General features: G+C 49.4%; 6 protein-coding genes across 7 annotated transcripts in view; 2 read left to right on the forward strand and 4 right to left on the reverse strand.

Moving 5' to 3' along the window:
* The first annotated feature begins 7,547 nt into the window (after positions 1 to 7,547).
* On the forward strand, positions 7,548 to 16,636 carry ORAI2 (ORAI calcium release-activated calcium modulator 2). Its single transcript, XM_051991869.1, is given in 4 exon segments — positions 7,548 to 7,687; positions 10,939 to 11,176; positions 16,008 to 16,374; positions 16,377 to 16,636. Coding segments are annotated over 3 exon segments (771 nt in total). The 5' UTR covers positions 7,548 to 7,687; positions 10,939 to 10,948; the 3' UTR covers positions 16,553 to 16,636.
* Positions 16,637 to 23,070: 6,434 nt separating this feature from the next.
* Positions 23,071 to 25,844, reverse strand: ALKBH4 (alkB homolog 4, lysine demethylase). The gene is made up of 3 exons (XM_051991871.1): positions 25,601 to 25,844; positions 24,568 to 24,765; positions 23,071 to 24,186 (listed from the first exon to the last, which is right to left on the reverse strand). The coding sequence occupies exons 1-3, from the start codon at positions 25,739 to 25,741 to the stop codon at positions 23,575 to 23,577; spliced, it is 951 nt and encodes a 316-aa protein (XP_051847831.1). The 5' UTR covers positions 25,742 to 25,844; the 3' UTR covers positions 23,071 to 23,574.
* Positions 25,845 to 25,949: 105 nt separating this feature from the next.
* Positions 25,950 to 37,416, forward strand: LRWD1 (leucine rich repeats and WD repeat domain containing 1). The gene is made up of 15 exons (XM_051991870.1): positions 25,950 to 26,131; positions 27,175 to 27,409; positions 28,395 to 28,511; positions 32,638 to 32,781; positions 33,249 to 33,422; positions 34,251 to 34,418; positions 34,499 to 34,616; positions 34,724 to 34,833; positions 35,003 to 35,210; positions 35,339 to 35,411; positions 35,496 to 35,636; positions 35,958 to 36,049; positions 36,370 to 36,525; positions 36,745 to 36,860; positions 37,170 to 37,416. Exons 1-15 carry the CDS (start codon positions 26,052 to 26,054, stop codon positions 37,308 to 37,310), a joined length of 2,073 nt encoding a protein of 690 aa, XP_051847830.1. The 5' UTR covers positions 25,950 to 26,051; the 3' UTR covers positions 37,311 to 37,416.
* A 373-nt stretch (positions 37,417 to 37,789) lies between these two features.
* On the reverse strand, positions 37,790 to 42,422 carry POLR2J (RNA polymerase II subunit J). Its single transcript, XM_051991872.1, has 4 exons — positions 42,304 to 42,422; positions 41,625 to 41,714; positions 38,574 to 38,748; positions 37,790 to 37,953 (listed from the first exon to the last, which is right to left on the reverse strand). The coding sequence occupies exons 1-4, from the start codon at positions 42,354 to 42,356 to the stop codon at positions 37,918 to 37,920; spliced, it is 354 nt and encodes a 117-aa protein (XP_051847832.1). The 5' UTR covers positions 42,357 to 42,422; the 3' UTR covers positions 37,790 to 37,917.
* A 2,924-nt stretch (positions 42,423 to 45,346) lies between these two features.
* On the reverse strand, positions 45,347 to 90,457 carry LOC127558643 (ras GTPase-activating protein 4-like). 2 transcript variants are annotated; one of them, XM_051991873.1, is made up of 21 exons: positions 90,175 to 90,457; positions 72,968 to 73,024; positions 71,752 to 71,865; positions 69,853 to 69,914; positions 68,695 to 68,824; positions 64,249 to 64,330; positions 63,492 to 63,623; positions 61,868 to 61,959; positions 59,915 to 60,032; positions 59,382 to 59,535; positions 58,675 to 58,739; positions 57,093 to 57,205; positions 54,842 to 55,034; positions 54,118 to 54,255; positions 52,974 to 53,118; positions 52,167 to 52,333; positions 51,296 to 51,433; positions 49,693 to 49,828; positions 48,116 to 48,236; positions 46,480 to 46,544; positions 45,347 to 46,207 (listed from the first exon to the last, which is right to left on the reverse strand). In XM_051991873.1, the coding sequence occupies exons 1-21, from the start codon at positions 90,237 to 90,239 to the stop codon at positions 46,086 to 46,088; spliced, it is 2,409 nt and encodes an 802-aa protein (XP_051847833.1). In that variant the 5' UTR covers positions 90,240 to 90,457; the 3' UTR covers positions 45,347 to 46,085. The 2 variants fall into 2 exon arrangements, with proteins under 2 accessions (XP_051847833.1, XP_051847834.1); XM_051991874.1 differs by having other exon boundaries at positions 45,347 to 46,204; positions 90,175 to 90,456.
* A 34,785-nt stretch (positions 90,458 to 125,242) lies between these two features.
* The window catches only part of LOC127558645 (uroplakin-3b-like protein 1), a 9,611-nt gene continuing 3,295 nt past the window's right edge, over positions 125,243 to 131,558 (reverse strand). The window contains exons 2-6 of the mRNA XM_051991875.1: positions 130,558 to 130,707; positions 129,311 to 129,524; positions 127,312 to 127,391; positions 126,908 to 127,031; positions 125,243 to 126,451 (exon numbers count right to left, since the gene is read on the reverse strand). Coding sequence (XP_051847835.1) covers positions 126,343 to 126,451; positions 126,908 to 127,031; positions 127,312 to 127,391; positions 129,311 to 129,524; positions 130,558 to 130,707 — 677 coding nt within the window. The 3' untranslated portion in view covers positions 125,243 to 126,342. The remainder of the gene's footprint in view (positions 126,452 to 126,907; positions 127,032 to 127,311; positions 127,392 to 129,310; positions 129,525 to 130,557; positions 130,708 to 131,558) is intronic.

Raw genomic sequence — 131,558 nt, forward strand, 5'->3', positions numbered from 1 at the left:
AAAGAGAGAGAGAGAGATCCAAGAGGACTAACTTGGGGGATGGGAGATCCCAGGGCTGCTGGGCTGTGGTAACTTTAGAAAATGATTTCCAGTGGAAAATGAAGAATAGAGTAGAAGGAAAAGAATGGATTCATACGAAGATCTGGATCAGTGTGATGGTCGCCTGTTTTAGCAGGCAAGGACCAAGTCCCAATAGCTTTGGCTGGGCCCAAGGTAAATCATTTTTTTTTTTTTTTTTGAGACTGGAGCCTAAAGAGTGAAGGACACAGAGAGTGGGGACTAGAGGGAGAGAGCAGCTCAAGAAAGTGAGGGCCTAGGGGGGTATCTAGAGAGTCCATTTGGAAATTGCTGGGCCAGGGAGCAGCTTGTGGGAGAAAAGTGCGGACAGTCAGTCTTGTCCTCCTTCCCTCTACCCAAGAACGGACTTGTGGGCAGGCCCCGCCAGTGCTGGCCCTGCTGCCCCTATTTTTGCATCCCTGGGCCTCAGTTCTTTTCCCAAGAAACCAAAACAGAGCCGACTCTGGGACTTTGCAAAATGTCTTGGCCAGAGTTTTAAAACTCCTCTTTCTCGTGTCATGTCCATTTTGGGGTCTGGTTTTCTTTCTTCTGCTTCTCCATGGGTTTTTTCCCTTTCAAATGAGTGAAAAAAGTGAGTTTTTCGTACATCTGCTGCAGACCTTACTGACCTGAGGTCAGTGGCTCCTCTGAGAGATCCTTCAAACTAGCATCACTCCGTCAACAAGCGTTTAGTAAGCATCGCCTGTATGTATTAGAATGACATTTATGGCTCTGTTGCTTAGCCTAATAACAAGAAATTACTATCTTAGGATTGAGTACTTTGCTTTAAGAACCTGCCATGCAAATACAAGCTCCCTGTCCAAAGAGGACGTTGCCAGACAGGAAAATGTTACTAAAGGACTCTGCCTTTGAAGGAAGCTCAAGTCCGCAGCCTCTTGAAGGGAATTGCTGTGGAATGAGGTCCTGCTCTCTGGTGAGGAGCCCTAATCAGGAAGTTCTGCCTCCGAATAGTTAGAATAGTGTCAGCCAGAGACTCGGGGTGTGGCTGGGTGTGATCAGGTCTGGGTTCTGGCCTGTGTGCACCCAGGAAGGACCTGGTCCCGGGCCGGCCCATCCCTCTCCAGGCCTGTTTGTAATTCTGTGTTGCATCTAAACTAAAACAATTCACATAAGTCTGATCTTTTTGCCTCTTTTGAGAAGGGATCACTGGGCAAAGACGCCCCCTCCCCCAATTTGTTGCTGCTTTTCCCCAGCATTCAAGGTTCTTTTGGCCCAGGCTGGCACCCCAGTGTTCTGATACTGGCTGACTGGCAGTTTGGGGGATATTTGAAAACAATCGAGACACTGAAAATAAGAAACAAAATCCAGGCTTGGGTTTCTTTATGCTTTATTTTGGCCCAGCTGCTTTCCTGGTTCTGAGGTTAAGGCTTCTGACATTGTGCTCTGGCTTGGGGGAGGGGGTGTGGGGGGAAGGGGCCAGCTAGCCTGTCTCTTCCCACAAAGGCGACTGTGCTCAGTTTCCACAGGGCCTCTGCTCCAGGCCTGGAGGACCGGTCTGAAGCCACCCACTCAGAGCCGATGGCCATTTCTTTCATGCCCCTCATTGGGCCATTTCCTTCAGACCATTCTCAATGGATATCCAAGATGCTTGAGACTTCTGGGGGTTCCATGAGGTCAACACTGTCTTTCCTTCTTTCTTTTTTTTTTAGCTGAGGCAATTGGGGTTAAGTGTCTGCGGCCAGATTTGAACTCAGGTCCTCCTGATTTCAGGTGCTCTATCCACTGCACCCCCTACCTGCCCCCCAACGCTGTCTTTCTAATTAAGATGTTTTAAGTTCTAATGCTCAAACTGGCATAAACTAGAGCTCATTGGAATCCTCAGTTTTGAAGTTTGTTGAGGGGCTCCGGGACCCGCTGTTTTATACCCGTGTGTGGTTAATTATGTTCAGATCAACTTGATAGGAGGAAGTGGTGCTGACTTCATGTGCTCGCTGACTTCATGTGCTCACCGCCTTCTGCGATGCTCTGATCGTCACTTCTCATTTACTTGCACAGCAATTGTTCCTTTTTACATTAGGACAGGAAGTCCCTATTTGTTTTTCCATCCCTTGCTCAATATGGATGTTTAGAAAAGCGTGTACATGTGGCCAAGCGGCACTTAGATTGGCTCCATCTGTTCAGATGTTACTTAACTATTAACTCGAGGAAACCGCTATCAACTCCTCTTGCCACACAGCTCAGGTCGGGAGGGGCTGAAACCTTGCCCTCTCCCCTCCCCCAGCTGCCCCAAAGGTCTGGCGGCTCAGAAATGAGTTAAAAGGCTGTCCAGATGGGAGTGTTGTTGACTAGGGAGTAGGACATTAGGGTGCCGCCTTGAGCTAGCCACAATTTAAATCCAGCCCTAGTTTCATGGCTTCTGTCTCTCTGCCAAAGAGTCATCTCTCTTCCTTGGGGACTGCCAGTGGAGGGGATGGCAAGGTACAGGGCCCAGAAATTGCCTGCTGCCCCGGGTCCAATTTCTGAACTCTTCCCATAGCTCTGAGTCACAGAAGCTTCCCAATAACTGGAGATGGCACCAATCACATCAAGTGGAAACGGCAACACTGGGCACCTGGCAGGGCAGATTTTTAGGCCCGTCTTGGGAGGACGGCATTAAAGACCCCGGGTTGTTCTCGAAGGCTATGCCTTCAGGTCCAGAAAAGCTGGAAATGCTGGGGTTAGGCCCATTAATAGACTGTTTCTGTCATCTGAGGGCCAGCCTAGCTCCATTCCAAGAGACTCATAAGTTTATCTGCAGAGTGATTAATTTTTTAGCCAAAACAACTCTTATTGGGAGGATTGCAATCTGAATAAGTGGAGGGACTGCCCACACTCACCAAATCCCAGGTCACTCACAGAATCTTAGGGTTGGGATGGACCCCTCCTTGGCTCCCAGTCCTCTCCCCATTATCGTCTCCAATTCATACTTTTAACTGTGTCTGAATCTACAAATATTTATAAGTACTGGGAGTTCCAAGGCAAAAACAGAGACAAATGTCAGAAAATTTGGTGGGGGTGGGGAAGTGTCACCAACAGCATCTGCAAAGGCCTGGGGGATGGAGGGAACTAGGGGCCCTTAAAAGTCGAGAGCTGAGCCTGTGGGAGGACAACCAGCAGGCCAGGTTGGCAGGAAGAGCGTTCATGGGGGAGGAATAAAGTTTAATTGTCTAGAAAGGTTATGAATGTTTTAAATGCCAACGGAGGCAGCTGGACTCTACTAATCTGGGAGTTCATTTTCCTCAAGCAAATCAAATTGGGGGAGCATGGTATGAAAAAGCTTTTTGAATTGCACTGGGAAAGAGCTTTGAATGGCAGAAGTGGTTCAGGTTCTCCGCAGTAGGAATCCTAGTATCCCATAGTTTTTTCTTCTTATTGATACCTTTTTTTTTTTTTTACGGCAATGATTTACAGATATGCCCTCCTTCCAATCTCCTCCTCAGAATAGCCCCAAATATGACAATGTATGGAACGGGCCATATCTGTAGTCCTCCACCTCTAAAGGAAATAAAGGAGATCAATTTCTCCAACAGTTCCTCTAAGGCCAAGATTAGTCATCTTAATCATACAGCTTTAATTTCCCTTGACTGTTTTCATTGAAATGAAATTGTGTATGTTTGCTAAAGTGACTTTAAGGCCATGATGAATCTAGGGCAATGATTCGAGTGTTTTCCTGCTGTTCAGTGACTTTATATTATAGGACTACTTACTATATTAATATTACTTTTTCCTTTTTATATATGAAGAGGACCTGAAGTTAAAGCATCAATGTGAACGCTGGGATTTTTTCCCCTTTCTTTGGATTCCATACCCCACTTTCCATTAGGAGAGAGGGGAATTGCCTTCAGTGAGTTCATAAATATTATTTTCCTTTTTATATATGAAAAGGACCTGAAGTTAATGCATCAATGTGAACCCTAGGGTTTTCCCCCCTTTTCCCTGGCTTCCATATCCCATTTTCAGTTAAGGGAGAGGGGAATTGCCTTCAGTGAGCTCATATTATTTTCCTTTTTATATATGAAAAGGACCTGAAGATAAAGCATCAATGTGAACTCTGGGTTTTTTTCCCCCTCTTTCTCTGGTTTCCATACCCCACCTTCAGTTAGGGGAGGGGAATTGCCTTCAGTGAGCTCATAAATATTACTTTTTCCTTTTTATATATGAAGTTAATGCATCAATGTGAATCTTGGGTTTTATTTCCCCCTTACTCTGGCTTCCAAACCCAGTTTCAGTTAGGGGAGAGGGGAATTGCCTTCAGTGAGCTCATAAATATTATTTTCCTTTTTATATATGAAAAGAATCTGAAGGAAAGCATTAATGTTTACCGTGGGGTTTTTTTCCCCTTTCTCTGGCTTCCATACCCCACTTTCAATTAGGAGAGAGGAGAATTGCCTTCAGTGAGCTCATAAATATTTTCCTTTTTATATATGAAAAGGACCTGAAGTTAAAGCATCAGTGTGAACTCTGGGTTCCCCCCCTCCTTTTCTCTGGCTTCCACAGCCCACCTTCAGTTAGGGGAGAAGGGAATTCTGCCTTTAGTAGGCTCAGATCCTTTGTCTAAAGAGACAGCAAAGCCATTCAGGCTGGATGAGAAACCAGTGGGGCAGCTTTTGAAGGCAGGACCTTTTGCTGCTTCGGTAACCCCCGTCAGGCTCCCCGAGGAGTGCTGATGGCCGTGGAAATGAAATCGAGCCATGTCTCCGACCAACTGTGGTGCAGCCGGATATCCATTCCAATGGAAATTTCCTTTAATTCCAACAAATGTGTCACATTGCAGTGCTCTTGCAAGTAGGGAAGACAACTTATGTAGGGCAGGCAGCCCAGCCCTGTCTGTGGTGGAGAAATACATTTTTTTAAATTGACTGGTCTTGTACATCCATCACTGTGAATAATAGTGAATTATTCACACGTCCTTCCTGAAAAGAATTTTACACAATAGTGTAAAATTGAAGACTGTTTATTAGAAGAAGGCAACAAGAGGACCCGAAGCAACTTGCATTGAGAAAGGTGGGGTGTGCATGTTTGAAAATCCAAACCCAGATAAATGATTTCTTTTTGTTGCTTTTATCCGATTTCGGTGTGGAATCATTTTAGTTGTGTCTTGACTGTGTGACCTCCATTGGGGGTTTTCTTAACAAAGATACAGGAATAGTTAGCCATTTCTTTCTCCAGCTCATTTGACAGGAGAGGAAACGGGCAGACAGGGTGAAATGACTTGCCCAGAGTCACACAGCTAGTAAACGTCTGAGACTGAATCGGAACTCGGCCTCCGAGCTCCGGTCTATCCGCTATAGCGACACCTAGCTACTTTTTTTTTTATCGTTATTTCCCAACAGAATAGGAGCTCGTGGAGAGCAGGATTAGTTTAATCTCTCCAACACTAGCACAAAGCTTGACCTTTAGTGTCAATGTGAACTCTAGGGTTTTCCCCCCTTTCTCTGGCTTCCATACCCCACTTCAGTTAGGGTCGCTTAATTGCTTGTTAAATAGAAATTGTATACCATAAAATTTTAAAATACACAGGAATAGCGACTTTCTTCTTGGTTTGGGAAAGCTATAAAGCTAGTGTCTGCGGTGTACATTTACACATTAAGAGAGGAAGAGGAAGGAGGGAGAAAAGAGAATATCAGGCACACGGTTTTAATTGAATCTGCACTGTGGAGAGACTTTGGTTTTGCAGGTTGAGAAATCCATTTCAGCAACAGATGTACGGTCAATATGGTTTTTAATGGTCATTTTTTTAAACCAAATATATAAAATGGGGGAGGAGGAACAAAAGCACTTAAATGTGCTAGGTTCTGTGCGAATATTCCCTCATTTGGTCTCGTCAAGGGCCCTTTGAGGAAAGTGCTATTATTATCCCCATTTTACGGATGAGAAAACCTCGGCGACCACTCGTCCAGGGGTCGGGTCATTTTTGAGCGAGGGGGGAAGGGGGGGGAGTGAAGGGGGGAGTGTTTCTGACCTGGGGCCCAGCTCTGTATCCATCAGAGAAATCGGGCTTCCTTATTGCACCCTGTGTTTGTAGTGACGAAGTGTTTCACAGCCAGTATATAACTAAAGGCCCGGCGGAGGGGGAGTGGGGGGTAAGGGGGAGGGATGCTGTCAGGCTATTGAGAGGGTTTTGTTTTCTTGGGGAGCACAGGCCGGACACGCGATTAGCACCGACCCAGCCGCCTTATCTGCCCATCAGGTCCTTAGCCCAGAACCCGCGAAGGAAGCGGAGACAGTAACCAGTTGAATAGCTTGTTACCAAACTAGGTCCCGAGGGCTACTTTGTATCTCGGCTATCTGCCCTCGGCGGAAATCCTTGGGGTCGTGTCCCCGGGTAGCGGAGCGGCCGCGAGGAGCTTGGGGGCGGAGCCTGGGACGGCGTTCAAGGCCGGGTTGCGGGGCACTCGGGAGCCCTGGGCGCTCTGGCACTGCCCTTGGAAGCGAGCCCGATCAGAGGGCCGAGGTCGGTCCCGACGGCTCGGGGCTCCGCTTTGTTGGCTGGCCGCTTGTGCTTTGGGGGGGGGGGGGGAATTTGGTCTAGGGGCGGTGCCCGGGTGGGAGAAGACTTGGGCAACAAAAAAAAAGCCTCGTTCGTCGATTGCTCATCCCGGGCAAGGGGTGGGCACGATCAGTGGGTGGGGGTGGGGGAGAGCAGACACTGACGATCGACCCCAGCCCAGAACTCTTATTTTACAGGCGAGGAAACCGAGGCACCTGGGTCCCGTTGTAATTCTCATGACAAGTGGTATTCGAACCCCGGTCTCCGGAGGTTCCTTCCCCGGTCTCTGGGGCAGAATGGCCGCAGGGAAGTGAGCGAATAGAGGCTAGGACCCAGGGGGAGCTCTGCAAAGCGCTTGCCCCAGGTAGGGCCTGGCACATAGTAGGGACTTGACAAACTGGGGACGTAGAAAGCTCACAAATGCTGCCAGGGCTTTATTACCCCACGCAAGCACACCCACGCACGCAGATGTCCGCCGAGAGCGCTTCGCGTACCTTCCAGCGCTACCCCTGCAGGCTGCGGCTCCGCCCCCGCCCCGGGCGCCACGTGACCACTTTTCACTCTCGGGGCGCACCCCCTCCCCGGGCTCCTGCACCCCACGTGACCGCGGCCGTCGTTGTCCTGGTAGCGGCTGCGTCGGGGGCGGGGGAAGCGGCGGAGGCGGCGGGAGCGGGAGGGAGGGAGAGAGAGAGAGAGAGGGGGAGAGAGAGGGAGAGGGGAGGAGGAGGAGGAGAAGGCAGGGAGCGGGAGGGGGGAGAGCAGAGCCGCGCCCCGGCCGCCGCCGCCGCCTGCAGCGAGCCGGAGCCGAGGGCGGGGCGGCCGCTCGGTGAGTACGGGGGGCGCGGGGCTGGGGGCTGTCACGTGCCCCACGCGGGGGTGGGGAGGAGGAGGGGCCGGGGAACCCCCGCGGAGACACGGCGCGTCATCCCGGCCACCCGTGGAAGCCTCCCCTAGATTAGGAGGGACCCCGCTGAGTTGGGGGGGGGGGGCTGAAGCATGAGGACCAGCCCCAGAGGGCCGGCCGGAGGAGGGGGACCTGGACGGGCGGGGGAACAGTCCATATTGCGAGAATCGTGGGATCCTGGGGGCCGCCGCAGCCGCCAGAAGCCATCACCTGGACGAGCAGCCGGGGAGCGTTCGGTGCGCAGAGCCTGCTCTGGGAGCCTTGGGCTGAGGCGGGGGGGAGGGGTGCGGAGGGGAAGGGGACGGGGACGGAGGGGGGAGAGAGGGGAGAGCCGGGGCCCCTCAAGGACTCCACGTGGACGTCTGCATCAAGGAGTGGGCTGGGGTGTGTGTTTGTGTGTGTGTGTCCACGCGCACGCACTTCAGCTGTCCATGCATGCACGTTATCGTGGAGAAACATCACGTTTGTGGTGTACTTCAGACACTTGGCGTGGAGAAAGACGTGTGTGTCTGCGTGTGTCTGTGTGTGTGGGGGGGGCGTGGATGTCAGTTCCCGCGCACAAAGGGCTGTGTGTGTGTATGTATGTGTGTGTATGTGTATGTGCGGTCACATCATCTCGTGGGAGCGCTTCCCTGAGGACCCCTCCGGCTCTCCGTGGAGGGGAGGGGGCCAGCTCACGAATGCGGTTTTCCCGGAGCCCCTTGTTGTTGCTGTTGCTGCCCACCCACGGGCGCTGAGGGTGGCTCCGGCGCATCTGCCACTGCGGCTGTGGGAATGCTACTAGCTTTACGGTGCTGCAGTACGGCGGGCTTTCCCGCTGGGAATGCGAGCTGGCCAAAGGTAATCCCTTGGCTCGCTCCCAAGAGAGTTTCGCGGTTGGTCGTGGCCATCGGGGGCACGTCCCTGTGGTGGGCTTGGAAAGGGGGCACGTGGCAAGAGCAGGAACTGGGGAGAGAGGATGATTGTGTGCTCCCTGCTATTCACTGTGGAAAAGGGAAAGGTAGGCTGGGGGATGGGACAGCCTGTCTGGGCTCTATTGTCACGCCTGGTTGCTGTCTCTGGACCATCAGAACCCACCCAAATTCGCCCTCACGAAGTTTAATCTTCCCTGCATTTTTGCCCATTCCGAATCTGCAGGTGGATCCGGGGAAGGGGCTCCCTAGCGCTTCCCTCCCACTTTTAACAACCGTAGGAGAAAATGAGGGTAGAGTGGCAAGATTTAGGTAGAACAACTCAAAGAAAAGAACTTCCTAATTAGGAAGTTACTAGATCATTTAGAGCTAACCAATGGTTAGTTTGGAATTAGTTTCCCTGAACCCTCCCTCAGAAAGTCCAGAGAATGCTCTTCACAGGGAGTGTCAGTTACCTGTAATTGATGAAACATGGGGGGGGGGGGGGGGAGAGTAAAGAGAGAGTAGCTCAAACCTAGCTGAAAGGAGCTCAAGGTTTCCCACTGAGAATTACATAAACCATTCAATTCTGTTAAGATTGCCCCCCTTCCCCCTCAAAAAGGTTTCTTCCCGAAACTACTGATTCTCGCCAGATAAGCATTTTAAAAAATACAACCTGTGGATGAAAAGAGGGGGAAATGAGTGTACTTTTCAAGTTATAGGCAAAAAGGGGCGGGGGCAAAATCCCACAAGCCTCTCCTTTGCTCCTGCTGCTGACCTTTGTAAGATTCCCCTACCCCTGCTTAGCTCACCAGGGTCCAGAAACACTGATTTGTTTGTAACAGCCTGAGCAGCCTTTTCACGTAGACTTTATGCGTTGGGATCCTGTGCCAAGTGAACCAACCACAAGGTGCTTCTGACCTTGAGGCTGATTCCCCGATGAATTAGCACTGATCATCTATAGTTGTATGTGTAGACTTGGTCTCTTTGGTTATATTGATACATATCCTAGAGCAGGCGATAAATAGGGCACTTGCCTGGAATTAGGAAAACCTGAGTTCAAACTCATCTTCAGAACTTATTAGCTGATGATTCTGGGCAAGTCATTAACCCTATGTGCCTCAGTTTCCTCATCTGTAAAATGGACTGGAAAAGGAAATGACAAATCATTCTAGTCAGTATGTTTGCCGAGAAAACCCCAGATGGGGTCACAAAGAGCCAGATATGATTAGACTAAAGAATAACGATGAGAACATAGTCTGATCCTTAGAATTCCAGGTTCCCTGGAATCCGCAAGAAATGAAGGCTATACTTGACAAGACTCCCATTTCCTCTTCCATTTAGTTCCATCCTTCAAAACCAAATTTGAAATGGGTACCCTTCCATGTAGGTGGTGCAGTGGATAGAGTGCTGGGCTTGAAATCAGAAAGATATCCTCATAAATTCAATGTGTGACCCTGAATAAATCACTTACCCCTCTCTGTCTCAGTTTCTTCATCTGTCCAATGAGCCGAAGAAGGAAATGGCAAACTACTCCAGTATCTTTGCCGAGAAAACCCCCAATAGGATCACATCACTGACCAGTCCCCCCACAGAATAACCACCATCTCTTCACCCAGTCTTCAATTACAGATTTTTATCTAAAAAAAAAAGTTTTTTAATTGTTTCTTTTAAGACTCCTAATAATTTCTAGTTATTTTTTTTTAGTGTGTAAAATATACCGAAAATTTCATTGTAACATATCATGGGAGGAATTTTAAAGTCTATCGAGGAACGAACCACTTCTTGGAAATGCTGTTTTCTGCTTTGAGCGTCTTCCTGGAGATGGTTGGTCCAGATAGTTTAAAAAGACTAAAGATGAGTAGTCTTGATTCTTCAGCCCTTGGGAGAGAGCTTTTCAGATGTTAACTAGGAAGCCTCAGGTGGTGGAATTTCTCCTTGAAATTCTCACGTAGACAGGCGCCAAAGGGTGGGTGGGAGGTGCTGGAATAGTTCCTTCCTTGGGAAGAGTTCGGGGAATTTGGAGCTAATCTTTCTATTCCATCTGTGTATTCACACCTGTGTCTGGAAGCTCTATAGGTATTCTAATGAGGCAGGTTCAAGAAGTCAGGAGTCTGCCAAGAGCTTTCCTTCCCCGGGACTGTCCCTGCTGTGTAGACTCCAGCTTCATCTTGGGCTCAGTTTTCTAAGTTTGGGCAGCCCTCCCACATCTTAACATGAAACCTGGTAGCAACAGGGCACTCTGATGGAACAGAAAGGGCACAGGAGTGGGAGTCCTAAGGATTCAAATCCAGATTCTGGGTAACCTTGAGAGAAATCATATCATTTGCACCTCAGTTTCTTCATCTCTAAAATGGGAATAATCCTAGTTGTCTTCCAGTCCCTCAATGAACTCGGTAAATGTGAGTTGCTATTAGGAAAGAGTGGGTTCTTTGCTTTTTTGGGTGGCTGTTTGCTTTTCAGGTCACTTAGGGACGGGAACCATAGAATTACAGAATGAGTCGCTGTGTCTTACAAAACGATCTCATCGTCTCGTCCGGTGTCCTTGGTTCCACTCAGAACATAGGTTTTCTCTTTTTTTTTTTCTTTCTCCCAAGCCTTGCTTCCATGATGAGTGCAGAGCTCAATGTCCCCGTGGACCCTTCCCCACCTGCTTGCTCTGAACCAGGTAATAAAGGGATGGATTATCGGGACTGGGTTCGTCGAAGCTACCTGGAATTGGTCACTTCTAATCATCATTCAGTTCAAGCCCTTTCTTGGAGAAAGCTCTACCTGAGCAGGGCCAAGCTCAAAGCTTCCAGCCGGACTTCCGCCCTGTTGTCTGGATTTGCCATGGTGAGTTTTTCACTGATCCCTTGGGATGGGGAGATGCTGTCAGCAAGAGCTGGCCTCTGCTGGGGTCCTTTGGGGCTTTCCAAAGAGAAGGGCTGCCCCTAAGCCTGCTGGGGCAACCCAGGGTGATTGTTGGGAGATTTTTTGCCAGCATCCTGGGTTCTGGGGCGGGGAGGGGAGGGAGGGGTTGAGGTCGCCGCTGCGGCGGCCGCCAGCAGTTCACAGGAACTGTTTTTAAAGAAATCGGTCTTTCTGGACCACACATGCAAGTTAGTTGATAAGGATTCAGGAACACCAGGTCATGAGACTTTGCAGACATGATCTTAATACTTTGTGCTAAGAGAACGGCATGCCTTAGCTTCACATACTTCCTTCTCATAGCAATCCACTGAGGTAGTGAGTCGAGAATTATCATTTTACGGAGGGAGAAACTGAGGATCAGGTTAAGGTCACCCCAGCAGGAAGTTGGAGCCACAGCAGCCTTTGTTTTCCCCGCTCGGACTCGCACCTCACTCCTAAGGGCCCTTGTTCTCATCCCCCCCAGTCTCTGTCTGTACTTCCTGGGGGAGGATACGTGGGGCTGCTCCATAAGCGTGTTCACAGAACGCAGCTCTCCCAGACACTCTTGCTCCTGCAAGGCCAGCCTCGGGGCGGGGCCATGTGAGTGACCTCCTGTACTTGGCTTTGGAACGTGAAAGACCGAAATAGGACACAGGGTCAGCTTTGCTGCCAGTTTGGAAGAGGTCTGACTCCCCGGATGTGACTTGACCCACGAAGGTTGGCAGAGACGGCCTCCGACCTCGGGAGCCACGAGAAAGTTCTCTTCGGCTCAGCATGAAGCGCCTACTGGGTGCAGGCACCTGCTGGGTGCTGGAATGTAGGCTGTACCCAGAGAGGTACAAATGAGGCGCTCGGAGAGGAGAGAGGGAGTGCGGACGGTGCTGAGGACGCGCCTGATGCCTCGGGAGGCCGTCCCTTAGCAAGGGGCTGAAAGCTTGGCTCCCAGCGAGCATCAGATGCACGATCTCATATGGGCGTTTTTGAAGAAGGCCAGCCAAATGGCTCCCACTTCCTTCAGAGCCCCAAGCCTGGAGGATTTGGGATCAGCAAGTCTTGTGTCTGAAGGATCTGGGTTTCCCAGACGTGGGGCAGGCTCTGTTTTCCCAGCTCAGACTCACCCCCCAAACCGAGGCCCAGAGGCTCAGTTAGAAACACCGAGTGGGCTGGGAGCCCAGGGTGGGACGGCTTCTTGGAGAAGGTGAGTCCCGAGAGCAGCCTTCACGCCTGGAGTTCGCTCCCGTCTGTCCTCAGGGACACGGGGAGGAGGCCGTCCCTTGTGTTGCCTCGTTAGTGTCCTGCAGGACAGGATTTGTGCCCGAACCGCCCTCGGTGACCCTGTGCCCGGCTCTCCGGCCTCCGGTCCCCACTGGCCTTCGGCACCCACTGCCTCCAGGGTCCTCACAGCTCCAGCGCCATCGCCCAGAGCCCACAAAGCAAGCACGACATCATCTGGCACGGGAGCTGAGCCGAGTCCTGAGAGAGAGAATACTCCGGACAGGAGAGCACGGCCTGGCTCGAGCACGGAGGCGGGAAATGAAGGAACGGTTTGGTTGGTGCCTCAAGGAAGCCATAAAGTGGAGTCACAGCAAGTGGCGGAAAGTGGTAGCCATGTTGTGGAGGGCCCAGATGCTGGCCTGAGGATTTGCGTGTGGCCCTCGCCCTGGAGAGTGACCGGGCCCAGCCTGGGCTCCGGGGAGCTGGGGTTTGTAGGGGATTGGAGAAGGAGAGCCGGTGAGTGGGGACTTCACGAGGAGCCAGTCAGCCTTCCTGGCACTGCGGGGGATCAGAGTGGAGAGAAAAGCAGAAATGTGAGTCAATAAGGCAGCCAAGGGCCAGAGAACAGCCCCAGGTGCTTCCAAGGTCTAGACCGTCCCCAACTAGGGAGTGCTCCCTAGGACGACCTCATCGGCGACACCATGAGTTTAACTATCACCTCAGCCCAGAGGCATCTCACCAGCCCCAGGGTTTCCCCGAGCGGGTGAGCCGGCTCCCTGGCCGCCTGTGGGACCCCGGATCAGACAGATGCCTCGAATTCAGGGTGACTAAAACTGACTACACCATTTCCCCTCAAAGCTCCCCAAACTTTTCTTTCTTTAAAAAGCTTCCCCTTCAGCTTCCAGGTAGCGCAGTGGATAGAGCACCAGCCCTGGAGTCAGGAGGACCTGAGTTCAAATTTGTCTCAGACATTTCCTGGCTGTGACACCCTGGGCAAGTCATTTAACTCTAATTGCCTCAGGGGGAAAAAAAAGCTTCCCTATGGTCCTGGTGTCTGAGGTTAGTCATCTTAGCCTCCTCCCGGCTCTCACCTTCTCACCCCCTCCAGCATTGACTCCTCTCCCCGCTGGCTTCCTCCTGAGCTCAGGCCCTCGTCATCTCTCACCTGGATCCCAGAGGAGGCCTTCCCGCTCAGGCCATCCCGCTCAGGCCATCCCGCTCAGGCCATCCCGCTCAGGCCATCCCGCTCAGGCCATCCTCTGCCAAAGTCATCCTCCTTAAGCACAGCCCTGACACTGGGACTTTCCTGCACGGCCGGCTCCGTGGCTCCGTTAGCTCCAGGATCAGTCACAACCTGGCCCCAACCCCTTCTTTCTGACCTCAGTGGACTCTGTTCCTTCTGCACCACTCAAGCTGCCAAACCGGCCTTCCTTCTCTGCCTCACACGTGACATCCCCCCTCCCATCTTTGGCCCGGACTGGGCTCCTCTCGGGCCTGGAAGGTCTGGCCTCCCAACCTCCAAGTCTTCGAAGGAGGCTCGAGCCCCGTCTCCTGCTCTGAGCCTTTCCTGGTCCTCCCTGCCTCCTCCCTTGCCCCACACCACCATCCCTACGACCTCTGATCCCCAGCCCTCTCAAACAACTTTGTGGTCACTGTTTGTCCGTGGATACAACACGGTCACGTCTACGTAGATGTTCCAGATGGATGTTCTCCGCGGCGAGGTTCCGTGTGAGTGTGTACGCGTACACTATATTCTCTGCCAGTATTGGCTACGTACTTGCCTCCCTAACTAGTGAGCTCCCTGTGGATAGAGATCGCCTCATTGTTGTACCTGGATCCCTAACCAGCACAGTGCTTGGCACACAGTAGGTGCTTAGTAAATACTCGTTGATTGAGTTTTGCAGAAATGACGGAGACCCAGAGAAAATGCCCAGTTCCCTTTAGTCGATCGTCGATGATCCCGAAGGTGGCCGATGTTTGTTTCGGAGATTTGGGGATCGAGACCTCCCGGCCTGACTCTCTTCAGCTGTTATTCTTCCCAAAGGCTGTGACGTCTCTCATTCCTCTTAAGATCTCGGAGGTGTTTTCTCCCCCTTTGGCCTTTCGCTGCTACGGAGAGCAAACGCCTGGGGTCCCGTGCTAACCCCCACGTTTCTTTAAAGACGACGCCCCTTCTGATCTTCTCTTTCCAAGGCTGCCCTTTCCTCCCAGGCCCCATTGTCCATCCCTCTTGTTTTCTCTTGACCCCTGTTAACCACTTAGCCCCTGCATCTTTTCCACGGCTCCACATCCTTTTGCCCCGAGCCCAACTTGTAATAAGAGAGATTGAGTCATGAAGGTGATGGAGAGGGGATGACTCGGGGCCTGGCTCCATCTCCCAAGCAGGTGGGGTGCTCTGCTGCCTGGTCTTCAGCTTGTGGCCCCTGTGACCCCGGGGTTTTCTTGGTCTGTGCAGGATGGAACAAAAGGGAAGCGGCTTCCCCTTCAGTCTGAGTAGTTAGACGTGCAGGGAGATGGCGGCGTCTTCGTCGTTCCTCTGTCTAAGTCATTTGGGGCAGCTTTGGGCGCCTCCCGGCTTGTGCAGGCCTTGGCGGAGTCCGTCTCCCTGTGGTTGGGGAGGCGGGGCGCTTCCCCTCCCCCTCCCCTGGGAACTACTTGGCTCCCTTTGCTTTAAGGTAACCAGGCTTCCGGGAGGGCTGGGAGTTTTGTTAGCGGAGCGCGAGCCCCTGTGCACGGTCTCTTCCATACCACGCAGGGGAGGGCGGCTGTTAGGGGAACAGGTGGACTCAGGATACGCACAAACAGAGACATCTGTGCTGGAGGGCCATGGATCCCAGGTCCGGGCTGGGCCATTTGGGCCGACAGACTGTCCTCGAGTCACTTTTAACCTGTCTGGGAAGAGGGGGCGCCTCCTGGGGATGCCTGCTCACCTTTCCCAGCCTTCCTCGGATGGACCATCCAGGGCATGGAACTCCCTGAGCTGCTCATTTGTACCCCAGGAGCCCCGTGGAGTAAGAGCCCTGGCTTAGTGCGAGTGATTCGGAGCTCGCCTGATGGCGGAAACTGGGCGTCCTCAAATTTCTGCCAAGAACCAGCAGCCCAGATGACGCTGTGAGGCCGTCTGTGAGCAGCCAGGGCGGTCCCGAGGAAACGCCGCCAGCGGCCTGGGTAGTTTGTAGGGTGACTAAGACCATTAGCGAAGGGTTAAAATCATTACTCAGGAGCACGAGAGGTAAAAGCAAAGCTGCTCATCACTTGTCTAAGATTGGGGGGGGAAGTTGTCTAAACCAGGACTTCTTAAATTTTTTCCACTTATGACCCCTTTCTGCCCAAGAAATCTTTCTGCAACCCCCAATATACAGGCATGTATAAACTAGGGATACAAATCAAACATTTACTGATAATAGATGGTAATCGTGTGACCCACCACCACCACATTCAGCTCCCAATGGGGTCGCGGCCACAGTTTAAGAAGCTTTGGTCTAAACCAGCCAGACGGGAGCGCGGTGGCCGCCCCTTCCCTCCACACCCGCTCCAAGGCGCCCCCTTTGTTTTGCAGGTGGCCATGGTGGAGGTGCAGTTGGAGATGCAGTACCAGTACCCCCAGATGCTCCTGATAGCCTTCAGCGCCTGCACCACGGTGCTGGTGGCCGTCCACCTCTTTGCCCTCCTCATCAGCACCTGCATCCTGCCCAACGTGGAAGCCGTGAGCAACATTCACAACTTGAACTCCATCAGTGAGTCCCCCCACGAGCGCATGCACCCCTACATCGAGTTGGCGTGGGGCTTCTCCACCGTGCTGGGCATCCTTCTCTTCCTGGCGGAGGTGGTGCTCCTGTGCTGGATCAAATTCCTCCCCGTGGACTCGAGCGCGAAGGACGGGCCCGGCTCCAAGCCGGGCCCGAGCAGCCACACGGGTTGGCAGGCTGCCTGGTGTCCACCATCATCATGGTGCCCGTGGGTCTCATCTTTGTCGTGTTCACCATTCACTTCTACCGTTCCCTGGTCCGGCACAAAACAGAGCGCCACAATCGGGAGATAGAGGAGCTCCACAAACTGAAAGTCCAGTTGGACGGTCACGAGAGGAGCTTGCAGGTCGTGTGAGTAGCCGGACACACAAGGGGGAGGGGGGGTGTCGCTGTCAAGGGCTAAGAAGCTGGAAATAAAACAAGTATTTTGGTCACAGGAGCACGATAGTTGCTTGAGTTTTTCGGAATATTAAAAAGCCAAATTGGTGATTCCTGTTTCTGGGAGGCTGCTTAGACTCTGCCAGATAGTTCGAGACCAAAATCGTATTCACTCTCAATCCCATAAATCTGTGGGAAATTTTCCTGGAGATTATGGAAGTATTTTAAAATAAGAAACTGTTGCCAAAAGTAAGTTTCCCGCTCCCTTTCCATCTAACAAAAGTAAACAATTTTAGGAGCTTAGGAGGACCAGCTTTTTTGGGCAGGGGAAGCATGGAGGTCCAGATTGGGGGCAGCCTCCTTGGGCAGGGAACCATGGAGGCCAGGGTTGGGACGGCCTCCTTGGGCAGGGGAAGCATGGAGGCTGGGGTTGGGCGGCCTCCTTGGGCAGGGAAGCATGGAGGCCGGGGTGGGGAAGGTCTCCTTGGGCAGGGAAGCATGGAGGCCAGGGTGGGGACGGCCTCCTTGGGCAGGGAAGCATGGAGGCCGGGGTGGGGACGGCCTCCTTGGGCAGGGAAGCATGGAGGCTGGGAGTGGGAGTCAGCCTCCTTGGGCAGGGAAGCATGGAGGCCGGGGTTGGGGGTGGCTTTCTTGGGCAGGGGAAGCATGGAGGCTGGGGTGGGGACGGTCTCCTTGGGCAGGGAAGCATGGAGGCCGGGGTTGGGCGGCCTCCTTGGGCAGGGGAAGCATGGAGGCCGGGGTTGGGGGCAGCTTTCTTGGGCAGGGAAGCATGGAGGCCGGGGTTGGGGGCGGCTTTCTTGGGCAGGGAAGCATGGAGGCCGGGGGTGGGGGGCGGCCTCCTTGGGCAGGGAAGCACGGAAGCACGGAGGTTGGGATCTTTCCTTCATGGGTGCCCTGCTTCTAAAGTCCCAGTGTTGAGTGGCTGGATGTTGCCCCATTTCCTGTGAATTGCTAGCAAGGAACGATCCGGGCCCTATCCTGCCTCTTGTAGCCTCTACAGCACAGGGAGGGCAGTGAGGATGTGAGCCTGGCGGTTCCGTTTGCTCTGAGCCCCCAGTTCTTGGAGGAACCGTGCAGACAGGCGCTAGGAGCGGGCCGCGTGAGCCGCCTAAGGAGCAGCGTCTGCCTTCTGCTCCCTGGCCCATGTGCCGCTGACCCATCGGGGTGGGGGTGGGGGCTGGGAGGCTCATTCCCTGGGACTCACCAAAGGTGCCAGAGTCTTTCCTCCTGCCCCGAGTTCCCCGGCATGTCCTGCTCTTGCCCAGACTTGTGCCCGAAGCCTTCTTCCCCGGCACTGGGAGGGCACCTTGTTTGACAAGAAAACTCTCCAGTCCCCACAGTGGGAGAGGCGGGTGGTGCCATTTTCATGGCAGGCCCGACGAGGCCGGGGATCGCTGAGGTTGAAGGCTGGCAGGGGGTCCCCGTGCCCCTCTCCAGGGGCCTCCCTCAGAGGTCACCCAGACTTGTGCTTACAGTTTCTCACTCCTTGGGTGGGCTGCATTGTAAATTGCTCTAATCTGGGTCCCGGGACTCGCCAGCTTCACGTGGCTCAGACTGGCTTTGTGGCTCAGGGGGAACTGCTGAAACTTCCCGGGAAGCCCCAGGTCTGGGTCTCCCTTCTGTAAGACGAAAGGGTGGCCCTCGGTGCTTCCGAGAACCTCCTGCGATGATTTTTCCCACAGGATTCTTAACCCAGCACAGACCCTTTAGGAGGCTGGGTACAGACAAGAAGAAATGACGTCTCTTGTCCCTATGACGTCTCACTGAGATTTAGCCTTTCTTAGTCAGACTATTCCTAGACGGACCCAGATGGCCCAAAGGGTCGGTGAACCGAGAGACAGCCGCCCTCATGTCCTCGGAGAAGAGCACGGTGGGAGAGAGAGAACCTGGCTTCCCCCCGATGGCGGCCGCCCCAGGGGACTCGGGGCACGTCGGGGGCCGTCTCTGGCCTTTGCCGTATTTCCACGACAGAAGCCCCAAGCTCACAGGAAAGCTTTCTGCTTGTTCTCACTGAGGAGAGTCCACTGGCCAGATAAGGTTTCTATAAAGTCCTTCGAGGTCTCTCGCCAACAGCGCTAATCACGTAACGTGAACGTGGAGAGCTTCCCTGGGAGCGCGTAGGGAATTCCTAAGGGAAGCGGCGGCGGCCACGGGAGCTCAGGGCTCACGACCGGCCTGTCATTGGGCAGAGCCCCAGCCTTCCTGAAGGCCGCAGCAGGCGCGCCGAGGTCCGGGGGCACGTGCCCGGCAGTGTCCCCATCTGGCCGTCCTCGAGGGCCTGAGCCACCCCGTGGAGCTGAAGGCAGATCGGAGATGGGACACTACTCTGCAGGCTCTTAGACTTTCTCTGTTTCTGTTGAATCTGTGCCTTCATCTTGTACCTGCTTGATTTACTCTTGTAAGCGCTGGAAGGCTCTGTAACCTGAGATCCCTGCACGAAGAGGGCTTTGCATTTTGCATGAAGAGAAGCGAGAGGGAAGAGTTCTGGCTCTTCTCCAAATGGTCCACAAGGGATCCGATCACTGGGAGCCACAGGGAAGGCCGAGCCCACGGCCCCTGGCCCAGCCACAGACACGTTAAGAGGTGCCAGGCGGACCATAGGCTGGACGGCTCTGAGCTGCTGCAGGCTTTAAAAAAAGCCGTCCATTTTCTGGCCAAAGTTGGCCCTATTCAGACCCTTCTAAAACTTACTGTCGAATAGACTTTTGACTTGGATCCAGCTAGTAACAAACATGGAGCAGCAGCAGCAGCAGCAGCAGCATCAGTGCCCCCAAAGAGGTGCCATCTCCTCCACCATGGAGGGCCCAGAAGTTGGGGCACCACAGGACAGGGGTCCCCTCCCAGCTTCAGAAGAGCTTCATGTTGCTCATGAAGGTTCTCAGGGTCTTATTCAGAAGAGCTGAAGCGCTGATACGTGCCCAGAACTGACTACAGCACTGGCTGGAGCCCAGCTTCTTCAGCTCTGGTCGGAAGCCCCACGTGGGGTCTCGTAACTCAATGTGGGGGGGTTAGTCCAGCTTCTTCAGCTGTGTTTGGAGACCTCATGTGGAGTCTTGCAACTGAATATGGGGTTACAAAATTAGTTTGATTTATATACCCAGAGTTGCATAAAATTTCTCAGGCAAAAAGGGATCAGGAGTGGAAAAAGTCTGAGACTAGAGAACCAGCTACGACTATCTCTAAATAAAGTGGCTTGAAGTTTCAAGCCAGAAAAAAAAAAAATCTTGACAAAACAAAATGGGGGAGAAATTTTCTGAGTTCTCAGAAGCTGGATGTTGTTTAAGGAAGGTCACAAGAATTACTGTGGGCACAGCAGGGGTTTCATAAATGCTTGTCAGTTGATTGACCCTTTGCAGTGTGCCGACTCCTTCAGTCTTTGGACTGCTCCGGAGGCCCGGGGCTGCTGCTGGGTCCCACCCCGGGGAGCATGGGGAGGGGGCAGTGTCTCCCTGCATTTGTTTGTACTAAACTCAAATCCAGGCTCAGATCCCCTGAGGCTCCGAGAGCAGCCTGGCCTACTATTTTCTAATTAACTGCTGGCACCAGAGCTCCTTCTCTGTCCTGGCCTTCCCAGTGCCTGTCAAACATTAACGCTCCGATATTTCGAGATGACCCCGAATCAGAGCGCCTCAGAGTTTCAAGATTCGCCCGGCCCGATTTTAGGCACCAGGAAGGCCAAATGTTTTTAAGCATCCCGACGATAATCACATTATCTCCTGAATTCTTCTTTTACACCAGAACGGTTCGGCCTCAGAGGCATAAAGCTGGCACTTGGACAGATACGTGTACCTCCCTTGGGTGGTTTTAGTCTTTATCAATAGTGCATGGAAATCGTGTAAAGCTTATATGTACATAAACCCACATGGACTGAATAAATAACTGAAGCTATAAAAAGCTTGTCCCCTTTTGTGTAGTTTCAAAGATGCAGACTCAGAATCGTGGGGACGGTTGTGACCTCTGGAGGCCCGTCCCCTGGGGCCAAGGACTGCCTGTTCATCCAAGAACATGTTTATTCACCCTTCTCTTAAGGACCCCTGGATCCTCCTCAATGAAAGTCTTTTGCCTGACTGCCTTAAAAAGTCTTATACTTAATTCCATGCCTCAGAGATGGCTCCATTCCTGTTGTACAAAGAGGGACATCTTTCCCCAAACCAAAGTGAGGCTTTCTGTGCTTGACCTAAACCTGGGTTTCTCCATCCCATTATCCGGGACTGCAGAAGGGATGGACGTTCAACAACAGGCAAAGCCGAAGAGTCTACGGAAGGAAGCTACAGCTCCCGAGACCGTGGAGCGACCATTGTGGATATGGAATGGGTGCGCCTTGACCTCTCACCCGGTGGCATGGGATGGGAGCTTCTCTCACTTCTAACCCAGTTGAGTGGGAACATATAATCAACTCAATGAGGGATAGAATTTTAATAATAGGGAAGGTTGTTTGAGGCTACACTTTTTGGGGCACTGGCATCTAGAGCAGGATGTCAGGAGCCATGGAATCAAGTTCCAACCCCCAAGACACTGGGCAAATCATTGTCCTTCCTCCTCCCCATCTCTGGGGGGAGGAAGAGGAGGGTAGTCCAAGGGCTCTCTTTAGCATTCTAATCTGTATTAGGGAAATTTAGCATATAGGAAGTAGTGGACAATACCATTTATAAACTCATTTGAGAAAAGGGTTAGTGTTTTGTACAAGAGCTGGATTAGCCTTTTTCTCCCTGGGAGAAGGGAAAGCTATGAGCAGATAATTGTTTTGTGATGCTACCCCCAAAATAGCCCAACCTGAATAGAAGGGGACCCTCAAGTAGGAGGAGGGGGAGGAGGAGAAGGTGGGGCATATTCCATGTAGTAGTGCAACTCCCGAAGTCACTATAGGATAGGTTTAGGCTGGGCTAGAATCTGGGATGATGTCCATCTAGCTTGGATTAGAATGAGACTCAGGGAAATGGAATTGGCTGTAGGGCCAAACGGTTGGTCCCAGATACTCAAAAACAGGGGGTCTCAATTTTGTTAATAGCACGGCCCCCTTCTCAAAACTACATTTGTGAATGCTTAAGATAAACTATTGAGTGTTACAAACAAAGGAAACAAGCTTTGCCGAGTACAATAAAGTATCCAAAAAAAAATGTTTTAAACAAATCCAGACCCTAGATTAAGAACCCCAATTTTAAATTACACTCCATAGTTCAATCTGGATCCCCCCAAGTCACTTAAAACCTGATGCTGACATCATGACCTTTAGGCTTGGCTCTAGAACTACTTTGGTTCCCCTTGGGTCTTACAGGCTGGGATTGGGCAAGATTTCCTGTGACTATTTCGGTCTGGAAGAACCCCTAGAGGGTTCTCGTATGGGAACCGAAATACCCTCACAGCGTCACCGGGCAAAGGCACAGAAGTACCCTTGCAGCAGGGGATCTAAAGAATCACAACTTTGAAAAATTCTCATTGGTTCGCTGGTGCCAAATTTAGAATTCAAAGCAAATAAACAAACTATTTTCTGATGTTTTCTGGAATAGAAGGCACGGGATGAAATGAATGATCATGTCCTTCTGTCAGAATGGAATGGCATTCTGTAGAAGGCCATGAAGAAGTAGTGAAGATAAGCGAATGAGAGCACTTTATAAATTTGGGGTCCTAATTCCAATTCTGCTGAGAACTACTGGGGGACCTCAGATTTACCCCCTACTCTGGCAAACGAGAGGACTGGGGTGAATGACCTTTATGGCCTCTCGATTCTAAAATTCTTTCTTCCTACAGAATTTTGTATTTTATACTTTATTATACTTTTGAGTTTATAAAAACTATTAGAAGTGTTCCACCTTGGAAAATGGGAATTCTACAAAGTTAAAATAGATCTGTAGGAACATGATAGGTGATTAAACACGATAGCCTTCTGGTATGAGAGCACGCTGACAGCAATGTGGGCCAGATTCCCAGGGGCACATATTAAGGTAAAATCCAAGTGGACAGCATGGGGACACGGCACACGGCAATGTCCCAGCCGCCTCGGCTCTTTGGGGTTTCCAGAGCCCAGTGTTCTGCAGCCAGGACGTTGGGCTGCATCAGAGAGCTCAGCAGGCTTCGGAGCTGCTTGTCCCCAGAAGCAGCTGGTTCTGAACCTCAAGTCTCTACAAAGAGACTTTCTCTGCTGGACGGGCATCCTCACTGTCCTGTGTGCAGAGGGGCACTTGTGGTACCGCCCAGCACATAGGAAGGTCGTTTATTGACAGAACAAATGCCTGGGTAACTTAATAAAAAAAAAAAAAAAAGAACATAGGAAGGTCATTAATACTGTCTTACTCTGCCAGGAACGAGAACCTCTAGCTCAGGCTGCTGGGTCTACCCTCTTACAAAAGCATCCTGGTGCAAGTAGACCCAGGTGGGCCTCCCTGCCCCATTTCAGAATGAGGTGACTGCACCAGCAGCATCTGCCACTCAAAGAATGGAAGCCAGACAATCCTTACTTCCATCACCACCTCAGAGTTTAAAAAAATATACGTTTAATGACACAGATAATTTTCTCATAGAATGTTACATATATTTTAGAATGTCTTAGGTTGATTTGGGTGAAGTAGATGTAATTAGATAGGGGCCTTTTTCACCCACGGAAACTTTCACAGGCAAAGATCTACCACTCGAGAGTCAAATCTTCTCAGTTGAGCCAGGACAGGAGTGTGCTGTGAACTCACAGAAGCCAGGCTGCCTCATCACAATCCTTGTTGCCCTCCCCATCTCCCCATTCAGGACCCTCAAGGCCCTCAGGCCTTGAAAGGTGAGAATTCCCAAAGAGATGTGACAATTGAGCAGGCCAGATGCAACGCTCCCTTTGACGGCCGGGCTCCAGGTGCACTTTTCTTAAAATTACGCAGCCGAATTAAGATGAGTTCTCCTGTTAGGAATCCCACATGTCCAGGCAGAGCGGCACTGACAGGCCCTGGATTTGTTTCCTGACAATTCTGGGCCGGCGGCTCCCTTTCTCTGCGCTGCTCACACGGGTTTTCCCTGGAACGAGAGAGCTATTTCCAGGAGCTCCTGCCCCAGTTCTCCCTGCTTTCCTCCAGGACAGAACTCAGCGGACAGCTCCCGAAAGGTGGCACAGATTCGGTGGCTCTCGATGTACTGGCGGTGGATGGCGTGTTTCCACTGATAGCGGGCAGCTCCAGACAACACGAGCAGGGACCTAGCAGGTAGGCGAATGGCCACTTCCACCTGGTCACAGGGAACAGATCTGGGGCTCGGGGAATCCGAAAGGTCTCCCGTCTTTGGGTCATTTGGCCCAGAGTTCCTTGTTCTCTGCTGAGCCACAGAAAGTAACTGAAGTCTCTCTCCTGAGTCCTGAGACATGGACAGCACCGTCGGGGAGAGCAGGTTGAGGCTGACTAGCCGTTCTCCCCAGAGCCAGGAGTCATCCAAGTGGGGGTCAATTGCAGAGCCTCGTTCAGGGTGGTAGTCCAGGTTACACTGTTCAACCGGCAGGAACCTCTCCAGGACGGGATAGGTCCCCATCCTCTGCACGATCTCTCGGCTGAAGCTGGGCAGGCCAGCAAAGCTGCCGGGTTTCAGCTTCTGCTTCCTAAAATTGACTCTGGGGCCGTAGTCCTGTAGAAAGGGAAAGGAATGGTGACGTTCGCTTGAAAAAATTCAGTAGGCAGCACATTTCCTGATTAAACTGGATTTTTAACCCGGGCATCTGTGGGCCTGAGGTGGCCCAGGGCTCTCCTGCGCTTGGGACCGTCTCTGGCCTCCCTTGTTGGTGAGGAGCCCTCCATTAACCAGGTGTTTCCAGTTGGGAATCTTTCTGACTTGGGAGGATCCCCCTGAGCTTGAGCTTCTGCTGAAGAAGACCTCAGGAGGGGGCCTGGGAAGGGCTCCATCCCAGCAAGATGGACACTACAGAAGGAAGGGGTAGCAACTCCCATGATCCCCCGTGGCCGGCTCCACTTCTCACAGAAACCAGCGATGCCCCAGCAGATGCCCTACCTGTTTCCTCCTTCCAGACTGGGACAGCTTCCAGTCATCTTGGTCCATTAACCGAACCAGCTCGGCCTCCTCCTCGGCGCTGACAAAGTCCCTTATCAGAGTTACTCCTGGGAAAGGAAAGGCCCAGCCTGCAGATTCTGAATTCTCCCTTCCTACAGCTAAACCCGTTTCCGGGCAGTAGATAAAGTGGGCCGATTTCTGCAAAAGAAAAGACATAAGGTTCCCAATGAGAAAGTTTCATTTTCAAGGGTCAAGTCTCCGGGATCTTACGGTCCTCATCAGGAAAAGGAGGTAAAAGCCATTCGTGAAACACCTCCGATGTGCCGGGCACTGCGCTCAGCACTTTACAATGAGCTCGTTTGATCCTTCCTACACCCCAGGGAGGAACCCGAGGCAGAGGTGAAGACGATTGAACCCACAGCTCATCCCCAGGAGCACCAGCACCTGCCCCTGCCCAACCACGCCCACTTTCCCAGGAAGTTTCCCACTCTCCCCTTCCTGATTCCAGCAAATTAAAGCCTCTCCTCCCCTGCCAGGCCATGAGAGGCTCCCCAAGCCGAGCTCCCCCTCCCCCCCTCCCCCCCTCCAGTGACTCTTCCTCGGGCCCCGGGCTCCTCCACCCCCTCTTCTGGGCCGGTCAGCCCCTAGAAAGAAATCCCTCAGGCATTGACGGCCCAAGGGTAGCTTCCTGGAGGCACAGGGAACAAGGAGTCCCACAAGGGCGCAATGGTCCCACTTCGCTCGTGCGTGGGACAACCAGATCAAAGTGGCCGGGAGAAGGGGGGCGGGGCCGGAGGGAGGAAGGGCGGGGCCTCCGGGAGCCGAGGCCTCAAGGGGAGTCCCTCCCGGGAGCCACGTGACTCGGCCTCGCCTTGCCCATCTGAGAAATGGACGTGAAGGCAGGCACTTCCCGGGCCAAGACGCGGCCGGGCTCCCGTTTGACTGATGGAGCCCTAAAGATGAAGGTCCTGACCCGCGCCCCACGAAGGAAAGGGGGTGGCTGCCCTGTCCCGCCCTCAGACCCAGCTCCCACCTGCGGGGGCAGGGTTCCAGACACGCCTCCGCCCCTCTCGCGCTCGCACAGCAGGCAGCTCCGGACCCCTTTGCAGCCGCAGTCTCGGGGCCGCGCGCCGCGGTCGCCTCGGCTCTCTCCACCTGCCGCCGCCGCCGCCATGCAGAGGTGCAGAGCGCCGCCGGGAGGGCGGCCTCAGCGGGGCGTGTGCGCAGGCGCGGGCCGCGGAGGCCGCTGGGAGAGGTAGTCCCGCGGGGTCAGGACACGTGGGATCCTGCTCTGCCGGGCCCTCTTCCGGCCGACGCCGCGCGAACCTTTCCGGCGCGAACCACCGGACCGAGGCCGTTGTTCCGAGTCCCGGCGTCGCCCCCGCTCCGGGTGAGCTCGTGCGGCCAGCCCCAGGCAGCAACCGGCGTGGGCAAACAGGGTCTCGCGGGAGGGGAGCAGCGTGCACCCACGCAGGCCGGCGGCCATGGGCAGACTCAAAACCCCGCTGCTGCTGCAGAGAGGGCACCCCAAGTGCGACCGGCTCGGCAGGATCAAGAAGCTCGAGTAAGACTGAGCGGGAACGCGCGTGTGTACACGCGTGTACACGAGCGTGCGGGGGTGGGCGCGCGTGTGCGTGCGCATTAACGTGCGTTAGTGTGGAGTTTCTCCATGCGCGTGCGTGCTCTCATTTGTCTGCCTAGTGCCTTGTTGTGCACGTGTGCGTGCGTCAGTGTGGCGCTTCTGTGTGCGTGCGTGCCCGCGTCCTTTTGCCAGGTGTTGTGTGCGTGTGCGTGTAACCCGCAGCGTGCAGACGCTGTTCTCTTCCAGCTGTGTCCGTACCCGCGCCTCCGAGCAGCCTGTGTCCTGGCAACAGCGCGTCGGCTCCCCGCCCCCTCCGTGCCTTGGTTTACCCGCCCCGCGTTTCCTTCGTGCTCGTGCCTCTCTTTGCTGTGTTGCCCCTAGCTCTGCCCTGGCTGACAGCCCCGGTCCTGCGCCTGCGCAGCTCAAGCCGCTGACCCCGGGGGGTGCTCTGGGCAGTGCCGGGAAGGTGGGGGTCCTCCCGCCCCTGCTGTTGGCACGCGTATTAAAGGCGCCTTCAGACGCTGCTGTTATTATGGGTCCTGGAGGTGCTGGAGCCCCCTGCCTGCCGCCCCTAGCGGCACTGGGGCCCGGGTCCGTGTGCTCCTCCTCTCCCCCTACTCCTTTCCTCTCTGGGTCTTTGCTGCCGCCTCGTGGAGCCCCCGCTTCCATCCTGTGCCGCTTTCCTCCTGCCCGCCCTGCTGCCTCAGTGGGGTGAAGCTGCCCCTTATGGGAGCCAGGAGAGTGGTCTCCGTGCCTCGAGCGCCCCCTGCTGAGGAGGCCCCGGGCACATACTCCCTGTCCTCGTCCCCCTTCCCTAAATGAAGGTTCCAAGGTGCTTTTGACATTTGTCCCCGTGTGCCCTCGTCCTGCCCCCCGTCATCCCCATGCGGGCAGTCGGGGCCCCAAGGGCAGGACGAGCCGTCCTAGCAAGGTCCTCCCTCCTCGGGAGGCTGGCTGCGGTGCAGCAGAAAGCGCCCAGACTGGGGGAGCCCATCTCCCTCGAGCCTCCCCTTTCCCTTCCACAGTTTGTCAAACCTCCAGCTTCGGACAAAAGACCTGGACCTCAAGCTCCTCAACCGCATGAAGCAGCTGAAGGAGCTGGATCTGTCTGACAACCTGCTGGAGAGGGTGCCCGAGGGCCTGGACCTCCCCAGCCTGCAGGTCCTCAAGTGCTCCAACAACCAGCTGGAGGACGTGACGCCCCTGCAGCAGTTCTCGGCGCTGGAGGAGGTGGACTTCGAGGACAACTTATACCTGACGGTGAGCTGGAGGAGCAGGCCCAGCCGGGCCCCTCGGACTCCTCTGGGGGAGGAGTTCGTCATTCACGTTAATGAGGAGAGAGAAGCAGCGGGTGGTTCTGGGAATAGGGAGGGGTGGCCAAAATAACCCAAAAACCGACTCCAGGAGGACCCGGATTCAGATCTCACCTCTGGCCCTTAATGATCCGCCTGGGCTCACTTACAAATAGGGAAACTCCCGTTTTCTCACCTAATTGCACTCGCTTCAGTGTGTGGGGTAGAGGCTGGTTTCTATGTCACTTGCCTTTGTTTCCACCCCCAGCACTTAGCGTGACACTGACACATAGTAGGTGCTTAATACGTGTTTGCTTCGAGATCCTTTCAGCTCTGGGTTGCTGATCTTAGGTTACTCAGCCTGTGCTGGTGCTATGAGGCACCCACGGGACTGTGAGCCCCACACAGAACCAAACAGCCCCTGCCCTCAAGGAGCTGACAGTTTATAGAAGGGACGCTATGATGAATAAAGGAATATTCAGGATAAATAAAAAGTAAATACAGCAGTTGGGAAGGAGGGAGCTGGGGGGTCAGGAAAGGAAGAGAGGCTGATATTCCAGAAATGGGGAAAGCTGAGCTTTCAGAACCCCATAGTCTCGCCCAGAAGCTGCGCCCTCTGTGCCAAGCCTGGAGGAGAGCCCCCAGAGAGAAGCCCCTCATCTCTACCCTCCGAGGGCTTCAGCCCGTGCCTGTAGCAAAGGGGCATGGTCAGTAGAAAGAAGAACCCACCAGGAGGGACTCAGGAGACCTGGCTCCAGCACTGACTGGCTGCGGGGCCTGAGGGGAGTTCTTTAAGACAGCCGGGCCTCAGTTTGCACCAGTGTGAATTGGATGGGGGCTCGGGAGGGGGGGAGAATTGGGCCCCCTGCCCTCTGCTACTGGCACTCGGTGCCTTGAGGTTTGCATTGGCGCCGAGACCGCTTGGTCCTGAGCTTGTCCATATTCACCCCCAGGTCAATGACAATTACAAGATCTCCTCCCTGCTCCCCAACATCCGAAAAATCAATGGGAAGGAAACGGCCTCACTGATGAATCATGTGAAGATTCTGAACCGGGAACTGACCAGTCGAGTAAGGATGGCAAGAGGTGGGGGTGGGGAGCCTTCCTGGTCCTTCATAGAATTCCCTACTCAAGGGGGAGTCCACAAGTCCCCTCCCCTCACCCACATAATTTCTGACAGAGACACTGAAAGCCTGGCTAATGCTGCCCTCGCAGGCCAGACACTGGCCCTCAATACCTGAATTCATCTTGATTATCTGCTTACAGATTTATCATTCAGGAGTTTCTCATCTGGGATCCATGGAACCCTTAGGGGTCTTTGGATGGATAGATTTTCAAGGGTCATTGGTTATAGATGGGAAACAAAATTATGTCCTTGTTTCCTCTCATCTTTAGCTGAAATGTAGCTTTTTTTGATTTTAAAGCATCATTGTTGGGGGGGAGGGTGGGAAATCTGCCCTGATAGCTGACATCAATCCTTAGAGTGACTGGAGAATGAGGTGCCCTGAGGGGGCGTAGATCCTAGGAGATTCAAGCTATTGTAATTGCTTTTAATAGGACTCCTCACCATCTCCCCACCAGCAATGTCTTGTAGCCTTCTCAAACCCAGGGCGTCTGGCATGGGTTTGTTTTTCTCACTCCTGCTCCCTTCTCTCTCTCTTGAGGGTATGGCCCTATTTCCAGTCCAGGTATGAAACTCTGGAATCCTTAACTCGCCCTCATTTTCTCTCCAAACTGATCTGCTTGTTCTTCTGTGTGGACGCCATTCCATCTCCCGCTTGGCCAGGTCTTTGCACAGAGCGCCTCCTCTTTGCTCACAGGGTTCTCCCTCCTCACATTTGTCTATTAAGTCAACCCCGACTAGAAAAATCCACAATTCAGCTTACCCATCACTTGATCTTCTTGTCTTGGCTTGAAAAGTTCTAAGAAGGAAGACCCCAGTAGTTCCCAAGACCCCCCATTACAGTTTGACTGGCTAAACTGGCGAGGTGCACTTTCCCTGCTCTTGAGCCTAAACTTGCCTCTGTGCCACCTTCTCCTGGTTCTGCACTTGGCAGACAGAATAAGTCTGTTTCTTGGTTTGGAGGTGACTTCTCCAGGCTTTCTTAACATGCCCTCATCCAGGGTTAGACCTGTTGGCTCTCATCTGGGAGGATACCCGCGTCCTTTCCAGCTCCTCAGTGCCCGGACTTTACTTTGATGCAGCCCGGCCAGAAGAAAAGGAACCGGACACCTTTGTACATCTGTAGCCCTGCCTTCCATGATATTGATGGAAGTTGTGTTAGCTTTTTGAGGCTGCCTTTTAATACACTGGGCTCAACCCACTAAACCAGCCAGTCCTTTCCCAAGCAGGATGCCTGTCGAACCAGGCCTTGCCCAAATGTAAGATTTTGCATCGATCCCTTAGATTCAGCCGAACGTTCTGGCCTTCCAGGCTCTTTGGGATGCCGACTTTATCATCCATTGTGTCGTTTTAAAATTGGGGCGTGATTTTGCCTAGGCCTAGGCCTTTATCCACGTCAAAATGGTAGCATTTGATAAACCACATTTATAGTATTCTTCTAGTCTACCTGTTCAGTTATCCTATTAAAAAAATAGAGATGGGCCAACCTGCCCCATTTTTCGGGAAGCCAAGCTGAGTTCTTGGCGACTGCCGTCACCACGTCCATTTCTGCTCACCGGCCTTTCTCTTCAATGATGGCTTCAGTCCCTGAAATGTGCTTTGCAGATTCCATTCTCTTGCCTTTCCTGAAGACGAGGATGTTTATTCACCATTTCCTTACTCTGTGAGGACGTGTTACTGACAGGAAAGCTTTTGCTTTAGAAATCTTAATGCACTGTTTCCATCTCTTCTCTGCACTTTCCCCCTCTTGCTTTGGGCAGCTGCGCTGAATTGGGCCTTTTCCTTCCCATACCTTTTGCATGAGATGATGTTGCATAAAGGGAAATTTTACAGATAAGTTGCTGTTCAAGACTAGCGATGTCAAAGTGAAACCGAAGTAGATGCCCGAGTATAATGACTTAGAAAATGACAATTATTTATATTTTTACTTTTTTTGTTAAATGTTTCTCGGTTAGACTTGCGTCTGATTCTAACTGGAGGGCAGTGAGCTGGACCTGTCTCTCCCAGATTATTGTTGCCCTTCACTGACATGTTTTTCTTGGAAAGGAAACAAAATGTTTCTTGGCTTTTTTGACTTCCTTGTTGTAATGACTTGACTTATAGGGTTTAAACTTCTGTAGGAAGTAGTGATACTTAATCCAGTATCTGGTTCTTTATCCATTCCCATTTTTCATTGCTAATAAATTGTTAAAATAGGTCGGGCTTTGCCAGCCGTATTTTCTTACTGAAAAAAAAAAAATTTCTTTGAAAAATAAATAAAATCTCTACCTGAGCTCTGATAGGGCAGCTGGTGGTACAGTGGGTAGAGCACCAGCCCTGAAGTCAGGAGGACCCAAGTTCATATATGACCTCAGACACTTAACACTTCCTCACTGTGTGACCCTGGGCAAGTCACTTAGCCCCAATTGCCTCGGGGAAAAAACCAAAACCTTTTTTGGGGGGAAAAAGGGGGTAAGGCAATTGGGGTTAAGTGACTTGCCCGGGGTCACACAGCGAGGAAGTGTTGAGTGTTTGAGGCTGGATTTGGACTCAGATCCTTCTGATTCCAGGGCTAGTACCCTATCCACTGCACCACCTTGCTTCCCCTCCTCTCACTTTTCTTCATCTAATTTGGTGCTGATTGTTATCTTTGTGCTGATAAGTTAATCACCTAATTGTACTCAAACCTGATTTGGGATCACCACCGCCATAGGCAAGGATTGTCCAGACTATCAGGTTCCAGCCGTTTGTCCCCTGCTCAGAATTGTCCCACCGGTGCCTCCGGCTTCCTCTGGAAAGGTCACCCGGCTTCTTTGCTTTGGAGAGAGCCTCCGGCCTTGTTTCTCCCTCCTGACCCAGGTTCCCAGGACCTCCTTTTGCCATCTTCCCCCGTAACTACTTCTATGTGGAAGTTACTAAATATTAGAGTCCATTTTGATTGTTTGAACTGCACCTGACCTGGTTCTGAACTCGGAGGGGCCCGGCCCTCCGCCACAGACCTCGAGGCTTAAACTGCTGGTGTTTGTGAGGCCGGTTGTCGGTCCCGAGCAGTGCCAGGTGAGATGACCCAGTGTCTCATGAGAGGTTTCTTGTGAGAGTAAATTGAACTCCTCCGGTTCTTTTATTGAGAGCCGTCCGTCCTTCCATTTAATTTAAAGTCGCAATCTTGAACATCGGGACCGTTTCCTCTCTCCCTTCTGGGCGAGGCTCTCCCATACTTGGAGCTCAGTTAAGATTATTTATAGCCCACCTAAAACTGGTGTCATTCCTTGTGCCCTTGGCCCCTTTCCCACCTCTCAGCATCGGTCTTTACCACCTGGCAGTCAGCACTCCGGGTCTCTGTTCTTCAGACTCTACCTCTAGAGCTGGAAGGATCTCGGGATCAGAGGAGCCCAGACTGAGAGCTAGAAGGGACCTTGAGCCCCCCTTTCCTCCGGCTTCCTCATGGTAGCGAGGAGATGAGCCTCGGCAGGGAACGAGTTACTTAGGGAGGGTAGCGCCTCCGTGGGGACCAGGCGGGCCCGGGTACTTGGAGCTCAGAGTAATCGGGGTCCCCTCCCTGCACCCAAAAGCCTTGGGGAGGGGGAGACGTTCTGGAAGGAGAGAACCAAGAGCGGACAGGCTAATGCCCACCCTGAGGACGGGGCATGGCCCGGGCCTCCTGGAAGAAGCTGGGGTGGATCTGTGCCCAGAGTTGGGGTCCCTGGGGTAGCCCGACAGACTGGTGGGGTGGGGGTGGGGAGGAGAGGGGCAAAGAGACCACGAAGGCCACCCCAGCTCAGTTGTCTTTCCTACCAACTGCTTGGTGCTGCCTAGAACCGTGCCCGATGGCTGGGCCTGCCAGCTCCCCGCTTTGGTGGGCCTAATGTCTGTAGCCCCCTGTGGCCACAGAAGCCGGGTAATGAGTGCTGGAAGGTTCATTGGGGCTGCAGCTCATTGACTTGCTCAGCTCCTCCCGGCCTTGACCCTTCTTGTCCACCAAACCACAACTGAGAGGGAGAACAGGGCCTGGGGGGGGGGGGGGCACACTGAGGGCCAGATGGTGGGGAGGGAGAAAGCCACGGACCCCTCCTTGTCCCCCTGCCCTGGCCTAGGTCACTGCTTACTGGGAGAAGAACTACCAGGTCCAGGTGGAGTCCCGGGCCCAGGCCAGGGAGCTCCACAAGGAGTTTGTGAAGTCGGCTGTCAGAGAAGTGCGCTACGGGCCCGAGTCCCTGAGTGATTTCACCCAGTGGAAGGTAAGGGCCGGGGGAAATGCCCAAACCCAGAGAAGCCCGCCTGGCTCTCCCCCCTGCATTTCCCCGCAGAGCATGAGCCCCGGCTCCGGGGGACACGCGGACGTTTCCCATTTACTTTTATTCACGCTTTTGAAAAAAACTGTAGCCAACATACCAAGCGGTGTGCAGCACCACCTTCTCCCCCTCCCCCCATCTCCTTGGAGGCAGGTGCTTTTATTACCCCATTTTAGAGATGAGGGACCTGAGGCCTGCCCACCATCTCATAGTACCCGAGTCCGGTCTGAATTTGAGGCCTCTGGGTCCTGGCCGCCTCCTGGGGTCACTGCTGCTGCTGCAGGGAGGTCCTGTGCCCTCCTCGGACCCGGGGGGGGGGGGGGCGGCTTCTTGTCTGCCCCTCCCCATTTCTGTAACCCAGCCCCTGCGAGCACTCAGTGCTTGTTAACCCAAAGGACTCTGTCCCACCCCAGGTGAAGATGATCGCCCAGCAGCTGGTAGCCTCGAAGGTGACTGGAAAGCAGGCCCCCGTGGAGGAGGAGGTGGTGGAGAAGGACGCGGACTCAAGCCCAGAGGTTCCGGAGACAACCCCTGTGGAGACCCCGAGGACCCCGGCCCCGGCGGGAGCATCCAGCCAAGAATATGTGGTAGGGCCTCCTTGGGAAACCCTGGCAGTGGGCTTGTGGTCACTGGCCAGGGGACACGGTGCCCGTGTGTGTCTGGGGCTCCCTCTGCCTCTGCTGGGCCCGGCCTGGCTCCCCCACCCCAGGGTCGGCCCCGTGGCTGCTCCAGGATCTTCAGGCACTTGAAGCCCACTCCCTGACGGCACCGGATATGCCCCTCATGGTCCCGGGTGTTTCTGGAAGTCTGGCCTAGGGTTCAGAGCCAAGGGAGGGCCCCCAGTGCCACGCCAGCAGGGTCAGGGTTAGGACTTGCCCTCAGAGCCTGGCACTGCTGGGCAGGTAGAGCAAGCACACACACACACACAGACACACACACACACACACACACACACACACACACACACACACACACACACCCCATGAGGTATAGCCAGGGATTGAGTTCGAATTCTCCATCAATAAAGAGGCCCAGACAATGGGGTAAGAGCTGGGGATAGAGAGAGGAAGGTGGTCCCTGGAGCTCTGGGGGGGAGATGCCAGGCAGACATCTGTTCCAACGAGCTCCAGATGGGATCCATAGAGGGAATGACCAGAGGGAAGGCCCTGCAGGGAGAAGGGAGAGCCTTCGGGGCAGAGGCCGGGGGATGGCCCTGAGCATGGGGGCCAGGGGAGAAAGAGGCAGAGCTCGTCAGTCCCTAGGGCTTCCCTTCAGCTCCTCGCTGCGCTCTCTTCCATCATCTGCAGTCCCCGAGAACCTCCTCCCCTCATGGCCGGGGTCGAACCCAGTCTCTGGCTGATGTGTGTCCCACCCCCCTGCCCTGGCCTCCATCCCTGCTCCATCCCTTACCACAGCTCAAGCTCTCGGCCTTTAAGTGGAAGAAGAGGCTCCCATCGGACTCCCCGCCCTGCAAGAGGGCCCGCTCCTCCCCGCCCCCCCCAGACTCCCAGGCCAGCAGCCAGGGCGGTGGCCAGTCTGCCCCAGCGGAGGGCACCCAAGGCCAGATGGGCTCAGAGGGTCAGGTAAGGCCCTGGAGAGGGGTCGGGGGGGGGGGAGGTCTCCTCTGGTCCCGTGTCTCAACCCTTTGGTGGCCTGTCTGCAGGACATGGAGCTGCAGCCCATGCACTTCCTGCAATGCCACAGCAAAGGCAACAGCCCGGACGACTTCAGCACCCAGCTGTGGGCCTGCGCCTTTGAGCCCACCTGGAACGAGGGCACGGGTGAGCTCCCTGCCCTGCCCGCCAGGGTCCCTGTGCTCTGGGGTGAGGGAGAGCTCAGACCTGCCGCCCCCTATCTCCCACTGGTCACCCCCCCTTCCCTTCTCCAGGACTGCCCAGAGGCGCATCCCAGACCGTGGCCACTTGTGGGGGGGAGGCCGTGTGTGTGATTGACTGCCAGACCGGTCTCGTGCTCCACAGGTACAAGGTGCCTGGAGAGGTGAGTGGGGCTCCAGATCCCAGCAGGCCATTCTGGAGAACTAGGGCACGTGTCCAGTCACTCACGGGGAGAGTAGGTGGGGGGCTCTGGGCAACATTTTCTTGACTAACAGCCTTCAAGGGGGCCTGTCTGGGGCCCCCTCTCCTGAGCATGTCCGTGTCCTCCCCAGGAGTTCTTCACTGTGGCCTGGACCTTTCTGACCCTTGTGACCCAGGATGGACGGAAGAAGCGCAGTAGCGTGTTGGCAGCCGCGGGTCGCCGTGGCATCGTGAGCCTCATTCACGTGCGCGCGGGCTTCTGCTACGGAGACATCCGAGCCCACCGGAAACCCATCGCCATGGCTTGCTTCAGCCCTTCCCAGGAGACCCACCTTTTCAGTAAGAGGTCCCGCCCCCACCCAACTCCCCAAGGTGGAGGGTCCCACCCAGTCAGGCCGCGATATCCATGCCAACAATTCCGAGGGGCCCTGGGGCCGCGGCCTTCAGCCTTCCCCTCCTCTCCCCAGCCGCCTCGTACAACAAGCGCATCATCCTCTGGGACATCGGCCTCCCCGACTACAACTACCACTTTAGGCCCAGGTGAGCCTTCTCCCCAGAGCCCAGCTGGGGGTGGGAGGGGAAGGCCCCTGTAGGGGCTCACCCTTTCCTTCCTCCCTCCCTCAGCCAACTCCTGGTGTTGGATGCCAGCGCCACCCCCTTGCGTCTCTGCCCGGTGGCCTCTTGCCCTGACCACTACCTGCTCGCCGGTTGTGAGGATGGCTGCTTTGCCTGGGACATACGGCTGGACGAGTCCCAGAAGAAGAGGTGAGTTGGGGGGTCTGGACGCTGGGTGATGAGAGGGAAGGTGTCAGAGGTGATAGGTGTGGCCGGGAGGCCAGGGGGGCTTTTCCTCACCTTCTCAAGCAAGTATGTTGGTGTGGGGGAGGCTAGTCAAAATAGGGTCCAGCCTTCCCACCTGGGGGTGTTTGCAGTGCCCAGATTGCTTCTCCTCAGCTGGGACCACCATGGTGGGAGTATTTGGGGTGGGCTTGTTTGGTAAAACTTGGAATGAGGAGACAGGGTCTCCTACCAAGGAGGTCCGAGTCCCCTCAGATGGCTGACGTCCCACGGCTTAATCTTCTGCAGAGAATGCGAGATGGAGTTCCTGTTCCCCCAAGGCCCAGGGCGAGCGCTAAAGAGAGTGGACGGGCTGGGGTTTGTGAGCGAGGATGTTGTGGGTGAGCCGAGATGTGGGGCTGGTGGGGCCTAGGCCCACCGAGGGGAGCAGCCACCGGCTGAGGCCTTGGGAACTCCCCCAGAACCCAGATGGAAGTCCCAGAGGGGCCCCAAAGGGGGGTGGAGGTAAAGTGCCCTTCGTGAGAAAGGTGATCCCTTATATGGAGATCTGGATTGTATGGGGCAGAGGATGGGGGGCCACTTAGCAGGGTCACTACTCCATGTGGATGCTCACGGGCCTTTAGACTTGAAGCAGCTGCCCCTCCGAAGGCGGGCGGTATAACCCCCTTTTCAGTGGCTCAGCTTTCTTGTTCTTGTGCAGCATCCAAGGGCTGTACCCCAGGCTCCATCTGCTTGTGGAGCTGGAGCCAGTCCCTGGCAGGAAGAGGAGACAAGCGGCAAGTGACCGCCATCATCCTGGCTGAGCTCCAGTGGTCCAGCACAGAGCTGTCCTACCTGACCCTCAGCACCTGCCCAGGTGAAGCTCCCTCTAGAAAGCATGTGATTGGGGGGCGGCTGGCTAGAGAAGGAGCTCCCAGCGTGGGAAGCAGCTGTCAGTGGGACTTGGAGGAGCCCAGACTGACATAAATGGGACCCTTGGAGGGGAGCAGGGGTGGTACCCAGGGTCTTGCATCTGGGCAGCACAGGAAGGAGCAGGCCCTGACCTCAGCACCCCCCACGCTTTGACTGATTGCAGAGAAAGCGTTTGTCTTCTGTGGGGATGAAGAAGGCAGCGTGTGGATGTACAACGTCAAGCGCTACCTCCACCAGCAACGGCAGCAGCCCTTGCAGGCCAAGGTGGCCCCCACAAAGGTAGGTGGCTGGGAGTTCTCTGGGGTGTTAATCTTAGCTCTGACTTCATTTTTCCTCCCAGAACCCCGGTCTGTGGTGATCTCTAAGAACCTGAAGGTGGGGTTCACAGCCAGAGGGTCTGAAACCCCTCCTTTGTCCTTAGCTTAGGCAGGAGTGGGTGCCGCTCCCTTCTGCTCCCCCCTGAAATGCCGTAAGGATCAGGAAAGCCCTAAGTCAGGCTGTTATTGTTGCTCTGCTCTGGGTGAGCCCTGAAGGGCACATTTGTGTCCGGTGAGCTGTACCCCTAAAATCTCTTCTTTCTCTGGGCAGATTCTCAGATGGCCGGATCTCTCAGCCCGGGGCAAAAAGATGAACAAAACTTTAATCAACACAGCAGCCGTAGACCCTACCTTCACCTACCTTGTGGCTCTGACAGATACGAACATCATCACCATCTGGAAGAAACTCTAGCAGGCAGGGCCGGGGCTGTGCTTTTCCCCGGTGGGGACTGTGAGGTTTTCCTAAGTGTGCGGTTTTTTAAGTGGATCGTTTTCAACTAAACTCAAATTAAAAGGAAGTGAGCTGTGTTTTTATGTCCTGTAACTAGGCCTAAGACCCCAGGTGATCATTTTCCTGGCTTAGTGGCCAAGGATGCGATTGGCTTTTCTTAAAGCAAGATGGAGCTTGGAATTCTGACCGGCAGCCAGTCAATTCTAACTCTCGTTTCCTGTTTTGGAGCGCCTACGTACTTGCTAGGCACACCATCTACGGCAACCTTCCTCCTACTTGGACACAAATCCATTATGATTAAACTGTCTGATAAGTCCCATCTCCTCCTATTAATCTCCAGGCCACCCTGGCCAGACTATCACTTGTGATTTTATGGCAAGCAGAATTTTGAAGATGGTTAAAAATCGATACTCGAGATATTTAGAGAGTGACTCGAGAGGTAAGAAATACATTTTATGAGGAAATTACAGGAGTTGTATGCCGAAAGGGAAAGGCAGTAAGAAAGTTTCCCCCATTTAACTTTTCATACCAGTTGGAAGTCAAAACTGCAGGGGAAGGACAGCAAGAACTATTCGATTCCTTCTTGTTTGTCTTTGATAGCAACCTAGAACGGGGAAAAAACACATTAGCCAATGATTTAGGGCTAAGATTCCCCAACAAGTTGTAGGATCTCAAGGTAAGTTATGGGCATATTAAAAGTAGGAAGAGTTCAAATATTCTTTTCCATCCTAGGAAGGGAAGCATTAATAAAACACCCACATGCATTTAGGCAAGTCTTTCAACCACGGCGTCCACTTAGTCAAGCAATTTTGGAGTTGACTGTTCCCTTCCAAAGTCCTCCCTAGCAGAGTTATGATGCTACAGAGTGGAGGGAATAAGGAGGAGCCGAGAGTAATTTAATCGAGTGTTTACGGTGGGAATGACCTTTAGAGAGTGAACTGAATTGTTCCCATATCCCAGCCTTGAGCACTTCCGAGTGTCACCAGGACCTTCTGTTTATGTGAAAGGTCACCATTTAAGACAATGCAAAATCCACCACCATGACACCGAGGCTGGAAGCATTCCAATTTAAAGATGACACTCAGAAAGGAAATCAAGCCAGAAAGGGGAGCTATTTTATAGGGAAGTTGCAAACGGTGGAAAAACTCTTGAGATTCTCTGCTCAAGATGAGCCCTTCCCTGTGGTCCCCTCCCTCCTTCCCTCCCTCTCTGGGGATTCCTTACCCGGAATCGCTCCTCCAACAAGGAGAGCTCGCTGATCAGGTCTGTGATGGCATTAGTGAACGCTTCCTGAGGGCTGTAGTCTGGAGTGGTCTGTACCCGAATGATGATCTTGTGTTCCAGGGGGTGGGGGACTTTGTAGCCTGCAAACAGCACCTGAGGGTCTTTCAGTAACTGTCTGAAATGCAGAAAAAGCAAGTCGAGGCTGAAGGTAAGCCAGAGGAGTGGAGAATGACAGCAGCTAGCCCCCTTGCCACTGAGCATTCTCCTCTGTCCTTTGCTGCACACGGACCCTTCCACCACAGAATGGGACGGTGCCACTGGAATGACTTGGGATGAAGGAAAATAATGAATCCTTTCATACAATAAAGCTTCAACTTTTACATCTTTTCAACCCGTTCAGTCTGTAATGTCTATTGCCATAATTCCTTGTTTTACATCACTTGCCACTGAAAATAAGGTTTTAAGACATTCATTAAATTACTGTGAAAACTCATCACACTGGCTTTTAAAGGTACCAGGTCAAGTCTAGCCATGGTCACAGCCATAGGTATCCAATGGGGTTTAAGCCATGACTGCGCCGGCCACTGAAGCATCCTGGGTAAGTTCCTTGGCCTTTTGTTTTAACATGCCATCAAGCTGCCAAGGCTGTACGGCATCCTCCAAACTGTCCACCACCCCTTCAGTGGGGACTTCCAAGACTATCGTTAAGGTGAAAAACCCCCAGAACATTTGGGAGAGGTGATGTCCAAATCTCACAGGCTCATCTGAACTTGTGGCAGCATTTCTGGTAGAGCCCTGATGACAAAGTGAGTTTTGTCAGTAAAAACTCTCTTTTCCCAATCTTCAGGATACTGAAGTAGTTTATTGCTGGGATTTTACTGGTATATCACATTCCCAGACAAGTAAATTCCCTTTACCAACCCAAGCCAGCCCTATCTCTGCCTCTCAGTGGTTCCTACAACAAAGCCTTCTAAACTGAGTTGAGACACCCCATAGGAGGTAAGTAGATGTGGGGGACAAAAAATTTGGCAATAGTAAAAGGTTAATGCAAAAAACTAATTCAAAATCAAACACATAATGCCTCCAAGAAGCCCTGGCCTAGTACATGGGGAAGAGAACTAGAATCACAATCAGGATGTTTTAAAGGTAGGACTCGAACCCAGATCTCCTGGTGCCGAGGCCAGATCCGTCCACTACACTGCACTGCTGCCTCAGGATTTATCTCATGGAGGAAAAAAGTGAATCCACTGACAAAGCAGAGGAAAGCAACCTGGATTAGAACACAGGACCCAAGGAACACGCTTATGTGCAGTACTTCCAATCTGCTCACAGCCCCAGTGGCTGGGTCCCCAAACACATCCTGCCCCTTCCCTCCCCTTCTTTGCCCCATGAATTCCTCCTCCCCTAATTCTGTGACATAACTTGGACGCGACAGGGCTGGCGTTTGGTTTTCTAACGTGCTGTGTTGTACTGCATCCTGGGAAGCTGGGCAACAAAGGCTCCGTGGCTAACGCCTCTAACTCTCCTGCTTTCCACCACAGCGCTCTCTAAGACACAAGCCCCTGACAAAGATTGCTTGATTTTAAACTTGTGAATATAGCCAAAGTGGTAACATACTTGGTCAGGGGCAACATGAGTCAATGTAGAATTTAAATGAGTCATAGCAATAAAATGACAGCACTGTGTGTACAGCATGAGATGCGGTAATGCTGCGGAGAAAATAAAGGCATCTACCATTCCTCGTTCAGAGAGAGCATTTCTTGGAAAGATCCTAGAAGTTATGGGTCAAAGTGGGCAGAGAAGATGACCCAGGAAGCAAACAAGGTGAGCAGAGGCAGGAGAAAATCAGCCTGACGGCTGCAAAAGGTTCTAATATGACGGATGAACCAGAATTAAAGAAACAAAAGAAAGATCTGTTGGTTAAATTACTGAGATAAGTAAACACAAAGAGACTACTATGCTAAAGGAAACAGGAGCCATGATGAAAACAAAGGAGAAGACTCAAATGGACTGATGCAAAGGGAAGTCAGAGGAACTAGAATATGCAATGACTACAGCACTGTACAGGGAAAGAAGAGTGAGAGAAACCTAGGGCTGTAATACGCTAAAAGCCAAGCTGGGCCCCAAAGGAAGGACCCACCCGTTCTGCAGGCGAGGGAGAAGCCGCTGCATGAACAGTCACACTTTGATGTATTGTGTCAGACTGAAGTTTTGTTCAGTGGGAAAAGGATGCAGAAAGACACAACGATAAAATAAACAATTATTTTAAATGTAGTCTAAGGTTCAGATCTGGTGGCATGGAGGACAGAGCACACGGCCCGGAACTGAGAAGCCTGGGCAAGACACTTCTCCCTGTCTGCCTCAGTTCCCTCATCTGTAGAATGAACTGGACAAGGAAACTGCCAACTGCTCTAATGCCAAGTGGGGTCACAACGAGTTGGAAACAACTGAAAAACTGAGCAACAAAAACGACCGGACACTGGGGGCCTCAAATGCCAAAAGAGAAGTTTTATTCTGTAGGAACTGGGGAGCTACTCAAGGTGTTTGAGCAGGGAAATGGAATAAGCAGCTTTGGGGAAGATTAATTTGGCCACAGCATGTTGGATATACAATGGGAAAGAGGGTAAGTCAGGAGGCCAGTCCAGGTGCTGGGTCGACTAACATAGGCTGGGAAAGTTCCTCCTTGTTACTAAGCAATCAGAGGCTAGCTGTTCATAAGCAACCAAACAGGCAAAAGGTCATTTCCTCCTGGCTCCCTGGTTCTGCTTCTGAAAGAGGCACAGCGGGCATCATTGGTACCAGATGAGCGACGGGCCTGCTTCACACCGTGAGTAACACTCCGGGGCTCCCTAGTCTGCTCTACTTCTGAGAGTTGCTGGAAAGGGTTTAATGGTTCCTGAGGGACCAATATCAATGTGAAGACCATGGCCTGGGGGTCCAGCCCGTTCTCAGCGCACCACCCCAATATCCAGAGGTGGGCAGGAAGGGAGGGAGGAGGAGAGGAGGCGGGAACAAGGGACCCTGTCAGCAGCAGCCGGCGCTATGACTTACGACTTGATGATGTTCCCCAGCGTGTGGTCCTCCTTGTTGATGGTGAACAAACAGGCATTGGGGACTTTGGTGTCCTTGTTAATGGTGATCCTGGGGGGTGGGGAGAGGAAGAGGAGCCCGTGAGTGACCAGTGACCTGAGCACCCCCAAAGCCTGGAAAGAACTTCCCTTCCATGACATCGGGGAGGTCACGAGGGCAAATACTCTCGCTGACCAGGGAGGGGCCTGAGCCCCCCGGGCTGTGCAGAAACGAGGGCTGGGTAGGGGTCTGTGACCCATGGGAAAGTAGAGGCTCCCGCCAGGATTCTCACCTGGGGCTCAACTGCGGGGAATTAAGAGTAAGACCCGAAGTCGGGAAACCCGGGGTCACATCCAGCTTCGGACACTTACGGGCAAGGTGACCCAATCGCTACCTGCCTCAGTTTCCTCGTCTGTAAAATGGGGGCTAACGCTCCTGCTCGCCAAGCGCTACAATGACCGCTCCCGCACCGGCCAGCCTTCCTTGCATTTACCCATCGGTCCCTTCGGTTGTCACGGGCCCTCAGCGAACACAAGAGGAAACTGAGGCCCGGGAGCGCACGGATGGGGGCGGAGGCTCCCCGTGTGGATTTCCCCCCATTTTACGGAGGAGGCCGGGGCCTCTCCTGCTCTCGGCCCTCCCGCCCCGCGGCCGCGCTCACTTCTTCTCTCCCTCAAAGAGGAGGAAGGACTCGAAGGCCGGAGGCGCGTTCATTCTCTGCCGCTATCGCCGGTGTTCCCCAGCCCGGTACAACATCCGCTTCCGGGGCACGCCGGGATTCGAAAGCAGCTCGCGCGTGCGCGTCGACGGCGGAACAGGAAATAACACTCCGCCGCGCTATGGAGCAGAAAGGGAAAAAAGCTGGGGGCGGGGGGAGGGGAGAGGAGAAAGATCGGCACATGCGCGTCTGGGCGGGTCTAGGAACGAAGGACGTGTTCCTTTCGCCCCGCGAGGGGGCGACGCGGCTCCAGCGCTGCAGCTCGTGGCTCCCGGGCTCCCACCGGTTCTTGGACCGCGCTGGAGACGGAGACGGGGCGGAGGAGTCGGGTTCTAATCCCGCCTTTTCCACGCCCCTCCGGTGTCCTCCTGGGCCAATCTCTCTGCGCTTGTTTCCTCATCAGTTAAATGAGGGGACGACCATCGATGGCCTCGAAGAGCCCTCCCGGTGTAGGCCCCATTTACCCTTCCCCTTCCTTCCCTCCCCGCTTCCCTCCTTCCTCTCTCCCCCTCCCCCCTCCCGCCTGCGCAGTCCTCCCTCGGCGGCTCCGGGGCCCCCTTTGCCGGGAGGCCTGAGCGCGCCCTCCGCAGCCTTTCCTCCCCAGCCTCTTACTGCGCAGCCGGTGACTCCGAGGCAATCAGGCTGGCTCGGATCCGAGTTCAAATCCTCCCTCGGGCCCTGACTAGCTCAGACCCGCGCAGCCTCGGGTTCCCTTAGTGTCCGCACAGCCCGGAGGCGTTGGGAGGCTCCCAGCCGGGTGGACACGGGGCCGAACCAGTAACTGCTTAAAGTTCTCCGGGGAGGCTCAGAACGGGAGCACGTGGACTTAGCAATTAACCCCACCTGCGCCCCCTGTTCCTTCAAGTCCCCGGATTTCCGTGGTTTCCCTTGTTCTCCTAAGCCGCGCCACGTGCCTTTCCACCGGAGTCGGGCCCGGAGTGTGACCCCTGCCCACGGCCCCTCACCGGGAAGCTCTCCGTCCTGCCGGGTGGCAGAGGCCCGCCTCAGGCTCCCCCTCGGTGCCAAAGAGGGCCCGGTTCATCCTTTTCAGCTTTCATGAATCGATTCTTGAGTTTGTAACAATCAGCATCAGTTGGCGCCTACTCTGTGCCAGGCCCGGGGCCAAAGGATTTCTGCAAATATTTCCTTTGACTCCCGCCCTCACCCTGTGACCCCTCCATCAATCAACATTTATTAAGCATCTACTGTGTGCCAGGCACTGGGCTAGTGACACAACCCTGTGATCCCTCCATCAATCAGCATTTATTAAGCACCTACTGTGTGGGAGATCCTGCGTTAAACCTGGAGACAAGCAGTTTACAATCTAATTGGGGGATTTAACACCGCAGGGAGGTTTGTTAGACTGAAGCCACATGTGCTTGAGACCTTCAAAAGGCCCATTTAGATTCCTCCATTTTCCTAATTCCAGGAGCCACCCGCAGGCTCTCACCTTCACCTATAACCGTGGCCTCCGTGGTCCCGCCGGACCTGCTCCTAACCTCCCCCTTTCCCCTCTGCCTGATTCTTCCTGCACCCCCTTTTTGTCCTGGACAAGCCCTCCGCCTTTCTAGGCTTCTCAATCCACGCTCCCAGTCTGCCCTCTCTTAAAATGTAACTGAGAAATAATAACAAAATAAATAAAAATACAGTAAGTCGGCCCTAAAATTACATTTGAAGACCAAGGCAACATGCGATCCCCAGGGATCCTTTAGCCCAGGGCACACGGTTGCACATTAGAACCCCCCTGCTGTCTTCCTTTGCTCCCCCCTCCAGCAGCCCAAGTGGCCCTGCTTGCCAAGGCCAGCCCCTTTTGCTTTCTCCTCTCCGGGAGTTACCCCCTCCCCAATCATTCCCCTCATCTTCCACCTCTCACTGCCCACAGGCCTCCACCTACAGCCACAACTGTGTCCCCCCCCTCCCTTCCTAAGCCTCCTCCGGGCCCTCGGTGACCCTATGCTCTAATGTAGCTGGAGGCAATGCCAGGGGAAACCCGACCCAGTTCTCCCCCATCTGGGAGAAATGATGGGACTCTTTAGAGGAGGGTCTGCAGCACCCAAACAGAAAACCCCGGCTGCCTAAATCCTAAGTGAGCAGCTTAGCACAGAGCCCGGTATACAGCAGGTGCTTACTGTTTGCTGAATATTGAATGAATGTAAACATCTGGGTTCTCAGCAGTTCCAGTTTGGAGCTTAGGGATCTTAGAGATCATTCGTACAAAATCTTCATCTGACACGTGAAGAACAAGTCCACACAAGGGACCGGGCCAAGATCACAAAGGGAGCTGCTACTCTAATCTCTCTCCTCTGGTTCCAGACCAGGAAACAAACTTGGGAGAGCAATTGCCCTGGTCCTAAACTGCCAACATTCCTTCTACCTGCACAGCAAACCTCACCCTGCCATGTCCTACCCCCCTCCCCACCAATAACAGGTCAGGCTCAAATGCCCCCTCCTCCAAGAAGTTTTCCTTGATGCTCTTAGCCAAAAGCACTCCCTCTTTCCTCTGACTCCCTTAAGGACTCTGGCTATTGCCAGCTAAATGGGGCAGTGGGTAGCGCTCTAGGTCTAAAGTCTGTGTGACCTGGGCAAGACAATTAACCTGTTTCCTCATCTGTACAATGGGGATAATTATAGCACCTACCACCCAGAGTTGTGGTAAGGACCAAATGAGATAATATTTGTAGAAAGTGCCTGGCACACAGTAGGTGCTATATCAATGTCATGGCCCCTCTCTGCTTTGTACTTGCTGCCTTATAGAGGGACAGTTTGACTTGTGATTTTGCATCCCCAACACTTAGTAACGTGCCCAGCCCATTGATGGATTGATTGCTCTGAAGCCGCCAGCCCCGGACCCCAGAAGTCCTTCTCTGCGCCCGTCCCTAGCTGGGCTGCCGTTCTCTGGTCCCGTCCCGGTTCCTAGACGTCTCTCCTCCAGAGCTCTGTGCCCGCTCCCCCCTTCCCAAATGAGAGGACGGCTCCCCAGACCAACAATGGTAAACGAAAGTTTATTGTAATCTGTATCGATGCCCAGCGAGGGGGACAGGCTGCTGGCACGGGAGGAGCTGGGGCTTCCCATCCCTGGGGATCTGGGGGCCTGGCCCTCGGGGCAGAGCGACCACGCTGGGAAGGGGGGCCAAGGCTCTCTAGACTTCCCCCTCGGATGGGAGAATGGCTGGGAGCCGGGGTGCCCGTCATGGGCCAGCAGCGTAAGGAACGGAGGCATCTTGGAACCTCCGAGTCCTAATGAGGGATCCCAGGTACCCCTTTCCCTCCCCATCCCAGCTCCTGAGCTCCCCCACTGTGAACCTCCTGGAATGTTAGAGTCAAGGACATAACTGGGAGTGGGCCACGGGAACGAAGCGGGCCTGGGGCCAAGGCTGCCTTTCCGGGGGGGCCCGGTGACCCAGGCCAGGGAACCAGGGCATGGATGGGGGCTTTCAGCCCCTCCCAGACCTCCTGCCCCTAAATAGAGACTCTGCTCAGGCCCGCAGTATGACAGAAATGGGGTGGGGGCGGTGGGAGGGTTTGCAGCCAAGGGCTGAGCTTTGGGGCAAAAGTGAGGGCAGGGACAGCGAAGGGGCCTGGTGGGTGACCCAGGCCACCGGCGGGTCCCCAAAGCACAGAGTTCATGGGCGGCCAGCGGGATGGGGAGTCCCAGCAGGAGGCGGAGGGGGGTGGATGGCTTCGGGGCTGGGGCTGGGCCTGGGCCTGCGGGAAGCGGGTCAGCCTCACGTCTGCAGCTCCAAGAGATAGTTCTTTTCCTGGTCTGCAGTGGTCAGCGGGCCGGAGCGGTGGGCGCGCTCAAGGTCCTGGAGCACCTGGAACAGCTGCGTGGGGCCGTCCTCAGCTGCTGGGGAAAGACAGGCCCAGAGCTAAGGGCCCCTGACCCCGGGGAGCTCGGGATCTCCCACAGGCCAGAACTGGAAGGTCAGGGGAGGCCGGCGGATCCCCCCTCTCATTTTAGATAGAAGGTGACTGAGAAATGTCTCACGTGGGACTGGAACTCAGGCCCCCTGATCCTAGAATCAGGATTCCTCTTCAAACTACCTCCCTTAACCCTGTCTGCGCCAGCTCGTCATGAAATGGGAGGCGATGGATATGGGATGGGCTGTGGGGGCCTACCTTCACTTTGGATGTTGGGGATATTCCCAGCAGCCTCCAGGGCACGCAGCTCCAGGTACTTTTCACTGAAGAGGGAGAGGAAAAAGTACACATTTTAGGCCAAGGTTGTCCCCTCGCTCCTGCGAGACCCTTTGGATGGCTGCCCACTATGTACCTATGGTAGCATTAATAGTAGCATTAATATAATAATAAGAATAATATTTTCCTGGTCTGCAGTGGTCAGTGGGCCGGAATAATAAGAATAAAATATAATCTTATAATAAGAATAAATAATAAGTACTCATAATAATAACAGTAGTAATAGTATTAGCAGTAGCAATAGTAAGTAGTAGTAATATTAATAGTAGAATTAGTAATAGTAGTAGTAATATTAATAGCAGTAATAGTATTAACAGTAGCAGAAGGAGTAATAATAAAAAATAGTATTAATAGCAGTAGTAGTAATAAAAGTAAAAATAAGTTCTAGTAATAGTAACAGTAGTAATAGTATTCGTAGCAATAAGTAGTAATAAGAGTAAAAATAAGTTCTAGTAATAGTAACAGTAGTAATAGTATTCGTAGCAATAGTAGTAGTAATAAGAGTAAAAATAAGTTCTAGTAATAGTAACAGTAGTAATAGTATTAGCAGTAGCAGTAGTAATAGTAATAGTAGAATTAGTAATAATAAAAATAGTAATAGTAGTAGTAGTAATATTAACAGCAGTAATAATAGTAAAAATAGTAGAAATAGTAGTAGTAGTAGTCTAGAAATAATTTTAGACTAGTAATATAACAGCTAACATTTATTTAACATTTTAAGTCCACAAAAAAAAAAAAATCCTCACAATCCCGTGAGATAAGTAATATGATTTTTCTCATTTTACAGGTAAGGTAACTGAGGCTCTTTGTCCCGGGTCTCACAGCTAGTAAGGGTCGGCGGTCGGATTGGAACTCCGGCCTCGTTGGTCCCAGGCCCAGCCCTCTGCACCTTATACCATGTTGTATGCTCACCTTCGTGTGAAACCCTTTCTACCTGGGTTAGGTCTTGCCTTCCCCAAGCATCCAATGCTTTCCCCAGTGAATCCCGGTTCCAGCTTAGACTTGGGAGAGAGCCTGGGTGGGGGAACCTCTTGCTGTGCTCTCAGGACAGAACCTTTTGAAACCTGGCTTTCCTCTGAGACACAGAGAGGAATGAGACCCCGGCCCCTCCTTCCTGGGGAAGGAGGAAGCCCTGGGAGAACTAGAACCTGCCATTTCTGATCTAGAAGGATGCCTCTCCTTCTCGAGCCATTTCTCTTCAGAGGGGCTTCATGGGAAAACTTGTAACCATTGTCCTTCCGCAGACATAAGGACGCACAGAGAAGCGGGGGACCTTTGGAGCCATCGAGTCCAAGCTTCTCGGGGACTTGCCCTGTGTTATTCCCCCAAGGTCCCCTAGGATCCAGCACCCCACAAAATCCTCTCTGGGCTTTCACTCCCAGGAATCACTTCCCAAATGTTGGTTAAATTGGTTTGGAAAAGGAGCGAGAGGCCCAGGAAGAACTGGGAGTCGGGACTTGGGGGACCCTCGGCCTCCCAGGCTTTGGGAGGGGGGAGGTGATCGGCAGGTGCCCTGCTCTGGGGGCTCCTCCCGGGAGTTCACAGACGCCCTTCTCACCGCATCGTGTCTTGGACGCCCAACAAATGCCTATAGACGAGCTGCGCTTCCAGGTCCGGGTCCAGGGGGTCATTCCATTCTTGCAGGGTCACCCGGTTCCGCGTTTTGTCACAGCCCAGACCTAGGAGAAGGGAAAGACTGGGTATCCCCTGTAGGAGGGAACGGGGAAACGGAGGGGACAAGTTTAACACTCCTGGCGGGCTCCAAGGCCTCCAGAGAGCACGGTCGCCCCACCTGGGGCCCAGGAGATTAAAATGTGTTTATTTGGGGGAACCGTGTTCAGCTATTTCAGCCACATCTGACTCTCTGCCCCCATCTGGGGTCTCTTGGCAGAGACACTGCAGGGATTGGCCGTTTCCTTCTCAGCTCGCTTCACAAATTAGGAAACTGAGGCAAACAGCATGAAGCACTTGCCCAGGATCACAGGGCTAGCGTCTGAGGTTGGATTTGAACTCGGTCCTCTGTGACTCTAGATCTGGCGCTCTCTAGTGGCCCATTTTGAAAACTTTCACCATAACTGGGTTTTTGTTTTTGTTTTTTTGTCTTGCAGTCTGTTTACTTGATGCATTAGAATTATTATTCCGAGAAGGGATATTGAGACTTAACCAGACCCACAAAGAGGGTAAGAACTCCAGATATAAAGGTAGGCAGGCGCGAAGTAGGTCATAGGGAGAAAAAAATTGCTGGCAGCCTCATGGGGGTACCGTAGATGGATCCGGGAATGACCCTAAGCAAATCACGCAGTCTCCCCTGCCTCATTCTGCCCATCTGTAAAATGGACAGCATAATAACCTAACTCACAGAGGTGGAGTAAGAATCAAATGAGACGATAATTGTAAAGTGCTTAGCCCCCCATGTCTGGCACATAGTAGGTGCTTAGTTGATGTCTGTACCCCTCCTTTGCCTTCCTCCGTATGGTACACGCCCCTGCCCATGGGAGCCTGGAGCCAGCTAACTCCCAGTGAGGATCAGAGGGGAGCTATAAAGGGCCAACAGCAACCGTCATTAAGTTGGGAATAAAAATTGCCAACAGCAGAGCTCCCTCATCTGTAAAATGATTTTGTTTTGGCTGAGGCAGTCAGGGTTAAGTGACTTGCCCAGGGTCACACAGCTAGGAAGTGTTAAGTGTCTGTGGGCAGATTTGAATAGGTCACCCCTAACGTGGCTCTCTCCCCAATCCGTCCCCGGGAGGTCCCGGTCGCCGTCCTCCTAACCCTGACCCCTCGCCAGTGGGAAGCACAGAAGGCGCCTGCACATCCCGGGTGGGGTCCCGGGGGCGGGCGGACAGTGCTCCCGCAGGAACCCAGCCCTCCGGCTTCTACAAAGGAGGGCTCTGAGCCAAGGGTGGGAACTGGCTCCCACCGCCCCGGGCCCAGCTAAGCTCCTCCCCTTCCACCGAGGTCCATCCAAGTACCGCCTCCTCCATGGAGCCTGCCCTGCTCTCCCGTGCCCCGGGAGCACCCTTCCCCCCTCAGAGCCCGCCCAGCCTGGGGACCCCCCATCGCAGCTTTTCCTCTGCGTCCCCTGGGCCCCCTGGACTCTCCGCCCCGGCTCTGCGTGGCCTGGGGCTCTCCTACTTGTCTTCTCCTTCTGATGGCAGCAGCTCCACTTCTCTCCTCGGAAGATGCCCGGGTGGTAGGAGCCCAGCATGCCCTGGTTATTGAGGCAGACTTTGCGCAGGGCGGACAGCCACTGGTTCAGCTCATTCATGCACTGCAACAGAGATGGGGTCAGGAGCTCGGGACGGTGCCCGGCGGCCCCAGGAGCCCCCATACCCTGGGAGGGGCCGCCCCCAGGGAGGCCACGGAGGCCCCTCATACCCCAGTCAGAAAGTGCCGGGGCAGCGCCAAGCCCGGCCGCCCACCGCCCTGGCCCCGTGTAGACCACGGATGGAGGGAAGCTCCTTGGAGTAGGAGAGCTTGCACTCTGGGCGTCCCCTGGCATACAGCAGGCACTTAATAAATGTGGGGGAGGTAGTGAGCCTCCCGAGGGCAGAGCCTGTGCCTTAGCCATGCCTGTGTCTGTCTCCTGCCACGCTGGGTTTGTGGCTGATGGGCCCGTGGGGGACACACACAGTGCAGGCTCTTGGGTAACACACCTGCCCACGAGGGAACAATACGGAGGGAGAGACAGAGAAAGGAGCTCAGCGGCACCAGCTCTGAATGTAGGAGCCCAGAAGCTTCCTGGGAGGGAGAGAGGGAGGGACACAAGAAGGTTAGGAGATGGGATTGAAAAAGGGGGAGGAAGAGGGGAGAAGGAAGAGAGACGGAGGGGAGAAAGAAGGAGAGGATGGAGGGAGAGAGAAAGAAAGAGAGAGGGAGAAGAACAGAAAGGAAGAGAGTGGAAGAAGAAGGAGAGAGGAAAAGAAAAAGGGAGAGGAAAAGGAAAGGGAGGAGAGAAACAGAGAGAGGGAGAGGAAAAAAGGAGAGGAAAAAGGGAGAAAGAAATAAAGGAGTGAGTGAGTGCGTGTGTGTGTGTGTAAGTGTGTGTGTAAGTGTGTGTGTGTATGAGTGTGTGTGAGTGAGTGTGTGTGAGTGAGTGTGTGTGTAAGTATGTGAGTGTGAGTGTGTATGAGTGTGTGTGAGTGAGTGAGTGTGTGTGTGTAAATGTGTGTTTGTGTATGTGTGTTTGTGTGTGTGAGTGTGTGTGTTTATGTGTGTGAGTGTATGTGTGTAAGTGTGTGTGTATGTGTATGAGTGTGTGTGAGTGAGTGTGTGTGAGTGAGTGTGTGTGTAAGTATGTGAGTGTGAGTGTGTATGAGTGTGTGTGAGTGAGTGAGTGTGAGTGTGTGTAAATGTGTGTTTGTGTATGTGTGTTTGTGTGTGTGAGTGTGTGTGTTTATGTGTGTGAGTGTATGTGTGTAAGTGTGTGTGTATGTGTGTGAGTGTGTGTGTATGAGTGTGACTGTGTATGTGTAAATGTGTGTGAGTTTATGTGTATGTGTGTTTGTGTGTGTGTGTGTGTGAGTGTGTGTGAGTTTATGTGTGTAAGTGTAAGTGTGTGTGTGAGTGTGTATGAGTGTGTGTGTGTGAGTGTGACTATGTGTGTGAGAGTGTGTGTAAGTGTGAGTGTGGGGGGGGGGGTCGGGGAGGGAGCGAGTCCCGCTTCTCACTTCACCGTTCTGAACCCCCAAAGGTCCCGGAGGGCAGCCAGCAGAGGGCTCCGGCCGGCCAGGCTCACCTTGCACTGCAGATAGGCCGTCTCCGACTGGCCGGCGTCCCCAGCATAGATGATCTGCATGACGTGGGAGCTGCCGAAGCTCTTTTCTTCCACCTTCTCGGCCGCCTGGATGTTGGCCAGGGTGATGAAGGACATTTTCTGGAGCGGGAAGGCCCGGGGGGAGAGGAGAACAAGGGTCTCAGCTCGCAGCAGAGCCCACTGCCCGAGGCTGGAGGCCCCACAGCCAGAATGGTAGCCGGGGACCCAGGGCTTATGTACGAGCCAATCCCCCTCCCCCCATCCTCAAGTCCCAGAGAAATCCTATGCAGAGGAAGCCGAGGGAGACATTAGAATGAAAGTCTGGGATCGTCCCTCCTCTGACATTTGTGTCACCCAGACAAATGTCATGTCACCTGCCTTAGTTTCCCCAATTGCAAATGAGACGGTTGGACTATGTAGCTTCTGAGCCTCTTCCGGCTCTAGAGCTCTGACCTTCCCCGGTCTCGGTTTCCTGATCTGTTGGTGGCCACGAGGTCCCTTCCAGCTCCAGACCCGTGAGCCTAAGAAGTACCTGGTGGCTCGGCTTAGGTCAGAGCCGAAGGCAGGGCACAAGCCAAGGTGGGCACGTGCCCGCTCTGTGCCAGATCTGCTCATCTGGGCTCTCCGCCTCTCCCAGACCGCTCCCCTCCCAGCCAGTCATTAGGAAGTGTTGTTTGGGGAAGTGAGCCCTTGTGAAGGAAGCTTCTCCCAAACACGGGCAGGACCCTGGCGACGCCACAGGTCTGGCGGTTCCCGCCCGGGAAAGCTCTGAGTCCACACGGAAGGCCCCGAGGGGAGGCCGGGAAGGTGATTTGGGCAACTCTCCCAACCCCCCACAGCGGCCCCCGCTTACCTTGGAACTGGGTGTCTTGGCAAAGCTGAGGGCCTCGCTGGTGAGAGAGAAGTGGAGCTTCTTGAAGGAGGGCAGGAGGGGGCCCTTGCCCTTGGCCTTGTGGATAAAGAGGGGCCCCTCCTTCACAGGCAGCGCCTGCAGGTTAAGTGCTCTCTGGAGGTCCAGCTCTGGGAGGAAGCAAGGGGGCAGAGGGCCAGATGAGCATCCCCTCCCCCTCCGGGTCATCGGAGAAATGACCGGGTCCCCGGGCAGCTGGTGAGAAGGCCATTGGGGGGCTGAGCCCTCCTCCAGAGCCCAGACCCTGGCTCTTCTCTCAGGACCAGAACCTCTGTCCCCTTTCTCCCACTGCCACCTGGGGTTCTCACAGGTCTATTCCCCGAGCAGCAGAGACCACCTCCCAGCCCCTTCTGCTGGAGGATTTGAGTGATCAGGGAGCTTCCTGATCCCCATGTGGACAGGGGACTGTCAAAGATGTTTGGAGACGGGAGTAGCCTCCGTGGGTCACAAGCGGGCGCGTTCTTGCTGCTCTGTACGTGGTAGAGCTGGGAATGGGAAGGGAGAGAAATCCTCCTCCCCTCCGTGTGGGGTCCAGGTCCCAGCAAAAATTCTGCCTCGAAAGAAGTTTTTTCCCTGACGGAGGGTAGATCTTCCTGGCTCGGCGACCACCCTCTCAAAGACGACCCTTCACCAACGCTCCCCCCTTCTAGCTAGGGAGCTGAGCAGGCCCCGGCCCATTCCCATGGAACCCGCGTGGGATGGCCCCTTGCTCCCCCGGGCTGGAGATGTCCAAGCGGGAAGGGCTCTTACCCTCCTTCTCCTCAATGTCAATGAGCTTGGTGATGAATTCCTTCAGCTGGGCCACGCCTTGCTGGACCATGGGCTGGAGCGGTTCCATCCAGGCCTCCTTGGCTCGGGAGGCCACCGTGTCCATGTTGCCCACGTTCTGAACGGCCTGGCACGGGGCAGGATCGAGCCCACAGTGGTCCCTCCTCACCCCCGGCCCACACCCCCACTATCCTGCCCAGCCCCATTGCTTCCATCCTTACACGTGGCCGCCACTCTCTCAGCCCAATCAATCTACCAACCGACAGACGGTAAGAGCACCACCCTGGGAGTAAGGACACCTGGGTCCTCCATTCACTTGCTGTGGGTCAGGGAACAAGCCCCTCCCCTTCTCTAGGCTGAGGAGGATTGGAACGGAGGCTAACCCCATGGCTCTGGAGCTGGTAACCATCCTCGTGAGTCCAACCCTCTCTTTTTACAAATAAGAAACTGAGGCTCAAGCAGTTAGTATCAGAGTTGGGATTTGAATTCATGTTCTCAGAATCGAGTCATTAGGCTACATCCCACTTGGCTTTTGGGCCCCACCTCCTCCAGGGAGCCTTTGCTAGCCCCCTCAGTGATGTCCCCATCCCCTCTTAGCACCGTGCCCTCGCTGGGGGTCTCGTCTCCCACCTTACTCCCTGAAGACAGATGATGTGCCTTTCCCTGTCCCTGCCAGAGAAGATGGGAGCCCATGAGAGCACCACTGACCCTATTAGAGTGGACTACACTTAATTGCTTTTGAAGCCAGATCACTATTGGAGTTTGGAGATCCCTTGGAGCGTGTGTGTGTGTGTGTGTGTGTGTGTGTATGTGTGTGTGTGTGTGTGTGTGTGTGTGTGTGTGTGTGTGTGTGATTGGATTTTTGATTTCATTAGTGAAAGAACTTCTGGTAATGAAACTCTCCCACAGTGAAGACCAGCATCTGTCCTGGCCCACTGCCAGCCTCCTCTGCTGGCTGTTCCTTGGCACACTGGCCAGACCCTCAGCAGGACTCCCAGACTCCAAGTGCCTCCTTCCATCCCCCAACCTCGGACTCAGCTCCTCCCTGTCCTGGTCCCGAGAGCGTCCATGCACCATCACAGCCACTAAACTGCAAGACCACGCCCAGCCCGGCCTACCCCGGTACCTTGGCCAAGAGCAGCAAGGTGCGGCTGGTGCGGGCGTCAGCATGCTTCTCACGCAGATGGAAGAGTTTGGGCGCCATGATGGCCGGTGAGAAGAAGCGTAAGCACAGGAAGCTGGTGACGGCAATGAACTTCAGGTTCTGTGGGTTGGGTTCGGGTCCCCTCTTATTCTGGGTTAGCAGCACCCGAGAACCCCGCCCTGCCCCTGCCCACATCCATCTGTCCCGGTGCGGCCATGGAGCTGTGGCCCATGGATTTGCATCTGGGGAGGAGTATCTTGGCTCAACCCAGGCGGGGGGAAGGCAGGCAACTTGGCATCTAGTGGAGCGGGAAGTCCTAGAGAATCAGAACATCTGGAGTCCAGGCTGCACTCTACCACTAACACCCTGTGCCACCTCTGAAAAGTCTGGAAATCAATTTTTCCATCTGTACAATGGGGATCACTATACCTGCTCTTGCCTACCTGTGAGAATGAGTGCACTAATAGACACGAAGGCTCTTTGGGAAGTACAAAATGCCACACCTATGAAAGTGGGGAGGGGTGCTCCAAGGGCCGGAATATGCCAGACCCCCAGAGGCTTTCTGTCCGGCTCCCCTGCACTCTTATGAGGCCCCAAAAGGGACTCACAAACCTCTGTCCCCTGCTGGCTTTTCACAGACCTCCCTTGGCTCCCATTGTCTTTGAGGAGGGTCAGGGTCCCAACTTGGAAGATGATGGGCTCCAACCTGGTGCTTGTTTTCAGGAAAGTGCTCCTGCACCCGCTTGAAAAGCTGGCGGAAGGTGGCCCGGATGACCGCTGGACACATCCTCACTGAGCGAGCGATGGCCGACAGGAGCCCGCCGAGGTATGACTGCAGGGTCTGGGCGCTCTGCTCTATCACCTCACTCTCTGTTTGGATCCGGTGCAGCCCTGAGCATCTAGAGGGAGGGAGGTGCATTCCATGCTGTATTGGCGATCCTTGCTTCCCCCCATTCAGACAAACACAGACACACAGATACAGAGAAAGAGTTCTAGGCACAGATACAGCTGTAGACAAAGATATGGGCACAGACACGGATATAGACATAGATATAGAAACAGATACAAATATGGATATAGACATGGACACAGAGACAAAAGACATAGATATAAATACAAATACACATATAGATATAATCACAGATATAGATATTGATGTGGACACAGATCTAGGCAAAGGTACAGAGATATAGACATAGAAGATACAGACATGGACACAGACACAGACATAGATATAGGCACAGACAAAGATACAGACATAGATGTGCACACAAAGGTACAGAGATAGATACACATAGAGAAATAGACATAAATGATATAGACACAGACATGGATACAGACATAGATATAGACACACACACAGAGACATAGACATGGACACAGACACAGATATAGACACACACACATAGACGTAGACATGGACACAGACACAGTCACAAAGATATAGACATAGATGTAAACACAGACACAGACAGATATAGACACAGACACAGATATAGACATAGACATGGACACAGACACAGAGACAAAGATATAGACATAGATATAAACGCAGACACAGATATAGACATAGACATAAACATGGACACAGGTAAAAGTACAGACATAGACACATATAGAGATATAGACACAGATATAGACACAGACATAAACATGGACATAGACACAGACACGCAAAACACAGAGAAAGAGTTCTAGACGCAGATACAGATACAGACAAAGATAGGAATATGGACAAAGATATGGGCACAGACACAGGCAAAGACATAGATATAGGTATAGATACAGAAGAAATGGATACAAATATGGATATAGATATAGACACAGACACAGATATAGATATAGACACAGACACAGACAGACGGAGGTACAGAAATAGTCATAGAAATAGAGAAATAAACACAGAGACTTAGAGACACTGCCAAAGATACGGAGACACAGACAGACAGAGATTCAGATAAATATCCAAAAAGACAGAAGTGATTCAAATAGCCATGCATGATGACAGATAGAAACACAGAAATCCAGACAAAGATGCACAAGCATAAAGAGGGGAGTGAATAAAATTTAACAAAAAGGTAAACTGAGGCGATTCTCTGTGAAAGATATTTATTAACCAGAACATGCAACCTATAATAAAACATGAGTCTAATGTCTCTGACTCTGGCTGAGACCCTGAATTGGAGGTGCAATACATTTTCATAAGCCTAACAGCACAAAAATCATATAATTGGCCAAACTTACAAAGGGGATAGATTACTGATTACATCAAAGAAAGTTTAGCCCCAGGTGGGATGGCGGCTACCTCTTCCTATCTCTAAGAAATGCTTTTGTGAATTTTCTGGTCCTAGTTGCCTCCTGAGGTTCCTGAAAAGGGCAGACTTTGTGACAATTGAAAAATTAGACAAGACTGCCTTAATTGTTAAAGACGGGACAAGGTCAGCTAGCCCTACCCACTGAGGGATGCCTCACAAACTTTGCAGGAAATGGCTGAGACAATGTTTTGTGAAAACATTGAGAAGAGAGTTTTTCTTCAACCGACAGTAACTGGATCCTAGGGATCTCTTCCGAGAGGGTGAGGTTGAACTTTATTTAGCATACATAAGCTGCTTTACCCAGAGACAGAGAAGAGGCTCAGGCTCATTACATGGACTACAGAACGTGGTTACACAATAAAATCAAATATATACAGGATCGAGAATTAGTTTCCTCAGAGAGAAACACAGACAAGAACCAGGATCCCTCTTCCCTCCAACTTCTGGATTGGGCAATATTTATATCTCTCCTAGCCTTTCATGGATCTTGAGGTCCACAGTATACACCCCTGACTCCTGGGGTGTTTGGAACTGGGCAAGGTATTCCTATATCCCTCTCCTTCTTTATCTCTGTGGCGCAGCCAAGAGTGCCCACCCTCAGAAGCACCTGCCTCTCTCCCTCTCGCGGGAAACTGTCCTCACCCCACGTCTTTAATCTCCACTTTGCTGGGGTCCAGTTCCACATACTTCTTCTCTTCAAAGACTCGGTTGATTGTGGGACCCAGAACACTGTGTAAGTACTGCATGCCTGAGACCTGCAGGAGAGAAGGCCCAAGATTGGTCACAAGAAGAGGCAGATGGGAAAAGATGGGCTGGTGAGCTGATGGACAAAGATGGAATGGAGGAGAGAAGAAGAGGTATTCTCCCACTGGGAATGCCATCCTCTTCCTCTCCACTTGTCCAAATGCTCACCATCTTTTGGAGTTCCGGTGAAGTCCCACTTCCTCAACCGTTCAATCGACAAGCACTTCCTCAACCATTCAATCAACAAGCACTTACTAAATATTTATATATCAGACCCTTTGCTAAGTGAGACTTTTTATCTTTAAGGAAAGAGTTGAGGGAGATTCTGCACTAGTTCAATGGAGAAGTTTAGAGGAGAGAAAGTTGAGGAAAGAAGATAATGACGTCCATCTTGGATATGTTGAGTTTGGGATACTTATAAGATGTCCGAGTAGAGATGTCTATCGGGCAGTTGGTTATCATTGCTTGGGAGAGGTGGGAACTTGAACATATAGGTCACAAAGAACACACCTCAAATCTAGAGCTGAAAAGGACCTCAGGGGCCATCTAATCTACACTCCCCTCATTTTACAGATGAGGAAACTGAGACTGAGTGATTTCTTCAAGGTCTCAGATCCAAGAATCATCTGAATAAAGATGACAATCGAACCTGTGGAAGTCGGGGAGATTACTGAAAGAAGGAAGGTGCTATGAGAGAAGAGAAGAGGGCCTAGGACAGAGCCCTAGAACTCATCCTTGTTAAGGGGACCAACGAGGATGATCTAGAAAAGAAGGCTGAGAAAGACTAATGATAACTAACACTTTTTTATAATGCTTTGAGATTTGCAAAGCGTTTTACAAATATTATCTTATTTGATCCTCACAACTCTGGGAGATAAGTACAATTATTACCCCCATTTTACAGATGGGGAAATTGAGACAAAGAGCAGTTAAATGTCTTGCCCAGAGTCACACAGTTTGCATCTCAGACAGGATTTTAGTTTGGGTCTCCTGACTCCAGGTGTGAACCAGGATTGAGATCTCACTGGTTTCCAGACCCATTTATCAGAGTCCCACAAGTATGCACCCTACTAGAATGCCTTCTAATGACGTTCTGGACTAGATGAAGGTGCTAACTGATGGGTTTTGTGTGTGTGTGTGTGTGTGTGTGTGTGTGTGTGTGTGTGTGTATGTTTGATCATAGCATCATCTGGCTCCTTTTCCTCTTTGCAGGAGAGTTTCTCAGGGGAGTTTGGCTCTGCAATAACCAGGCACGCTGCCATATTTGCCGGAAGCCTTGTGGAGAGTCCCCTGTTCCTTTAACCTGACTTCCTCCCCACCCTCTCTTAGTTTTCTATGACGGTTCTCTGGGAAGGATGATGAAAAGGGAGAGCCCGGGTGAGTGTGTAGATCAGGGGTGTCAGGTGTGAAGGAGTCTATCCCTAGCTCTGGTTATGTCCCTGTCCCCAAACCCACCTACCCTCATCCACCTCCCTCTCACCTTCAAAAAGGATTCCATGGATTTGGAGGCCAAGGAATTGCTCCGAAAGAGAGTGTTCGCTTCGACTGAAAAAAAAAATCAATAAGCATTTATTATGTGACTACTGCGTGCCAGGAACATAGAGCTAATAAATAACTCATAAAACCCAAAGATGATTGTGAGGGACCTGGGAGTGGGAGGATGGCGGTAGCTGGATGTGAGATACAGCTCTGTTCTGAACGTCAGGTTGCTGTGAGGACAGAAGCTGGAAAAAACCACCATTGAGGGCCTCAGGCCAAGTGGCCACAGATATTCTCTTGAATGGCTTCATACCCTCACTCCACCCCTCAGGTCTGGGGATTTTGAGGCAACCTCTCCTCCTCCCCTTCTGGCCAACCCTGCCATTCAGCTGTGCTGGCAGTAGCAGGGTCCTGTGCCCTATCCAACGCCTGCTCGTGCCGGACCCTGCTCCCCCTCCTCTCAGCCAGATGTTCTCCTTTCTCATCTATATTCATCCTACAATGCCTCCAAGATCCAGCTCCAGCTCACTTCCTCCAGGAGGCTTTCTCTGATTGTTCTCCTCCTCTTAAGTTTAGGAAGAATCCTTCAGCTACATTTCCCAAGATCCCCACTTGGGGTGACTCCCTGCTTCTCCTATCGCCAGCTAGGGACACTGCCTCACTATCTGGGCCCTTAGGATTGCCCTGCTCCCCAGCAAGATCACTCACCAGTCCGCTTGAGCTCTAGTTGGAAAAGCAGGTCCAGGAATTCCTTGATTAGCCCCTGGCCCAGGAAAAGCTTGACCATATTGGTGGCCACCTCCTGGCGACACTCGGCTGTCGTGGTCTCCTCGATGAGGGAGATCAGCTGCCCTGGATGCTCCTTGGAGGTTGGAGAAGGAAGGGCCCAGTGAAGGATGAGGCTGAAATCTGCCACCCCCTCCCCATCATTGGGAGATGATCTCCAACTAAGCCATACGCTTTCTCCCCCTGCGACCCCCAAACCAGAGTCTCAATTTGTTCTTCTGCAAAGGAGGTCTCCTCCTCTAGGCCAGGAGGGCCCACATAGAAGGCATTTCATGGAATATTCTCTTCTCCTGTCTCCCCAGGGCAGAAGGTGCTACTTACCCCCAAGGAGATTAGAGACCTCGGGGCAAAAGCAGTAGGGAGAACTGGCAGGAATGGGGAGGGGACGTCTGGGAGTGTCCAGAGCCAAACCCAAGGCCCCAGAAGGGCAAAGATGTCATGTCCTCAACCCTTACCTGAGGACTCAGTTTGACCTCCTGGCAGAGCAGTTGCACAAGGGGCTGGTAGTGGCTGGAGGGCAGCACCGTCTCATCCCGGAGCCACACCTGTAACTGTAAGGAGCCCAGGCTGCCCCTGGAAGCAGGAGGGCACAGTCACCAAGACAGATACCTAGTCAATACCCTGGATCACAATGCTATTCCAAAGTCTCCTCCCTCCAGTCTGGGAACACAGTCTTCAAGATTTATCTTCCTCAAATGCTGTTTTCATGACACCCCCCTCCCCAGCCTTGCAGGAAAAAAGTCCCAGACTCCTGAAACCCCAAAATGATCATGGTTTGAGGGACCTTAGAGATTATTTCATCTCATCTTCTTCCCAATCCTTCATTTAACAAATGAGGAAACTGAGGCTCAGGCTCAAATTCATTAGCTTGGCATTCAAGGCTTTCCAGGATCTGATCCCAATCTCCTTTCCCCATCGCTCCTGATGATCAAGCCCAAGCGTCCTACTCACCGTCTCCCATGAGCACTTCTACCTTCTGCCCTTCCCATTTATTCCAAGCTCATCCACCCTTCAAGACCCTCCTCAGATTCAGTCTTTACATTGATTTTTCACTCTTCAGGATACCACCTGTTATCAGTCATTATGTTTGGAGGTTTTTGGTTTTTGAGGGGGGGGTTGGAAAAAGAGAGGTCTGAACTGCAATTTTAGCAATGCCTCAAACTCCCAGTATGGAAACTCTCTCCATCAATTTATTGATAAATTATAACCTTAAAATAGTTGTCCGGGGCACTGCCAAGTTAAGGGGCTTGCTCAGGGTCATAAAGTCAGTACAAGTCAGGGGTGGTACTTGAACCCAGGTTGTTCTGACCCTGCAGCTGACCTTCCATCCACTACACCATGAGTCTCTGTCAAGACACTTGGTATCCTGTATTGTTGATTAATTTCTCATGGGTCCTTTTCTTGACGCCCAAGATGATGACTGAGAGCTGTGTGACAGCTCAGGCACTGCCATCTCCTCAGTCCATCTCCTGTGTCTGGCACCCAATAAAAACTCAGAGATGGCATGTGAAGGGGACACACTTGAATAGTTTGGACTTAGAATCAGAAAGAAAGTGAATCCCGTCTCAGACACTCAGTTGTATGACCTTAGGAAATCTCTGACTCCTCCATGCCTCAGTTTCCCTATCTGTAAAATGAAGGGATTGGGCTCCATGGCCTCTAAATTTCCTTCAGCTCTGTACCTGTGATGTATAACTCCACCTATATCTATGAGCCCAATGGGATTCTTGGTTAATTGACCAACTGGTATCAGCATTCTTAAGTAAGTTCTTCTTAAGTTCTTTAATTCTCTGGCTCTTCCCCATTAGAATGTAAGCTCCTGGAGGGCAGGGGATGGTTTTGTTTTTACTTTGAATCACCAGCGCTAGAGTGCTTAAGAGATGTTTGCTGATAGTTTGGTTGATTCTTCCCCATCCCTCAACCTTATTTGTGCACTGGGCTCCCTCCCAAGGGAAGGGCTGAGATATAACTGAAGTCAAGTAGCCAGATAGCCTCCTATTCAGAGCCCATTCACTATCCCCCCACTGGTGTGCCTGAGAGCCCCACAGGATGGGGAAGGGGCAGTGATTCCCATGACTCTCCTGGGAGGTTAGTCAATGGTGACCCTATTTAGGCACTGGGAGGTGCCCCCTCCCAGGGGCAGAGCCAAGGAAGGGCTGAGATATAACTGAAGTCAAGTGGCCAGAGAGCCTCCCATTCACTGTCCCACTGATGTGCCCGAGAGCCCCATGGGATGGGGAAGGGGCAGTGATTCCCATGACTCTCTTGGGAGGTTTGTCAATGGTGAACAAATTTGATGCTGTCCCCTTCCACTGTTCTGTCTTTCAGAGCTCTGGAACGAATTTCCATCCTGGAGCCCGCCAGCCCCCATTCTGAAGATTCCCCTCCAAAACCCTTCTGGAACTTACTCATCCACTCGCTTCTTGGACTGGTCCGGTCTCAGCCAGAACCAGCCCTCTTCCCGCTGGGCAGCTTGCAGGCCGTGGATATTGAACATCACCTGAGGAAGGGAAGAAACCAGAAAAGTTTGGAATGCTGGGACTTCTGCCTAGGAGGGACTCAACTCTGACACTGACTCTGAGTATCCCCAAGCACTCTCTCCCTCTAGCCCTCCAATAACAAAGTTTAATAAGAGGGTTATTTAATAAGTTGGAGATTAAGGACAATGACTCGACTGTACCAAAAACCTTGTGGGAAGGGGATATCTTGGCACCAGACTCCCCCCAATCCAATGAATGAATCCCACTGATGTAGAGTTGGAACTCCAGGGGCCTCTGACCTCAACTCCCTCATTTTATAAATGAAGAAACTGAGCCTGGGGAAGTTCAATGATTTCCCAAGATCACACGGTGGTAAACGTCAGAGGCAAAATTTGAACCCAGAACTCCCATGCTCCTTCCACTGTTCTACGTTGTTTCTTAACTTAATCAGCATCTGCCTGGATCCAGGACAGGAGAGGAATTAGACCCCAGATGTAACTTCTAAGGTCGAAAGGATCCAGGACTCACACATTAGGACCTCCAGACCATCCCTCTTCAGGGACCAAGGACCATTTTTCATTAATTATCCCTTGCACAAAGATGTCTCCATCCCCAATCCCCAACGTTCCTCATGAGATGTTCTGGGTCCAAGAGTATTATACAACCCTCCTCCCCATCTCAGGGAAGAGTAGCCTCACCCTCGGATACCCCTAGAAATACAAACTGGGGTTCTCCAGGAGAAATAGCTTCTCTTCATCCGAGTATATAAATCAGAGAAGGGGATTTTGTCAGGAGGCAGTGTGGTTAATTAGACAAGCACGGGCTGTCCAGTCAGAGGAGCTTTGTTTAACTCCTACCTTTAACCCTTACCACTGTATGACCTTGGAGAAATCACCTAACTTTCCTCATCTATAAAATGAGGATGTTCCAAGATATCGTCTAACTTTAAATCTACAGGATACGTGTACGTGGCCGGGTGTAAACATCCATGTAGATTTACACACTTAAAAAAACCCAAAAGATATAGGACACATTTACTTCTAGAATTCTCTTTCTGTTTCTCCTCTGTATATTAACATGTTTATGTTTATTGGTGCTTATTCATAACAGATACTTTATTCATTTTTTTCACCTCTTAAATTCTTTAAAATTCTTTAATTTTAATTTAATTTTTTATTATATATATTATATATAATAATATAATAAAATATATAGTATGTATAAAAATATACATCATATTTATTTATATGTACATTATATTTATACAATTATATATAATATATAATAAAATTATATTTATATAATATATTATATGACAAAATATATAACAATCTAATAAAATATTTTTATTATTTAATTAGAAAATAATTAAAAATTGTTTTTCCAGTTATGTATAAAGATAGTTCCCAGCATTCACTTTTAAAAGATTTGGGGCTCCAGATTTTTTCTCCCTCTCCTTCCCCTCCCCATTCCCCAAGACAACAAGCAATCTGATTATTTTCTTTCAAAGGGGGAGCTCGTCCAGGGCTGAGCTGAGTCGGCCCCGACTCACCTTGCCCAGGAAGTCATTTCTGCTGACCAGGTCCCAGTCCCAAGCTTCCACACACAGCGTCCCGGGGGCAGACTCGTCCAGCTCAAACTCAAAGGTCTCGTTCCATCTTGGGTAGCAGGATTTCTTTACAACCTGACGGGGATGGGGGCGGGGGGAGGGAGGCAAAGAAAGGCCAGTCCCATACTTGCCTGATGCATCTCAAATTTGTTATTTGGGGGTGGGAAGGCCTCCAATCACAGGAGCAGGACCACTGCTGGAGCCTCAGCTCTGAGAGGACCTTACTCCCTGAGGCTCCCTGAGAACCACAGCACCAGAGTGGAAAAAGCCCCTGCTCTGGAGGCAGAAGCTGTGGATTCAAATCCCACCTCTGAAGCTTATTGCCTCATGGCTATGGCCAAGTCCCTTAAGCTCCCCAAGCCTCAGTTTTCTCATTTATAAAATTAAGGAGTCAGTGGGACTCTGTGGTCCCTTCTGATTCCAGCTCTAAAATCTTAGGGGACTTCCTCTCCCTTTTACAGATGAGAAAACTGAGGCCTTGATGGAGACGTGACCAGATCCAAGTGAATGGCAGCTGGGACTAGACTCCATCTCCTGCCTGCTCCTCATTCCTCCACTTGGGTGGGTCTGAGCGGGCTTTAGCTCCGGTCCCTTGACCGTGCTTGGCTGAGAGGAGAAGCTCCTTCCTCCTTCCACCTGGGGGTGGGGTGACAGTGGCCCCATGCAGACCCCCGTAAGCACCTTCTCTCTAGCCCCTCACCGAACTCTCCTGGGTCTTGCCATTGTAGCGCACTCGGACAAAGGGGTCAGATGCTCCATTACGATCCTTTCTGGCTAAGTCCCTGGGGAAAGACAGGTGACCGGGTAAGTTCTGGCTTACCTTTGTCCTCTGGGTGGATAATGCCGAGAGACAAGGGACCCCAACTTCCCGCCCGAGAGCAAAGGCTGTGTCTAATCCTGTCTGGCCCTGAAGGATGGGGTGCCCCGGCAAGCCTCGGGGTGCCCCTGTCTTACCTCACAGGATATCCCCTCACCAAAGTCGCTGTCGCAGCCAGATTTCAGATTCAAAAATGTCACCATCATCAGTGATTTTATACATATAATAGGGACAGGGCCTGGCCCTGTTATTGCAGTGGTAAGAAGGGCTCTCTCTGTCAGCAGACTAGAATTCTCCCAGCAGCCTTAGAGATCACCCAGAGCATTGACAAGGGAAGTGACTCAGGGTCAAAAAATCCATCAAGGTTGGGGTGTGAACCCAAAGCGGCCTTTGAGGGCAGCTTTCTAGCTTCTGGGCCAAGTATATGTTAACGATGAAAGACCCAGGGGCTTCTATAGATATAGATTGACATGCTGTGGAAACCCCCAAAATGAATGAATGCAATCAGGGGGCGCGTAAGAGAGACAGGGAGAGCTTCCAGGAATAAGAAAGTAAAGCCAATTTTTTTTTTGTTTGTTTAGTCATTTCGGTCATTTTCAACTCTCTGTGACCCCCAGTTGGATTTTCATGGCAGAGATACCCTAATGGTTCGGCCATTTCCTTTTCCTGCTCATTTGACAGAGGAGGAACTGAGGGAGGCAAAAGTGACTTAAGGGTCACACAGTTAGTAAGTGTCTGAGGCGAGATTTGAACTCGGGAAAATGACTCTTCCTGACTCGGGACCCAGCACTCTGCCCACTGTGCCACCCAGCCATCCATGGTTTTCTGCCTTGGTCAGATCGCATTTGGAGTACACTTCAGGTGCTTAGCAGTGCTTAGCATTCTAGGCACTTAATAAATGCAGAGCAATTGGAATAATGCGTTTAGTTCTGGGGATCACAAGTGAAGTACATTGATTATCCTCCAAAGGATGGTGGCCAGGGGGAGGAAAGGTCTTGGGGCCATCTTAAATGAGGAGCTGCCGAGGAACTAAGGGTGCTTAACCCAGAGAAGGCGCCCCCCGGGGACAGAAAGCAGTCCTCAAGCTTTCCATGGGTTATTTTAGGGAGGGGGATTAACTTTGTTCTGCTTGGCCCCAGGAGAAAGAAGTAGCAGCGTTGGGTGGGACTCTCAAAGGGCAAAGTGAATTTTGAAATCAGGGGAAACAAACAAACAAACAAAAAACAAAAGGAAATGAAAACAACAACAACAACAACTTTCTGACATTAACCCAGAGGAGGGGTCTGGGGACAGAAAGTAGTCCTCAAGCATGTGAAGGGTTATCTTAGGGAGGGGGGCATTCGCTTTGTTCTGCTTGACCCCAGGTGAAAGAAGTAGGAACCTTGGGTGGAATTCTCAAAGGGCAAAGTGAAGCTGGAAACCCAAGGGAAACAAACAAACAAAAAACAAAACAAAATTAAATTAAAAAAACAACAACAACAACAATAACAACAACTTTCTGACAACTGGAGCTGTCCAAAAGCTGACCAAGTGAGGAGGCGGGCTCCCTCTCATCCCAAGTCTTCAAGCAGAGGCTGCACGAGCTCCTGTCCAACTTGTGGGTTGGGGATGTGGGTTCAGAGACATTGGGGATACGGTGGATAAGTGCTATGGTCCTTTTCAACTCTCACTTCTGAGACTAAGCTATCAAGTGCATGGACAGAGACAGCGAAGGAGAAGGGAATAGGACTTATATAGCCCCACTATGTGCTAAGTACTGTGCTAAGCACTGTTTACAAATATCTCTTTCCATCTTTACAACCACCCTGAAAAATATGTTATTATCCCCATTTTACTGTTGAAAAAACAGAGGCCAATACAGTGACTTGCCCAAGGTCACACAGCTAGTAAGTGTCTGAGGCTGGATTTGAACTCACTTCTTTTTGGCTCCTTCACTTGGCAGTTAAAACCCTGCACAGCCTGACCTTTCCCTAGCTTTCTCATGTTCTTATACATCACACCCCTCCAGGTTCTTTACGGCCCAAGGACAGCCTCTGATTCCTTTCTGCTGTTGCTCACGGACAGTCCATCTCCCGTCTCCTGGATTTTCCACTGGGTACCCCCACTCCTGGAAGGCTCCCCATCCTCACCACTTCTTAGAGCCCCCTGAACCCTCTAAGATTCAGTTTGAGTGCTGCCCTCGACAGAAGGCCTTCCCGGGGCCCTCCCCAGGTGCCTGTACCTAAGAGACCTTCCTTCACTCTGTATCTTGCCTTTACCAGGCTTTACGTGAGCTCCCCGAGGGCAGGGGCTGTTCCATTTTTATGTCACCTCTGGGGCTCGGGGTCTGTCTCCTCCACGTGGACTAGACAGATGATGTCTAAGGTTCCTTCTAGATCTAAACTTCTGACTCGAGGATGATGAGGGCAGGAAGGAGCATCAGGAGAAGGAAACTTTGCTGCCTTGTCAAAAAGCCTCGGTTTCCTCATCTGTAAGATGGGAAGTTAGACTCGATGGTTCCTGAGCGAGGATCCCGTGACCTGGGACATTTGGAGCCTTTGATGACCTGGAGCACAGATATGGCCCCCTGTGATCCGGCTTCCAGCTCCACTCCCGGGAGTCCAGGAGGGACCCTCCCTCTCTGCGGCTACTGAACTGATCCTCACGAGCTGCTTCCCTGGCTCCCTCCTCAGAGGAAGGGGCAGAGCTGGATGGCTTGGGAGCCAGGGATGTGCTTCCTAAGGGTGGAATTCTCCATGACTCACTCCCGGAGGCTGGCACGGGCTGTGGGCGGCAGCTAAAAATACCTGGGGAGACCCAGACAGTCCAGTGAACAGACTGTCTCCTCTGCAGTGACTCAGTGAGGAGAGGGACCCAAAACATCAGGAGATCCTGGGGAGAAAACCCCAACCCGCTCGGGCTGTCCGTCACTGCTCCCACTAACGGGCACGGGGGAGAGGGAGAGTGACTCACTCTGGAGATTCCCAAGCAGCCTCCCTCCCACGCACACGGGCACACACGTGGGCACACCCAGCAGGCTTCGCTCGGGCCAGGGGCAGACAAAGAGAAAGCCTGAAATCCGGCAGCGGGGGCTGGGGGGATACGGGGAGGGGAAGGCCTGAGACTCACAGCCAGGTTTACGCTACGGGAAGGAGCCCGTCCTTCTGACGCCAGATTGTAGTCAGAAGACTTGAATAAGAATTTTTCCTGTTACTAATAGCAGCGTGACTTTGGGGCAAAGTCCCTCCCCTTCTCTGGGCCTCTGTAAAATTAGAAGATTGGGCTAAAAATAAAAAAAGAATTGAATCGGGAACCTTGGTTCAATCCTGTTTCCGTCCCTTACAACTTGGGCAACCAGAGACGAGTGAGTTCAACATCCTTGAGCCTCAGTTTCCTCATCTGTAAAATGAGGACAGTAAACTCCTTTCCTACTCCATGTCTATGGCCCTGTGATCTAGGAGGCTATTTCTTTTCCCTCTTTCAACCCCTACTGGCCGCATCCACGAGGCAGAGGGGAACTTCTTAGGGAAGCTTCTAAGATCTGACCATGAGCTCCCAAAAGATGGAGACTTCAACTCTCCCAGCAGATAAAGGACAATTGGATGGAAATCAATCCCTGACCAAACACGATGGTGGGAAGGGGGGCTTTGGAAACCCCCCGAATCACAAGAGGATTCCTCTTCAATGCCAGATTCACTGGACAAGGCTGACAGAGCAAGGGTGTTTCATAAAGAAAGACTCATCCACAGTAGGTAAAAAGCACTGGATTTAGAGTGAGGAAGACCTGGGTTCAAATCCAGCAGCAGATGCTTCCTACTTTGTGTCTGGTGTCCTCCCCCCAAAGGCTCCTTTACCCTTACCCTGAATATCTCTCATATCTTCCGAGTTAGAAATTTGCTCTTACTCTCGTCAGAATATAAGCTCCTTGAGGATAGAAATGATTTCTGTTCTTTCTTTTTATCCCTGGGGACTAATGGCAGATGGTAAGCACTGAATACAATCTTATTCATTCATTGTCTCCAATGAATCCATTGAAGATGGGACTATGTCATGTCTTTCATTGCTTCTCCAGGGCCTACCAGCACTTAATAAGTGCTTATTGATGGATTGATTGACTCTGTGTAATTTATTTAACCTCCCTGAGCCTCAGTTTCCTTATCCATAAAATGGGAATAATAATATCATCTACCTCATTGGTTGTTGTTAGGAACAAATAGGATGCAAAATGTAATATTATTACTAGCTCTATCAGTCTGTCCTCCCCCCTCCCCCCTGCAGGGATCCCAAAGGCCAGTTCCAGGGCCTCCACAGCTTGCTCAGGAGAGTGGGAAAGGGAGGGGCCCCACCCACCTGGCCTCGAACACCGTGCAGCGAAGCTTCTGGGGCCCCTGGCCTTTCACGATCTCCATCTGCAGGTGGATCTCTCCCTGCACCTCCTCATCCGGGTCAATCTCCTTCAGGTGGAGCCATCCACTGTAACCTGGGGAAGGTAAGAGGGAGAGGTCCTTCATAGCACCAGCCGGGCAGCCCCGGGCAAGCAGGAGGAGAGAAGGGAACGTGGAGGGCCCGGGAAGAAGCCCAGCTGTGCTTTGGGAACCTGACCTGTCCCGCCTGCCAGCCCCGGCTGCTCTGAGTCCTGCTTCCCGGAGGGGCCGTCTGCTTGTGCCTGCTCTAGGGAGTGCCTGGGACTAGGGGCCTGAATCCCCAGCTTGGAAACTTATGACCTACTCGGTTTGTCCAAATGCATCTCTTTGGGCCTCCTCGGTAGAACGGTAAACATGGGCTAAATATAGATTCCTTTAAATAGCCAAGGGGAAACCTAAGTTAGAAGACCACCGCTGTATCCAGTGCCCTGCTCCGGCCTTCTCGATAGCCCGATCCATCCAGGTCGAGGCCCCGCCTCTGAGGGACTGGGCTCCTGGCCAAATGGGGAGGGGGTTAAAAGGAAGGTCATGGTTATTTACCAGGCTGAAATTTTGGACCTTCCCTTGCCGTCGTGTTTCAGCAAATCTGGCAGCTCCTCACACAGCTAAGGCTAACCCTCCTGCCTAACTCCTAGTTAGGGAAGGGACAGGAGACGGGAGAGCTAATGACAGCTGGGGGCTGAGAGATTCCCATGCCTGGAAGGAACTTAATCTCGGAGAGAGAAGGGATCTCAGTAGCATCTGGTCCATCCCTCCCGCCCCCACTTTATAAATGTGGAACTTGAGGGTCCTGACTGTAAAATGACTTGCCCAAAGTCATCCAGCTAATAAGTGGTAGAACTGAGACACCCCCCCCAAATCCTATGACCCCTCTTTCCAAGCCATCTCGTCCAATCCCCAGCATCTGAGCAGCCCATTTGACCCTTAAAACCTTTCCAGGAGACTGAGCACCTCAAGGTCAGAAACGTCTCACTTCTTGTATTTCTCCCCAGCACTTAGGACAAGTCCTGGCACACGGTCTAGGGGACAGACACCGGTCCTGACTTTGAGTCAGGGAACCCTGGGGGCTGAAAGAGGCTCTTACCTTTGGGATGCTCGGCTAAGATGTCTCTGGTGAGGCAGACCTTCCCGATGACATCGTCCCGGCTATGGAGGGTGAGAAGGAGAGCGAATATCAAGATCAATAGCGATCGAAAAGGACCCCCATGTGCAAAAAAGGTTTGTAACAGCTCTTTTTGAGGTAGCAAAGAACCGGAGAATGAGCAGATGCCCATCCTTTGGGGAATGGCCAAAGAACTTATGGTACATGAAGGTAATGGAATATTATTATCCTATTAAAAATGATGAACAAGCTGATTTTGGAAAGGTCTGGAAAGATGCTGAGTGAAACAAGCAGAACCAGGAATACATTGTACACAGTAACAGCAAGAATGTGGGTGACCCACTGTGAAAGACTCAGTTCTTTTCAGTGGTTCAGCGAGCCAAGACAATCCCAATAGACTTTGGATAGAAAATGCCCTCTGTGTCCAGAAAAAGATCTAAAGAGACTGAATGTTCACTTCTTTTTTTTTTCCTCTCCCATGATTTTTCCCCTTTGCTCTGATTTTTCTCTATCAACGTGATTCATAAAACAATATGTGTTCAAAATAAATAAACTACTTGGGCGGTCCAGCTTCTCAAGATTAGAGATCCTGGTCCCTAGGGGATAGAAGCTCCGGGCCACTGTCCTGGCCAGGTTTAAACTAAGCCATGATCACAAAACTCAGGGGCTCAAACTCATCCACCGCTGCATCTACCGTTGCAAGATGTCTCATCTTTGGGGGTCGGGGTCGTGAGGTGGGATCCCCAGACCAAGGACTTGCTTTCTTACTTTTTTGGAAAACTTCCTACTCAAAGAAAACAGAACTTTAATTTCCTACTTGTACAAAATGCTTCCATCCTCAAATATACACACTCACGTGTGTGTGCATGTACATTCACACACACGCACAAGCACACAGCTGGGTCAGATGAAAGGCCGTCCCCCTGGGGGAGGAGAAACACGGAGGGAGAAACAGTTGGAGTGATGGGTATCGTTCCTGGCTCCCGAGGCCTCTGCTTTGTCACGTATCTAAATCCATTCAAGACTGATGGCTTGCTTATGGCAGGTGTATTCCAAGGTCCCTGAGGTCTATCCGCCCTGGATGGGTGCATTTATTTTGTTGTGGTTCATTTTTCAGTTGGGGTCATAAAGACCCAGTTGGGGTCAGAGATACTGGAATAGTTTGTCATTTCCTTCTGCAAGGCATCTTGGGAAAGGGAAGGCAGAGGAAGAGTGTGTTGAAGGCATGAGATCAGACCGCCAAGGCATGGAGGTGAGACAGGATGTTCCATGAGGAACAGCTAGTTGGCCAGAGTGAAAAACCAGAGCAAACACATCTTCCTATAGTATATATAGTGTATGTGAACACACACACACACACACACACACACACACACACACACACACATACACACACACACACACACACACACACACCTCCCTAGCCATGATTTATACCCACTTGGCTACTTTACAGGACCTGGTTCCCCAATTCATCCTCTGAGGTCTCCCCAGTGATAAATCCCATTCACAAGTGATTCAGTAACTTCGTCTGACTACGGATCCTCAGTCCTAATGCTGCCTCATGTGATCGTGGATGAGTCCCTTCCCCTAAGCAAGTTCCTCCTCTGTCACATCAGGGAATGGAACTAAATAGTTCCCCAAGATCTCATCATTCTAGACTCCTAATAATGAAAGGTACCGGGTGAGGGATATAGAGCTGGTTCTAACCCAGCTTGCTCAAGGAAGGCCTTGAATGTCACTCTCTGTACCCCAAACGGTCCTTTTCTGGGCCATCTCCCCTTGCCTCCCTTCTACCACAAACGTGCCCACCACCACACCTATCATTATCTATTTTGGACCCGTCTCCTTGGTTCCCTGTTGCCTCTGAGGATACCATACCTGAGAGCATCTTCATCCATGACATAGAAGGACACAGAATGGAAGGTGGGAGGAAGGTGAACCTTGTACTCTTCACCCCAAAATGGGGACAAGGTCTTCCATACCGTGGCTGTCCTGTTGGAGAAGGATGGATGGAGAGAAAGAAAGCTCTTCAAGGACGTCCCTTAGCACCGAGCCCACTTCCCACTTCCACCTCCCCACACATATTCCAAACCCTTAGAAGTTCTTTTTATTCCATCTGATCTTTTTTAAAATTTTATTTGAACCTTTTAAGAGTTCCTAAGCTACCTCTACCACTTAGTTGGATGAATAGCTTCCTTCCTTTGTGTTTGTTATTTTCCCCACTCATTTATTCATTCGTTCATGCATTCATTCTTGCATCAAGTCCATGTTATATGTGGGGAAATACAAAGAGAAATAAAACAAAGCCTCTGCCCTCAAGGAACTTACAGTCTACAATAATCTCGTGGTTTTTAGAGGTAACAATATTTTCACATTCATTATTCCCATCCATTTCGTTCTCGGTTTAGCCCTATGAGATAGGTAGGATAGGGGTTTGACACAGTGAGCAAATGACTTTCCTTACATTACATGGAAAATCTCATGATTCTCTCCTCTAAAAAACAGATGATCCCAGTCTTTCTTCCAGGGGCTGCCATGCCAAGAAGGGCAGAGCTCTGTGCTTGACTTTTCTCACTAGGGGCAGTGGGATGTGCGTAAAACAAAGGAGATTGTCCAAAATGAGCAGAGAGTGGGGAGAGGGGGCCTTCTTTAAAAGATAGACAAAAAGCTCTCCTGGTGAGGGGAAGAACTCAGGACACTTCAGTTCCAGATAAATGACTTATTAGCTTCCTGGCTGGAACTATGTAGAACAGAGCTCCTCAAGAGCAGGATTGCTTTATTTAATGGGTGCCTAGCATAGTGCCTGCCACAAAAGAAGCATTTCCTGGATGCACTTTGACTGATTGACGTTGGACAGTTTTCCCATCTATAAAATGGGCACAATTAAATTCAATTATTATTTATTAAGCACCAACAGGGCAGCTGGATGGCACAGCGGACAGAATTTATATCCAGCCTCAGACACTTACTAGCTATGTGACTGTGGGCAAGCCACTTAATGCCATTTGCTTTAGTTCCTCAACTGTAAAATGAATTGGGGAAGAAAACAGGAAGGAGGCCATTCCCAGAAGACTTAGCCCTCCTCCTCAGTTACCTGATGATGGGCTCATTGTCGATCTTCACGATGCAATAGGGATCGCTGCTGCCGGTGCTGAAAGAAAAAAAACCAGAGCCCCCATCAGTGGTGTCTGCCCGTGAAGAGGGTCACGCAAAGGTGGGGAGGTATGGGATGGGGCTAAAAGCCCTGGTGAGGGGAAAGGACGGGAGAGAAGCAGGCAGAGGTGTGGGCTCTGCCTTGGTCTGGGAATCGAGGAGATGTTTCTGTTGCTTAAAAAAGAGATTGGGCTTGCTAGGAAAGGGGAGGATACAGAATGAAATGGAAGAAGAGTTGGAAGGACCGCTCATCCCTTGGACCTTTCCATTCTGGGCTTCGGGGGCTTCAGAAAACTGAAATTTCGTCCACTCCCAACTCTATACTAAGCCGCGTCAACCAACCAATCAATCAGCAAGTATTGGTAAGTCCCCTCTTCTGGGCCTGGAAGTCAGTGAAGCAAAGAGAAAAGGGAAACAGTCCCTGCCCTCAAGGAGCTTACATTTTGCTGGGATCCTGCTGGTGGTGGTAGAGAAAAACATATGTACAAATGGATTACTATAGGGTGAGCGGTAGTGTGCTAGAGTGGCTAGAACACTGGCTTTGAAACAGGAAGCCTTGGCTCTGACACACAGTGCTATATGATCCCAGCAAGTCACTTTACTTCCCAATGCTCTGGGCAACTGTCCAAGACTCTTAAGTTGCACAGAAGGGGTCCACCTGCATTGGAAGAGGGAATTTCCTCATTAGGAGTTCTTAGAAAGTGAAAACACAGGTCAGTCCCTAAGTTCCCATCTCACCTATGTAAAATTAATATATAGTATGTCTTAACACACCGCCTTGCCAAGCCAGGGTTTTACAGATTCAATTAACAAGACATGCAGTGAGGACCTAACAAGTTCATTCTCTTTGTTTCTCTTTCTCTCACTTTCTCCTACTCTTTGTCTTTCTCTGTCCCTTCATCTCTGTCTTTCTGTGTCTCCCTTTCTCACCCTCCCTCCTACTCCATCTCTGTTTCTCTCCGTCTTTCTCTCCCTTCATCCTGTTCTGTCTCTCTGTCCCTCCATCTCTATCTGTCTCTGTCTCCGTTTCTCATCCTCCCTCCTACTCCATCTGTTTCTCTCCATCTTTCTCTCCCTTCATCCTGTTCTGTCTCTCTGTCCTTCCATCTCTGTCTGTCTCTGTCTCCTTTTCTCACCCTCCCTCCTACTCCATCTCTCTCTCCATTTTTCTTTCCTCTGTCTTGTTCACTGTCTCTCTGTCCCTCCATCTGTCTCTGTCTCCTTTTCTTGCTCTCCCTCCTACTCCATCTCTGTTTCTCTCCATCTTTCTCTCCCTTCATCCTGTTCTGTCTCTCTGTCCCTCCATTTCTGTCTCTGTCTCCTTTTCTTGCCCTCCTTCCTACTCCATCTCTGTCTCTCTCTGTCCTTCTCTCTCCCTCTCTGTCCAGTTCTATCTTTGTCTCTCTATCCCTCCATCTCTGTCTGTCTCTGTCTCTGTCTTTCTCTTCCTCCCTCCCTCCTTCCCTCTTTATTTCTTTCCTTCCTTTTTTCCTTCGGTATGATACTTCCCCCCAATTACATGTCAAAACAATTTTCTGGAATGACTTTTAAAAATGAAACCTGATTTCATCAGTGGTGGGAGTTCCCGGAAGAAGAACTTCCTCTACCAATATGACCATGGGCCCTGCAACCTATAACTTTAAGCGTACGGCGGGGGCAGTGAAAGATTAAATAATTTGCCCAGGACCACGAAGTCACTGTCTGTCAAAGAGAGGACTTGAATACAGGCCTTCCTGATGGTGAAGCAGGCTGTGTATTCCGCCACACTGCTGCTCAGGAGAAAGAGCAGGGCGGGATGTATGGATGTGGGACTCATCTGCCTAAAGGTCATAATTAAACACCTGAAAGCTAATGAGATTACCTGTCAATCAACAGTATCTGTGAGGCATTTGCTATGTGACAATGTACAAAAAAGAAAGAATGAAACAGTCTCTGCTCCTGAGGAACTTCAGATGAAGATTTGGGAGATGTCTACATTTATCATCAAGCAAAGGTGACTGGGGATTGGTCAGTCAAGGTGAGAACCAGGGAATCCACGTGGAAGGTGGAGGAGAGAGTAAGGGGTGGAAGGCAGCCCCCAAAGCTGCCATCAGAATAAGGACTCGAGTCATTAGATTTAGCTCTTGGTCACTTGGAGAAAGTCAGTTTAGCCAAAGGTTGAAGCTAGGAACTGGATGGTAGGGAACTAGGAAGCGACTGGGAGGTAAGGAAGTGGAAGCAATGAAGGTAGGAACCAGGAGACGGGATCTAGGATGTTAGCATGAGGGATGGCCAGGGTAAAGTGGAGAGGTTTTTTAATGATGGGGAGAAGTGAGTTTGTAGATTGGAAGAAGGAGCCAGGTGATGTTGAAGATGAGAAAAAGGTGGGGGGGGTGATTGAGGGGCAAGTGTCCAGAAGAGATGGGAGATGAGATCAAGCCCACAGGCAGGGGGCTGGCCAAGGTCAGAGGGATCGCCTCTTCAGCAGAAACTGAAACAAAGGAGAAGCAAATGGGAGATGGTGAGTTGCGGACTCTGGGTAAGAAGTGGGGGAACTCGAGATGACGACTATAGATGACCTTGAACTTCTCAGGAAAGCACAATAGGGGATGCGAGGGAGAAGGAGAGGGGAGGGCATATTACGGGAGGCTAGAGGGGCTTATAATGGCTGGTCACACTGAGGTGTGACATACCCATTTCCTTGGACCAGATACCGTCTAGAATCCCTTCCCACTAAGTCTGTGAGTTAATGGTTTACACCGCACGGCCCCTGGGATCTGATCCAATTCTGAGCATCTCTGATTCTGTGGCCAATCTTCCTTCTGACGAAGAGTCTAAACTTCCCTTTTACAGAATGGGGGGCAAAGGCAAAGACAAAGACCCCACTGGAAACAAAATGAGGTCCATCAATGGGGAAATACACCGGGAAGTGATGGAATATCATTATTCCACAAGAAATGAGGAATACAAAGAATCTCGAGACCAGGGGAGACACACGAATATGGAAGCAGGAACAGAACAAAGTATGGGACGGCCACACCGATGTAAATGAAAGCCACAAACAAATGAACTCAGGTTAAGGAGGCAGTTTTGTCCCCATGCTAGAGTTCAGAGGCATAACAAGTTGACCACACGCTGAGACGTGGTTACTCTAGTGGTCGGCTTTCTTTTTCTGTAACAAAGTAGGGTTCAAAGGTTGGAGGGGGCAAGGGATGCTGGGAAATGAGTGTCATGTCAATGAAACAAAACAGAACCCCAAAGCACAAGCAGTACTCGGGTGATGGAGAGGAATTATGTAGCGGTCAGACGCAGGGAAATTCCACGTTCCACTCCTCTCTCGGCCAAATGGCAATGTCCCCACAGAGGAAGTGCCTGATGGGAAAACAGTTGGAGAGCAGCCCAGGCTCCTTCCCAAACAGGAAACCCACTGATGAGAGTATCTCCGTCTGCTTGTGACTTCTGAGACGGGCTGTGTAATCTGGATTGTGTGCGGAGATCGTTCTTCCGAGGCAACTAACTAGTCTCCCACTCAGCAGTTGTGTGTGTGAGTCAGGAGAAGAGAAACCTTTTGTATCTATCCCGTAGTTTGTTCTTCCTAGATCCTTGTAACAACGAGAAACATTTAAGCAAAAGCAACAGAGTATCCAGATCTTACAATGTATATACTTCCTCTCCCATTCCTAGCCCGTCTCTACGAAAGGCAGAGTTGCGGTTCCTTCTCGGCTCTCCAGAATTCCCAGGGCTCCTTAGAACTCCTCGGAGACCGGCTGCTTTTTAGTGGCTGTCATCGACACTCCCGCGGTCGTTAGGTCCTGTTCTTTGGCTGGTACCAGATCATACAAACCTTTCCCCGTTTCTCTGAATCTCTACTATTTGGCATCTCTTACCGTTTAATAATATCCCATCTTTCTCCCAGGCGTTCTCCAGTCAGGCGCCACCCACTTGGTTTCCGGGTCTTCGCTAACACAAAAAGTTTGCCGTAGATGGCATAGGGGTTTGGCTGGAATGGAAAGTGCTTGTTGGGGACCAGTGGGAGATGTTGTTTGGACAGATTGTAGAGGGCCTCAAGAGGTCTCCTCCCTCCTCCCCGCAGATGTCTTTAGGGTGTTTAAAAGTTTGATGTAAGGGGCAGCTAGGTGGCGCAGTGGATAGAGCACCAGCCCTGAAGTCAGGAGGACCTGAGTTCAAATCTGGCCTCAGACACTTAACACTGTGTGATCCTGGGCAAGTCACTTAATCCCAATTGCTGCATGAAAAAAAAAAAAAAAGAGTTTGATATATATGGACATAGTGGTTTGGCTGGAACGGAAAATAGACCAATGGAGATATTGTTTGGACAGGTCAGATTGTAGAAGGCCTCAAGAGGCCTCCTCCCCACAAATGTCTTTAGGGTTTTTAAAAACCTTAAAATGCTCTAGAAATAAAGTCTTCTTTAAAATTAATACCATTGTCCATCATGGTCAGAGTGAAGACTGATGGGCTGGCCACAATGTTTGAATGCCAAATGGACATTTGCCTAAAACCCTAGCGAGCTCACACAAAGCGAGCCGTCACGTGGGGTCACAAGAGTGGGCCGAGGACATTCTGACTCTCTGAACGCTGGAATCGATCGGGAGACTTGGGAGACACGGCCCAGGACGGTCCTCTTAGAGAAGGCGCTGGGCTCGGCCAGCAAAGCAGAATGATGGCAGCTCAAATGATGCACAAATTTAGAGACGGCGTGGAGTATCGGTGAGCAACCTGTGGTACAGCTTCCGAGCTTGTATCGGCCTGATCTGACACAGTCAGACACGCTATACCTCGGAACCGACCCGGGGGTATCATTCCGGGTGTCTCTGAGAATAAAGGACGACAGCCAGCCAACCATCAGTCATGAACTCGCCACTCACAGAGCCTTTCTGGAGTACTAGCTTCATGGGATCGTAGGTCTAGGGACTCCGGAGGCCACTGAGTCCAGAGCCTCATTTTACAGATGAAAAAGCTGGAGATCACCCAGAGGAAGTAACAGTTGTGGGCTCATAGATCTGGAGCTGAAAGGAGCTTCAGGGGTCAATTAGTCCAACCCTCTCACGTTACAGATGAGGAAACAGAAGCACAGAGGTCGAGTCATTTGTTCTGGGTGGTCGAGTCATTTTTTCAGTCCTGTCCTACTCTTTGGGATCCCATGTGGGGTTTTCTCGGCAGAGATACTGGAGTGGCTGGTGTGCCGTTTCCTTCTCCAGCTCATTTTACAGATGAAGAAACTGAGGTAAAAAGGGTTAAGTGGCTTGCCCAGGATCACACAACTGGTAAATTTCTAAAATGGGATTTCAATTCAGATCGTCCCAAACTGGAGTCCAAAGGCCTACCCGGATCTTCTAAAGGGAACTAGAGTCCTGAGGAAGGGCCAGATTTTGAAGATGGGAAAAGACCATCAAATGGCACTGTAGGCAGGGAGAAGGCTGGGGCAAAGGGCTGGAAGTAGAAAGATGGCATATGCAAGGGACAGGAAGTGATTAGGGTGGCCCAGCCACAAGTCAGCACTCTAGGGCAAGGGTCCCCCTCCCTGGCCCCCTCCAGCAACCAGCAGGGCCCTGAGGCTCTGCCCTACAACAGTGGTTTCCTTTTCTCAAGAAAAGGGGGAGGAGTGCGTGCATTTCTGTGGCACACTAGGCCAGGGTTCTATATTTAGGGCCTTGGCAGTTCTGTCCAAGAGAAACAGAGAGCAAAGGGAAGGAGAAGTGAGGGCAGGCACCAAAATAGCCCCGGAACATGGCCGATGATTTTTTATCCAGATCCTTGGGGAACTGGAATTTCTCCACTGACTCAAAGTAATATCCCGAGAGAAGGAAAGAATGAGAGAGGAGGAGAAAGAACGTGTGTGTGTGTGTGTGTGTGTGTGTGTGTGTGTGTGTGTGTGTGTGTGTGTGACAGAGAGACAGAGACAGAGACAAAGACAGAGAGACGGAGAGAGACAAAGAGAGAGAGAGACAGAGATAGAGGGATGGGGGTGGAGACAGAAAATACTTGAGAGAGACAGAGAGAATGAGAGGGGGATGAACAACATTGAGAGAAGAAAATGAATATAGAGGCAACAAAACAAGTAGTGAACAAGTAAAAGTAGTGAAAGAGAAGTCTCAAGAGAAAAGGCAAAACAAGAGAGGAGAGACAGAGGAGGAGGGGAAGAGAGAAAAAATGAAAGAGCAGAGAAGCCGCTGTTGTCCTCAGAGGGCTTCCAGTCAGCTCTTCTCAGAGTGGCTCCTGGGTGAGGCTGCCCTCCCTGTGGGCACTGCCGCCGGCCCCGACTCAGTGGGGCTTTGGGGGATCACTGAAAGGCACCCCCAGCCAGGATGGCAAAAGGCGCCGGAACATGGCAGGGGTAGAAGATGCCCAATCTCTCGCTAGTGGGGCAAAACAATGAAGTAGAAGAGGCGGCCACTCACTAGGGAGCGGCGGGAGGCTGGTCTCGGCCATAGGCTGATGCCCTATATAGCCTAACGGGGGCCCTCCAACCCCCACACCAAATGAGGCAGCTGGTGGTGCAGGGAATAAAGCACGGGGCCAGCACTTGGGAAGATGAGTTCAAACCCAGCCTCAGACACTTACGAGCTATGTGATCCTAAGCAATTCACTTAACTCTGCCTCAGTTTCCTCATTTGTAAAACTGGGATAATAACAGCACCTACTTTCCAGGGTTGTTGTGAGGATCAAATAAGAACAATATTTGTTTATTTAGCACAATGCTGGCATAATACAGTGCACACACTGGCACGTAGTAGATACTGTCTACTATTTATTCCCTTCCCCTTAAATGATCACTCTGTGGGAGTGCTCCATCTCCCCTCCCGAGGTGGAGGTCAGCCTCGCCTCTAGCAGGTTCAGCTGCCCCTCAGGCCTCCTGCCACCCAGTTCCTGACCCCTGCTCCCCATCTGACAGGAGTGTTATCTCATCTGTGACTCAGAGCACCCTGGGAAGTGTCCCGGTCAGCTCTTTTCTTGAGAGGAGCAAAGGGATACCTCTGGAGAGGGAGTCACCTTAGAGCGTGAGTAGCCCGGCCCTGCTAGACCTTAGCACTTCCATGAGCATCTCAGAGAGCTGGGAGGACCTCGGAGATCACTTAGTCTAATCTGCCCATTTTACAGATGAGGAAACTCAGTGAAGAGTTTATTTAAATGGTTTAGATTCATAGGATCCTCGATCTAGAGCCAGAGGGGATCTCATCAGCCAGCTTGATCAACCTCCTCATTTTACAGATGAGGAAACTGAGGCCCAAGATCACCTAGATAGTGGATATGAGCCCAGGTCTTCTGATTCTTTTCTTACAGCCCATATTGTCTCCACTTAATGGTACATAGACAGTATTTCTAGTCCTTGCTGGAAAGGCTGTGGAAGCTGGTGATTCACTAGTGACCCCTCTCGTCATCAGGAACCAGTTCAGTTCAGCAGCAGAAATTTGGGGGAGTATCCTGGAGGGGAGAGAGAAGCAGGGAGACGAGGGGAAGCTCTAGGAGATGCTGATTGCGGATGGTGACGTGCTATGGTGGGATCAATGCTGGATCAAGAGGCAAATGAGCTTCTTCTCCTTCCCAAGCCTCAGTTTCCTCCCCTTGAAAAACAAGGGGTTCTCCAAGGCCTCTAAATGTGTATTCCTTTGCCTTCACAATCTGTCAGCAGACTAAAGATGGGAGAGGAGATCAGGCAGGGCCAGGCAGGCAAGAGGCAGCGGAAGGTCTGGAGGGCAGGCTGGAAGAGTGAGCTGACTACGGAGGGCCTTGAATGTCAGCTGAGCACTGACAGAATGCAAAGAGCCCTAACTTTGGCATCAGAGGCCCTGAGTTCTGATCCAGCCTCTGTGATCTGAGGTAAATCAGCTCCATCCCTGGGGACTGCTTCTCCGTTTGGAAAATCAGAACGTTCAGCTCGATGGTTTCTACAGTTCTCCAGTTGCGATCTTGCCGTCATCCCCACCCCCAGGAGCTCTGGGTCTTGTTAGCAGAAAAGTTGGCTTTGGCAGTGACATCTAAAGGAAACACACTTAGCAGCCGGCGCCTTGGCAGGTCCCCGCACCCGCTGAGCGGACAGTGGGCCGGGCAGCCGCAGAGACCGGACTCAGGGGAAGAGGGAACGGAGGGATATGGTGAAAAATTACCTGTGCATATGTTTTGTCAATAAAAAGCTATAACAATAATAATAAAGCAGGTCTGTGTACACAGAGCTAGGGTGAGAGATGGGATGTGACTCAAGGCACCGGGTACCTAAAGGATGTGATCCACAATGGAGGGGAAGAAGGGAAGAGAACGCAAGGAATGGTGCAAAACTGGCACAGATCATGCCCCACAACACTAGAGTAAGAATACAACAATCCATCCAACAACCAATCAGCCAGGGTTCTCGCACTGCCTCATGGGAGCATGGTTCCAGAGCTGGAAGGAACCTCTGGCCATTGGGCTCCCTTTTCCCCATTTTACAGATGAAGAGGATTGGAAGCTCCTTGAGGGCAAGGACTACCGTTGCCTCTTTTTGCCTCCCTAGCACTTAGCATGGTGTCTGGCACATAGTAGGTGCTTAATAAATGTTTACTGAATTGAAATGATTTGGAATCATAGAGTAATAGATCTTCAATGACAGGACTCTCCAAGATTATCTAATTACTCCCTCTACTCTTTTTATGGAGATTAGCTGAGTTATTTTTACACTAGAATGAGGGTATATCAGTCCATCTAACAACCAATCAGCCAGGGTTCATGCATTGTCTCATGGGAGCATGGTTCCAGAGCTGGAAGGAACCTCCGGCCATTTGGTTCCCCACCACCACCATTTTACAGATGAAGAGAACTGGAAGCCTTGAGGGCAAGGACTATCTTTGCCTCTTTGCATCCCTCGTATTTAGCACAGTGTCTGGCACATAGTAGGTGCTTAATAAATGTTTACTAAATTGAAGTGACTTGGAATCATAGAGTAATAGATCTTCAATGACAGAACTCTCCAAGATTATCTAATTACTCCCTCTACTCTTTTCAGGGGTCTACTTTACTAGCTGAGTGATTGAGCAAATAATTCTATTTCCCTGGGCCTCCGTTTCTTGATCTGTAAAATTAGACTCGATGACCTCTTAGACCTTTCTGCATTAGCTCTATCATCCTAAGTATAAAGCGCTGTGCTATGTACTGGGGACACAAAAACAAAAATGAAACACCTGATCTCCAGGAACTTACATTTGACTGGAATCATGTGAATACAAACTCTCATACCCTAATACTCTCATACCCTCAGAGGGTGGTGGGTGAGTTTCAAAGGACACCCTAAAATACTTTGTAAATTCTACCTAGCTGTGTGACCTTGGGCTGGTCATTTAATTGCCCTTTACCTCAGTTTCCTCATCTGTTAAATAGGGATAATAATAGTATCTACCTCACAAAGTTGTTATGAGGATAAAATGAGATCTTTATATTTTGTAAACTATAAAGTGCTATGAAAATGCTACCTATTGCTCTTGTTATTATTATCCATGTTCTATAGGAACCTCGATGGAACCCAGTGGCCTATTTCTGCCCCTCCCCCACCTCCTCTTCCAGCTACAGTTTGGTTGGTCCGTGAAAACAGACAGGGGAGCACTTGGAGAGATGCCCCGGGGGTGGGGGAAGCCCCGTGGGTCCAGCTGCTCTTAGTGTGTAGTGAAAATAGCCCTGGACTGGAAAGCAGGAAATTTGGCTCCAGTCCCAGCTCTGCCCCCAACTGAGTGAGTGATTGGACAAGTGATTTCCCTTTTCTGGCTTTTGGTTTCATTGTCAAGAGGCTGAGAGTGGTGAGTTCTCTCCTATTTCCCTCCCTTGAGGAGCTCCCATTGGCTGCTGGCTGCTTCCTGGGGGTGATGATCTAAGCTCTGGAGTTAGAAGGACCCCCACATTTTAGAGGTGAGGAAACTAAGGTCCATTAGAATAATAGGATCTGAATTCTAGAGCTGAAGAGACTTCATTAGCCAGCTAATCTAAACTTTTCATTTTACAGGTAAGGAAATTGAGGCTCAAGAAGGTAAGTGACCTAGAATAATAGGATCTGAATTCTAGAGCTGGAAGAGACTTCATTAGCTAGCTAATCTAAACTTTTCGTTTTACAGATAAGGAAACTGAGGCTCAAAAAGTTAAGTGACTTAGAATAATAGGATCTGAATTCTAGAGCTGGAAGGGACTTCATTGGCTAGCTAGTGTAAACTTTTCATTTTACAGATAAAGAAACTGAGGCTCAAGAAGTTAAGTGACCTAGAATAATAGGATCTGAACTCTAGAGCTGGAAGGGACTTCAGTAGCTAGCTAGTCTGAACTTTTCATTTTACAGATAAGGAAACTGAGGCTCAAGAAAGTGGCTTGCCCAAGATGATACAGGTAATGGGTTTTGAAACAGATCCTTTGACTCCAGAGACAGTGCTCTTTCCTCTGCCTCCTTTGACTGGGGGATGGAGGAGTAGGATAACAGGCTGCCTAACGAGCAAGACATGATGGCAAGCATCTTCTAGGTTCCTTTAGATGCTGTGGGAGCTGGTGATCTCAAAGCAAAAAGAGGTCTTAAGAATCATTTAATCCACGGGTCCTTCCCCTTTTTGTTGGCTTGGTCTCATCTGGTGAAGTTTATGGACCTTTCCTCAGAATCATGGCTTTAAATGCATAAGACAAGGTGCACAGAATGACAACAGAAAACAATTACACCAAAATAAAGGTGTCATTTCTACCCCCCCCATCCGATTTGTGAACTCCCTGAAATCTATCCACAGATGGATTATGGACCCAGAAGAGTTCCTGATCAGCCAACCTCCACATTTGGTAGATGAAGAAACTGAGACTCAGAGAAGGATGAAGAAACTGAGACTCAGGGATCATAAACTCAAAGATTTCCATCCAAAGGGATCCTGGAAGCCATTTAGTTGGACTCTTTCATTTGACAGATGAGTAAACTGAGGCCAAGAGAGATGAAGGGACTTGCCTAAAATTACTTAAGTAATAAGTGGTAGAATTCTGGTGTCTCCTCCATCATTCTCTCCCCAGATCCACAATGCTGAGAAGGGGTTTAACCAAACTGAGTGGGGAACTGGAACCTAAATCTGAGTCTCCTAGCTTGCAGACTCCTCAGGAGATCCAAGGAACCTGGGCAGAGGGGAGACAAGGTATGGGCTCTTCCATGCCCTGTGTAGAGATATGAGAAGATGGGTTCTAGACTGGGAAAGGTATGAGGAGGTGAGAATGTCACAGACTCTCCGTCCCTGCACAAAATCGTCTCTTCTCCATCTCTATTCCTTCTCTGTCTCTCTAACAGAGCTGTTCTGGGCACTCTTGGGAATGGATCCCTACTTACACTGGTGTGATCCTAGCAAGGGCTCTCTGAACGCCTTCGGTTCTTATTACAGGAATCACACAACAAACAGAAACCAAATGGATTGGATCGCAAATATTTTAAACCCATCTGAAGGACAGTCTAAGAAAGCTAGGAGAAAACCAAATGGTGAGTCCCAAAGGGAGGAATATGGAGAGGGAGAGTGCCGAGCAATGTAGCAGAAAGGGACAGAGGGATTCTGGGCTGGGAGATCTCGGGGGAGAGAGAGGGAGAGAGAGAGAGAGAGAGAGAGAGAGAGAGAGCAGTCCACAGCAATGCAGAGTACTCTTTGTAGAGTCAAGAGTATCAGAGTTTGGATACCAGTACACACCTCTCTCAGACTGGCTAGGATGATAGGAAAAGATAATGTGGAATGTTGGAGGGGATGTGGGAAAACTGGGATACTGATACATTGTTGGTGGAGTTGTGAACACATCCAGCCATTCTGGAGAGCAGTTTGGAACTATGCTCAAAAAGTTATCAAACTGTGCATACTCTTTGATCCAGCAGTGTTTTTATTGAGATTGTATCCCAAAGAGATCATAAAGAAGTGAAAGGGACCTATATGTGCCAAAATGTTTGTGGCACCCTATTTGTAGTGGCCAGAAACTGGAAACTGAGTGGATGCCCATCCATTGGAGAATGGCTGGGTAAATTGTGGTATATGAACATTATGGAATATTATTGCTCTGTAAGAAATGACCAGCAGGATGATTTCAGAAAGACCCGGAGAGACTGACATGAACTGATGCTGAGGGACATGAGCAGGATCAGGAGATCATTATATACTTCAACAACAATACTATATGATGATCAATTCTGATGGATGTGGCTCTTCAACAATGAGATGAACCAAATCAGTTCCATCTGTTCAATAATGAGTAGAACCAGCTACACCCAGCAAAAGAACTCTGGGAAATGAGTGTGAACCACTACATAGCATTTCCACTCCCTCTGTTTTTGTCCGTCTGCATTTTTGATTTCCTCCTCAGATTTAATTGTACTTTATTTCAAAGTCTGATTCTTCTTGTGCAGCCAAATAACTGTACAGACATATCTACATATATTGTATTTAACATATACTTTAACATAAAAAAAGAGTATGAGTGTGAATCTCAGCTCTGGGATGACTCATTGATATGGTGTCAGCCTATCTAGGCGAGGGCATTGGGATACAATGAAGCGAGAGGCTCTGAATTCAAATCCTGCCTCTGATGGGGAACATCTGTATAACTCTGGTCAATCATTTCATATTGCTGGGTACCATTTTTTCCCTCTTTAAGGGGGGGGGAGTAGACCAAATGGATTCCAATGTCCTTTTCAAGTCGAGATCTAGGAGCCTGTGAGTAAGTACTCTCCCTCGGCAGAATGGAAGCTCCCTATGGAGAAGGGCTATTTATTTTTGCCTTTATGTCCTCAATACCTAGCACGTGATGGGCACTTCATGAATGCTTTTTGACCGATAGCTATGTCTTTGTCAGAGCAACTCGTATATCCTCTCTGGGCTTGTTTCCTCACTTGGAAGGATGGGGATGTGGGGAGGTGGCCCAGATGCCCTCGAAGGTCCAGTTTTAAAGCCTATAATCTCTCCCTGGGGAAGGGGCCAAATCTTTGGAAATTCAGGGGAAATTCAGAGCCTTTGAGTTCTTCCTGAAACAGAGCTGACCTCCAAAACCCAGCTTCCCGAAACACAGAGGGAGGCGGGCAGGACAGGAGGCAGGGATGGAGAGGAAAGGTGTGGTGGAGAGAGGCAGGTGACAGATGAGCACTGACGGATGAGAAGGTGACAGACATTATCCTAACAGGGTGTTCTCACCCTGAGTCCTCCACCCTCACCCTGACACAACCTGTGACCTACATGATGGCTCACTGTGTGATTTGGGCAGGGTTTGTAGAAGGCTAAGCCTGGTTCCCTAGTAGGGGTGTGTGTGTGTGTGTGTGTGTGTGTGTGTGTGTGTGTGTGTGTGTAATGGGGGAGAAAGGATAGAAGGAGAGAAGGAGAGAGAGAGAGAGAGAAATGGGGGAGAGAGAGAAAAAGGAAGAACGATCCCCAGACTAGCAGCTTTGGGCCTCTCTCCCCCTTCACGGAACCTACCTATCCAAATTCACTCGGGCTGCGGATGACTAATCCACATGAAATGGCCTCCCTCTGCTGCTGGCTAAGCAGTAGCAGAAACCCCTTCCTTCCGGCTGGCCTGACGTTCCCTGCTCCATAGTTCAGCCGAGGAGCCCCAACCCACTTTAGCTTGCTTTTTCTGCCGTCCAGCCCAGAAAATCCAAGCTGAGACTGGGCTACTCCCTCCTTCTCTCCCTCCTTCCCCTCCATCACCATGGTAACTACTGACTGTGAGGTCGGTTCCTCTGCAGGGGCCCAGGGGGCCTTGAACTATCCACTGAAATGTGCTGGGTGAGAAAGAGATGGAGAGCCGCGCTCGATGTTGGAAACAAAGCAGGGGACGGGTCTGTGGGGACAGGACGCTCCCAGTGCTCTGGTTCCCTTCTCCTCTGCTGGGACTCGGAGGGGGCTGAATCAAAATAGGAGGAGGGAGGGAAGCATTGAGAGGTCACAGTGCGGCTGGAAATCCTGGGATTCCCATTACTGAAACATGGCAGGACCTTGGACAGATCACAAGTCTTTCCCGGGGCCTCAGTTTGCTCCTTGAGGGCAAGACTTAAGTCTTATTTGACTCCCATTCATTCCCATGTCACAGGAAGTGCTTAAATATTTGTTTCTTTAAATGACACCCCCCATCTTATTAATGTTTTCTCCAACATTTTCATTGCCTTCTAGACTCTCAGAACACTCTGGAACAGGTAGGAACAATAGAGATGAGGGAACAGGGCTAGAAGAGCTCAAGTGACAGAGACAGAAGCAGGAATTATCTTGAGATTCCCATCAATAAAACAATAAACATTTATGAGGTGACTACTGTATGTCTGGCACCATGTGAGATCCTGAGGAAATAAAGGCAGAAAGGAAACAGTCCCGCCATTAAAGCAACGTAGATTCTAAGAGATTCTGTTAAATATACATTGTCTTTTCTTCTTAGAATCTACGTTGCTTTAATGGAAGGACCTTTAATGTATATTTATATCTCTATTTTTGAAAGGAATACCAAGTGATTTGGGGTGAGAGGAGAAGGTATTAGAACTTGGAGGGAGGTGCAGCTTGGGGACGCTGTGGACAGAGCATCAGCTTTGAAGTCGGGAGGGCCCGGGTTCAAATCTGGACTCAGACACTTGAGACTGCTGTGTGGCCCTGGGTGAGTCACTTAATTCTGAATGGCAAGCAAGCAACAACAACAACTTGGTGGGAAGGAGGGATCAAGAAAGGCCTCCTGTATTTGAGCTGAAACTTGAAGGAAACTCAGAGTTCTAATTAATGAAGGGAATGAGGAAATTTCCAGGCCTGAGGTACCGGCAGCACAAAAGCATGGAGTTGGAAATGGGGTCTGGAGGGTAAGGAACATCAAGGAGGCCCGTCTGATTGGCTCCCGGAATGAATGAAAGGCAGAAATAGATAATAAGGGAGGAAAGGTTGGGGGAGTGTTTCTATTGGATCCTAGCCCATGTGCCTTTTAGGTAAGAGAACAAAAAGATGCTCCTAAAGAAAAGGGCCTTGTGCGATTGTTGTTTTTCTCTTCTGTTTCTTCTCTCACTGTCCCTCCTCTTTGTTTCCCCCTTACCTCCCTCCTTGTCTTTCTTCATCTCTCCCTTTCCCTCTCCTCCCCTCCCTTTCTCCCTTTCCCTATCCTCCTTCTTCTCTTTCCTTCTCCCCCTCCCTCTCCTTCTCTGTGTGTGTCTCTGTGTCTCTTTGTATGTCTACACATTTGTGTCCCTGTCCCTGACTCACTTCTCTCTCTCTTTCTCCTCCTTCCCTCTCCCTCTCTTCTTTCTGTGTGTCTGTGTATGTTTGTCTTTCCCTCTCCCTCTTCCTCTCCCTCTCTCTCTCCCTTCCCCCCTCCCTGTCTGCTTTTGTGTCTGTCTCTGTCTTCTCTCTCTCTCTCTCTCTCCCTCCCCCCTCTGTGTGTCTCTGTCTGCTTTTGTGTCTCTCTGTCTTCTCTCCCTCCCCCCTCTGTGTGTCTCTCTGTGTCTGCTTTTGTGTTTCTGTCTCTCTATGTCTGTCTCCCTGTCTCTGTCTCTCTCTCCCTCCTCCTCTCCCTCCCCCCTTGTGTGTGTATCTCTCTCCTTGTGTCTGCTTTTGTGTCTCTGTCTGTCTGTCTCTGTCTCTCTCTCCTTCCTCTCTCCCTCTCCCTCTCCTTCTCCCTCCCCCAGCTGTGTGTGCCTCTCTTTTTCTGTGTGTGTCTGCTTTTGTGTCTCTGTCTTCTCTGTCTCTCTGTCTCTGGCTGTCTGTCTGTTTCTATCTCTGTCTCTGTCTCTCTGTTTCTTGTCTCTCTGTCTCTCTGTCTCTCTCATAGACCCATTCTCTCCCTGTCTCCTTGTGTCTCTTCTCTCTTGTTTCCACCTATAAATTTCCATTCTTCTAGCTTCTCTAACCACAGGCTCCAGGTCCAGGCCCTGCATTTCAGATCCTGTCTAAATTGGAGTTCAGCTGGAGATGGGGCTGGGTAAGGGCTGGTCTGTAAGCAGACCCCCTCTTTATTACCCCAGGACCCAGGACCAGCCTCTCACAACTGAGACCCAATCAATGTAGCAATGTTGGGGAGCCCACAGAGACACCCAGCCTGGTGATAGGATCCGTCTCCCCTCCCCTTCCCCTCCTTTTCTCACCCCCGCCCCCAGCTGATCTCCCTGCCGGGGATGCCCGCCATGCCATCCCTCGGTCTGGCCAGTGGGGGTTGCTACAGAATGGCCTCCAGGTGTGCTCAGCCCTTCCTGACAGTTCTCCCTCCTGAGATCTGGCTCCACTCGGTTTCTATCTGGGGGCAGGCAGGCCATGGTTCCTCTCAGCAGACCCGGGCACCAGAGGCAACTGGCAGCCATTTCCCCTCCCCCTCCTGGGTCCTGAGGCAGCTTGGCTCCCCCTCAGCCTCTCAGATCAATGAGATCCTCCCTCCCCAAAGGCAGCTTTTCTTCTCTCCCAGGGTACTTCCTCTCAAATCAGAAACCAGACAAGTGGGAGTGCAGAACAACTCCCCAACTTCTGCTCCCCCCCCACTGGTAGCTGGTGCCCCGGTTCTTGGCCCTGGAGCAAGGGCCACAAGCTGGGAGGTTTCTGGAAGAACCCCTGCTCTCAGGGGAACAAGCCGGTCTCCTGGGATTGAGACCCTCCCGGGGTGCCAAGATACCCCGGCTCGACAGTCGGCTCCCCCAGTCGGTGGCCTCCTGCCTGTCCCCCTGCCTTCCCCAAAGCTCCGAAGGACTCCCCGCAGGTCGTCAGCGCCCCGAGCGCTCCGGCCCTGCTGCCCACACCTCCCGTGGCCACCCAGGCCACCCTCCGGGAAGCGGGGCACTGTACACTGGCGCCGGGAAGGTCACGGCCTCTCCAAACTGAAAGATACCTCGGGGTGCGGGGGGGGGGTGCAGCCCAGCACCTCCGGGCGGGGATTCCCTCTACACCCCCACAGGTGCTCAGGAAGCTTCTGCTTGGGGAGACCCCGGCAGGAATGGAAAACTCCCTGCCCATTTACGCAAAGCGGGTCCTTTCCCATTATTGGGGTCTGGGGAGTGGGGAGCAGAGGGCGGGGGGAGACTTCACGTGCTCAGTCCTCTCGCCCCTCCCGAACCCTCAGCAGAGCGGGAGATCCAGCGCCCCAAAGATGTGGCCTGGGGGAGCTGGGGAGGGGTGATCGGGGCATGGAGCTGAGCCCCCCAACATCCCACGCGGTGAAAGTTGTGGCCGCCCCGCGGGGGCCCCCACTCACATGTCCTTGGCCGGCAGGTTTTTGCCTTCTATGATGCGGATGGAGAGCGAGCTCCGCTTGGCCATCGCCGCTCTGTCCGGACTGCCCCAAGTGGCGGGTGGGAGTGGGGGTGGGGTGGGCAGGGAAGCTCCAATCTCAGGCTGGCCTGGCGTCCGGACCGGCTCGGACCCCCGCTGGTGTGCAGGCACCGAAGGCTGAGCGACCGGGACACCTGGGTCCTGCGCAGGGACCGGCGCCGAGATAGGGAGGCGGGGAGAGCGTAGGGTGGGGAGAGAAGGAGCGGGGCGGGGCCGGGCGGGCGGGACCCGGGAGCCCCCACTCCCCCTTAATCACCGCCCCCCCACGTGCTGCGCCCTTCGCCACGGGTCCAGCCAACCGGGCAGCAGAGAGAGCGGAGGGGCGTGTCTGGAGCCCTGGGCCTGGCCCGCATTGGCCGCGGGTGCCCCCCTCCCGGCCTCTCGCCCCCGATTTCCCTCTCTCTAGCCCGCACCCGGCAGCCTGGAGCCCCTGCAGGTGCTAGAGAAGTGGGGCCCACGGGCCAACCCGAGCCCCCGCCGGAGCAGGTGGGCTGCCCGGGAGCACCTCCGGCCGCCTGGGGCCTGCCCACCCTCGCACGCTCGTGCCACACTACGGAGACGTGTGTACCTGGGGCTGTGCGTGGAGGAGTCTACACAAGTGTGCACAAGTGTCCGGGCATCGGTGTGTCTCGTCCACACGGGAAGGCAGGCGCCTTGCTGAGACCATCCCGCAGCTTTGCCCGTCCCCCTTTTTTCAGAGCTTTGCACTCAGTAGGCGCTTAATAAATGACTGTTGAGGGGATGGATGAAGGAACAAACTAATATGAGATTCATGGCAAAGGCGTGGTGGGATCCCACAGGTTTGCACGCAGTACGTCCCTAAGCATGAGCCCAAGTGTTTAGGTATATAAAGGTGTGAGGAGGTACTCACACTTGTGTGTATGGTGGGAGGGGGGGCTACCCATCCGCCCAAGTGTGTCTGCAGCTGAATATGGGCTAGGAGCAGGGAGAAGATAATTCAGCCATGCAGGCTCCTGGAGCCATGGGGACCCAGGCTGAAATTATTGGGGATTTCTGAGCCCTCTGGAGTCCTTTGAAATGTTCAGAAAGCTGCTGGCTGGCCACCTGGAGGGTCACCGGAATCCAGGATCTCCAAAGACCCTTTCATCTCTGAGATTCCATGATTCCAAAATCCTTAGAATAATCAGAGTCTAGGGTTCTCGTTGCTGACTCAGCAAAGAGATTGGAGCAATTCTCGCACAGTGGGTCTCTTGCAGGTCAGTGTCCTGATGAGCTAATTCCTCTCTATCTGTTCCTGCGATTAAGGATAACAATGTCATTGTCATCAGTTATTATTACTTCTAAATAATATTTCCTGGGTATGGAAACACTCTCTACCAGTGTAGATATCTCTGTACCTTCTCTTCTTAGAAGGTAGCTTAGAATAGAGCATAAGATGAAATTGTCAGCGACAAAGGAGATTAAACCACTTCCCAGAGTTTTAATCTTCTCCCAGATAACTGTTAACTCTGTTATCTTGGACAAGTCACTTAATTTCCTTCAGACTGTTTCCTCCTCTGTAAAAGTGGGACGATAAAGCATCTATGTGTCACGGAGTTATTGGGAGGATTGAATGAGATCATGTGGGTGGTGGCAAGAAACTGGACACTGAGTGGATGCCCATCCAACTGGAAATGGCTGAATAGATTATATTTTATGAATGTCAGGGAATACTATTGTTCCATAAGAAACCATCAGCAGGAGGATTTCAGAGAGGCCCGGAGACACTTACATGAACTGATGCTGAGTGAAAGGAGTAGAACCAAGAGAACACTGGACAAGGCAACCAGATTATGCGATGATCAATTCTGATGGACGTCGCTCTTTTTAACAACGAGATGATTCTGGCCAATTCCGGTAGACTTGTAATAGAGAGAGCCATCTGCCTACGGGAACTTAGTGTGGACCACAACACAGTATTTTCATCTTTTTTGTCGTTGTTTGATTTCTTTTTTATTTCTTTTTTTTTTCCTTTTTGACCTAATTTTTCTTGAGCAGCATGATAAATGTGGAAATATGTTTAGAAGAACTGCACATGTTTAACCTATATTGCATTACTCACTGTCTAAGGCAGGGAAGTGAGGGGGAAGAGAGGAAGGAAAATTTGGAACGCAAGGCTTTGCGAGGATGACTGTTGAAAGCTATTTTTGCATGGTTTTTGAAAATAAATAATCTTGCAAAACTTAAATCCCATAGGAATGCTAATTTTTCTTATTGCTATTATTGTTTGTTCATTTTTTCTTTTGGGGAGGCAGTTGGGGTTAAGTGACTTGCCCAGTGTTGCCCAGTGCCCACTAATTAAGTGTTTAAGAGTCTGAGATTACATTTGACCTAAGGACCTCCTGACTTCAGGGCCAATGCTCTATCCACTGCAGCGCCACCTATCTGCACTATGTGCTAGACACTGAACCCAGCACAAGGGATACACAGAATGGCAAAAACATGGTCCCTGCCCTCAAGAAGCTCCCTCTCTAATGGAGGCAATAGGAAGCTAGCTATGTAAAAATAAAATGTAAATGGGAGGATAGGCAGGGAGGTGGTGCAATGGATAGAGAGTCAGACTTTGAGTCATGAAGACTCATCTTGCTGAGTTCAAATCCAGCCTCAGACACTTATTAGCTGCGTGGGCCTAAGCTAGTCATTTAGCCCTGTTTGCCTCAGTTTCCTCATCAGTAGAATGAAGTGGAGGAGGAAATGACAGACCAGTATCTTTGCCAAAGTCCCCAGTGGCACCATGAAGAGTTGGTCATGACTAAACAGTTGAACAAATGGAAAGAGATCTCCAAGGGAAATCCACTTGGGAAGAAGAAAGAGAGGACTGTCTCCTGAAGAAGACGGGATTTGAACCAAATCTTAAAGGAAAGCCAGGAGGCAGAAGTGAGGAGAGAGAGCATCTCAGGATGGGAGATAGCCAGGAAAAAATGCCTGAAATCAGAAAGTGGAGTGTGATGTAGGAGGAAATACAAGAAACCAGTAGGGTTAGATTGTCAGGTGTAAGAGGATTGGAAAGTTAGGAAGAAGCCAGATGGTAACGGACTTTAAATACCAAACAGGGGATTTTATGTTTGATTGCAGTAGAAGCCACTGGAAATGATTGAATTTGGGGGAGGGAGGATTGACTGGCTTTAGGAAAATCACTTAGGCAGCGGAGCGGAGGATGGATTGGAGGCAGGGAGACCGAAAGGAATCTGATTCTAGGGAGCGACTGTGTGAAGAGAAGGAAATTTAGGAATATCATAAAGAAAAAAAAAGAAATAACAAGATTTAACAACAGATTGGATATGAGGGGTGAGTGTGAGAATGAGTTAGTGAAGCATTTCAGAAAGTTTGTGAACATGGGTGACTGGAGAATTATAGGAAAACTGGGAAGAGGAAAGGGGTCGGAAGTAAAGGTAATAAGTTCTTATTTAGACATGTCAGAGTTGACATGCCCATGGGCCATTCAGTTTGAGATGCCAAAAAGCAGGTTTTTGAAACTCGAATTCAGAAGCTAGGACCAGATTGTAAATGCGGGGATCGTCTCCATCAGTCCCCAAGATGAAAGACTCTCAACCTTTCTTGCTGTACTTGACTCCTTTGGCAGTCTGGGGAAGTCTATGGGTCCCTTCTATGGGCAGTCTATGGATGGCTAGATGGTTCAGTGAACAATGCATTGGACCTGGAGTCAGGAAGCGCTGAGTTCAAATCCAGACTCAGACACTAGCTATGTGACTGGGACAAATCATTTAAACGCAGTTTGCCTTAGTTTCCTCATGTTTTAAAATGCACAAAATATGTCGTATTACAAAGGAAATCAGTTCTATTGCAATAAAAATGGATTCCCTCCCTCCAAGTTCATGGACCCCAGGCTAAGAACTCCTACTCTATATGATCCTTCTCTCACCTGAGCCCTCAATGAGGCAATAGAAGAAATCTAGATAGAAGGCTTGAATCCCTGTCTGATTCTTAGTGCCTATGCAATCTAGAGCAAGTCTGAATTTCGGCTTCTATGTTGGGGCAATAATCACCATAATTCACACTCATTTAGGCCCTTAAAGTTTACAAAGTGCTTGACCTTCCTTGTTTCATCCTATGCTGTCGGTCAGCGTGTGCGTTTGAGATGACTGCTGTTATCCCCATTTTAGAGATGGGGGTTCAGAGAGACCGAGCTGTCTGTGCCCAGGGTTACACAGGTGGGATGGGAGGCGTAAATGGATCCTATGACTTCATGATACCACGGCCGTTGTCCCAACACATTGCTTCTCTCTAGTCTCAGTCTTCCGTGTGTCGTGGAGCCCTTTGGCTGTCATTCTCGTGAGGCTGGACCCCCTAAGAGGGTGCCCTTTATGATAGGCCTTTAGTATGATATATTAAATATACCATATTTATAATATATATATATAATATAATATATACCGCAGAGAAATAGGTACTAAAACATATGTAAACAGTAGTTAAGCTTAGCTCAAATCTGCCCAAACTACCGTTCATCACTACAAATTGTAAATTATTGTAAACTATTATAGGATATTATAGGATTCTATATTCTAAGAGAATCATGTTTTAAATGCATCCATTAAAATAGAAGATCACAGAGAATCGATTACATTGGAATAGTTAGAATATAAGGTTAACAAGTGCATGGATTCCAGACTGAGTTCCTGCTCTGCACTGTCCCTAAGCTCTCTTCTAACTCATGAGAATGATTTTTTTTTTGGACATGACCCAGTAGAGGGAAGGGAAGGGAAGAAAGGTGGGAGGGACCTGAGAGGAAATGGGAATAGTACTTAGGGCTAATTGCCCACACCCGAGGAAATGGCTCTGCTCAGTATTTTGTTTGACCTTCTCAACTAAGGGTCTAGATGTGGCACACTGAGCCTAAAGTCTGGCCTCTGGAACCCCAAGACCCTTTTGTTCCAAGGTCTCCCCAAGGCATTAGAGATAGAGCTCCAAGGTCCTAAACTGGGAAGATCAAATATACCCAATTTTCCCCAGAGACAGAGACAGGGGAGGGAGGAAGGGAGAGACAGACAGAAAGAGAGATAAGACAGAGAGACACAGAGATAGAGGAGTGACAGAGAGATGGAGAGACAGAGACAGAAACAGGGGAGGGAGGGAGGGAGAGACAGAAAAACAGAGAAAGGGGAGGGAGGAAGAGAGAGAGAGACAGAAAGAGAGATGAAGACAGAGAGACACAGAGATAGAGGAGTGACAGAGAGATGGGGAGACAGAGAGAGAGACAGGGGAGGGAGGAAGGGAGAGACAGACAGAATGAGGGGCAGACAGAGAGAGAGAGAGAGAGAGAGAGAGAAAGAGAGAAAGATTGAGAGACAGAGAGAGAGAGAGAGAGAGACAGACAGAGAGAGAAAGAGACAGAAACAGAGACAGAAACAGGAAGGAGGAAGGAAGAGATAGACAAACAGAGAGACTGAAATAGACATAGAGACAGAGGAGAAGAGGAGAAATAGAGAGATGGAGAGACAGAGACAGGGAGGGAGGGAGAGACAGACAAAAAGAGATACACATAGAGAAACATTCAGACAAAAAAGTTAAGGCATAGTCAGAATCTTGGGAGCTCCTGATCAGGAAAACATAAAATAATTGGAGAAATAATCAGTTCTAAGCTTCATGGAAGAAATCCTGCAGATGATGGGTCTGAGAAAGAGGAGGTCAGTTCTGGAAAACATTTTGAGATGATGCTTAGAGATCCATTCTGTAGAAGTCCTTGGAGATCAGCTCTAGAAGCTGCTTTGCAATAATTTCTGTACCAGCTCTTTGAGCTCTAGGGAGATCCGTGCTAGACTAAGTGGAGGTAACCCATTTACAAGTTGCTGAGGCATTCCGTGCCGTACCAAAGTGCCAAAACATTATTTTATTGAGCTAGAGAAAATAACAAAATCCATCTGGAAGAACTAAAGGTCAAGAATATCAAGGAGATTAATGAAAAAAAAAACTACAAAGGATGGTGGCTTAGCAGTACCAAACCTAAACTATATTATAAAGCAGCAGTCATCAAAAACGTCGGGTACTAGCTGAGAAATAAAGTGGTGGATCTGTGGAATAGATTAAATACACACGACAACATGAGCAAGGCCTATAGCAATCTAATATTAGATAAACCCCCAACTCCAGCTTCTGGAATAACTCATTATTTGACAAAAATTTCTGGGAAAATTGGAAAATAATATGCCAGAAACTTGGCATAAAGACTCACACCCCACACCAAAATAAGGTCAAAATGAACACATGATTTGGGCAAAAAGGGTGATAAATTAGGAGAACAAGGGATAATTTACTTATCAGATCTGTGAAGAAGGAATTTATGATCAAAGAAGAACTAGAGAACATAATGAAAGGGAAAATGGACAACTTTGATTACATTAAATTAAAAGTTTTTGCACAGATAAAACCAACAGAACTGAGATTAAAAGGGAAGTACAAAGCTGAGAAAAAAATCTTTCCAGTCAATATTTCTGATAAAGGTCTCATTTCTAATATATATAGAACTAAAAATATATATTCTAAAATATAAAAAGAACTGTATCAAATTTCTAAGAATATACATTAGTTCCCATTTGACAAATGTCAAAGGATATGAACAATTTTCAGATGATGAAATTAAAGCTATTTATAGTTATAATAATAATTATATAAATGTTCCAAATCACTATTGATTAGAGAAATGCAAATTAAAACAACTCTGAGGTACCACCTCACACCTCTCAAATTGGTTAAGATGACAGGAAAGGATAATGAAAATGTTGGCAGGGACGTGGGAAAATTGGGACACTAATGCATTGTGGGTAGAGTTGTGAAATGATCCAACCATTCTGGAGAACAATCTGGAACTATGCCCAAAGGGCTATAAAACTGTCCATACCCTTTGACCCAGCAGGGCCATTACTGGGTCTGTATCCCAAGGAAATCATAAAGGAGGGAAAAGAACCCACATGTGCAAATGTTTATAGCAGCTCTTTTTGTGGTAACAAAGAATTGGAAATCGAGGAAATGCCCATCATTTGGGGAATGTCTGAACAAGTTGTGGTTCATGAAGGTAATGGAATATTATTGTTCTATAAAAAATGATGAACAAGCTGATTTTAGAAAGGCCTGGAAAGATTTACTTGAACAGATGCTGAGTGAAACGAGCAGAACCAGGAATACATTGCACACAGTAACAGAAAGAATATGTGATGATCAACTAGGAAAGATTTGGTTCTTCGTGGTTCAGTGATCCAAAGCAATCCCAATAAACTTTAGACAGAAAATGCCATCTGTAACCAGAAAAAGAACAGAGGAAACTGAATGTAAATTAACACATGCTATAGTCACTTCTTTTTTTCTGTTTTTTTTTCTCCCATGATTTTGCCTTTTGCTCTGATTTTTTTTCTCTCAACATAATTCATAAAACAATGTGTTTTAAAAATAAATAAGCTAAAAAAAAAAAAACCAAGTTGCTGAGGCAGAGATGCACTTCTTTGAGGAGAGTGGCGAGGAAGAACAGGATTGACTGGGAGAGGAGATAATCCTGGCCTCCTGGAGGTAGGGCAGTGGGAGGCACAGAGGTACCTCTACCTAAAATGAATGGATAACGTCTGGTGCAAAGGCTGGAGGTTGGGGAAATGAGGCAACAGCTTGTAAATTTACAAGCTTGTAAACTTAAGACTCCTGCTGGCGCCCGGCTCTCTTGGCAGGACGGAATCTTGACTGACACTAACCAGAGTCCTTTGAGACTTAGAGGACCTAGCCGGGTCATTTGGGATTTGCTCTTATGGTTCTCAGGGGAGCAGTGGGTATCTCCAAATCCAGCCTCTGATCCGACTTTTCCTAAACCTGGCTAGAGATCTTGGCATGTGTAGCTTCCAATGAGTTTTGGGCTGAAATCTGGTGCTCGTTCTCAGCAGTGCCAAGTATCTTCCCAGGCTTGGAAGGTGACAGCTCCCAGAATTCCTAGCTAATCCCCGCCCCCCTCGCCCAAGACTCAGCCAAAAGCACTGATACAATGGACAAAAGCCACCCAGACTCTAACGTCAAAGAACTTACATTTTAACTGGGGGAGACAGCACTCACATATAGAGACATAGACACAGCAAAGCAATATAACTTTGCCAGAAATGCAGCAGCGGCTTCAGGACCAGAAAAAGGTCTCCTTGAGCTGAATGTTTTAAAGAGACAGAGGGGAGGAAGAAAAGCCTTCTGGACCTGGGATATAGGGACTGGGGCCAGGGCTTCCAAACATTCCACTGAATCTTCCCAAGGACTGGCAGGGCCATTCCTAATATTTTCTGCTTCCTCCCAGGCATCTGCCCCTGAAGGGGTTGATGGTAACATTACTTAGCATCCTTGACATTTTTAGCTATAGGAGGATGATGAAAAACCTGCAGAACCTGCCACAGGCAGAGCTATTGAAGGAACTGGACATTCAGCCTTGGTGGAAAGATCTTAAGAGTCCTCTGGGGAGGGAAGAGCTGTCTGTTCTTTCAGGGGCTCCAGGGCTCTGGCCCAGGAGTTTGGTCTTCTTGCAGAAAAAGAGATACAAGTGACAAAGACATCAATTTGGACTCAGTGTAAGGAAAATCTTTCGAAAGACTATGGCGTCCAAAAGTGGAGCTGGTTGTGGTAAGTCTTCCAGCAAAAGCTGAATCACCATTTGTTGGGTATGTGGTGGAGGGGCGTATTAGACTACCCAGCCTCTGAGGCTCCTTCCAACTCTAAGATCTGATGGTGTTCTCTCCTCTCTGTCTCTCTGTCTCTTTGTGTGTGTGTGTGTTTCTCTCTGTCCTGCTTCTTTTCTCTGTCTCTCTCTCCGCCCCTTCCAACTTTTCTCTTTTTCAATCCCTTCCTTCAACCTACTCTTTCAGCCTCCTTTGTAGAGCTTATATCGTCTTCAGATAACGTGTTTCCTCCAGAACAGCCTGAAGTTCAGAAGATCAATAATCTTCTTCCCAGCGAATAGGACCATAACTCTCCTCAGCCACGGGCTAACGAGTTTTCTTTTTAATCTTTACTCAAGCCATTTTCTTCCTTATTGTACCCCTCTTCCTTTTCACTTGTTTCTGTAACTATAATCAAATCATTACTATTATTAACCTATCTGTAAGGAGGGCATTAGTGGACTGCTCTATTTTTCTACTCAGCAAATATGACTTTATGACTTACCAGTCCATAAATTTCTTCCCCTGGCCGCACCTCCCATGTATGATGTATTTTTTCAATAAAATACAAGATACTTGAGGAAAGAGATTATTTTACATTTGCGATTATATCCTCAGTTCTTAGTACAGTGCTTAGAACATGTTTTTTCATTATTCCTTCAAAGTACTTAATAAATAATTTCCATCCATCCATTCATTCATTCATGGAAAATGCTTAATAATTTTCATTCATTTATTTATTCAACTCTCTCAGTCAGGATTCTCAGCTAATAGTTGTGAAGCTCTCCACAGCCTAACAGAAGGCCCAGCTTCAAGGAAACCTTCCAGCTACGCTTCCTAGGTGACATCAGATGTCATCTGTGACCCCTATTGTCCGCGTGACCCTGAACAAATCATTTCAGTAGCTCTCCTCTTCTCAGCCAGGCTGCTAAAGATCCCAAAACTTAAGCTGTCAGTTCTCCCCTTTCAACCCTTTTTTTTAGAACTTTTCTGTTAATTATGTCTTTGAATTTTTCTATGAAATGAAATTTCATTCAATGGTTTTGCCTGCTACTATATACATGGCAGACCATGAGAAAAATCCTGTCTCCCCTGGGGCTCTCAGTTGAACTGTCATTTATCTTAAGGTCAGAAACCCATTTTGGTTCCTTGATGTTGATCACAATGGGTGGCTGGCGTAAAACTACCCAGGGATTTACTTCCTCAAACAGAAAGGGGATTTGAAAGACACTGGTAAAGAGACTATTTTAACCTCATCCTCTGTCTTATGCAAAATAGAGACGAGAATTTGGAGACATATGAACCTTAGTCCTTTTAGCAACATATCTCAACCAGGTCTCTCATTGATCTTCCCAACTGTAAACTCTCTGAGGGCAGGGATTCTGTTGTTAGTAACAAAGAATTGTTTGGTGGATGAAGGCAGAAGGGATCATCTTGCCAGTCTTAGTCACATACTTAGGAACTTTCTAGAAAGGCTAAAGGAATCCAGCCCTAGGACTTAAGCTTGACTTATCAAATTCTGAAAGGCCAGATCCTCTGGTCTTCAGTGCCCTGTCCCCTTAATTTTCACTCTTCCTAAATCTTTCTGTTCTTTGACCTCAATCTAAGCCTCTTGGAGCATTCTGGTTCCTTGGGTTCAGTAGTGTATCACACCTGAGGCTTAATCACCTGTCATTCCCCTCTGCTACTCCTTCTCCCCATGGTCTCCAACTTCTCTGGAGAATTTTTCCATTTCCCTTTTTTCCTTTGGACCGATCATAAGATTTTGTAATAGAAGGGACCCTCAAGATCCTCTGCTGCTCCTTCTCCCCATGGTCTCTAAGTTCTCTGGTCTAGCATCCATTTCCTTCTTTGCCTTTGGACCGATCACAGGATTTGGTAATAGAAGGGACCCTCAAGATCCTCTGCTGCTCCTTCTCCCCATGATCTCCAACTTCTCTGGAGAACTTTTCCATTTCCCTCTTTTCCTCTGGACTGATCACAGGATTTTGTAATAGAAGGGACCCTCAAGATCCTCTGCTGCTCCTTCTCCCCATGGTCTCCAAGTTCTCTGGTCTAGCATCCATTTCCTTCTTTGCCTTTGGACTGATCATAGGATTATGTAATAGAAGGCACCTTCAAGACCACCTCACCCAATCTTCTTACTTTTAGATGAACAGAAGTGAAGTGATTTGCCCAAATCAGAGACAGGAGTTGAACTCAGGTACTCTGGCATCAAAGCCATTTAAAATTCCATGATACCCACTGTGGCAGGACCTGCCTCCCTAGCACCTTTACAAACTCCAGACTACCATTCCTCTGAAGTTTATCAACAAGTTAAAAAGAGAATACACAAATTCAGAAATGATATAAAATATCTCCTATGCCGGTACCTCAAGCTTTCAGGTTCTCAAGGGCTATGACATCATCTTGGAAAGCTGCCTCTGGGCAAACGAAATGGTTGTGTGATTTCTCAATGCTCTACATGATGTGACACTCTAAGAAATGACCAGCAGGATGAATACAGAGAGGCTTGGAGAGACCTACATGAACTGATGCTAAGTGAAATGAGCAGAACCAGGAGATCATTATACACTTCGACAACGATATTGTATGAGGACATATTTTGATGGAAGTGGATTTCTTTGACAAAGAGACCTGAGTTTCAATTGATAAATGACGGACAAAAGCAGCTACACCCAAAGAAAGAACACTGGGAAACGAATGTGAACTATCTGCATTTTTGTTTTTCTTCCGGATTATTTATACCTTCTGAATCCAATTCTCCTACGCAACAAGAGAACTGTTCGGTTCTGCAAACATATATTGTATCTAGGATATACTGCAACATATCAACATATAAAGGACTGCTTGCCATCTAGGGGAGGGGGTGGAGGGAGGGAGGGGAAAAAAAATCGGAACAGAAATGAGTGTCAATATAATGTAATTATTAAATAAAAAATTAAAAAAATAAAAAATAAAAAAATAATGGCACCATGGTATGATAAAAAAAAAAAAAAATGATGTGACACTCAATAGAAAGAGAACCCAAAGCACACATAAGGGTTCCTACTCCTGAATTTTGCCTTTGGAAACCCCATGTTACCATTAGCTGCACTCCGATTATATTGTTATTTTGTTAACTATTCCTGGTTACATTTTAATATGGTCAGCACCACATCAGGAAGTACTGCTGTGGCTGTGGGCTTGTCACTTCTGCTCGCCAAGGCAGAGGTGGAGAGAAAGTACCGACCCACACTGGTCCATTTCAGGAAGCTAACGGTATGTCTCAAAACAAATAAAAAATACCCCAAAGCCTTCACTTCTCTATGGTCCCTTTCATCTTAGGCAGTGATGGTGATAAAAGAAAAAGGGGCAGAAGGAGGGAAGAATTAGACAAAATGTAAGCCATTTATGAACATTAACAATCCTCTGTTAATCAGTACTTGAGGGTGGGATCTTTGCCAAATGACCAAACAACTGGATGTAACATCAGAGGAAACTAAAACGGAGCAATCTTGATATTCTGATTCCAACTGAAATCAGAAAACAAGGAGCTGCAGTTCAGTGGAAGAACGGCTCTCTTGTTCTCCTTGAAAAGGCAAAGAAAGGAGGCACTAGGGCTGGCTTTATCATACATCTAAAGGCAATAAGAAATACTGTTTCATAGCAGTTTTGGTCAGCTCACACTCTGGTGCTCAACATAATAATAAGATATAATAATATGAGGCATCTAGGTGGTTAGAATGCCAAGTTTAGAATAAAGAAGATCTGAGTTCTTCAGACATTTACTAATTATATGACTCTGGGCAAGTCACTTAACTCTGTCTCAGTTTCTTCATCTGTAAAGTGAGTTAGAGAAGAAAATGATAAACCACCCCAGTATCTTTGCTAGTAAAACTCTAAATGGGGTCACACGACTGAAAAATGACTGAACGACAACAAATAATATATTGTAAAAACCCAATACGATAATAAAACATAATAAAAAATAACCAGTAATGTGAGAATCGGATGAAGGTTTAGTTTCCACAGAGTTATGAAACTTAAGTCAGAAAAATGAAATTGAAACCTAAGAAATGGAGATTAGATTAATGGAACAAAAATACAAAACTTATGGAGGTAAGCCTTAAATGAGAATAAGAGGTATGCTACAAACTGTAATTATGGGTGGGGACTCAGATTTACAAGTGGCTAATCAGAGGTAGAGACTCACACTCAAGTGGTGGTGGTGGTGGTGGGGAGATGTAATGATGTAATCGGGGTTGGAGTTCACACTCACATGGAGGAATTAGATGCTCAGGATAGGCTATAACCTCTGTAGTTTGTCCTTAGTACTAGAAGAGGACCATGACATCAAGGAGGTGATATCTTGAAATCCAAGTGAATTGCATTTAAGTGGGGGAGGGCTGTGTCTCACTTTCCCCTCCAGGGTCATCTGGGTCCAGTGGCCACATACAGAGTAGGACTACTGGAAATGGCCATGGATGCCAATCAATGGGGAATCAGGAAAGGGACTTGCCTTTTGAGATAGGGAATAAAAGACTGTGCTTTTTCGCATCAAAAGTATGATTATTAACTTAGACACCCACTCCTGCAGCAATGTAGAAGAAAATCTTTTCCTGAATTCATCAGAGAGTCAGTGGAGTTCTCGGTAAGACATTTTGTTTTTTTAATAAAACAGACCATCGTGAAAATAATTGCAGCCTATAGTCGAATACTAGATACAAGGATGCAGAGAAAGTCTATAAGAGAACTTGCTAAGTACCTATAACAGAAACTTCCCTTAAGGGAATTTAGGGCCTAGTCTTCCTGATTTCCCCTCAAAGACACACCTCTGTGAGACCAGAAAGGTTTCTTCCTTTTAGAATATACCCAAGTTAAATGGGGGAATGGGGCTCTTTTTGGTCCAAGTTTATTGATCCATTCTTCGCCTCAAATTTCACCATTAGTCACTTAGAAAGCTCTGTGTGGTTTATAGCTACTTTTCCTAGCACCTCATGAAGCCCTTATCTCTTGGTTAAACAGATAATAAATCAAAATAACTCATCAGAAGCAACTCCCTCTCCCAAGCACTCTGATCAGAATTTACACTGACTCATAGGCTTTATAGCTTCTCTCTTTTCCAATCATTGTAATTCCCTTTCAAGATCTGGTTCATGGTGGAAAGTGTGGGAGTGGCTTGTCCCTCACTAAATATGGTGGTCATGGTGGGAGAGTGGAGGGTAGAATGATTTATTCCCTTTCATTTATAAAAGAGTGAAAGAAAGGGAGAGAGACTAGATCTGTGCTTTTCTTGTTTTGGAGAAAACTACCTTTGACCTGAGCTATTTCCAGTCTTAGGGAGTTACTTGGAGCCCTGAGAACTAAAATGATGTGTTCAGTCACATTGACAGTAGGAGTCAGAGGTGAAGTCTTCCTCAAAGACCATTGTTACACTCTGACTGAAAAACTTGGGGGGAGGGAGAGGAGAGAGGCAGAATCTACAGCTGAGATCCTGAAAGTTTTTAAAAATCCATCTTCTTAGCCAAGTCACAGGAGCTACACGAGCACAATTATAAAATATTCTTTACACAAATAAAGACAAATCTAAATAATAGGGCAAATATTCATTATTCCGAGTAAGTTGTACAAGGAGGGAGGAAGATTGTGCTTCCTGCTTGTTGGGGAGTCTATTTGTCTATCTGTGCTTATGCATTTTAAAATAAATCTTACTTTGTAAAAGCTAAACAAACAAACCAAGTTCGTGGACACATGTAAACATTGAGAATGTCTCTTTGTTTAATTCATTTGTTGCTTTTTCTTTTCCTCTCAATTTGTGCATGTGGATACTTATGCTTATTACCCAGGAATTTTTGGAAACACAAGTCCAATTCTCAACACTTAAGACTTAAGACTTAACAAACACTTAGTTCTGCCCCATCACACCAGTCTCTTTCTGACATCTCTTTCCTTTCTTTTTCATAATCAATCCAACTCCCTCATCAGAATGTCCCCCCTCCAATGCCTTCTCAGTAGAGTGCAAAGATGCTGATGGTGAGTCAGAGAACCCAGACTCAAAAACCAGCTGTGCTAATTCATTACTCTACACCTTGAGCAAACCACTTAATGTCTTTGAGTCTCAGATTAGAAAGCCTGTAAGGTCCAATCCAGCTCTAAATTTATGATCTTTTCAAGACCAGTTTCCTTTTAAAGATTTAGACCACGGGGTACTACCTGTCACCTTTGAACTCTTTGTAATTGATTTTCTGTAAAGTTGGGGTGTGCATCAGGTTATGATCAATATACCTCTCCCTAGTTTCAATGTACATTAAGATAGCATGGCTATTTTCTCAAGATTCCAGTCATGTCTCCTTATCCAAACAGTTCCTTTTTATTAGTCAGAATCAGGTCCAGAGTAGCCATGTTGCACAGCACATATTTTATATTATATATTAAAAATAAATATATTTACATTATAAAAAATATAAAATTATCTATGGCAAATCAAATCTTTTTATCAGAGAAAGAGCCCTCTATACTTCAGAAACATGAAGGCCCCCATCACAACCATCCCAAATTCACCATCCATTTCCTCCCACTCTCCTGGTGATCTGTGTATAGTTTCATCACAACATCATCTGTTCCTCACCCGACTCTCACTACACTCTTCTTCTCAGATTTTTCAATTTAGATTTTAGATTTAAATCCTATAGGTACAATGTTCTAAAGTGTTCTTCTAAAGCAAGATTAACCTGATTTTTTTTTCTTGTCTAGTATAGATAAGTCAATTCATTTCAACTCAACAAGCAACAAAGTTTTGAAAGCCATGTTTGCCTTCTTCATTTAGGATCTCTAATTCATCTTATTATACCTTGGAGCCCTAAAGGCTATTGTAAGAAGACTAGGTCCCAGTCCAGGATCCCATCTAGTCTTTCCCCAAAGGGCCTACAGTATCTTACCAACCTCCCCCCTTTCCCCTCTTAGTTTGAAGAGTAAAGGTGGTTGAGGGCTGTTGCCCAATCCCCAGTAGGCTGAACCCACTTCTATTAGCATCAGCTCCCAGCGACCCCATGGAAACTTCCGAAGTAGTTTCTAGAAATGATTAACCAGTTTCTTATCTCCACCTACACAACCAGATGCTTCCTTCTCTGGTAAATATTTACTGAGAAAACACTATTCCTCCTCCATCCCCTCCACAGACACACACATACACACCTTCCCCTCCGTGTCCTTTGGCACTTTCCACTCTGAGTTCCTTATCACCTTGCTCTCTATCTTGGGGTACAGTGCTGGATTGTTTCCTTTACTCCCATCTGTCCTGGGGGCTCAGCCTCCTAATCTTTATAATTATCTCTATTGCCTTACTTAATAATTCCCAGCCAGAGGCTACCAGGACAACAGGCTATGTGCTAGAAATCTTCATCATTTCCTTTCCCCAAGAGCGATAGGAAACAGATCACCCGACCATTGGCCGAGCAAGTGACCTGGCCTCCTGGGGAGAGTTCAGCAGTGTCCTTTTGGCGATTGCAGCAGAGACAGACAACGGCTTCCTTGGGAATGACAGCATGCTTATCAAATTGTGGATGATTGGGAATTGGGAGGACTAGCTCCCATCAAAACGACCAAAACGAGATTTCAAAATCACAATAGCTTCCATGTCCATAAGTCTTTCCAATGTACTTTGTCTCTAATAACTCAGTGAGGTAGGCAAGCCAGGTATTACGATTCGTCTTTCACAAATGAGCAATCTGAGATTGAGAGAGGCAAAATATCTCACCCAAATCACAGAGTCAGGGAGTTTGGGAGCCAAAGCTGAGACGCAAACTCCTGACTCAGCCCCAAACGTTTCCCAACATACCTCATTGCCTCTATAATAATATCCTGCTGGGCTCCAGTGACCGACTGAAACCAACAAGATGAAATCTAGTAGGAATAAGTGGAAAGTCCTGACTTTGGTTAAACAGACCAATGCATCATTAAGAATGCAGGAGAGCTGTCTCGGTAGAGGTTTATGGGAGGAAAGGCTAATTATGAACAACGGTTCCATGACTGCAATGAGAGGAACGTAGCTCAAGGCACTGCCTGGATCCCATCACGTGGAGAATATCGTGTTGCTTCTGGGCATTATATTTTAAGAGGAATATCCGGAAGGACGTCCACAGAAAGATGCTTGAGATGGATAACAAAGAGCCCAAAACTTAGTCCAATAATGATCAGGTGAAGGAACTGGGATGGGGGAGGTGTTTGGCCAAGGGAAGACTTAGCGAAGGTCATGGTAGCTGTCTTCCAATATTTGAGGAGGCGCTGAGTGGAAGAGAGATGAGAGAAGACATTCTTCTGGTTGTAGAGGACAGATTTAGGAGGAAGTTACAGAAAGGCTGATTTTATGGAGTTTAACAAAGGTGGTTCTTTTTTTATTGATAGTTTTTGTCAATACATTACCTACATTTCCCCCATACTCTTCCCTCCGCCTCCTCCCAGAGAGCCATTCCTTATAATCATCATTATCATCATCATCATCATCATTATCACAATAATAATGATGATAATCTTTTTTTAAGAATGTTTGCCTTTCTTTTCTTTCTTTATACCAAGTTTTTTTTTTATTTCAAAATACAAAATTTATTTCAAAATATTTTCAAAATTTATTTTCGAAATAATTTCAAAATATATATCAAAAAGGTAGTTTTCAACATTCAGCTTTGCAAAACTTTGTGTTCCAAATCTTTCTTCCCCCCTTCCCCTAGAGAGCACGAAATCCAATATATGTTCAACATGTAATAGCTAGCATTTATATATATGCTTTACAAATGACTCCTCACTGGATCATAGTAGCAATCTTGGGAAGTAGATGCCAATATTATCTCCATTTGACAGATGAGGAAACTGAGGCAGATAACAGTAACTTGCTCAGGGTCACACAGCTAGTCAGTGCCTGAAGCTGGATGTCCAGTCCTCTAGTCACTTCACCACTGAGCAGCCTCAAAGAACTGTCTCAGAAGGTCATGGAGTCCCTCTCTCCAGTGCTGTTCAAGCCAAGGTGAAGTCAATGAAGGTACGGAGGGGACACTTTCCTACTCTGCTGCCACTTTTGGGGATCAACATGAATAATTATCAGACAGTTACTAGGACAGTTAGACCTTGAGTCTGTCATATGATCATGAATTGAAGGAACTGGAGAAGAGTTGAATTGGGGAAGGGTCAGGGCAGAAGAAACTTTTCATATCTGTGGAGAAGCACTGACCAACCTCACAGGAGAGAACTAAGACTCCATCTAATGTTCTCACTCAGCTTATGAGCAAACTGAGGCCCAGAGAGATTAAATAATTAAGGATTATAGGATCATACATAGAACTGGAACAAATCTCAGAAAGGGTGAAGTGAGAGCCAAGTCCGGGTCAAAGCCAGCCTCAGATACTTACTAGCTGCGTAATTCTGGGCAAATCACTTAATATCTGCCTACCTCACTTTGCTTAGCTGTAAAATGGGGATAATGATAGCATTTACCTCTCAGCATTTTGAAGATCACAGGAGATACTATTTATAAACACTTAGTACAGTACCTGAAATATAGCAGATCGTTAATTAATGTTTGTTGCTTTCTCTTTCTCCTGCTCTAGCAGAGCAGAAAAATAGATGAATGAATGGATGGATAGATGGATGGATGATCCAATCTCCTCCTTCTACGGATGAGGAAACTGAGGCTCAGAAAGATGAAATCATTTCAGATCATAAATCTTTTTTTTTTATTTTTTTAAGGGTGATCTTTATTTTTTTTTTATTTTTTTAAATTTTTATTTAATGATTACTTTATATTGACAACATTATCCCTTGTACTCGTTTCTTTTCCGATTTTTTTCCCCTCCCTCCCTCCACCCCCTCCCCTAGATGGCAAGCAGTCCTTTATATGTTGGATATGTTGCAGTATATCCTAGATACAATATATGTTTGCAGAACCGAACAGTTCTCTTGTTGCATAGGGAGAATTGGATTCAGAAGGTAGAAATAACCCGGGAAGAAAAACAAAAATGCAGATAGTTCACATTCGTTTCCCAGTGTTCTTTCTTTGGGTGTAGCTGCTTTTGTCTGTCATTTATCAATTGAAACTCAGTTAGGTCTCTTTGTCAAAGAAATCCACTTCCATCAAAATATGTCCTCATACAATATCGTTGTCGAAGTGTATAATGATCTCCTGGTTCTGCTCATTTCACTTAGCATCAGTCCATGTAGGTCTCTCCAAGCCTCTCTGTATTCATCCTGCTGGTCATTTCTTACAGAACAATAATATTCCATAACATTCATATACCACAATTTACCCAGCCATTCTCCAATGGATGGGCATCCATTCATTTTCCAGTTTCTAGCCACTACAAATAGGGCTGCTACAAACATTTTGGCACATACAGGTCCCTTTCCCTTCTTTAGTATTTCTTTGGGATATAAGCCCAATAGAAACACTGCTGGATCAAAGGGTATGCACAATTTGATAATTTTTTGGGCATAATTCCAGATTGCTCTCCAGAATGGTTGGATTCGTTCACAACTCCACCAACAATGCATTAGTGTCCCAGTTTTCCCGCATCCCCTCCAACATTCATCATTATTTTTTCCTGTCATCTTAGCCAATCAGATCATAAATCTAAAATTGAATGGGGTCTTGGAATCTATCTATTCCAACTTTTAATTTTACAAAGGAGGAAACTGAGGCTCAGGGAGATCTCAGTAACTTTCCTGAGATCCCATAGATAATAAATGTCAAAGGCAGCATTTGAACCCAGGTTCTTCAACTCCGGAGCCTCTATTCTTTACCCTGTACTATGGTACCTCAATGAGAACATCATTTCCTTAGGGACACACCTCTTTTCTCTTGGTTTCTTTTTTTTTTTTTTTTTTTTAATGCCACATTCCCTGCCACACCTTGTAGGACTATGGACAGCTCCCAATATCTTAGTGGAGATCCAGCCATTTTTCTTCTTTTAGGATAAGAAGGACCTATAACCAAAAGTAAGATAAGGAAGAGAGGAAGCAGAATCAGAATGGGAACTGGCCCCAGGAGGCTTGGTTGTTGCTCAGTGGTGCCCAACCGTTCGTGGACCGTAGCACAACAATACTGTCCTTGTCAAAGATAAGAGAATGGTTTGTCATTTCCTTTTCCAACTCATTTGACAGATAAGGGAACTGAGGCACAGAGGGTTAGGTAATTTGCCCAGGGTCACATAGCTAATAAGTGGCTGAGACCAGATTTGAATTCAGATCTTCCTGACTCTATCTATGAAGCCACCTAGATGCTATTTAGGAGATCGGGAAGTTCAAAGAAGAATTAGAAGGGTCTCTCTTCCAATCAGTTTGATTCCTGGGAGAACAAGATATTGCAAATAATAGGTACTTAATAAGTGTTTACTGAATTGGGTAAGAGTTTATATTGGGCAGTATCGTTTAGTTGAAAAAGCTGGATTTGGAATCAGAGGCCCTGGGCTCAAGTCCCTCTCTCTAATAGTTATTATTTGTGTGAATTTGGTTTCGTTTCTAGATGCAAGGTATTGAGATGAAGTCATGGGGAGGATTGCCCTAGCCTCCCTACCCTTTTTCAACTATAGAAATCACTTTTCTTCCTTCCTGAGCCTCAGTTTCCTCAATTATAACATTAAAGAAGTGATCTTGTTGGCTAAAAAGGTCCCTTCCCTTCTCTCAGTCTATGGTCCTCTAAAGTCCCTGCTCTCTAAGAGCTCTGTTTCTCCCTCCACCTCCCAAAGGGCTTTCAGAAAAAGCCTCATCTCCACCCTTCCTCCTCCTGCCCCCATAAATGAGACCAAGGCCATCGGAATTGCCTTTTCCCTCTAGGGTCTTTAGAATGAAGGCCCCAGAACTCAGACGTGACAGCAAACCTCAGACTTGATTCCATGCCTTAAACCAGATTCTTCCATTTCCGTGTAATTAATCAGCCTCGGAGAAGTTGATTGTTTTGTCCTGATTCTTCCTTCCAACTTTCCAGAAAGTTTCCGAGAGCCCCTCCTCTCCCTGTGGGAGCCCCCAGCACTGCCCCCCCCCAGTGTCCTTCTCTTCCTTTTCAATGAAACACGCCATCCTGCTTCCCACTGGCACGAGAACCCTTTGGCCCGAGTCGGATTTCTTTGGCCATTTGGCTTCTCATACTAATCACTGAGGGAATGACTTCCCTTTTCATGGACCGCTTGCGAGTCTCAAAAGGGAAGTTTCTAAAGAATGAGAGATTTAAGTGGGAGAAATTTTGAATTCGATTCAATAATTATTTATTGAGCCCCAGGTACTTTTCTCTCCATCCTCCCTTTGTTACCAGCCATGATACCAAGTTGAAGTAATTGTTAAAGTTTCGTTGTTTTATTTACTTTATCTTTACTGAATAAAATCTTGACTTCTTCATTTTAACTTAAAAAATAGCTCAGTGGAGCATTTCAGGGGTGCAGTGGATAGAGCTGGACTTTAGTCCTGTCTGGTGCCAACCCTGATGCTGACTAGCTCGATGTGCCTCAGTTTCTTCATCTGTAAAACTCAAGGGAACCAGACTCAATGCCATCTCTGAATTCAGTGCCAACATAGAATGATGTCTGTGACTTTTTCCTGTGGGTCAGTGCATTAAAAGCTGATTTCTAGGCCTTTTGGATAAAAAGGAGACCTATAATCAAAATGCAACTCCACCAAACCCAGCCAGACAGAGAATCAGACAGAGAAAGAAAGAGATAGAGAGAAAAAGATGAAAGAAAAGGAGACATAGGAAGAGGGAATCTGGGAGGAAAGACAGAGAATCAGAGAGAGAAGGAGAGAGGGGAGGAGAGACAGAGACAGAGACAGAGACACTGAGAGAAAGAGATAGATACAGACACAGAGATTCAGAGATAGGCAGAGTAGATGAGAGAGAGGAGAGTCTGGGGGGAGAGAATGAGGGAGAACCAGAGAAAAAAGAATCAGAAAAAGAGAGAGAGATGAGAGAAGAAAAAGACAAATAAGAGATACAACAGAGAGAAAGACACACGCACACACACACACACACACACACACAGAGGTGTGTCCAAATTGGCATAGTTCCCATGACTTTTGACATTATTCTCTCTACAAGACGGTTTCAGGTAATATTTATGGAAATCTTGAATAGGGAAAAAATATCTTAAAATACAACCCAGGGGCAGCTACATGGTGCAGTAGATAGAGCACCAGCCCTGAAGTCAGGAGAACCTGAGTTCAAATCTGGTCTCAGACACTTAAAACTTCCTGACTGTGTGACCCTGGGCAAGTCACTTAACCCCAATTGCCTCAGCAAAAATAAATAACTAGAAATAAAATACAACCCAAAGAAATCATAAAGGAGAGAAAAGGACCCCCATGTGCAAAAATGTTTGTAGCAGCTTTTCGTGGTGGTGAAGAATTGGAAAATGAGCAGATGCCCATCAACTGGGGAATGGCTAAATATGAAGGTAATGAATATTATTGTTCTATAAAAATGATGAACAGGCTGATTTTAGAAAGGCCTGGAGAGATTTCCACGAACTGATGCTGAGCGAAATAAGTAGAACCAGGAATACACTGTATACAGTAATAGCAAGAAGGTGCAATGATCAACTATGAAAGACTCTGTTGTTTTCAGTGATTCAGTGATCCACGGCAATCCCAATAACTTTGTATGAAAAAGCCCATCCATATCCAGAGAAAGAATTATGGAAAATGAATGTAAATCAACACATGCTATGTTCACTTCCCCCCCTTTTTTTCTTGTTTTTTTTCTCTTATGGTTTTTTTTCCCTTTGTCCTGATTTTTCTCTTCCAACATAATTCATAAGGAAATATTTTTAATAAAATGTACATATATAACAAAAAAAATTGTTTTTACATGTCACTGGGGAAAATAAGAATAAATAAAAAATAAATAAAACCATTTGGATATTGTATTGGGAATCAATCCCATTCCTTTTAGACAACTCTTATGATCCCAGGAGTTAAAAAGTGAGGAGCTTTCTCCCTTCCTTGGATCTCTTAATCCTTTCTCAGAGGGGAAAGACAGATCCTTGGTTCCAGCCAGTAGCTTCAAAGTAGTTAGGGAGCTGATATGAATGAGCTAAATTTGGGGTTGCACACTTTTCCAAGGGGCTTTTCCCAAGAGTTTGGAAAAGGCTTTCCAGGAAAAAAATCTTTATTTAATATTTTCAGTTTATTGTATTTTTATTTTATTATATTATAATAATAATAATATATATATATAATTATTATAAATGAGATTGTCAATGTGCTTCCACCTTTTTCTTTTCATGACAATGAGAGCTGTCCCCGCAGTGGAGAGAGCCGCCCCGAGAGGGCTGGAGGACCTTCATTGTTTGGGCCATCAAAAGAATTCTTTTCCAGATTTGAGTTACATAGGATGATTCCTTGGGTTGTTACTACCCCAGAAATTCAGTCATTCTGTGACAAAGTTATTGTTTTTTAAATAGTCTTTTATTTTTTCTCAATTATTTTATTTTAAAAACATATGTATAGTTTTCAACATTGACCCTTGCAAAACTTTGCGTTCCACATTTTTCCCTTCCTTCCCCACACCCCCTCCCTTAGATGGCAGGTAATCCAATATATGTTAAACATGTTAGCGATCATTTTTACAAGATTTTGAGTCCCCAAATTTTCCTCCCTCCCTTCTTTCTAAAATGGTAAGCAAATGACCAAGTTAAATTAGTTCTTACTAGGTAGTGAGAGGAGGGGGAGAAGCAAGACCCCCAGGAAAGGGAGTGGGTAAGGGCTGGGGGTCTTCCCATGGCATCCCTCTGGAAAAGTCGCTCCTTATTGGTCCTTCTCATCCTATATACTTAGGAAAGTCTTACAAGGTATTCCTTTCTTACTCAAGAACCATACTTTGCTCCCTACTACTGAAAAATAAAATCCATAATCTATTTGTTATTCAAGACCCTCCATAATCTGACTCTAATCCTCCTTCCCAGATTTATCTCCTACCAGTCCCTTCTGCTCGGGTCTGCTCTTCTTCCCACCGAGCCACTGGCATTCCCGTGAACGAATCATTGCCTTTGCTGTTTGTCATTCATTGTTCAGTCACTTTGGGGAGTTTTGTCTGACTTTTCCTGACCCCGCTTGTGGTTTGGGGGCCTGTGCTGTTATCCTGAACCTTGTACTGTTATCCCCTCTGCTTGATTCATTCTTAAAGATCCAGTCAAGGAGCAACCATCTGTGTACCTCCATTACACCCGGAGCGAGCACCGTCTGCTCCAGCCCTGGATTTACTTCCTTTGTCTGAATCTGAACTCCCTGGGAAGACAATAAAATTTCCCACATGCAATCTCATGTGGGAGACAGCTAGACAGCGAACTTGGAGAATATGGGGCCTGAATTGGAAGCCCAGTTCTGGCCACTTCATAGGGATTGGCTTCGGGAAAGCCTGAGTTCAAATCTTGCCTCAGATACTTAACTAGTAGGTGACTCGGCCTGGAGACACTTAAATCTGAGTCCAAATCTAGCTCAGACACTATCTGGGCAAGTCTTTTGCCTCGGTTTCCTCAATCTTTAAGATGTCACAGAGAGGGAAATGGTGAACCACTTCAGTGTCTTGGCCAAGAGAACTCCAACCTGAGTCACAGAAGTTGGACATGACTAAAACGACAGAACAAGATTAATAGCTGTGCAATCCTGGGCAAGGGGCTTCTTTCAGCCTCAGTTTCCTTATCCATAAAATGGGAGGGATTGACTTCGTCTTGAAGTTCCCTCTCAGCTCCAAATGATGATCTCCATTTACAGATGAGGAAACTGAGTCTTAGAGAGGTTAAGTATGTGAGACAACTTATAATTGGAGGTACAAAGGCTTCTGTTTGTGGGTTTTTTTTTTTTGCTAGAGCTCCTATGCCAGGGCTAAGTATGGCAGGAAACACTAGGTGAAGACGGGATGGCTGGGCGAGCACTGCTGCCAAGTCTGACGTCCCAGCCCTCATGTCCCGCACGAGGCAGAAAGGCACAAAAATAGGAAAGTGGATGAATCCTGTCTGGGCCAGCGGCCAGCCCTCCCAAGACCTGGCCCCTGGATCTGGGTTATTCCTGTGGGAATTGGGGAGAAGTGTTTTCTGGGCAGGGATGCTCCACCCCAGTTCCAGGAATCTGCTTCAGGGGCTCCGTGACCTCCGCAACCTCCTTCCTGCTCCGTCCCCTCCCTGGGCTTCCATGACCACTGTGTGCTATAGGCTCTTGGGGAGTGAGGAGAGGAAGTGTGCCTGAGGAGGGCTGCCTCTGTAACTATCCCAGGGACCCCAGAATTGGGACAATTTCTCTTCAACAAAGGGGCAGAAAGCTCCAAAGGAGGTGAAACCTGAGCTGGGCAGCAGGAGGAAGCATAGGGTGAGGATTTGGGGAAACCCAAGGGAAATTGATCCCATATCCCCAACTCCTTTCTGGACAGGTTTGGGATAATACAGTGTCTGGCCTTTATTTAGCTGTTGAATCTTTCCCTGTGACCACATCAAGGGCAGACAGGTAATAGTTATCATAATAGGGATTTGAACCCAGGACCTCTCACTCCAGAGGCAGCGCTGTCCATTGTATAAGATTGGTTATTACTCCAGCTACAAACTTGCCCCACTCCTCAGATGAAACATCTCTTATTTGAGTTGTTCATACATGTCCGACTCTTTGTGAATTTTCTTGGCAAAGATATGGGAGTGGATTTGCCATTTCCTTCTCCAGGTCGTTTTACAAATGAGTAAACTGAGGCAAACAGGGTTAAGTGCCTTGGCAAGGGTCATACAGTTAGCAAGTGTCTGAGACTGGATTTGAACAGATCAAATAAATTCTCTTTGCCTCAATTTCCTCATCTGTAAAATGGGAGGGGGCTCAGACTACATTCTGAAGTTCTTTCCAGTTTTAAGTCTATTTTGCTGTTCAGTTATTTATAATTCTTTTTATTTATTTATAAATATATATAATATAAAAATATATTATGTAATTTCAGTTATTTATAATTCTTTATGACCCCATTTGGAGTTTTCTTCACAAAGATATGAATGGTTTGTTATCTCCTTTTTCAGCTCACTTTACAGATGAAGAAACTGAGGCAAACAGAATAAAGTCACTTGTCCAGCATCCCACCGCTACTAAGTGTCTGAAGCTGAATTTGAACTCCTGACTCCAAGACTGCCACTCTAATCACTGCATCATTGAGTTATTCTGTTTTAAGACTACAGTATCAACAGCTTCTCACAATCAGATTTAGGTCTGAAACTCTTCCTGATGATTCCTGGGACTAAGTCCTTCCAATGACCTAAAAGGAAATTCTTCTTCTGGCCTTCCCTAAGGGGCCCTGCTTATACTAGAGGAACAAAGTGGTGATGTCGAGCTAAAAGTCAAAAGGACCAGGGTTCCAGTCCTGCCTCACACACTTATTGACCTCCGAACTCCAACCTTGACCTAAGTCTTTTCACCTGTAAAATGGGGCAGGGGCTGATAGCTTCTTTACGGGCTTATTGTAGAATGAAAAGACCATGAGAGATGGCCTTTCTGAACAGCAGCCATCGATGCTGTTGTTATCCCATCCTGGGGGACATGGAATTGTTGGAAGTGAGACAGCTGGGAAAGTGAGGCTCACAGTGGCTTGCCTAAGATGACCCAGCTAGTCGGTGCCAGCCCAAGCCCAAGCCCCCCACGGCCTCCCTCTGAGCCCAGCTTCTCCCCATTATAAGCCATTATAATTGGGTGTGAATCCCTGCTGCCCGAGTCCATTGCAGCTGTAGAGACTTGTGGAGAAGAAGCAAACAGCCTTTACTTGATGTGTTTTAAGATGGAACCAGGGAGACCTGAATTCAAATCCATCTCAGACACTTGCTAACTGTGTGACCCTTGCCAAGGCACTTAACCCTGTTTGCCTCAGTTTACTCATTTGTAAAACAATCTGGAGAAGGAAATGGCAAACACACTCCCGTATCTTTGCCAAGAAAATTCACGAAGAGTCAGACATGAATGAACAACTCAAATAAGAGATGTTTCATCTGAGGAGTGGGACAAGTTTGTAGCTGGAGTAATAACCAATCTTATACAATGGACAGTACTAGCTCTGGAGTGAGAGGCCCTGGGTTCAAATCCCTATTATGATAACTACTACCTGTCTGCCCTTGATAAGCCACTTAATCTCTTTTCTAGTCCAGTAAATCATATGGCAACTGCCCAACATCTCTAGGTACCATCCCTATGACATCCCTGAACATCACACCCTCCCTGTCTTATGTTGCCTCTTACTAAGATGGAAGAGCAAAAAAAAAAAAACTGAACTTAAAAAAATGGGGCATCTAGGTGGTGCAGAGGATGGAGCACCAGCCCTGAAGTCAGGAGGATCTGAGTTCAAATTTGACCTCCCTTAACACCTCCTAGCTGTGTGACCCTGGGCAAGTCACTTAACTCCAAGTGCCTCAGGAAAAAAAAATAGAAGCTCCTTGAGGGCAGGCACTAGCTTGATTATTTTTTGTCTCTGGCACTTAGAATAACATCTAGCACATAGTAGGGCTTTTCATTCATTCTTTAATTTAGTGGGAAAGCTTGACAGCCCTTTTCTTTATTTTAAATACTTTAAAAAACCAAAATTTCTCTCTCTAAAGCAGAGGTTTTTAACCTGGAATCCATTAACTTTTTTCTAAAGAAAATGCTTTGATAATTGCATTTCCATACCATTATTTTCCTTGCCAATTTTACACAAGCGTTTAAAAACATTCTGGAAAGGCCTCCCTGGACTTCACAGGCTGCTGTGGTTTTGTTTTGATGCAGAAAAAAGTGAGAACCATCCGTGTTTTGATGAGAAAAGACAAAACCCTAAGTTGCTTTTTATTTGCCAGTGGCCCTGAGACTGATTTTCCTTTTCTCTCGTGTTTCTCAATAAAAACAGATTCTCCATCTCTGCATTAATCAGGCTTCTTTCCTTAGGAAATAACATGACATTCCCAAGGGCAGTTGGGAGCTAAAAATGCTGGACTTGGTCCCACCCTTTCAACACACCATTTTATTAGCCAGACTAGAGTTCATTAAGGAAGCAGCTCGGACCCTGGAACGGACTGGTGTTCCTAAGGGGCAATACAAGAAGCGGTGTGTTCTTCCTGTCCAGATTTCTTGGAAGGGTTGAGAGTGTTTATTCGCACTCATGCCAGAGGGCTATTGTTAGCAGGATTGTTATTATTACGCCTTTTTCCAGGCTCCTGTTTGTTGATACACAACACCCACAGTCCCCGTTAAAAAAGGAAGGGCAGAGGAGAACATTTGCTCTGGGATGATGGGGGCAGCGCTACCCTAAATTCTCTCTCCCACCGGTTGCCAGTAATGGTGTCCGATGATGCACCAAGACAGAACACTAGGCTCATCTGTGAATTCAGATCTGGCCCAGTCATTAGCTGTGTGACCCTGGATGAGCCACTTAACCCTCATTATCTCATCAAATATAGAGAAAGAAATAGGAAAAAGATCAGACTCCTGAGGTGCCCAGGGATGGTAGAAAAGGTAGCCCTTTTCCAAATCCCTGTACCTTCACTAAGCCCCTTTCTCAAATATGTTGACGCCTGCTAGTTTGGTTTCTCCGACAGTCAAAGATCAGTGGTTGAGGCTCAGGGAGAGAGGGGATTGTGACTCTCCTGGATTCAATCCGGCTGCCCAGGACCTCCTGTGATTAATTAGGGGAGCATGCAAAAATCCCATCTTTCCATGGGGGATGAGGAAGAGACTGAGTCTATAATCCATTGGTATAGAAAACACAAAGATTGTAATTCTTTGCAATCTAGATCATTGACAGGGTTGAAATGTCTAACAAGGTTACACAGCTAGTATGGCCAAAGGAGACACTTGAACCCAGGTCTACCTGTCTCTGAGCTCCTCCATACTGCCTCAAAGGTATCTTGTGTATCTTTCTCTGTCTCTGTCTCTGTCTCTCTCTCCCTCCCTCCTTTTCTTTCCCTCCCTCCTTCCCTCTCTTTCCCTCCCTCCTTCCCTTTCTCTCTCTCCCTCTCTCTCTCTCTCTCTCTCTCTCTCTCTCTCTCTCTCTCTCTCTTTTTTTCTCTCTCTCTCCCTCTCTCTCTCTCTCTCTCTTTCTTTCTCTCTCTCTCCCTCTCCCTCTCCCTCCCTCTCTCTCCCTTCCTCCTTCTCTCCCTCCCTTCCTCCTTCCCTTTCTTCCTCCCTCCCTCCCTCTTTCTCTCTCTTCTCTCTCTTTCTTCTCTCTCTGTCTCTCTATAGATAGATAGATGTACATACATATATAGATAGAGATAGATATATTCCTAATTACATGCATAGAGTCCCTCTTCATATATATAGATATAGATATATTCCTAATTGAATACATAGTATGTCTCTCTTTTGAATGTAAACTTCTTGAGGGCAAGGATAATTTTGATTCTTCTTTGTAGCCCCCAGTGTCTAGCACTTCATGAGTGATTAATATCTGCTTCTTGATTGACAAAAGTTGGGTTAGCTAGAGCCCTTTTGTACATGTATGCAGGTTTGAGCTGTAGACTGGCCTTCTCTCAGTTTCTCCCATTTCCCGTCTCTCATCTCCGAGACTTTCCCTTGGCCATGTTACCTGCTTGAGATGCCTTCCCCTTCTTCCTCTGCTGTGCTTCATAGTCTCCCTTTCTTCCATTAAGACCAAGCTCAACAGAACCAAGAGGACATTGTACACGGAAAACACGGACAACAACAAGAGGACAACAAAATGTGTGTTTATCAACTATGACGGGCTTGGCTTTTCTCAGCAATGCAATGAGCCAAGACAATTCCAATAGACTGGGAATGGAAAATGCCATTCCCATCCAGAGAGAAAACTATGGAGCCTGAATATGGATTGGAGCAGAGTATTTTTATCTTTTTGTTTGTTTGCTTTTTTTCTCTTCGTTTTTTTTTCTCTTTTGGTCCAATTTTTCTTTCACAACAGGACAAATATGGAAATATGTTTAAAGGGATTTCACGTGTTTAATCCACTTCAGATTGCCTGTTGTCTTGGGGAGGAGGGAGGTAAGAGAGAGAGGGAGGAAAATCTGGAACACAAAGTCTCACAAAAATGAATGTTGAATGAGGTGAGTCAATCCAATTCCAGTAGCCTTGTAACGGAGACAGCCATCTGCATCCAGAAAGAAGCCTTTAGAGACTGAATGTGGATCATAGCACATAGTATTTTCACCTTTTTTTTTTTTTTGCTGTTTCTTTGCTTTTTGTTTTCTTTCTCATTTTTTTTTCCTTTTTTGATCTGATTTTTCTTATGCAGCTTGATAATTGTGGAGATATGTATAGATGTTTAACATATATTGGATTATTTGCCATCTAGGGGAGGGACTTGGGGGGAAGAGAGGGAGGAAAACTTTGGAACCCAAGGTTTTGCGAGGGTAAATGTTGAAAATATCTTTGCATGTATTTTGAAAATAAAAAACTATTATGAAATAAATACATACATTCAAAATTTTTTCAAAAGAAAAAATCAGTGTGAGAAACTATATTTACATGTATCTGGAAAAATAAAATACTATTGAGAAGAGAAAAAAGATGCTGCCGATGCTCCCCCCCCTTCCAGACTACCTCATATGGGACCAGTGTGCATATATTTGTGTTTAGTCTCTCCATTTGTATATATTTCCTTTATCTTCCCCATCAGAATAGAAATGGGCAGCCTTGCTTTCATTTTTTGCACTTGTGTCCCTAGCACCTAGCACAGTGCTTAGCTGTGATATTTGTTGATTGATTGATGACTCATGGGAGCGTCTACATGATCTAACTGGGCACCAGAATGCCCACGCCACTCAAATCCATCTCTTTCATGAAGCCTTTGTAACCCCCAGTAAGTCTCTCTCCCCACTCTGTTTCATGGCAGTTTGTATCAACTTGTAAATAGAAAGTAAGCTCTTTGAGGGCAGGGACTTCTTTCCTTTTTGCTTTATACTTCATTGCGTAGCCCTAATTTATACCAGACATAAATCTGTTCTTCAGTTATGTCTGACTCTTGGGGATCCTACTTGGGGTTTTCTTGGCCAAGATATCGTAGTGGCTTCCACTTTCCTTCTCCAAATCGTTTTACAGATGGGGAAACTGAGGCAAACAGGATTATGTGGCTTGCTTAGAGTCACTAAGCTAGTAAGTGTTGCCATTGCCTTCTCCAGCTCATTTTACAGAGGAGAAAACTCAGGTAAACAAAGTTATGTGACTTGCCTAGGATCATCCAGCTACTAAGTATCTGAGGCCATATTTGAGCGCAGGAAGATAAATCAAGGCTCAGCACTCTACTCACTGGATCTGCCTCCAAATAAATTAGGGGCTTGATAATGATTCTGGATTGATTGATTAGTGGGGAAATACAGCTTCTTCTCCCGGGGAATCAATCTTTCTTTGATGGGGAGACACAGCTCCCCATTCCCGGCTCTCCCTGGTCTAATGAAGTAGGAGGAAGAAAGAGCGGCTGGCTAGACCTGAGTTACCATGTGGATGGGATCTCTCTCTGTGGAGTGATGGGAACCAGGTAGAATTAGGCAAGGTTTTTCTCCAGTTTTCTGGAGGGAGTTAAAGATGTGAGTCCCTTTTCTAGATCAGAGAAGCCTGGATCTGAGAACAAGGTATTCAGGAGAGAGAACAGACTGAACAAAGGTGACTGTTGAGGATGGACTTGGGGTGTGTATGGATGGGGGGGGCCCACAATGCAACAGGCAGCGGAGACAGCAGATAGGATGCTCAGTGGCCCTATTTCCCTTCTTTATCTGCCCTTGGCCCTGAGGAGTATATGGTAAGCCCTGGTCCCTCCCCAGCAGAAGGAACAGCTGGCTGGGCTCCTCTCCCTAAATTAGCAATCCTGGAGGTAATTGGAGATTAGGGCTGGAGGGAAAGCTGGGGGATGGTCTGGGCAGAGAGTCATGACCCTTCACCCACTGGGCCCCTTATTCCTGAGCCCTTTTCCATATCTGTTCTGTTGGGCTCAGCATTTTGGGGCTCTGCCTTCCCCTCCCTCCGAGCTGTCTGCTACTCAAATCAGACTCCCTCTCCCAGGATTGCTAAAGAATGAGGAGAGTTAGCAAGACTCCTAGATTTAGAGCTGTAAGCGACTTTAGAGACCATCTCATCCAAAGCTCACATTTACAGAGAGGGACACTGAGGCCCAAAGGGACTCCCACGTGAAATCTCACAGAGAATTCCAAACCACATGTTTTAGTCAGGGGAAGGAGAGAATGACAAAGATCCAAAAAGGATCAATTTCCCATCTGTGTGGGCTTATTAGCCATGGCTGAGTATCCCCAGAGTACCTTGAATTCAAAGGAGACTTCTTTTGGGGAGGAGGAGGAATCACTTCTTGAGTTAGGAGGTAATTCTAGGTGCTACAGAAATAATAATAATCTGAAATAACTTTTCAGTTGGATATGTTTTAACTTTAAAGGATTAGAAAGCCCTTTCTTCAAAACAGGGATGAAGTACAAAAATTGTTTCCCCATTTTACAGATGAGGAAACTGAGGTACAGCGAAAGGAAATAGTTCCTGATCACCCCATTAGTTAGTAAGTGTACAAAGAGATTTCAATGCAGATTCCCATACTTCAGGTCTAGTATTCTCGAGCTGAACCTTGAAGGAACAGGAGGACAAAGGCTCCTCTTGGTTTGACCCCAGGGATCTTTGGGACCCTCCCTCATATTCATTGTACAGTCTGTACGTCCTTGCTTCTCTCCTTACTCTTGACTTTTGCCACTGTCCAAGCTTCCAGACCCTCAGCTCTGAAAGAAACTTCTATGGAGGGCCCAGAAATGGAGGCAATGGGAAATTTCCCTTCTCTTGACCAAGATATGACAAGTGATGATGGCGAATGGGGCAACCGATACGAAGAGATGTTCTTAAATCAACCTTTTAAGAGAAATTCAGTCCCAAGGGTGGGATGAAAATGGAAAGAAGGGATCCTTGGGACTTTGGCTTAAGATACGGCCCCCTAGTGGTGATGGCGTGGTGGTGGGTAACTCCAGAACATTAGAGACAACTTCAAGAAGATTTTCAAGCAATATTTCAAAGCAATATTGTTATTTATTGTCTCTTTCTGCTAAAGGACAAGGCCTGCTATAAGTGCCCTCTAAGCTTCTGTATCCCTGGGACAAAGCCCGGGTGGCCTGCCCTAGTTAAAGCTCCTGGCTCCTGCTCCCAAACCTGCAACCTGCCGAGTTCCAGAAATCCATTCTGCCCCTCTCCCATTGTCCTCTCTCCTCCCCCTCCGATGTCTCCCCCTCCCTGTTCCAGCCTGCCTGGGAACGCTGCCCCACAGAGCCCTGTAAACCAGACTGAGTCATGTTTCCATTTTGTGAGCCCTGACTCCTGCCTTTGGAATCGGCGTGCGAGGAGGGAAAGGAAGCACCACGCGAGGCTAGCCAGGAGCCGCCGGGGTCGCCCTTTGTTCCCCTGGCTCAGCACGGCGGATGTGTCTCTGGCTCTGGGTCTTCCAGCTGAAAAGAGACAGCTCCCCCTGTTTTCTTGGGAAAAGGAACAAGGAGTGCAAGGGCCGAGCCGGGCCTTCTGTGGGACGGACAAAGGCGTCCTTCGGCCTCCCGGAGGCAGGGGGGCGGACTCGATGACCCCCCCCCCAGGGGCTCACTTGGCCCACTTTCTATCCAGAGTCTAGTCTGGGGTAAGCCAGCTGCCCCAAGTCCCAAGCCTTCTCCCTTGCGGGTGTCGGGGGTCATGGCATGGTCACTTTAGAACTGGAAGGACCTTAAATCATCAAGTCCAACTTCTGTGTTTTCTAAATGAAGAACCTGACATTCAGAGAGGGCAAATGGCCTGCACTGAGTGATGGCCCAGTGAATGATACCGGCCGTAAGATTTGAACCCAGATCCTTTGCAACCAGAGCTGATACTCCTCCTGCTGCTCTGCAGGGTACTACTGGCTCACTTTTCGTGTGTCTGTGTCCCAGTTTTCCCTCTGGAGGAGGGCAAGGTCTGTGTCTCCCGCTCCGTCCCCCCCAGCACTAAGGATTGGACGCATGGCAGGGGGTCAATCCTCTGGCCAAGGGGTCACTCCCAGCCCCCCCGGCCCATTTATTCTGTCGGACGCTCTCCATTCCTAGGATCACATGGACTTCAGGGGTTTCCCAGCCCGGCTCTCCCCCCCCCCCCATCCTACACAGGAGGAGCTGAGTCCGGAGAGTTTCCATCACCAGCCCAGGGTCACATGTGTCTGAGGTGCCAGTAGAGAGCCCGGAGCGCCGGCCATGGAGGCAAGAAGAGCAGGTTCAAAGGGTCCCTCGGGCCCTTCCCAGAGACGTGACCCTGGCCAGTGACTTCACCTCTGTTCCTCCATTTTCCTCATTTGTAAATAAGTGGATCGGCCTCTGTGACTTCCAAGGTCGTTTCCAGCTCGCCTCAGTCCGGCTCGGTTTAATAAACTACATGTGAGACCCCGGCTCCGGCTCCGGAGGCGTCCAAAGCTAAACGACGACGCGGTGAACCTCAAGGGTCTATATTTAATCAAAGGGATGGGGCGAATACATAAGTGGGAACAAGGACAAGGGGATGGGCCAACGAGGGAGGAGGAGTTGCTTTAAGCTGGCAATGGAGGGGAGCAGAGAAGGTCCCATGGAGGTGATGGCATCTGAGCTGGACTTGGAAACCAAGGTCAAGTGGAGTGATAGGTCACAAATGTCACAAGGACAGCAAGGAGCAGGGGTAAGCTCTGAAGCCAGGTCCTCGGATCTCAGAAATGGGCTCTTTCCCCATATCCTGAGGATGGAGGGTGAGATTCCTAGTCCTTGTCCATCAGGGAACACTTGGGCCAGTCCTTGTTTGTCCCCTTAGGGAATGCTGGGAGAGTCCTGCCCTGTGACCTCCATGGCCCTGAGATTGGAGCCTTTCACTTTTTCTGGGTGTGAGCTCCCTGAGAGCGCAGAATCCCCGGGATTTCAGCCCCCCAAATCCCAGCTCCTCCCAGAATCCCAGATCTTCTCTGTCATCCCTGGTAGTTTCTACCTGAAACCTTCCAGGGTAGAAGAGCCTCCCTCTCTGTACCCACCTCCCAGGTGACCCATTCCTCTGCTGGACAGCTCCCATTGATGGGGAAGAAGTCTTTCTTGACCTCCAGGATTAATTGAAGTTGTAAAAACGCCCACCCATCCATCCTCCCGGAGCCAGCCAGAAGCAGTTCCAGTTCTAGGTGGGCCCCTTCCAAGCACTCGAAGTCCCTCACCCCCTGCCCCTAGCCTTCTCTTCTCGGGCACAGCCCCCCAGCTTCCTCCAAGCAGTCCTTGTGTGATCTGGTTTGAAGTAGCAAGGCCACAGCAGTTCTTTGGGAGGGAAGGGAATTTCTGGGGATGAGACAAGGTGGGTCTGGGTGGCATCCTGTGTTGTCAGCCAGGCTGGGCCTCCTCCTCCTCCTCCTCCTCCTCTTCCTCCTCCTCCTTCTCCTTTCTTTCTCTTCCTCCTCCTCCTCTCCCTCCCACTCCCTCCTCTTCCTTCTCTCCCAGATTCAGACCATGGGAGCTCCTCAGGCAAGTTCATAGAAATCAGTTCTCAGGGAGCGATTCGTGATAGCATTTCTGGGGCCATCGGAAGTGAATACATTTGCTTTGGCCAATGATAGAACCGCAGGGATTTGGAACTTCCCTGGAGACTGGGGGTGGGGGGGAGGGAGCGGTGCAGCAGAGAAGGGGGCTAGGACACACCAGGGCTGGAACCCCTTGCCCTCCCCAGCTGGCCCCTTTGCTAAAGGGGGTTGGGAAAGAGCTGGTTTCAGGCGATCAAGAAATCCCACTTTGTCTAGGAAACTTTCTGATCAGTCCGGCTCTCAGAGACCCCTGGGGGGGGACTCCCTGCAGAAACAACCCCCCCAAGCTAGTGACCCCAGCTCGGCCACCACAATGGCCAGGGCCCCCAGCCCCACGGGGCTCAGTGCTCACTGGCTGCCGTTGGATTTGGTTAGAAGAGAAGGGACTGAGGCTGGGGGGTGTCCATTCATCCCAAGTAGGTGAGAGGAGCAAATCCCTGCAGGTGGGGGGTGGGGGTGGGGTGTGAGTGTGTGTTGTGGGATGGATCTGGAGCCCAGAGGAAGGCAGGGCCCGAGGTATCATGGCCGCAGGTGATAAAATGAGTTGTTTAGACTAGAGGGCCTTGAAAAATCCTTTGTGCTTATGAGTCTGTGTCTTGGTGACTTGGAACAAGGTCCCTGTCTGGGCCTCAGTTTCCCTGCCTGTAAAATGAGAGGACCTTTGAGATCCCTTCTAGGGATGTGTCCCAAGACTGGAAGGGACCTCAGAGGCCATGTCCTTCCTTGGAATGAAGAGGGGTTCAGGGAGGCAGAACTAAGGATTCCCTCTGGGCTCACTGGGCCCCGTCCCCACGAGGATTATGGACTCTCCACAGGGAAGGGGATGGAGGGGTCCTGGCCACAGGGGTTCCCACGGACTGGAAGCTACTCCAGGGTGGGAAGAGCCAGAGGGTGATGAGGACAGGGGCGGGGCGGGGGATGGGAACAAGGCATCCTGGAGTGAGGGAGCTGCCCTCCCTGAGAATCCTCAGCTTCTCCCGGTGTCCGAGGGACTAAAGGCGTGGTGCGTGTTGTATTTTTTGACTTGAAAGGTCTCCTGTGGGCCGGAGATCTCCTTGGTTCCACAAACGTCAAAGCTGTGAGAAACAGAGACAGAGAGACAGAAAGAGAGACAGGCAGAGATAAAGACAGAGAAAGAGAGATAGAGAAAGTCAAAGATAGAAAGAGAGATAGAGACAGGAAAAGATGAAGAGATAAAGAGAAAGATGGAGACAGAGACAAAGAGATGGAAAAAGACAGAAAAAGAGACAAAGAGAAACAAAGAGAGATAGAGACAGAAAAAGATGGAGATAGAGAGGCAGAGACAGAGACACGCAGGTACATAGACAGACACACATACAGGCAGAGACACAGACAGAAACAGACACAGATACACACAGAGAGAGACACAGAAAGAGACAGAGAAAGATGGAGACAGACAGACAGACACAGACAGGGAGACAGGGTGAGCTGCCTGGGCCACTCTCAGAAGCTCTCACCCTTTGCTGCTCTGCTCCTTTCCCGGGGAACTTTGGGGGCAGCCCAGAACTCACCAAGTGTAGACAAGCAGGGCCACGAGAGCAAGAAACAGGAGGGCGAGCAGTATGGCCAGGATCACTATGATGACAATGGTACCCGAACTCTTGCCTGGGGCACGGGACTCAGAGAACTCCACCGCTGGGACATCAGGAGGGGACGAGGGCAGGACCGGCCAAAAGCAAGGAATCAAAGAGAATGATGGGGTTGGGGTCTGAAGGGACCGCCATCTTTTTCATCTTCAAGTCCTTCAGGCCGCTTTCCATCCCTATTGCCCCCGAAGCCATCGGATTGTCCCTTCCCATGCACACCCTTTTCATTCTGCCTCCCTACCCCCGGCCCTGCCACCCAGGGTCTCCCCTTCCACTCTAGTCCCCGGTTTGGGGCATTAGCCGAGGATATCTCTGGGTAGAATACTTACGTTTTGCCAGGGTGATGTCCTCGGACCACTTTGTTTCTGCCACTGGGCCTTTGTTATTGTTCATCACCAAGAACTTCACCCTGAATGGGGAGGACAGAGTGTCTCACAACTCTCAGACACGAGCCCCCCTGTGCTCCAGTCTGGACCTGTCAGAGCCAGTGTCTCCTCTGAGCTGGCCCATCCATCTTTCTAGCTGTGCGTCTCTGGGGCCAACATGGATCGGGGAGGGGGAAGGACCGGTCAGTCAGGATCGGCGGCCCTGTCCCTTCCGCCCCCAGGTCCTCATCCCTGCCCTCAGACAGAAGGGAATCCCAACATCGGGCAGGACTCCCTATTTAGCCAGCCTGACTGTGAGCCAAGCTGCAAGCCCCTCGTGGGTAGAGACGCATTTCCTGTCAGGGGTTAATGTGGACCTAAGATCCCTTGGGGGGAGGACCTCATTTGCCGGGGCAGAGACTCGGCTGCATCCTCCAGAAACCTGTGCCCGGGAGCCACAGGGCGGGCAGAGTTCCCCAGAGCGAGCCATTTTTTGAAGTCCTTGGGTAGGAAGGATTGGAGTACAGAGATACAGATGGGACAATGACACAAAACCAAATTCTGGGGACAAGAACCCCTGAGGCTGAGGGAAAATGTGGGAGCCCGGCAGAGGAAGCAGGGAAGGGGCAGAGAAGGGAAGCAATTGCCCAGAATTATAACTGATCGTCTTCATGGATTTTTTAGCTAAAAGAGAATAAGAAAGACACTGTCTTTTTGGTCCTCCATTTCCCTGGGGTTGGAAAGGCAGCTATCCATCAGTGACATTCTACAGAGCTTGCGATGAGTGACTGACCCATCCTCCCAGGAGATACCAAGGACTAAGGCTAATTAATGTTCACAGAGAGACACATCGTGGGACGTGTATGGGGGATGAGAGATGGCGGCCATTTGGGAATGGGTGCCAGGAGTATCAAGTGCTGATTGAATTTTCTCTTATTCTATTTCATGAATGACTTTACATTTAATTTGTAGTCATCTGATTTGTTTAGTAGGATACATGGGCAAGGATTCATTGATCAGTAGCTTTAAATTGGTAACTACCCCCACCAGAACCTGGAACCTGAGGTAGATCACCTTTAGATACATTTATCCTCACCATCCACATCTCCTTTCATCATAGGAGAGCTTTTCGGATAGCAAACTTTGCATTCTGGGAAGGCCATGTAGACGAGAATCAACAGCACAATACCCTTTGATCCATATCCAATACCCTTTGATCCTTTGATCTATATAATTATATAGGGCACTGGGTCTATATCCCAAAGAGATTATAAAAAAGGGAAAAGGACCCCCATGTGCCCAAATGCTTGTGGCAGCCCTTTCTGTGGCAAAGAACTGGAAATGGAAGCCCATCAGGTGGAGAATGAGTGAATAAGTGATGGCCTATGAATGTTATGGAATATTATTGTTCTGTAAGAAACGATCGGCAGGATGCTTTCAGAAAAGCCTGGGGAGGGGAGAGATAAGGGAGAGAGGGAGAAAAAAAAACTGGAACTCATAATCTTAGAAAAACGAATGTTGAAAACTGTTTTTACGCGTATTTGGAAAAATAATAGACTATCAAAGTTTTTAAAAAGCCAACGGCTCAGGAGTCGGAGACTCATTAGGGTCCTTCTGCGCCAGCTTCCAGAGGATGCCGTTCAGACGTTCTGCCCAGTGAATGAGGCTCATGATTATATGGTATTAACAAGTCTGCGCTGACACGGGGCGCTCACCCTCCATTAGTCTGTAATGTGGGAGGGTTAGAACGCATCTGTCCTCTCCGCGGGGCCCCCCTTCTGGTGTGGGAGAGAGGGCTCACGCAGAAAGGAGACTGGGAGAGACCAAACGCTGTAACGTGGAGACGTTTTCCATTTAATCCCCAAAAGCAGAATTGGAAGAAATTGAGGGCAGAGGGCTAGATCTCAGACCAATGTGGATCCCTTGGGAGAAGCAAAAGGGAGCGGGTCTCTTCTGGACTCACCTGTAAGGACCGGGCCCCGGCAGAGGCTTGTTGCACTCACTCACGGTGCAGTTGGTCTGGTTGCCCACCCGGAGGATGTGGAGCTCCCGGGCGTTCATCTCACCGGAGTAGAGCGCCCGATGGGCCCGAATAGTCATGTAGTATTTTTTGTCCAGGAACGTGGAAGCATGGGGAATGTCTTGGGGCAGCCGAGGGGCTACAAAGTCCTGGGTAGCTGTGGGGTTGGAGAAGGCAGCGGAGATTTTTAGAACAATTAACTACTCAAAGACCAGGTCGAGCCACATGGGAGTCAGTCCAGACTCTAGAACCCACCTGTTCTGCTACCCTGGGAGTCCCCACTAACCCTGGAGAGGCTCAGCCCGGGAAGAACCCACCCTGAAAATTGCTGCCCCACTAGGGCAGTTTATAAATACACAGAGCAAGAGATCAACTACATGCCCGATATGGATATCAACTTTGGCTCTCTCCCAGCACCTAGAATAGTCCTCTGCACACAGTAGGTCCTTCACAGAATGGCTCCTCCCCTCCTCACCAATCTCTGTAATTTTCCACACCAAAGTGCCCCTCCCCGGCCACCTCTCCCCCATGTTCCTGTCTCCCTCATTAGAATGGAATCTTCTCGGGGGAAGAGAATTGTTCATGTTTGTCTCTGTAGCCCCCACTTAGGGCAACGCCCACCATTGCTGAGTTCTTTAATGAATGAGTTTTCCTTCGTTCACAAGGAGCAGGATGTGGGGACTGAAGACCAAAATGGCTCTGTTTTTTGTCTCTGTCAAGCCGGGGCTCTGGATAGCGTCACTGTTTTTAATCTGTGATTTCAGCAGAATAAGGAGCTCCCTGAGGGGAAACCCCCCCCACCGAGAAAGATCACAATTTTTCTTTCTTATAATAATTTATAGTCTTAAAGTTATCCAGATTTCTCAAGGGAATTTGCTGAAGTCACACAGCCACATAGCTTCTCCTGACTCCTAGGTCACGTACTACCATGCTCTCCTCGGAGGCTACACCAGGATCTCTGGATCTGTACACAGCAGGTGCTTTGTAAGTGCGTGTTGAATTTAATTTGGTTTGGATCGGAGGATCTGAGGAAAGGGATTTGGGTTTGATGGGGTGGGAAGGAAAGATAGAACCAAGGAACTTAGGGCATCATCACCAAACTGATCCCTGGCAAATCTCCCATTTCACAGAGGGGAACACCAAGATCTTTCTCTTCCCCTTTGCCCCCAGATAGTTATATTAGCTCCTACCGTTGCTGAAGGCAACCACGAGCCATATGTCATCAGTGTCACTGATGGTGGAGCTGTTGAACTGGCCAATGGGCTGATCCAGGGTAAATGTAGAGCTGGTGAACCGTCCTTCCAAAGGCTTCCTGCTGAGGACTGGGGTGTAATCAATCTCTGGAGGATGACAACAAGGAAAGCATGAGTGGGGACCCGTCCTTGGGGTCAGCCAAACAGTAACAGAGAAGGGTCTACTTTTCCTAACCCTTCTGATCTGATGAGGAGACACATTCCCAGTTAAAAATGAGATGGGACCCAGAGTCCTGCACTCTGACACATATTGGTTATGTCCCCATGGATAGGTCATTGAATGTTTCCATGACCTAAGTAACTTTCTAAAACTTTGGGAGTTCCATCCGGTACCAAGGAAGCCACAGACGACCCATCTGACCAATGCAAGGGTTGCTTAGAAAAGCAAAAGCCGGGGGCAGCTAGGTGGGACAGTAGACAGAGCCCAGCCCTGAAGTCAGGAGGACCTGAGTTCAAATCTGACCTCAGATACTTAACAGTTCCTGTCTGTGTGACCCTGGACAAGTTACTTAACCCCAATTGTCAAGAAAGAAAGGAAAGAAAGAAAGGAAGGAAGGAAGGAAGGAAGGAAGGAAGGAAGGAAGGAAGGAAGGAAGGAAGGAAGGAAGGAAGGAAGGAAGAAAGAAAGGAAGAAAGGAAGAAAGGAAGAAAGGAAGAAAGGAAGAAAGAAAGAAAGAAAGAAAAAGGCTCAAGCACTAGACTGCCTGGGCTTCAGCTAGGAAGAGCTGGGAGAACATGTAGCTGCTCTACAATGGGGTAGGCCATGAAGGGAGACACACCCTCTCAGTCAGGGTCAACAGGTATGGCCAACACCCTTTATGCCCAACTGGTCAAGAACAATCTCCACCAGCTTATGTTTAGACCCCACCCTCCAGAGCCCAACCCTTCATTAACAGATGGCTGCCTCTCAAATGTCAGGGGAGTGAATGGACCATTGG

The sequence above is a fragment of the Antechinus flavipes genome, chromosome 4, assembly GCF_016432865.1.
Source record: "Antechinus flavipes isolate AdamAnt ecotype Samford, QLD, Australia chromosome 4, AdamAnt_v2, whole genome shotgun sequence".
In the NCBI taxonomy this organism is placed as follows: Eukaryota; Metazoa; Chordata; class Mammalia; order Dasyuromorphia; family Dasyuridae; genus Antechinus; species Antechinus flavipes.

What these genes read in the sequence shown, in the direction of transcription:
- LRWD1 (XM_051991870.1), top strand. Translation starts at nt 26,052, where the DNA reads ATGGGCAGACTCAAAACCCCGCTGCTGCTGCAGAGAGGGCACCCCAAG. An exon ending in GTGATTTCACCCAGTGGAAG is followed by an intron (nt 32,782 to 33,248) that starts GTAAGGGCCGGG and finishes GTCCCACCCCAG; the next exon opens with GTGAAGATGATCGCCCAGCA. An exon ending in AGATGGGCTCAGAGGGTCAG is followed by an intron (nt 34,419 to 34,498) that starts GTAAGGCCCTGG and finishes GCCTGTCTGCAG; the next exon opens with GACATGGAGCTGCAGCCCAT.
- ALKBH4 (XM_051991871.1), bottom strand. Translation starts at nt 25,741, where the DNA reads ATGGCGGCGGCGGCGGCAGGTGGAGAGAGCCGAGGCGACCGCGGCGCG. An exon ending in CTGGAACCCTGCCCCCGCAG is followed by an intron (nt 24,766 to 25,600) that starts GTGGGAGCTGGG and finishes TTTCTTTTGCAG; the next exon opens with AAATCGGCCCACTTTATCTA. An exon ending in AGTCTGGAAGGAGGAAACAG is followed by an intron (nt 24,187 to 24,567) that starts GTAGGGCATCTG and finishes CCCTTTCTACAG; the next exon opens with GACTACGGCCCCAGAGTCAA.
- LOC127558643 (XM_051991873.1), bottom strand. Translation starts at nt 90,239, where the DNA reads ATGGCCAAGCGGAGCTCGCTCTCCATCCGCATCATAGAAGGCAAAAAC. An exon ending in TGCACGGTGTTCGAGGCCAG is followed by an intron (nt 64,331 to 68,694) that starts GTGGGTGGGGCC and finishes GTCTTTCCCCAG; the next exon opens with GGACTTAGCCAGAAAGGATC. An exon ending in CGGCCTATCTGCAGTGCAAG is followed by an intron (nt 49,829 to 51,295) that starts GTGAGCCTGGCC and finishes TCTCTGTTGCAG; the next exon opens with TGCATGAATGAGCTGAACCA.
- POLR2J (XM_051991872.1), bottom strand. Translation starts at nt 42,356, where the DNA reads ATGAACGCGCCTCCGGCCTTCGAGTCCTTCCTCCTCTTTGAGGGAGAG. An exon ending in CTGGGGAACATCATCAAGTC is followed by an intron (nt 38,749 to 41,624) that starts GTAAGTCATAGC and finishes TCTGCATTTCAG; the next exon opens with ACAGTTACTGAAAGACCCTC. An exon ending in TGTTGGAGGAGCGATTCCGG is followed by an intron (nt 37,954 to 38,573) that starts GTAAGGAATCCC and finishes TCCCCGTTCTAG; the next exon opens with GTTGCTATCAAAGACAAACA.